The 117399-nt window shown below is 38.8% G+C and overlaps 8 protein-coding genes across 9 annotated transcripts in view; 4 read left to right on the top strand and 4 right to left on the bottom strand.

The window, feature by feature from the left end:
• kcng3 (potassium voltage-gated channel, subfamily G, member 3) overlaps window positions 1-9195 on the top strand; it is a 12193-nt gene extending 2998 nt beyond the window's left edge. Inside the window, exon 2 of the mRNA XM_028030250.1 lies at window positions 4776-9195. Within this exon, the coding sequence (XP_027886051.1) occupies window positions 4776-5421 (646 nt within the window). The 3' untranslated portion in view covers window positions 5422-9195. The remainder of the gene's footprint in view (window positions 1-4775) is intronic.
• Window positions 9196-10995: 1800 nt separating this feature from the next.
• Window positions 10996-17808, top strand: cox7a2l (cytochrome c oxidase subunit 7A2 like). The gene is made up of 3 exons (XM_028030166.1): window positions 10996-11166; window positions 15470-15604; window positions 16954-17808. Exons 1-3 carry the CDS (start codon window positions 11095-11097, stop codon window positions 17092-17094), a joined length of 348 nt encoding a protein of 115 aa, XP_027885967.1. The 5' UTR covers window positions 10996-11094; the 3' UTR covers window positions 17095-17808.
• Window positions 17809-26385: 8577 nt separating this feature from the next.
• On the bottom strand, window positions 26386-29251 carry pigf (phosphatidylinositol glycan anchor biosynthesis, class F). The gene is made up of 6 exons (XM_028029866.1): window positions 29177-29251; window positions 28570-28815; window positions 28172-28263; window positions 27904-28020; window positions 27704-27812; window positions 26386-26686 (listed from the first exon to the last, which is right to left on the bottom strand). Exons 1-6 carry the CDS (start codon window positions 29234-29236, stop codon window positions 26573-26575), a joined length of 738 nt encoding a protein of 245 aa, XP_027885667.1. The 5' UTR covers window positions 29237-29251; the 3' UTR covers window positions 26386-26572.
• Window positions 29252-29290: 39 nt separating this feature from the next.
• On the top strand, window positions 29291-32197 carry cript (cysteine-rich PDZ-binding protein). Its single transcript, XM_028029869.1, has 5 exons — window positions 29291-29428; window positions 29605-29670; window positions 30110-30164; window positions 30262-30365; window positions 31848-32197. Exons 1-5 carry the CDS (start codon window positions 29413-29415, stop codon window positions 31910-31912), a joined length of 306 nt encoding a protein of 101 aa, XP_027885670.1. The 5' UTR covers window positions 29291-29412; the 3' UTR covers window positions 31913-32197.
• A 1520-nt stretch (window positions 32198-33717) lies between these two features.
• gch2 (GTP cyclohydrolase 2) lies at window positions 33718-38816 on the bottom strand. Its single transcript, XM_028029867.1, has 6 exons — window positions 38367-38816; window positions 36237-36346; window positions 36097-36152; window positions 35571-35602; window positions 34519-34603; window positions 33718-34300 (listed from the first exon to the last, which is right to left on the bottom strand). Exons 1-6 carry the CDS (start codon window positions 38659-38661, stop codon window positions 34171-34173), a joined length of 708 nt encoding a protein of 235 aa, XP_027885668.1. The 5' UTR covers window positions 38662-38816; the 3' UTR covers window positions 33718-34170.
• Window positions 38817-43135: 4319 nt separating this feature from the next.
• Window positions 43136-62044, top strand: msh2 (mutS homolog 2 (E. coli)). The gene is made up of 16 exons (XM_028029963.1): window positions 43136-43401; window positions 44137-44285; window positions 45034-45318; window positions 45589-45735; window positions 46808-46957; window positions 48276-48409; window positions 48925-49124; window positions 49196-49305; window positions 49400-49523; window positions 50521-50671; window positions 50787-50884; window positions 51207-51452; window positions 53862-54066; window positions 54141-54388; window positions 58881-59056; window positions 59875-62044. The coding sequence occupies exons 1-16, from the start codon at window positions 43188-43190 to the stop codon at window positions 60049-60051; spliced, it is 2814 nt and encodes a 937-aa protein (XP_027885764.1). The 5' UTR covers window positions 43136-43187; the 3' UTR covers window positions 60052-62044.
• A 1161-nt stretch (window positions 62045-63205) lies between these two features.
• fbxo11b (F-box protein 11b) lies at window positions 63206-80493 on the bottom strand. Of its 2 annotated transcripts, none has more exons than XM_028029799.1 (22): window positions 80157-80493; window positions 76895-77070; window positions 76681-76741; window positions 76338-76482; window positions 76117-76246; window positions 74865-74948; window positions 74605-74737; window positions 74391-74497; window positions 72321-72432; window positions 70383-70489; window positions 70164-70301; window positions 69857-70074; window positions 69467-69647; window positions 69254-69376; window positions 68272-68357; window positions 67041-67117; window positions 66816-66959; window positions 65765-65875; window positions 65572-65679; window positions 65024-65132; window positions 64842-64940; window positions 63206-64566 (listed from the first exon to the last, which is right to left on the bottom strand). In XM_028029799.1, exons 1-22 carry the CDS (start codon window positions 80242-80244, stop codon window positions 64437-64439), a joined length of 2667 nt encoding a protein of 888 aa, XP_027885600.1. In that variant the 5' UTR covers window positions 80245-80493; the 3' UTR covers window positions 63206-64436. The 2 variants fall into 2 exon arrangements, with proteins under 2 accessions (XP_027885600.1, XP_027885599.1); XM_028029798.1 differs by having other exon boundaries at window positions 76660-76741.
• A 5540-nt stretch (window positions 80494-86033) lies between these two features.
• fshr (follicle stimulating hormone receptor) lies at window positions 86034-106612 on the bottom strand. Its single transcript, XM_028029056.1, has 14 exons — window positions 106238-106612; window positions 100205-100276; window positions 99167-99241; window positions 98872-98946; window positions 98718-98792; window positions 95123-95197; window positions 94804-94884; window positions 92581-92649; window positions 92424-92498; window positions 90222-90407; window positions 89924-90144; window positions 88476-88657; window positions 88187-88378; window positions 86034-87051 (listed from the first exon to the last, which is right to left on the bottom strand). The coding sequence occupies exons 1-14, from the start codon at window positions 106420-106422 to the stop codon at window positions 86518-86520; spliced, it is 2097 nt and encodes a 698-aa protein (XP_027884857.1). The 5' UTR covers window positions 106423-106612; the 3' UTR covers window positions 86034-86517.
• Between the last annotated feature and the right edge of the window lie 10787 nt (window positions 106613-117399).

The following is a 117399-nucleotide window of genomic DNA, read 5'->3' on the forward strand; positions in this document are numbered from 1 at the left end:
TTTCTCATTAAATCTTCATATTCATCATACCTGGGTCCGCTGCATCTGCCTCACCACCCTTCACCACACCGCTTCCTGACAGTAGGACCCGACCAGACCGAACGGTGAGGCACGCTATTTTTACTTTTCATCATGGACCCAGTGGAGTTAAAGGAGCTGACGGAAACGATCAGCGAGTATGAGGAGGCTATGGCCAAGCCGTACGCTGCCGGCCGACGCCTCGGTTTCGCCATCCGCTTGGGACTGTTGCTGGACTACTGGGTTCCTCGTTTTCCGCACCCGGGGTTGGTGGAGTTGCAGAGGGAGGCAGAGTGGGAGCGTAAGGCGGCCCTAGCCGTCATGGCTGGCGAACCTCTGCCTCCCAAGCCGCACAGTTTCTCCGCCAGCCCAGATCCCGCTCCAGTTCCGGGACCAGCAACTCCAGCCAGCGTTCCAGCCGGCGCCCCCGAGGCCGTTTCAGCCGGCGCACTCCAGGCCGAATCAGCCGGCGTTCCGGTCGGCGCACCCCCGGCCAAGTCAGCCGGCGTTCCAGCCGGCGTTCCTGCCGGCGCACCGGAGGCCGTTCCAGCCGGCGTTCCTGCCGGCGCACCGGAGGCCGTTCCAGCCGGCGTTCCTGCCGGCGCACCGGAGGCCGTTCCAGGCAGGACCGGCGCACCGGAGGCCGTTCCAGCCGGCGCACCAGCCGGCGCACCGGAGGCCGTTCCAGCCGGCGCACCCGAGGCCGAATCAGCCGGCGCACCAGCCGGCGCACCCGAGGCCGAATCAGCCGGCGCACCAGCCGGCGCACCCGAGGCCGAATCAGCCGGCGCACCAGCCGGCGCACCCGAGGCCGAATCAGCCGGCGCACCAGCCGGCGCACCCGAGGCCGAATCAGCCGGCGCACCAGCCGGCGCACCCGAGGCCGAATCAGCCGGCGCACCAGCCGGCGCACCCGAGGCCGAATCAGCCGGCGCACCAGCCGGCGCACCCGAGGCCGAATCAGCCGGCGCACCAGCCGGCGCACCCGAGGCCGAATCAGCCGGCGTTCCTGCCGGCGCACCCGAGGCCCAGACCCCCTGCGTTCCACCCGAGACCCCCTGCGTTCCACCCGAGACCCCCTGCGTTCCACCCGAGACCCCCTGCGTTCCACCCGAGACCCCCTGCGTTCCGACCGAGACCCCCTGCGTTCCGACCGAGACCCCCTGCGTTCCGACTCAGACTCCCAGCGTTCCACCCGAGACCCTGACCTCCAGCGTTCCACCCGAGACCCTGACCTCCAGCGTTCCACCCGAGACCCTGACCTCCAGCGTTCCACCCGAGACCCTGACCTCCAGCGTTCCTCCAGAGACCCTGACCTCCTGCGTTCCTCCAGAGACCCTGACCTCCTGCGTTCCTCCAGAGACCCTGACCCTCTGCGTTCCTCCAGAGACCCTGACCCTCTGCGTTCCCTCCGAGACCCTGACCCTCTGCGTTCCCTCCGAGACCCTGACCCTCTGCGTTCCCTCCGAGACCCTGACCCCCGAGACCTTGACTCCCGAGACCCCGAGGACCAAGACCCCCTGCGTTCCTCACAAGACTCCCAGTGTTCCGACTCAGACCCCCGGCGTTCCCACCGAGACCCCCTGTGCTCCACCAGAGACCCTGCCTCGGGGGGCTCATCATCGCCACCTCCCGGGCCGCGGACAGCCGCTGGACCGCCTCCTGGGGTCCCGCCTCTGTGGTTCCCGCCTTCAGCGCCGCGGACGGCCGCCGGACCGCCTCCGTGGTTCCCGCCTCCAGCGCCGCGGACGGCCGCCGGACCGCCTCCGTGGTTCCCGCCTCCAGCGCTGCGGACGGCCGCCGGACCGCCTCCGTGGTTCCCGCCGCCGCGGACGACCGCCGGACCACCTCCGTGGTTCCCGCCTCCTTTGCCTCCGCCCACCCTGTGGGTAGTTTTTTGTTGTTTTTGGACTCTTGGCCCTTCTTGTTTTTCCGCCCACGATGGTGGGTTGTTTTTTTTTTTTTTGTTGGTTTGGACTCTGGCCCGCCGTCCGGCACCCCTCCACCCACCCTTGCTGGGTTTTTTGGTTGTTTTTTTTTTTCTTGGGCGTCTGGTAGCCGCCCTTGAGGGGGGGGTACTGTCATGATCTGTGTTTTTCCTTGTTTATTTAGAGTTTTCTGTGTCGTTAAGTCTCTTCGTTGTCCTGTCCTCCCCTTGATTGTTCCCAGGTGTGTCTCGTCTCTGTGATTACCCTCCCGTGTATTTAACTCCACCTGTGTTCCTTGTTCGTCGTCGGGTCCTCGTCAATGTCTAGCCTTGTTGTCGTCAATGTTAGCTTCTGTGTCGTCAGTGTTTCCATGTGCCTGCTGCTCGTTGTTTGGATTAAGTTTTCTCATTAAATCTTCATATTCATCATACCTGGGTCCGCTGCATCTGCCTCACCACCCTTCACCACACCGCTTCCTGACAACTGGTTGTCTATTCATGTTAAAATGAAAAACATGCTTTAATTCTAAGAAAAGAGTCTTATTTGATTCTCATACTATACATATTTGACATAAAAGAAAGATTTTCATCTAGTAATATGCATTTCTAGCAAGCAAAATTCAATTTGTGCAGACAGGATAGCAGGGAGAGTAACAGAGGTTTTCTTTTAGGTTGAAAACAAAATACCTTCAGTTTTGTCAGAATTGAGAATTAATATGAGATGGAACAAATGTGACTGAATAATGTCAAAAGCAGCTTGTAGACGATCGCAAACTAAGGCAATGGAGTTTCCATGGCAGTAAACAACTGCGTCATCAGCATAGAGATGGACAGATATACCAGATGCATTATCCCCGAAGTTATTAATGTAAATTTAACTCCAGTCTGCTGGAATCTGATAAAAATAACAGTCACGGAAGCATTAACTCATGCAAGCCGTGCCTTCACACAAAGCAATTAAACACACAGGCAGTTTGATTCTGCGTTAACATAATTTGATTTAAAAAAAAAGACAACATCCTCATATATTTGTAAAGCCTTTATTAACAAATAATTCACATTCAGTGATCCAACATTGATCATATTTCTACTTGATCTTGATGAAAACTCCCAAACTGGGTCAATTTATGACTAATTCAGTGCAACTAATATTAAAAATAAAACACCATTCCCATAACAGTTAGACTGAAAACAAACAGAACCTTTAATCCCCAGATCAAATCATAACTGACAGTTCAAATATCTATTTTACACCTACCCATGTGTCCTGTAAAAAACATTTACCATGCACTTAAGCCCTTACATATTAATATATGTTTCATTATACTTATCAGTTTAATAAATTATGAAAAAATACTCAGAAAAATCCTCAAATCTCATGTGTAATTAAATTGAATTACACATATTTTCTCTCAATTTTGTATTGCATTAACTTGAATTTTACAAAATATGACAGATTATGTTCCCTAATGCAACCAGAATAACTCTTAAACAATCTACTGTTATTTATTATAGTCATGAAATTTCCATACATGAGTTGATAATGGAAAATTACAACAAATAATGTCCAAGACTTAAATCAAAATGTGAAACAAAGCTTTAGCTACTGCTATCTAGTTCCCTTTATTGATACATTTAAAAGGCATAAATAAGAATGTTTCCATTATTTGATGTGGTGGAAGAGGGATAGGGAAGTCTGATCTGTTCATCAAAATGGCGGCCTGTAAAGAACGATGAGGTTCCTAATGTCTAAAATTTAGTCATTTTTGATCCATTGTTTGGTTAAACTTCCCAAACTCTGCCCTGACAGCATAAACTGAGCATTTGGGTTTAAGAAATAACCCAGCAGTTTTTAGTGTATTAGTGGGAAACATGGTAAATATTATCCTGGTGCTTGGTAAACCGGTGCCTCTGAGGACATTATGCTCATTGACGAGTTTCAGACAACCCCATTAATCATTAGCATCCTCACATGGCTGTCACACAAGCCCCCTAAGAGAAAATCAATAATGGGTCAATATTATCTACTAAACTTGAAGTGTTAATAACAGAGGGAGCTCTCTTGTGATGCATTTCTCTTACTTTTTCCTTTTGTGGTCTCACAAGAGGACAGTTTCTGACTGAGCAACTCTTTTGGTCACAAAATGAAAACCTGCTTTTCCATTTCTGCATTGTGTTTTTTTTGTTTTGTTTTGTTTTTTTGCTACAGCCTGTCCTCTGAAGGAAGTCCTGAGGAGCCCATTTTCTATATAAGGTTAGGTTTTGTTCTCTCAGGCTGGACATAGCTCTGAGTTTGGAGCTTTTCCAGGGGGTTAGGTAATCAACTAAAAGCGTAGCTCGTACTTGGGGCCAAAGGGATCCAGTTTCATGCCAGTAGATGATGCAGTTTTCTCAGCTGCTTCATAATTTGGTTTGATTCAATTGTGGTAATCGCTACCATGTTGGAACATGCGGTCTTTGCTTCCTTGAATCTCCTTCGTGTCAAATACCAGCGGGATGGCTTTCTAATTCAGCTTTGTGGCCTTTGCTGTGTTAATTGGGGGATTAATTGTGTGGCTGATTTTGTCACAATCACTCTTTAAGGCTTTTTCTTCTTTCCCTGTGTGGAGTTTAATTCAGCCTGTTTTTGTTTACTTGTATGTCTAAATTGCATCAGATGTGCTCCTTATTTCCAATGATTTAAATCCTCTTGCTTGGCTTATTCCTGCCTCACACTGACAGGTCAAGTCAAGCAGTATCTCACATCAAGCATACTGTTATCTCTCTGGAGCGCCTCTGCCATTTCCTGTTTATTGTTGAACTCTTTCTCTCTTCCATCTTCCTTCTTTAGGATAGTGGAGGCCGTGTGCATCGGCTGGTTTACAGCTGAGTGCATTGTGCGCTTTCTGTTGGCCAGAGACAAGTGCGACTTCATCCGCCATCCGCTGAACATCATCGACGCGATTGCCATTACCCCCTACTATGTCACCATGGCAATGGCCGGAGCTGGGATGCCGGGTGCCGGGCTCGGGGTCGCTGGAGTGATACTGCGCGTGCTGAGGATGATGAGAGTGTTCTGGCTCATGAAGCTGGCCAGACACTTCCTGGGCCTGCAGACTCTGGGGCTGACGCTCAGGCGCTGCTACAGGGAGATGGTGATGCTCATGGTGTTTGTCTTCGTGGCCATGGCGATATACAGCGCCCTGGCACAGCTGCTGGAGCACGGCTTGGACTTGGACTCGCAGAACCAGGATTACGCCAGCATCCCGGCCGCCGCCTGGTGGGTCATCATCTCCATGACTACAGTAGGGTACGGGGATGTGTATCCTGTGACGACTGGGGGACGAGTTCTCGGAGGGATGTGTGTTGTGAGCGGGATTGTTCTCCTGGCTCTGCCCATCACTTTCATCTACCACAGCTTTGTTCAGTGCTACCACGAACTGAAGGTCCGCTCCGCTAGATACGCACGAAACGTGTCTTCAGAGATGCTGCAGTGAACCAAATCAGACGCAAACACAGCGAACCAGGGGATCTCCTTGTGAAATAACCAACTATGTGAACTGCTCTGTCTCCTGGCTTTGGCACACTGCAAAAACACAAAGTCTTATCAAGTGTTTTTGTTTTGTTTCCAGTGCAAATATTTCAAAAGACAACTAACTTACAAGTAACTTTTCATTCAGATCTAGGAGCTTGTTATAAGACAATAATTCTCTAAAATTGATTTTTAAAAAAGTACAAGTTCCATTGGCACATTATTGAATTTATAACATGAACAAATTGTCTTATTATGAGTGAGAAAATCTGTCAGTAGAACCAGTACTGTTTATTTACTTAAACCCAATCCAATATCTTAATGAAAGGGTACTTGTAAGTCAGTTTCATCTGACTTCAAGTGTACAAATATTTTTCTCTAGAGGCTACGCACAAAAAAAAAAGTTGTAAGATGTGTTTTTGCAGTGCAGCATTCAATATTGGCTGGGGGCCAAAACTGGCTAATTTAAACCACTCAAAGCATACAAAATCCATTAAATTAAAGATGTAAAATGTAGTTAATTGTGACTTTTTCTTTTACCTATACTTTTTTTTAAGGAAATCTGTAAATCATTAGAGATACAAAACATATACAGGGTTTCAGATTGTTGCCTTATTGACAGAAAAATCTTTTTTTTTTTTGGATAATCAATTCTTTTCTGTTTTGTTTGACAAATCTGAACCTTTCTTGAGGCCACAAGTGGCCCCCAGGCCACACTTTGGACACCCTTCCTCCACATAGCCCCTGTCTCCAGCAGAACCGATTATAACTGACCAGCAAACAAAGTGAAGTAATCAGTATCTTACCTGCAGATAGGCAGAGAGGTTCAGAGTACAAATTTTCAAAATAAAAGTCAAAAGGTATCCCTTTTTCCTGTTTTTGTTTTTTGTGCATTTAAATCTCTCAGATCCTAAAAATAATTTTAATTTAAAAGATAACCTGAATGCAAAAAAAAATGTTTTCTAACAGGGTGAGAGAATTATCTACAGTATACTCACACCCCATAAACCTAAAACTTAGTCCTTGGCAGCAACAACTCCATCACATTAATTGACGATGAGTCTCTAATATTGCTTTGAGGGAATTTTGAATTATGTACTTCCTGTTTATGTTCAGCATCTCAGTCAGATTTAAGTCTAAACTTTGACTAGGCCACTTACAATCATACTGCCACCACCATGTTTGACTGCTAATATGATGTTCTTTTTCTCAGATTCTCCGTTAGTTTTACAGCAGGTGTAATAGGATGTACACCTTTCTAAAAGTATTTCTTTGAACATCTCAATCCCCAGATTTTTTGGTTTATTTTTCTACATTTTTTTGGAGATCATGAGGAGATCATAGTTTTTGTTTCTTTAGCTGTTTTTCTTCATCAGTGATTTTACCATCTTATTCGTTTCTTTCTTATTGTTGAATCATGGATTCTGACTGTAGCTGAAGCAAGTGGAAATAAATTTTTCTCACCTGCCCAGGTTTGTTTTGATAGATTATTTCCCCGATAAATTTGTTATTTCTTATTTTAATCAGCTTATCTTTGTTAAAAATAGTTTGAAGACATAAATTGTTGTTTTTCCAACTTATGTTTGTAAAGCTATGTAGTAAAAAAAAAAAAAGAACAGCAATATTTTTGGTTTATTTAGCCTGCCATACAGAACAAAAATGGGCGTTCATTTTATAAAGTCATATTTTCACCATGTCATTCATGCATTCATAAGTATCATCCCAAACTAAATATTTAATTCACAAGGTAAATGTTTAGCTTGGCCCGAAATATTTAGGTCAAAGCAAAATAGTTCAGATTAGGAAATAAATATTTTGTTTAGAAAATAAACATTCATGTTTATTTTCTAAATAAACCTTATTCAACAATAAGGTTTGTGTTAATTAGCTAACACAAATTAATATTTAATTTTCAGGTCAATGTTTAGCTTGTAAACTAAATTAATTAATTGCATTAGTTTCTCAAGCTAAACGCTTGGTTGATGAATTAAATATTAAATTAGGAACTAAGACATTCATAAACATATGAATGACATGGTTAAAATATGATTGAAAAATTAACTCAACTTTTGTCTCTATGACATGCTAAATACATCATAATATTGCTGTTAATTTTTTACTGTGTACCTTACAAACTGCACCCCACTATAATCTTATAATCTGGTAAACAGATTATATGTCATCATTTCTGAAGAAAGTATCTGAGGAATGTCCCACCTCATCCCGGCGTGAATTATATCCTAAATTATATTTCCTGCCAAGTATGGTTGATGTAAAAAGTGGAAGTAAGGACGTTTTAAAGGCTGAAACGACGTCCCGAAGCAGCCCCAGTTTGACCAGTACTGGCCTATAATCCTGTGGTAGAGTCTCCATGTTCCTCCAACCTCACTTGATGATTTCTGTCTTCTGCAGGTAAGCTACAGCCTACTAATACCTACTTCAAAGAGCTCGTGCTTCACCACCTGGCGTGTACCTTTAAAAGCACAGCGTGCAGATAAACACACACAGAATTATTTATTAGAGACACACAAGTAAAGCCAATCCCATTTTATCTATGGTTGCTGTTTACACTGTGTCCCCATGGTTACAGATCAGGCAGAAATGGCTGCATCGGTGTGTGTGTATGCGCGTGTGTTTGTTTGTCTGGCTGTTGGCCGCTCACTTTTTCAGAGATTTAAACCCAGATGGAGCAAGTTACACAAGAATGATGTGTGACCTAGATGCATTCTGTGAGACCGGTGTGAAATAAGGAGAGAGGCGCGAACAAATGCGAGGGGTTACACAGAGGACTCAGAGTGTTAGATGAGCTTTAAGCCAAGAATAATGAAATATGGGTTTGGGTCAGAAGGGACCTCAAAGTGGCAGACAATAAAACAGACACAGATACAACAGGACAGATGGAGTCTGAGATGGAGGATGAAAAAAATACTGCAAGAAAAAAAAAAAAAGACAAAGCCCAAGCACAAAGAAGGAAAAGCTGCTTCTTTATTTGTGAGTGAATGTGAGGCATTTTGTGTTTCTCAGTCTCCAAGGCAACCTCATCCTCCAACATGCCAATCATTATGGTGGTTGATTTCTGTGCACGCAAATAGACTGCATCCACGCACACCTCCTGGATGGTGCTCAACAGCTTTGTCCTGGGATTTTTGTGGAGAATCACAACACAAATCGAGATAAAACTGAGAGCAAAAAAAGAAACGTGTGTTTGAAAAAAAAAAAAGATCATCCAGGGCTGCCACAAATGATGGTTCTGACATTGATACATTGATAACTCATGCATGTTTGTGGCGTTCTTTGCCAAGATGATGCGATTTATTGAACAGACACATGATCTAAACAAGTCAACACCTCTCCCACACAACAGTCTTGCTCTACATCTCTTCTCCTTTTCCTCCCCCCTTTATTACACATCAATTTGACTCTTTTTTTTTTCTTCAAATAAATCAAATGTTGAAGTTAATCTATGTGTTTCCAGCACTGTTTTAGAGGTCTGTATTAGTTTAGAGTGTGTTTGTCACTTTAAATATTCTTGTTGTTCTTTCTGTGCTTTTTAAGTTCAGCAGATGTCTTAAAATGAAATTGAATATTTCATTAGCTGAGTTCTGACATAAATCATGCAGCTTTTGTTTTCAAGAAAGAACATTTTGATTGAAACCCTCAATCAGACATTTTTCATCGGTACTCATGATAAATGTGATCAGTGTTTGAGCTTCTCTAATAAAACCTCTGATATGTAGAACCAAAGTGTCTGACTACTTATTTCAAACTTTATCATAAAATAATTAAGCAAAAGTGCCCTTGCCTCTTGGGCCTTTTCCACATTTTATCACGTTACAACTATGGATGCACCAATCCACTTTTTTCACTTCCGATACCGATATATCGGGCCGCACTTTGGATGAGTTGATTTTACTCATTTTTACCAATTTTGCCAAGTAATTTTATAGCAAAGCAGTGTCATAAAGTGACACAAAATGCAATTTACATGATGATCCAATGTTCATACACAAGAAGAAATAACAGGTATTTCATTTTAAATATCTGAACACTGGAGAAAGTTTTATAGGTTCATGTTTTCCATTCTGGTAGGAACAATTCCCCTCATTCTACATTTAGTTTTTTATGAAATGCTTGAAAACAATTTCTTTATATAGAGCAAATTCACAACAAATGTTGTCTCAAGGCATTTTAACAAATGTTATTTTAATTTAAACACATGCCTTCCAAATTATTGTAGTTATCAAACAGTACCGTAAGCTCAGTTAATTATTTAAATACAATTATATTTTTCTAATTTGGTGACTTTGGAAGGCAAACAATCTAGTTTTTAATCTAGGACCATCCATGTATTGGAGATTGACTGCAAATCTGTTTGTGTATTTTTACTTCAAAACCACATATTTTTAAAATAAGATTAAAATAGAGCAAGACATTGATAGGTTTCTTTCCACTTCATTCCACTACCTTGTGTTAATATACCATATAAAATCTGAAAAAAACTAACATGAGGCTTATGGTTGTAATATGAAAAGATTCACTGGATACTAATACATTCACGAGGCACTTTATATTTCAAGACTCCATAAGCTGGCTGCTCCAACCACATTCATCTTCATTAAATGAAGTGTCATATCTTGTTACTGTCAGTCCATAGAGTCACGTGTCTCGATCACCAGAGGAGACGGATTTTTTTGGGTCGCTGGTGCTTCCTAATTTCAAAGTGATGATGTAACTGCAGGCCAAAAAATAAGCTGCATTTCTGCTTCTTGGAGGCACTGAATCTTAACATTCAGAATGATGAACACCTGAGCCTTCCAGCGCTCTCCTCCGAGTCACATGTGCGGTGAAAGCTGCACCACTTCTGGCCTCACAAAAAGCAGCAAAAAGAAGGAAATGACTGAAGCAGAGGGAATGCCCCCGGAGTTGAAACTCTTCAAAAACCTATTTCATGTTCATCAGTAAGCTTTTTGAAAACTTGGTTTTCTTCACTTCTCACTTTCATTAGGATATAATAAAAACAGATTTCGATGTTCAAGGAAAGTTTCCTTGTGGTGTTTTGTACAAAGTAGTTTCAGAGAAACTCCAGTGAAAGTGAGGAAATAAAGCCTCATTTATCACGTTACAATAATCTCATACTGATCTTATATCTCCTTCACTGTCCTCTGAACTCTGTGGCAGGAAGATAACCTTAGATTCTCATCTGGTGTTATTTTAATTTAAACGCAACAGTAAACCCATGAATCGTTTTCTTCTCAAATCTCACCTTAGAATCGAAACCGTACAAATCCAGACACACGTATTTCTTTCGACATTTGGCTCTTTCTGCTTTCCGTACTGAAGAGTAAGATTATGGCGCTTTTGATGTCACTTTGCAATATATATTTTTTCCAATCTGATATACATGTCAATTTTACTATTGCAATATTTTCAGTTGATTTACACATTTAAATAAAACTTTCAAACTACACCACTATTATCGGCGTACCTTGTTTTCACCTTTTTCCGTCTTCGTTTTTAATCAGGCAGTGCTGGGGGCACCTCATAAGCGTCTTCTTCCTGTGAAGGTTGGAGTCGGAAAGGTCCTTAGCCGGTCGGTTTGTTGTGGCACCAGCACCTTGTTCTGTCCTTCAGCAGGAAAATGTACTATAAGTTCAGCGGTTTCACCCAGAAATTGACGGGTGCTGCTCCCACGGCGGCTTACAACCCTCAGGTGAGAGTTTGAAGCGGTGTGTCGGTCACAAACCGAGTATTTAATGGCTCTGCTGACCTTGGCGTGGGTTTGTTAGATAACGGATCCTGCTGTTGCTAGCTAGCTAGCATTTGAGCTGACCACCAGAGCTGAAAAATATATGTTTTTTATTATATTCACAAATATGTATATTAAGGACACTTATTGGTAATGTTCCCTTTGCTACGCTTAAACCCAACGAAAATGTATATTGCTTAAATTCAGCTTTGTTTTACGTATGGGTATTTTTCTGTTTTCACCTGTCATTACACTTATACCTTCTGAAGAGTTTGTTTTTTTTCCCCACAGTGCAGTACCCCCTTTTCACCTCGTATGTCTTAGTCTTTCAGCTTTGTCTTTAAATGGTATTTCAGTGTTTTAATCCGGGCTTTATTTGAAATTAATGCCATTTAAAACAGTCCAATAATACATACAAAGCTGAAGTTGGCTTCCGATTTAGAAAATTAAATTCTATTTAATTCAAAATTATTTTATTTACCCCAAACAGAACTTAAGTGTTGCAACATTCAAGAATCTTCATCATGGATTTCTGGTACCAGTCAGTCTTGCAGCTATTAGGAAGAGGGCTCTGACTGAAGACAATTACTGAATGACAGTCTCATGGCTGTCATGACATGCTAACAGCTCAATTTCTGGATAGCAGAGATTACATTTCACAGTAACATATCCTGGATTACAACACAATGAATGCATGTCACTTGAAATCTCTCCACCACCAGATCTATAAAAGCACAGATAAAAAAAAAAGCTTCTTCTTTACTCCATTCATTTTATGGCTGCAGAAACTTGCAAAATTGATTATAAATGAAAGTAACAAGAAGTAGAAAAGCTATATCGCCCACTTGAACTGAAAACACCCAGCTTTGACGCTGATAACTCAAAAAGCCCTCAGATCAAAACTCTGATATGGTACCTCTTGCATAAAAGCCATGTTTAGTATGAAGAAAAAGAAAATATTGGGAAGTTGTAGGCCTGTTCCTCCAAGTTGTATTTTAACTTTTCCACTGTCAAATCAGTAATGCTTGAGAAAAAATTTTTTTTGCAGATTGAGAAAGCAAGTTTTTCTGCACCTTCTCATTGGTAATCAATGTGGGAGATTTACTCATAGTGGAACCACGGCCCTGTTTCATTACACTGCTGCCACAGGCAGACAATTGCAAAGTAATTGACATTGATTATCCTCCCTGTTTTTAAATTAGTAGTTGTGTTCAAGCATTTGGAGGGGGTTGTTTGTGTGTGTGCGCTTTCTTTGACTATTTTTATTTATTTATTTTTTTCCGGAATAATTAAAACTTTTCTAAACTGAATAAAAGAACATATTTAATTTTTTATTTTCTCTGGCAAGTATTTTAGTTTCTAGATTTTGTACTCACTTAGTGGGAGAAAAATTTACGTACCATGTCTCATACAACAGTGTACACAGTGTGAGAGCCACTGGGTGGAAACCTGGTTAAATCTGGTGCAGGCGTCATTCACACAGCACAGCGCTCAGTCTCCACCTGTAATGAAACAGCAGCAGATGGCCTGGATAATGTGATAAACATTGATTTAATATTTTTACAGCTCCTGGGTAAACCCACACTGGTAGATTTTCCATTTTATTACAGCCACAATTCATGTGAAACGGTGTGTTTGTGTGTGTTGTTTATAATGCTGTTCACCCAGTCATAACACATACTCACAGATCCAATTTGTTCCACGGGTTTAACAGTTCACTGTCGAATGTTATGCTCTTATATAGACTGGCATCTCTGCATTTTATTCGTTACTTTTTTTTGTTTTTGCACGACTAATATAAAGAAAGCTGCAACACAGACTACGTCCTCTAAAATCACATTGCAACTGACAACTTTCAGCAGTTTTTATTAAGGATTAAGCTTCTGCAGGGCAGCTGTGCCAGGCCATAATGTCCTATTGTAGATTATAGTGATAAGTTTATTTAGTTTCTCAGTAATGAAATTTGTGCTGCAGTGCACTTGGCTTTTCTGCCACCAAGTTCAACCTTAAAACATCATGTGTGCTTTAATACATCTAAAATATTACGTTGCAAAGTAGTATTTTATTGTTATATTTGTAATGTATCAAACATTTCTGTTGTAAACTTCCCTTTTAGAGCTATTCATTGATGCTTTTTTTCCCTTGAAATTTGTCCGTCCCCCCCTCCCCACCCCTAAATCCTACTTTTATTTGAAAAGATTTATTCTATTCTATTTATTAAAAGACATGTTTATCAATAGCGGCTTTTTACAAAATTGTCTGTTTATAATTATTTACTTTTTTGAAGTTTAGGTCAAAATTTCATTGTTGATTACAATTGAATTATCTACACAACTCAAGGTTCATCTTTAGTCACCATAGACGTTACTGCACAATGACCAGTATCTAATGTCCTTTTAAAATATGACAAATGTAGTAATGTCTAAAACATTTTTGAACAAATCTGATTTATAAATTGTGTTGCATCTTAACTGTGGTTGGATTGCAGTTTAAATATATTTTATAAAATGTAGTTCTTTATTTGTTCCTTACTCAATCGTATTTATGATTTGGAATCTTTTGATAGTTCTGCAAATAAAATAACATTTAACCAGGACTTTTTGACATTTCAATAACAGAAAAGGGAAAAAAATATGTTGATCTGTATCTTGATGTGAAAGTTGGCCCGCCTTGCTTTTTTATCTGTCCGATTTTGATTTGCAACGCCTACGTATCTGCCTCCACACGCTTTAACAAGATAGTGTCCGACCGTCACAGAAACTTTTATGTAAATAAAATTATACTGACACCCAGGAGACCGCTGCTTTATTTACCAGCATTACTCAGCACCCTGCAGAAAAATAGAAGGTCACTTTAAAACGTACCGGGTCGGGCTTTGATTTCAAAATGTTGCTCCAAAAGGAAATATAACTATCCATAAAGGGAACATGATAAAATGAATGGAAAGATTAGTCTTTTCTGGCGATGATGCTCTTCATAACTCTTTTTGAATTAGCTAAACTTTGTATTTATAACAAATATTTGAAATCCCTTACAAGAAGTAGTCTCAGTTTAGCGCCATTTTTTTAATGCTGACAAAACAGTGTGTTGAAATCCAGTGAAACATTTAATGAGGCACCCAAATAATTCCTTTAAAAATAAAATTTAAAAGCTAAAACTATCAATCCTGGAATATTTTCTACAATTTTTTGATTTTTATGGGAAAATGTCCAAACTTTTCTTATTTTTAAACAAAATCAGTGACATAATTTATAGCACCCCTAGCAACTCTTAAAACATGAATGTATTTGACTTTTTAAAATTTCATAAACCTTTTTAAGATGAAACATTGGATTCATACTCAATAACTTCCTGTATCCCTGGTAGTATAATGTGGCAGATTTCAAGTGCCCTGTTGCCAACCAATAAGTGTGATGCATACAATTTTAATGAAAATGGGATTTTTCTGCCAAGTAATGGTAGGATTTTTCAATTTAACGTTACACTGCTGCAGTGTAATTTATTTTAAAGCTTTTTCTGCACCAGGGTTGCCAACAACTGTTAAGGGTGCTGTAGATTTTACACTTAAACAGCCTAACCAATTTAAATTAAGTCGAGACACGACTCTGAATCAATAAAACACTCTCAGAATCTGAGATATTACTCAACCTACAAAATGAATATTGAATCTTTTTGAGCTTAATTTAAAAAAGATTGATATGAAGAGACTTCTTATCAAGTCTTTATAGTAATATAAATAAGCACTTTTTAAAGGTTTATCACGATGAAGGCATGTAAGGAAAAGAGCCTTCTTGTTTTAAAGTGAAAGCCTCGTCCTTGAACTTAAAGCATTGGATCCATGAAACTGACTTGAAGAGCTGGAAGAAATTACATTAGAAATCGTTCTCATAATAAATCCTTGACTTTGTTGTCGGAAGATGTTGGCTGATTGCCTCACATCTTCTTTTTATATAAAATGTCCATTATTCATCTCCTTTTTTTAGTGTATTTTATTTGATTCAGTGCTTTTTGTGTTTATTAAGGTCTCTGTCAAGGTCTCATACCCACAGGCTTGGTTTGGGTGGGCGGGGAAGAAAAGCAGCTTATATAAGTGGAGAATGTTAAAAATGGGATTGGAAATAAAAATCTTGGTTATATTTTCCCATGAATGTAATCAAGGACTTTTGGAAAATGGAAACGAATTAAAGCCATCAGAAATGTTAATTTACAAATACATATATATATATATATATATATATATATTTAAAAATATTTTGTTTTGATTTAGGGGTTGAAGCTAAGCCTGCCTGCAGAGTCTCCCACCATGATCTTCGCCACACCCACCAAGCTGGTCTCAGAAGCAGGGTCCACAGTGGAGTATTTGGGAACAAACAAAGTTCCTGACCTCCAGAAATTTTTCCAGGTAATAAATATTTTTTTAAAATTTCATATGTAATGGAAAAAAAGTAGTGATGTCCAGATCAGGATTTATTTTTGTTCCTGATACAAATCAGAATCCATTACAAAATGGTCAATTATCCCAATAATGACGCTCAATGTAATTAAAATCAATGCAGTATGTTTGTGCACACTTGGTATCACATGTATTTCTGATTAAATATGTATTTGTATTGTTATTGTGAGTATTTAATTCAAACAGTTATTGTGATGCGGTTGCTGATTATTTTGATGCTATTGCCTAGCAGTCTGACGCCATTGCCAAATATTATTGTGATGTTTTTGATGGTTATTTGGATGCTATTGACTTATAGTCTGATACTATTGCCGATTATTTTGCCATTTATTCCAAAGTTATTGCCAGTTATTTTGATCCTGTTGCTAAAAATCCTTCAAATTGTGCAGCCACCCAGTGAGGTGGGAGTGCAAAATGACAAAATCACAGATGGTAAACCAACAGCAGGATTGGGGACTTGAGTTTATACAAGGACTTTAAGATAGATTAATTTAGGTTTGGAGATTTTACAGACCTTTTCATTTGCTAAACAATGAGAACCGGTTCAAAGCTCTTCTATCATCGAGGTCAAACAGGAACGGTGCATTGTGTCCTACAGTACAGTTTTCAAAGCGCAGAGGAGATTTTAGGTAATGACTAATATTTATTTCATTCTCTACATGATCTGAACGGCCTTGAGCAACCTCTGCCACACAACCCACCATAGCTCACCATTTCAGAGGAAAACAAACACACCAGTTAAGTGAAACATCGACTGCTGGAGCTTAAGGGGAAACTGTTATGCAAAATTCACATTTTGCATGTTTTGAACTCCAATTTGGGTGTCAACTGCTTCTAAAAACAACTTGAGCAGTTAAAAAGAAAAACAGCCAGGTGTTTTTTGGCAATAAGTTACTGTTTTTTGGTGTCTGAAAAATGAGCAGTTTCAAAAACCTCCTGATTTGTAAGTCACAAGTTGACGGGGACTGTGCTGTTACCTAGCAAGCCCGTTACTTAGCAACCTGGCTGGGAGGGCGCGTGGCCAGCAGCAGCTTATTTGGATTTACAGTGACAAGAGTCCCTAAAACGGCTCACTCTGAAAGGAGATCAGACTAAAATCTCATTATCTAAGAATGAGTTTGTGCAAAAATTGTGATGAACATGTTTTGTATAACCCAAACACTTATGCTAACCTGTTCAAGGAAGCATAATAGGTCATGTTTAAAAAATATTTTGTGATCTGAACTCTCAACAACAACTTTCTGTGTTTTGTCTACTAAATTCTCCACCATTTCTCCTTCTTTTGTCCCAAACTTCAGACATCGGACGGTGTCCCTGTCCATTTAAAGCGCGGATATCCAGACCGACTACTGTACCGTACCACCATGGCTCTCACGGTCGGAGGCGTCGTCTACTGCCTGGTGGCTCTCTACATCGCAGCTCAGCCCAAAAAGAAGTGACAAACACAAACTTGGGATCTTGTGTTACACCACTGACTTGTTGCTGCTGCTGCTGCAATCACCGGGTCTCACTTCACCAAACCCTCTTCGGCCCTTTTAAATGAGAAACCTCCCCTCTCTACTTTGGTTTTTGAAGGACAGGAAGAGCTTTACGACCCTCTGGCGTAATTGCTGTCACACTAACCAAAATTAAATGAATACCAATATTGTTATTATTATCACTTTGCTTTTTGTTTTTCAAATAATTCAGTTTTAAAGTTGGTATCAATTATTACTCACCACATATGAAAAAGAAAAAGTTTAATAAATGGTTTTTTTTAGCCTCATCAATATCAGGACACAAAGCCAATAATGACCATAATGTTTGTGTTCTTTGAGAAAGATGTCTAAGTTAATAAATCCTAGAAAGAAAATGGTTTAGTTTGGGTTTGTTTCATTTTGTTACCAAGGAAACGACCTTGCTGTACCGTGATGAAACACTCTACAGGGTCTGTCTGCCATGTCATCACCAGTTTATCAGTGAGCCTGATGGAGACACCGCCGTCTGGAACGTAGCTGCTGCTCACTTGGCTAACAAGTGCCCCCACACTTGGTAAATACAGTCACCATGTGTGGGGGGCGATGGTAGGATGTAATATTCTCCTCACTATCATATTAGGTGATGCTTTTCCTCTCCTGCAGGTTCATTTCAAATAAAGTTGAATGCCATCCATCCATCGTCTTTACCTGCTTGTCCTTGCAGAGTTGTGAGGGGTGAAATGGGTTTAATGCCTGTCTTCCTTTTCTGCAGAAACAACATAGTATTTTTGATGTAGTTTTTAGCGCTTGAAATAAGACAAAACTAACAGAAGTAACCTACATCAAAATATAGATTGCCCTTAATGTTCATGAAAAAAACACTAGTTCCACTGGCAAATTATTTAAATTATAACAAGACATTTTCTCGTATTATAACTGACATTATCTGCCAGTGGAATGAGTACTTTTTCATGAATATTAAAGAATTGTTGACTTAAAACAAGCGGAGTTGTGGGGAGTGTAATAGGGCTGATGCCTATTTTCATCCACTACAAAAACACAAATTCCTACCAAGTATTTTTGGTCTAGTTTCTAGTGCAAATATCTTAGTGCAGTTGAATTAAGACAAAACTAACCTAGTACAAGTAATAGGAGCTTGTTTTAAATCAATAATCCTTTAATATTGATGAAAAAGTACTAGTGCCACTGGCAGATTATTATACTTAAGACAAGGAAAAATGTCTCAGTATAAGTGAAATAATCTGACAGTGGAACTAGTACTTTTAAAAAATTAGTAATAAGGAATTATTGACTTAAATGAAGCTCCTACATCTTGCCAGAAAGTTATTTGTAAGTTAGTTTTGTCTTATTTCAAACGCATTAAGAGACTTGCACTAGAAACTAGACCAAAACTATTTGATAAGATTTTGTTTTTGCAGAGAAGAGCTTGTATACAGAAGTTAATAACATTAAGATAAAACACATCACATTCAAATTAAGCCGCCAACTGTAACTTTAGACGGACATGCTTTACAAACTTTCTGGAGAATTGGAAGCTCAGAATGTCCAGGATGTTGAGCAGCAGATCATCATGGCTTCATCTTCCTGTCTGCCAGGAACAGAAGTGTGAGAGGGTGCAGTCTGCAGAAGCTCACCAAGCCGCCCGGCTGAACGCCGGACGCATTTAGCCCGGTCTGAGAAATCTGCATTTATATCTACAGGCCCAGATGGTCGGGTCAAATATTAATCGATCCACAGCATGACTCCACAGACCCAATCTGCGTTGTGTCAACAGCCTGGGTAATGATGATGACTCAGTGCGCAACTGAGAACTCCAGGCTCCCTTTACGACAACAGTTTACCTTTTTCTGTGGGCAGCTGCCACTTGTAATAATGCATTACTTGCGCAACGCAGCAGAAGTTGAATACTGATTCCATAAAACAGGCCTCTGATTTTGATTTCAAGAGACCAGTCCACACCAACTGAGTGCCTCTGGCATGAGATGAAACATTTACAGCATGCAACTGACAAGCCATTCATGTGGAAACTGAGCAAGGTCTTAAAGGTTCGCTTTGCTATCTTGTGAATCTCATGGAAACAGGAAGGAAGGTTTGCGAGAAAAAAGGACATTAGAGTGATGTTTCTGAGTTTGTTTATCACACCAGTGACCATGAAAACGATAAAAGGAGAGTGAAACATCTCTAATCTGTTTTCTTTTTTTCAATAAACCTTCTTCCTGACTCAAGTGTATATGAGATTTCTTTCTCCAATGTAATGGAAAGATTCTTAACAGGTTCAAGACCCTGTTATCGTCCACTAGCTGCAGTAAGCTGCAATATCTTCATGTCTTTAGTGCCTTTTATATCAACTGCGCTGTGATGATGGAGGATTTTATAATTCTCTGCTGCTGGAGTTCCTTTCATCTATTTTTTTAGGCATTTCAAAGGAAAGAAAATTGCTTTTTAAGGCTTGTTCAGAAGCAATACAATCCCAAACGCAGCTAACGCTGTGAGCCAATCTGGATAGAATCATTACTATTCTTCCTCTAAGCAATTGTTTCATTTATAAAGACCAGACTGAAGCAAACAAGAGAAGATTTAGCTAATACGTGACATATTGCAACAGTAAATGCCAGTTTGATCCAACTGTCCTGTTAGGACCCTTGATAAAGATCTGCAGAAAGACAAAAAATAAATGCATATTTTATTGCAGTGACATACTCTCACACTAACTAAACATATTTATTCAGAAGAGAGAAAAACAGTTTTAGCAATAACTTGCACTGGAATTATTGCATTACTCTGGAGGAGCGACAGAGTTTCACAGCTCAGATGGGTGAGTTTGATGACTGCAGAACTATTACTACATTTTTTTATGTAAAAGTAGCAAAAAAAGTCACTGGACTTTAACCAAACAGGCAGTTATAAGAAATTGAACACAACATCCACATGTTTACACATGAAGGTGGCAGCAGTTCTGTAGAAGGAAAAAAAAACTAGTTGGGATTCCCCAAGGCCCCAACCTGGGTCCCTTCTCATTCAACATCGACATGTTTCTGCTGTCTCAGATTAAAATACATAATAAGATTATAAATATTATACACAACTCTTCAAAACAAGAAAGACAAGAGAGCTTTTTATTCAAGAACACTGTAAAAACACAAAATATTGCAAAGTTTAATCTACTTTTTAGTCCAAATATCTCAGTACACTTGGAATAAGTCAAAACTAACTTACAAGTAAGTTTTCAAGAAGTAGTGTTAGCTTGTTTTAAGTCAATAATTCCTTAATATTGATGAAAAAGTGCTAGTTCCACTAGCAGATTGTTTCACTTATTGCATTGGAAAATGTCTTGTTACAAGTGAAAAAAATCTGCGAGTGGAACTAATACTTTTTTAAAATCCATATAAAGGAATTATTGACTTAAAACAAGCTCTTATATTTAGCTGAAAAGTTACTTGTAAGTTAGTTTTACTAAGATATTTGCACTAGAAACAAGACAAAAATACTTAGCAAGAATTTGTGTTTTTGCAGTGTAAGGCAGATCTGTGTTGATCTTTGAAGGTCTGAAAATGGTTGGATAAAAATAATTGTTCACCTAAACTTGAACATTTCTACAACGAGCAAGGATTAAAGAGTTTGAAACAGCTTGAGTTGCTACAATGTGTGCCAATAAAATTAGAAGCTTTGAATTTTCTTTTTTCATTCTACAACAAATGTGTTTTCTCTTTTTAATAGAAAAATCCTTCTGTTACAACAAGCCTTTGCGTCATTGCGGCCAACTTGAACATCCTGCAGCAACAATGGCTCCATGGGACGCTCTTGCAACACGTCTACAACACAGCACTCCGGCTGTTAGTTGGAGCACACGATGAGGCGTGTGGACACAGGAAAAGTGGGGTAAAGGAGGGTAAAATTCCAGGAAGCAGGTGGGATGTGAGGAAAAATAGAGGGCTGGGGTGAGAAGAAGGCTGTCAAAGGGAGGATGGGTGCAAGTTATCAGGAGAAAATTAAAAATAAATCCCATTTCAGTGTCCCATCAGTGAGATGTTTTTATCATGAGCCATGTAATGCTGCTGGGCCTTTAATATGTTGACAAAATGTCATATTTGAACCAAGAAAACAGAATATTTTAGCTATCAAGGAAAGTAAAGGAGCAAAAACATAAAATCTTACCAAGTTTTTTTTTCTATAGCACAAGAAAGGAGCTTGTTTTAAGTCAATAATTCCTAAATATAGATAAAAATGTATTTGTTACACTGGCAAATTATCTCACTTGTAACAAGATGTTTTTTCATGTTATGTGTGAATTAATCTGCCAGAATAATCCATATCCAATAGTTGGCTTAATCTGAATGTGATGTGTCTTATTTTTATGTATAAGCACTTCACTGCAAAAACACAAAATCTACCAAATATTTTTGGTCTAGTTTCTAGTGCAGATATCTTAGTAAATTTGAAATAAGTCAAAATTTACTTACAAGTAACTTAGCAAGATATAGGAGCTTATTTTAAGGCAAAAAATCCTTAATAATGATTTGTTTTTTTAAAAGTACTAGTTACACTGTCAGATTATTTCACTTATACTGAGACATTTTCCCTCGTTATAAATTAATTAATCTTCCAGTATAACCAGTACTTTTTCATCAATATTAAAGAATTATTGACTTAAAGCAAGCTTCTATTTCTTGTTGAATATTGACTTGTAGGTTAGTTTTGTATTAACTCATGCACACTAAGATATTTGCATCTAAAATACTTGGTAGGATTTTGTGTTTTTGCAGTGCAGCTTAATAAGCTGCTTAGAAATACAAACAGCAGAAGAATCTAAACCAGATAGTTGGTAAGACACGTCAGAGCAACACTTTCATAATAATGGAGTATGTTAGTTTAGCTCGCAAATGCTCTTTTATCTTGAATCTGTATTGATTGTCCTTTCTCATTGGCAACAAACATTTTAAATCAAGCAGCCAGGAAGCAGTAATTTTTTATTTAGTGTCACGTTTCTGATCTCCAGATAAAGATAAATCCAACTCTTTTAGTGTGTCTTAGATTTACACTATTTCCCTGAGCTATACTGAGAAAAACTCTTTCACTGCTTTGACCTTCCTCAGCTGCTAGAGCTGCCAGTTTGTTCCTGTGCCGACCAGTTGGACCTTAATATTTTTGCTGTAATTTGCCGCCCGCTGCAGCTGAATGTGACTCCTAAGAAAGCTGAACATTAAACATGACGTTTGTCAGACCAAAATGCTTGGAGATTTTCAAACAGATTATGAGTTCATTTGTGTTGTCATCAACTAATATTCTCGTTATTAAAAAGACATTGTATGGAGCTTTGGTGGTGCCAAAAGAAATTAGAATATGTAGTTTGTTTGCTTAAAAAAAATCTGTAAAATGTGCCTAAATTTGTTGTATTTTTTTTCCCCCCTTTATGACACTGGATTTCCAAAAACAAAATACTTCAATTGTATTAAAGCATTTTGTTTCAATACAATTGAAACAACTGTTATTGTTTTATTAGGACTGGATAAAAATAATTGTGAGCATTTCCAAAACAATCAAAAACAAACTATTTAGACATGTGAACATACGTTTAGTACATTTTGTAATAAAAACATAAAAAACACCGTTTTGTAGCTGGTGCTAAACTGAGCCAAAGACAAAACAGCAAGTATTTATTCACTAAAACCTCTATTTTAATTTTCTTTAGTTTACTTCAGCTGCATCAATCTTTACACAGGTAATGTCCACAGGTGGATATATGGTTTCCAAAAGTATGTAGCATTATTTATGATATTTCTAAAAGGCTTATATACCTTATAATGGACGGAAAAAATCCAAATTATTTTATGTTGCATCCTCTTTTTCTCTTAAACTATAGCAGCTGCTGTTATACTTACACAAATAGAGTTTGTCATTGCTAAGGTAGATTTGGGTATGTTATTCTAAACACATACTTCAGAAAACCCTCGAGTTCCTGTGTGTGTGTGTGTGAAGGCAGACGAGTGAATATTTTTGGAAATAGACCGAATGTAGCAGCTGGTTTATAAACAGAATCTGTGACAGATCTTAGTTCTGAATCTCTCCTCTGCAGAAGACATGAACGCACCAAGTGCCTTGCAGAAAAGTTAGAGGAAAGGGGAAGGGAGTGACGAATCGCCTCCCATCACAAAGCCCTCGCCACAATGGCACAGCCTGAGAACAAATGATGAATAAATAAAGTTCTGAGATTGAAAGAGGAGAGCAATTTGTGAAGCAGCAGCTTTTCTTTTTCTCTGCGCGTGTTTGAGCAGCTCTGGAAGACTAAACAACCAGGAGCTGAGCTGAGCACACAAACAAAAGCAATTGCAGCCGGTTTTCTGAAAACAAAGAACAATGATTACATGCAAGAGACTGACAAATATCGTCTGGTGTGAAGACTGTGACTAATCTTTGCTCCCCCTAAAAATATACATTCATGCAGCAGCTCTGCTGGTGGTGAGGATCAGGGTGAGATCTGGCTCAGGTCACAGTGAAACCAGCTCAGTATCAACAAAAGTCACACATTTCCTCTCCAGAGGTGATGACGTACCAGAGCAGAGGTGGAAAACACAAAGAAAAGCCAGAAAAAAAATGGAATTAGCAACATGAATTTCACAACACATAAGAGCCTGAAAGTGTTGATTGGTGTTGCAAGCATATGTAAGCTTCTTAACATATGCCTTTTTTCCTGTGGGTTAGTTTTCCAGTCTTATAAGAGTTCAAGCAGAGGGCAGGCAAATAGAGAGTTTCCCCCCTTGCTCTGCACTGACATTACCCAACAATCTCAATAAAAACTGGGTAATGGATTGCAACAATAATGCACTTTATTTTTTCCCCCTTCTTTAGATACAATCATTTATGTTCCCTCTTCACTGTCTGCAAGCAGTATCATTCATTTGCTTTACAACCCGAGACTGGGCCACAGAAAATTGAATCCCCTTCCTGGCTGACGGCTGTGAGGGAGAGCAAGAGGTGGAAAGGAGGAAAATTAATGCCCCCCGCCCCAAAATGAAAGTGAATCAATGCGGCACAGCCCCGGGGATGGGAAAAGGTGGAATGAGAATGTGAGTCGGGGAAACATTGAGATGGAGTTTGACGGAGATTCATGGATATTTAAACAGGAAGCCTATTCATCAGTCATCAGCTTCAGGTGCGGCGCGGCACTGCTGGGTTTTAAGAGCGCTGATTGCTTCAAGGAATGTTTATGCTTTGTTTCAGACTTTTTCCCATACAACAGTTGTTCTCATGCAGTGCTGACCACATTAAGTGTAACAAGTCTTAGCGTAAATAACAATGTACAGTATAGGTATTGACTTATCACTACAGTTGCATAATCAGCAGAGTTGTGTAGTAACTAGTTAGGTTTACTCAGTTACATATACTTGAGCAACCTTTTGAAAAAATTATTTTTATTAGTATTTTTACTATGCTGTACTTTTTACTTTTACTTGAGTAATCTTATTATGAAGTATTGCAACTCTTACTCGAATGTAATTCATGGATACTCAACCCACGGTGAGTAATTTCACTAAATGAAGAATAAACTTGTTTTAACCAACACACCTGCAGTTTTTGTTAAAGTTTCATACGTTTAATATTGAAAGAAATACATTTATGGAAAAAAAATATTTTTGCCTTATTTTGTTATTTTATTTATAGAAATTGTTTTCATTTTGGTCTCTAAAATACCAACATTTCCACATAACTTTATATTTTGGTTAGTCTGATGTTTTCAATTTTTAATGATTGATGTCTAACTCTAACCCTTTTTGCCAAATGCTTTTTTCTCTTCTTACTTGAGTAATTTCTTGAATGTCTACTTTTTTCTATTACTTGAGTAAAAGTATGCTGAAGTAGTGCTACTCTTACTTGAGTTAAATCTTTAGGTACTCTATCTATTCACCTCCAATTGTTTACTTGCATACTATTTGGATCTTTTAGGATGCATAGTTTTAGAATGAGTAACCAGATGTTGAGCCACCCGAGATTAAAAAGATAATTGTTTCTCCACTAAATAAATTTCTTCAAATTAAAGGCCAGGTCTCTTAAACTTTTCCGAATTTACTGGAGATGCCAATAATAAATACGGCTAGCACTGTGAATGAGCATCCAAGAGGTGATTCAACAGCACCACCTGCAGTCGGACTCAGTTTTTGTGGCGACATTAAACACTGTTGTTTACAGACTATTATGAAGATATCAGTCACATACTCATTTATCTTGTTTAAATAGCTAATTTCAGTGAAGTTATACCAAGGTGAAAATGTGAAAAGGTCGAGGTAAAATCACCTCTTTCAAGTTGTTATAATTGAAATAATAATTTTTCCAGTATGCTTGGATACAGCACTCTGAGAACTGTTTTTTAGTTATTCTTTTTTATGAATGCAGTAATTCATTCAAAAGTAACTTCAACCACACAATGAGCACATATTCTGACACTTTTAATTAGGACGACGGTTCTCTATTAAAAACAATTTAAATGGTGCTACGTATGTAATTATTTACAAGCCATCATCAAACATCAAAATTAACTGATTAAAACACTTGAAATATATCACTCTGAATGTAATGGATCTATGGGTTAGTTTTAAAACTTTACCACTGATGTAGCCTATGTGCATTTTTTTTTATTTCTGAAGGTTTTATCAACGCAAACATAAGACTTTTAAAGACCTATTTAAGATCATTATGGAGGGAATTTAAGACCTATTTCTCCACGAAAACAAAATTTGTTCAGCCAACAGGCGATACATTTGTACTTAGCCATACGAGACGCAATAAAACTAGTTAGCTAGCTAGTAACGGTAAGCTAGCTAACTTACCGTTACTAGCTAACAAACTAGTTGTTTGAAGCTAGTTAGCAGTAGCTTCAAACTCAAACCGTTACCCGACAGAAAAGTACCGCCAGGAAAGAAAATACAGAATATACGAGATTAAAAACCTGTGATTAATATAGTTGACCCCAACTTAATTATTTTTTTTTTTTGACATTTCAAGGCCTTTAATTTTATATTTGTAAGATTAAGGCTTTTTAAGAATTTACGGACACCCTGACTATATATTGCTATTTATCAAGATATGGCTGTAGATGTCAGTAAATATATAATCAAAAATAATGAATACCATAAAACAACATGAGTGACATGTTGTTTTATGGTATTCATTATTTTTGAGTACATGATTAGGTAATAAAATATAAGATAATAAATTAATTCTGAGCAACAAAATTGTCAAATCAAAAATAAGCCAGTGCACAGTAGTCGAGTAATTCTTTATTCATGTCAAAAATGCTCAGGCTCAGGCTCACCTTGCATATGTACAAAATAATGTGTTGTTACAAAATCATTAACAGGCTGCCAATAAATAACCGGTAGAAAGTGAACAAACACCAAACAGACACATTCGCATCAACCCAGGCAGATATCCACAGGTCTCTCAATCATTTGCATTTGTATGTGAGCTGTTTGCGATGGTAGTGGATCCACGCGGGAGCAACAACAAGTCCAGTCAGGTAGCCGATCATAGCGCCCAGACTGCAGGAAACAGGCCAAACCTGGAAAAAGGGAAGGCAGGAAACTGTTGACAATCATATAAAGCTGTAAAAACACCTTGATGTTGCTCTGAGAAGCATGCCGAAACGAGAGTACATCTCATGCGAACCGTGAAGTTATTTTTCCCTTTTGTGCTTAATAACAGGTGCAGTTTAGTTGATTCCTTTGCATTAAAAGAATAAAAACATATTAAAAGGAAACCATGATAGTAGACATGGTAAAAACAAGGGCAAAAGTATAAAAATGTGGTGTTTTTTAAACAACATATTAGAAATGTGAACACTGACCAGTGAGAACCTTCTACATGTTATTTCATTAACTAAACACTACTTAAGTTATATAATTATACCACATATTTCTCTACTACTGATAATTACTATTTAACAAGATTATTTACAGAGTTGTACTAAAGTATCCACAACCCTTAAATGTTATGTTATTTATTATTGTTTTTCTCGGTTTCATTATATTTTTCTGTCTTCTGCTGTATGATATTCTGTTGTATGATGTTTTAATGTCTTCTGAACAGTTGTTAAAAATGAGAATTTGTTCTAAATAAACTTACCTGCTTAGATAAAAACTAAATAAAAAGAGATTAAGTTAAATCAATAAGATTTTATATAATGGAGCAACACAAAGTAGTACAAGTGGAAGAAAATTTGCTCAAGCTCAATCATGCTGGATAAAAAATCCGGGTTTTTTTTTGATTGTGTAAAGTATTAACTGTATTTAAGTGCATACTTTGACTAGGCCAGCCTAACACAAATTACACATTTACAATGTTAAGTCAATCCGTTTTTAAAAGAAGAGGATTTCTCCCTGTTCACTCTTTTTCTAAATATTTTTTCTGCATCATATGGATCTAAAGTATTTTATGTTGGTTATGTAAAGTGTGAGGACCTAGAAGACTCCATTTGTACTGAAGGTCAACATTAATAAAATATGAAAGGTTACCAGGAAGAATGTAAATTCTACACAGTTTGTATTAAATTGGATTTTTTTCTGTGTAAGGTCCTGACCTGCCATGGTCTGTCCCAGTCCAGCGGTATTGGGAAAGCTCCCAGCCAGGCTCCAATCAGGGTGAAGGCCACTGTAATCTGCAAACAAGTGTCCCAAACAGACATAGCTCTGAAGATGGACACAGAGCAAATGAAAAATAGTGTTATTGGATTAATAAAAGAGAGTCCGGGATGAGAAAACAACAGGTTTGAGAGCCCACCCATGTCGACTGAACACTCGGATCCAGGCCTGGACGTTGGGGCCGAGAACACAGAGACACCTCAGTGTGGTCAGTGAGGTCAGCAGCACAGCGAGTGAAAATGTCTCCAAAGCAGACCTGGAAAAATGAAACCAATCAGATGCACAGTGTGGCAGTTAACACACAAGCTGTAACAACGTAATACAACAAAAAACATTGGGAAATAACTGCATCAATTTCTTCATGGTACATTGGTTTGTGTTCCCCATTTCCAACAGCAGTTACTCACTCAATCAGTGGCGCTCCGTAGAGGATGACGACCGTGTGGAAGAACAGGCAAGACAGGAAGAAGTAAAGGCATGAACGAAACAACCTGGACAGCTGAGGAAAGAAAGGAAAAAAGATCAGATAAAAAAAATACATTGAAAAAAACTAAGCAGCTTTTTTTCATATGGCATACATTGCAAAAGTCAGCATACCTCTTGAACTTTGTTATAGTTTAAGAGCTGCTCACAAATTCATACAAATGTTTTCAGATCTTCTCAACAAATATGTGGCCCTTTGTATAAAATTAACACTTTAACGTTTGCATTGTAAATTAAACAAAAGTTTAAAAAAAAAACTAAATTTGCAAGTCATTTTTACACATTTAAATTGAACATTTGACCCTCATATACTCTGGGTTACCTTGTATCCCAGTGTGTGCTTCTTAGTGGGCGGTGAGATGCCGAGCAGCCAGAAGACGGAGACACTGACCGCGGCAACCGCAGCTGACACCGAGTAGAGCCACAACAAGTGAGTTCCGTACACCGAAAAACCTGGGACGAGCACCGCAGGGAAGACGGTGGCCATGAACACTGAGGCGGCAATGATGGAGTGAGAGGACGCCATGGCTCTGATTTCGTGGTCCCACATGATGGCGGCTTCAGCTGACTACGGACGAAGTGCGACACAATTAAAATAAATCACATTAAAAAGCTTAAAAAATTAGCGAAACATCGGATGAGGACAGTGGGGTGAAGCCATGAATGTATACATTTCCACCGCGCTTCCGTAAACATGGAGATACGTTGATTTCCGCTTGACTTTCAAAATAAAAGTATACTGAGTCCTCAAAAGCTTGTACTTAAGGAATGACGTTACACCAAACCAGAACACAGATATAAACACAGTCAGATTATTTCTAAATAGCCTGATTACTGGGCACATCAATTAGCAAATCTCTGGTACATAATTAATAAAAACTGTCAAACGCAGCGTCATGTTGGATTTCCGTCTCTACAATACCACTCACAATATGGGGACGATTCCAAATGTCAGGTTTGTGCCTCTGTTCGTACGTAACGTGCCTCATCTAACCAATCAACAACATTCTAGTTGGCTCTTTGGCTGACGTCACCATAGTAAACCAATGAAATGTATTGTTTGAAAAATCCCACTTGACCCCGGAAGTTTACGCTAGCAAAGGAAGCTAAAGCTATAGGTTGTTTTTCTTCTCTTTTCTTCTCCCTAAATAAACACATCGGAAACATGGTTTGTGAAAAATGTACGTATGACATTTCTCTCTTTAATCTTGTTATGTAAGTTTGAGGCTAATGGAAGTTGTTTGTGTCAACGAAGCCTCCCCGAGCGCTGACGAAGGTTACGTGAAGATAACATTCGGTTTTATTCTTCGTTGTACACATTTTCCCTTGCAGTAAATATAAACTTCGGTTGTTTCAGGTGAGAAGAAGCTTGGTAGAGTTATCACTCCGGACACTTGGAAGGATGGAGCTCGGAATACAACAGGTGATGGATTCAAAACAACAACAACAACAAAAAGAACATGTTTGATACGGGAGCACGAAGTCTATGCTTAATTTATAGGGTTTGTTTCAACAAAATAGAGTAAACTTACATGTTATGTTCCCTTTAGGTTTCTCACTCATTAAACAAATGTCAGTGGTAAAAGCTGTATATGTTAATTACCTTAAAGTAGGTAGATTCTGATTAATAAGCATGGTGGTGACAGCATCATGCTGATGTACTGCTTTTCATACTGTGAAGTTGGTTAGAGCCGAGAGGAAGATAGATGAAGCGGTATAGTTGTAAGTTTTGTGTTTAAACTTTTAGTTTTTGATAGTGATCTGCTCTGTTACTCTGACTTATCCAGGTCGGCTATCATTTATATTGTCTCACTCAATGTAGTAGTGATTAATGGGTTTCTCTCGCTTACATTTTGACTTAGAAAGTGGAGGGCGCAAGTTGAATGAAAACAAAATGCTGACATCTAAAAAAGCAAGGTTGGTATTCTCATGAAAGAAATATTAAAGTGATCAGCTCCTAAACTTCCAAGCATTACTGCATTTGTAATTATAACTTCTTCATTGTTTTTCTCAGGTTTGACCCTTACAGCAAGACGGGCTTTGCTATCTGCAGGATCTGCAAGAGCTCGGTTCATCAAGCTGGGTCTCACTACTGCCAGGGCTGCGCTTACAAGAAAGGTAAGGTATCATTTTTAATTCATTAAGCCCTCATTCAAATGAGTGTCATGTTTTAACTGACTAAAGAATAATAGCTTTAGTGACTATAGTGTTTGCCAGTTTGTATTGTTTGAATGAGATAGTTGCCCATAGATAGATTATTTTATCTTTTTGTAAGTTTTCTGTTTGGTTTAAAGGAAGGAAAAACTCAGTTTTGTGCCTATTTGGGCAGAAATTTACACACACACAATAACTTTATTTTGCTCAGATTAGAGACTTTATTTAATTTTTTTTTTTCAAAGAGTAGTGAGGAGAGCAGTTTATATCTTACTCAAAATAGATAACTATTTTTTCACTTATTTCTTTCCTTTGAAGTAGAAAGTGAGACTTAAATTTTGAGATTACACTACAGCCAGGTAGTTTCTGACATGTCTGACTCAGGGGTGGCTATAACACCACGATTGCGACAGCTGTAGGCCATGTTGTTAAAGGGTCGAATCCTATATTGTAAGTAAACAAAGTATGCTCAGACTGAATCCAGGGCTGCTCTGATTGGTCTGTTTGAATGAGGTGTGTTTGCTGCTGTCGTCTCTGTAGAGTATTTGAACTGAATGAGGAAATGCAAACAGTTGTTTCTCAAAATAAAGCTGCGGTTTCTCCATATAACAAACAATGTATACAAATAAAGAGTAGGTCTAAGTATATCATTAACAAGCCACGTTTCCAGAGGGTTCATGAAAACATGGCAATGACTTCGGTCCCTAATTTGTGATGCAACATGTTTTTCCAAGAAACTTTTTTCACATTTTTCTTCTCACTGCAGAAAAAGCTAAAATGTTTTTGCCTCCAACTTAAATTGGAACCTTTTTCTTCAACAAGTATCTCTACTCTACCTGCTTTGTAGTAAAGATACCAAGCAATGAAAATGACCTACAGTTTAGCAGAAGCACTCTAACGGCTTCAGTTATATCATTTTAAACATTTACAGAAATATTTGTGGCTCTACAACTCAATAAAGTTCAGAAAGTGCAGCAAGCTACAAAAATATTCTACGTCTTCCCATTTTGTCAACCCCATGGTTTGGTTTGTTTTTGCAAGGCCAACACACAGTAGTGCATCATTGCTAAGCGGAAGAAAAGGGATAGATGGGAAATAAAATGAAAAATCTAAGAGGTGTCTTCTGTGTTTATATTCAGTCCCCTAAGTTGATACTTTGTAGAGTCACATTTTGCTCCAATTACAACTGAAAGTCAAATTTTTGTGACAGTTGTCAGATTAAATGTGAACAATGATGGTTGGTAGGTTTGCAGATGTGCTTTACTCTTGAAACAATAATTTCCCTTCTAGTTCAGATTTACGCAACACTTTCTGTTGATCTATCACATAAAATCCTAATAAACATGTTGGAGTTTGTGGCTGTGATGTGATAATATGTTTAAATATTCCAAAGCTATGAATGCAAGTGTACCTCCTGATTCTTTTTTTGTCCATTTGTCTCTTCAGGAATCTGTGCTATGTGTGGAAAGAAGGTTCTGGACACCAAGAACTACAGGCAGACCTCTGTGTGATGTAGTTGTGGTCAGAGAGCATCTTCATGAGTGTAAAACATAGACTGTGAAAGAGATGTCCAGAGGCGTCCTCTTTATTTTAGATTATTGTATCACACCACTGGATCTGTTCCATTCTCAAGCAAACAGCGTTGTCTCCAAATAGATCATCTGTCCGTAAAGTGACCGCTTCCAGAGGTGTTTTTGTTATTAGTCCCAAAACTAAGTGTATCTGCTTCTTTGAAAATGTATGCATGTAATATTTGCTGTGTTGAATTTGAGTGAAATAAAGCTGCCAGTTTGATATTTGTCAAAACGATTTATACGCCTACAGCCATAGCTGGCTATAATTTTATCCTCTTACGCACAGCATGGACTTATTTCCTCTTTGTGTTGCAATAATTGGTTTACTCTGATATAATCATATTTGGAAACTGTCTGCTTTACTGTCAGCAGTAAACCTCCCCAATCCCTGTGCGGAGGTTGTAGTTCACAGGTCTCCCTCCTTGATATTTAAAGGGCTTGCTCTGCCTCAGGCCTGTGGATACGTGAGCACGGTCGTGCTTTATTGAAAAGACTAAAGCAGCATCAAATCTTCTTTTCAGACAGGGTCTATAATGTACTGCGCTGGAGGCTGTGATTAATTTGCAGTAAAAACCCAATTAATGACTAACTAAAATGTAATGGTGGGTAAAGTTCATCAACAAATATAATTTGTTTTCAAATACATCTTCCTTGTTTTCACTGACATGTTGTTGTATCCTTTACTATGAGTTAGCTTTACATTTTCTACCTAGAGATCCTTGAGTAAACACCCAAAAGTAGATTTGGTTGATGTAAAGTTTTGAATTGTATAACTGCACCGCTCATGGTGGCAGCATGTTGATTTTGATTAGAAGTTTTTGTAGACTTTAGTTCCTTTTTTTGGGTTGAGTGATCAAATGTTTGGACAATTATTGCCTTTCCTTTGGTTTTGGATATTGTATTGCTGGAAGATTTTTGTTCTTGCTTTTTAATTTTCCAACAAACTGGGATTTAAAGAGGAGTGGCAATAGCAAATGGGGTGGATTAGCAGAGCTTTTCATCAACTGATGGTGTCTTCTAGGACATGTTGCTTGTAGAATATCATCTCCACTGAAATTGAGTTGCTATCATATTTTGACAGACGGCTGCTATTCACAAAACGCTTTAGCCAGAGGCCTGTTCAGATTTATTGTGTGACTGACTGCTACTGGAGACTCTTCAAAGATGTTGAAATTATGCAAGTTACATTTAATTTGCCTTTGAAATAAATAATTTTTGAAGGGATTTGAAACCACAGTTAACTGCTGTTGCAGGAAACGCTTTACTTATTTGATGAACATGAATAATCCAGTAGATTTCATTCATGGAAATATGAACTACTTCTCAGTGAAACGTTGCAAAGAACATCTGTACAGAGAATTATGGAGAAACATTGTGATGACTTGCTGAAGGTGGAGTCTCAGAGAGAGAAGGAGCTTCTTAAAGAGACAGAGGTCAATTTCAAGACATTGAATTGTGAAATCAAGTTTCTTTTAACTCATGTTTTATATATACATTGTTTTTTATAACAATTGAAGGTACAGGTGACTAGATTGTGCTATAAAATGTCATTATGTACCTGGAAAACACAATACTGCCTCTTTAAACATGCAAGAAAAAAAATCTAAGGAAAACTCCAGGTATTTGTATGATGAGGGAATAACATTACAGCATAATATAGAGCTCAAAAATGCTATTTTACATTAAAAAAAACTTCAAATCCAGGCTAAAAAAATAATTTTAATTGGCTGGACTCTTTCATCTTTAGATATTTGATCCATATTGCAAAATGTCACTAAAATCCAAAGGTTTTAAAAATGTATATAAATGACAAATAAGTTTGGATTACGTAAATAATACTTTGGAAAAGCACCAATCAAATTCCCATCGGAAAGAAAAAAGAAATAGGACAAATAACTGTTACATATCTTAAGTTGCCAAGTTACAGTATTGCACTCAGGTTACATATTTCATAACAACAATATTGCCGTGCAAGACTGTATTAGTAATAAAGGCACCAAGAATATGCTTGTTGGGTTCATACTGACTTCAACGGAAATCTCTCAGGCTTCAGTGTTTTGAGGGTAACTCAACAGGCTGGAGGTCATGCAGCAACTTCTTGTCTCTTTCCCGTCTGGTGTCACAAGCAGAACCAGTGAATCCATGGCTTTCTATCCGCTGCAGTGGCTCGGGAATGAAGAGCGATTTGAGGTCTGTTAGGCGTGCACTGCCAGAGCCAGGAACTCCTCTCGGGTCTTGGGGTCCTCGAGGTAAACTCCCAGCATGGTGCTCGTCACCGTGCGGCTGTTCATCTTCTGGACACCGCGCATCACCATGCACATGTGACTGGCAACACAAACGCACACAGAAAAAGAGAGTGAACAGTCAGACTTAGAGCTGCAGAACAAAAGAACCCCTCAAGCCTGAGGGTGGTGCAGTTAAAGGGGAACGCCGCAGAATTTTCCACTTCTAAAAGCAGGAAGAATTTATACAGGCAGCTTTATTACCCCTGACAAAATCTTATTTGTTTTATTCTTGGGGAAACTCTTTTTGTGTGAACTTACGCTGCTTCTATAACTACAGCTACGCCTTTTGGCTGCAGCGCTTCACATATGCCCATGGCGATCTGCTTCGTCAGACGCTCTTGAACTAAAAAAGAAACAAAATGTGTCAGAACATACATTTTTTGATAAGTATTTTATGATTGTGACATCACAGATTAATCAAAAAAAATATTCTTCCCTCACCGGATATAAGAAAAAAAAACTAAATCAAGATGAAACCTCCACTGTGCTTCACAGTCGGAAACATCTATTAATCCATTTTCAAACTCTGCTTAGGGTGTTTTCACGCTTGATAGTCCAATTGGGGACCAAAATTGCAACTTTTGTTAGATCTTCAGCCCGTGTTTCTCGACACTGCATTGTGTCGAGAAACATGTTCCCCTCCTCGCTTGTGGTGGCGCTGCACCAAGAACTACTAAACAAAACAACACAAAGACCTTAGAAGAAAACACTGAGCGCAACTTCCTTCCTCATAAATTTTAAACCAAAATGGAGTAGCGTCAGATTTTAGCGGTTGTAGAATTTCTCTTTTGTCTTTGGTAAAAGACCGTGAGCCATTTCTCATTGTAGTGCTATATTGTAGCGTTTGTTTTGGTTGTATTTACCCAGAATGCCCTGTGCTATAGTCCACTTCCTGCTTTTGATGCGATCTCCAGTCTGCTTGCATCCATATATGCATCCGAACCACATCAGAGTTTACTTCAACCGAACTGAGACAGAGGTTTTTAGGCGCACCGGAGTTCAATTGCACATTCACACCTCCCCAATTAAGCTGGACTTTATTTTCAAACAGCTTAGAAATGGGTTAAAGTGCATTAAGAAGGACTGGTGTGAATGCATCCTTACTCGTTATAGGGTGGGGTTTATCTCAAGGCGGTGTACACTCTGAACACAGGCTCATGTGTAAGGTCAATTTAAAATACGTCCAGGGAACACAAAGGGAAAACATACAAACTTCCTGCAAGATTTAAACAGAGGGGTTGTGGGGAAATGTTGTAAACATTGTTCGAAGTGAACTTAATGTTTTTGCAGTTTCTCGGTGTTTGACTTACCCTGAAGTCGGCGGCTGAAGATCTCCACAATCCTGCAGAAGGAGAAACACAAAAAACAGAAAAGGCTGCTTACAGATCAGGTGTAATAATGATTAATCTTCAGATAAACACAAACTCGCATCGATCCTTTGGCCAGCGGGCCCTCTGAACTGTACAGCTTCTTTATTTGTGAATCATTCACCATACAGAATTCTCAGAGTGACTCGAGGGCAAGCTCTGTTGCAGTTATCCCGGGTTTGTGGGTCCAGATCCTCTCTGATTTTCAAGGGGGAAGGAGGAAACAAAAGAGGCTGTAATAATAACTACGATTCCCACCGGTCTGAAAGGATTTTCTCATGGCTCTAAGCGGATAGCATCTAGACTTGTGCCTGTCATTCTGCTAGAGGAAGAGACTATCTGATGGCCAGCGGGCTCAGACTCTAAGCCTCCAGGTCAAAGCACTAAGATAACAGAAGAATGCAGTCACCCAGCACTAACAGCAGGCGCATACAGTGGCAGCAGGCGGTTATGATGAGCGCTGTGTTACCTTGCCAGCTTGCTGAGTCCCACCACTTTTTTGTTTGGGATGTAGCCAATGTGAACCTGGAGAGAGAGCAGAGGAGCAGAGGTCACCAGAGGACCTACCAGATCATCGATGGGTGTTTGAAACACAAATGAAGGCGTTACCTTTCCAAAAAATGGTACCAAATGATGTTCGCACAGGGAAAACAGATCTATGTCCTTCACAATCACCATCTCATCGTGGTCCTCGTCAAATATGGCGTTGTTTAGGATGTCTGCAGGGTAATAAAAAATAGAGTATTCTTAAGAAATGCAGAAGTCTTGCATTAGTAACCAGTGAAGGGTTTTTGATCTGGCTAATATGGCTCTCTCTCTAGGGAGCCGTTTCAACATTGGGCATCACAACAGCTGTTTTCTACGGCTGGCAGTAAACTCAAGGTCAGTTTTGTTGATTTTCAATGTATCCAATACCTGATCAACTCTACTTAAAAATGTGAACTGTTTAAATAAAAGATATTCTGCACAAAATCGTAACCCCCTGCCCCCAAATCTTTAACTGGTGAATCTTTAATTATATTTGTGGAAATACAAAAAAACTGGATGCTTTTCTTTTGGATTAAGGCCTCCTTAGATTGAAAAAAGCAGTTATGATTATGAACTGTTATGATTTATGTTAAGTGGATCGATTACTGGTATTCCTTACTTTTTAATTTGTCATATATATGTGTGTATATATATGTGTATATATATGTATATATATATATATATAGGTATATATATATGTATGTGTGTGTGTGGGCGTGTGTGCGCGCGTGTATACATGTTTTTTAAAAAGTGCTGCAAAAAGGATGAATATTTTGCTAGAACTCATCATCTCTTATCCACATAAATCCATTATTGTGTATTGTATTCCATCCAACTTGTGTGTGGAAGCACAATGTGGATGTTGCTTAGTAAGGTACTAAATGTACCAGTCAATTTGATATGCACTGGTTGCTGGACCAGAAATGGGTGTTTAAATTGCACTATTTATTACTTAATTGGAGATAATTGGTTTCAGACATATCAAGCGGATATGCCTGAAACCTGTATCTTTTATTTTTTTTTATTGCTTTGGGACCCGGGGTTCCACCTGTTTCCAGGTTGTTAGTGCTCTTTTATCTCCCAAGAACTGAATGTTATGATTTTCCAACACTGGTTTCACCACATTGTTCCACTTCAAAAGAGAAAACTAATTAGACATGTTTTCTGGAAACTCAAAGGTGCATTTTCAAGAAAAAACAACATTTTAATGCAACAAAATGAATAAAAAGGCTGAAATGCAATGACCTCGAAATCTTGTAATTTCCTGGAAATGTTTGGGTTAAGCCTCTAATCCTAATCTCCATCTCTACCAACTTCAAAATACGCTATAGTACAAATGTTTAAAAACTTATCAAATATATATATATTAAGCCAAACATAACTGACAATAACATTCTCTAAATAAACAACATTTGTTTCAATGTACAAAAAAAAAAGATAAATCGAAATCTAAACTTTTATAAAATAATTTCAGTCGTGACTAAAATTTTTGTGGTTTTTGCACTACAGGTCATCCTGCTAATATAGATCCTAACTGATTAAACTAAATATCCATTCAACGATCAAAACTTTGATTACAACAATGTTGGGATCAAGTTCACATTGGAGGTTCACTTTTTTAGCTAAATTAAATGTAATAAAGAAACAGAAGAAGGAGATAAATAAATACAAAAATTGGTTTGGATGATTTCTATCATATGGATGGATGGATGGATGGATGGATGGATGGATGGATGGATGGATGGATAGATAGATAGATAGATAGATAGATAGATAGATAGATAGATAGATAGATAGATAGATAGATAGATAGATAGATAGATAGATAGATAGATAGATAGATAGATAGATAGATAGATAGATAGATAGATAGATAGATAGAAAAAAAGAAAGAACAGCAGAACTTAAATGTATTGTATTAAGTTCTGTTCACAGGAAATAAAATTACATGTTACCAAGTTAATTTATTTGGTTAAGTCAAATTAAGCAAATATAACAAAAATACATTTGACAAATTTCATTCAGTTACTTGTGACCAATTAACACTTTCTTTAAAATTGGAACTTAGTTTTATTTTTTCAGTGTAAATAATTCTGACACGTTCGGTTTCCCATACACTCACCGTCTCCAATCTTTTCTGCTACTGTTCCCTTTATAACAACGACACAAACCCAACTCCTGTCCTGTTGAGGTCCCAGAGGTCAAACTCACCATCGATGGTTTCATGGTAGCCCTTGGTGAGGAACTGGATGGCCTTGGCGGCGCGCAGCGGCGTGCGCAACAGACCCTCCCGGTCCTTGTCCTCTCCCAGGTGCCGCAGGATGCTGGTGTAGGCGGCCTCCAGCGCTGGTAAGCGGGACTCGTCCTCGACCTCCTTGCGGGATGTCTCATGCTTGCGGTGGACAACGGCGGACTTCTTGGTGTCGATGATGAGGTCGCTGAAGCCATTGTCGCAGTGGAACTCCACCGCGGTTTCTCCGACTTTCCCGTTGCAGTGAGAATTCATGTTGATTTTGATTAAAATAAAAATTGTGGGGTTTTTTTGTTTGTTTTTTGTTTTGGGAAAACAAGAAGAAAAAGCAGAATAAACAGCAGCAGAAGAAGAGTAGAAGCTGAGGTGACCCGGCTGGGCTGCTTGACTGGGAGCGCTCTCGGTGCGCTCTGCTCTTATAAAGCCTGCCAGGAGCGCACACAGCTGACCATTCGCCAGGTTTGCGGCGCCTACGTCAAAAACCAGCAGCCTCACAGACCCTCCCCGCTTTAAATCGTGAGGTTAAGCATGCAGGAGATTTTCTGCATCTGGCATCACTTGACACAAAATGCTTTAGGCGTATCTCCAACTGATTTGTTCTGGTTAAATTATATTTTACAACATTCATTCCCTTAAAAAACTCACGAGCTTCATGATACTTTTTTTTCAACATTTTTTGGGGGAAAGAGGAGTCAAAGTTAAGATTATGATGACTGGTTTCACAGTGGCAGGCACTCCTGACCAAATTCCAACTTCTGTGGATAATTAAAAATGGTAGATAAACCGATCTCCCACACGGACATCAGCATCCTTTCAGCATCCAACCAACCTTTGAATTAGGTATAGATTTGCAGATTTCTTCTTTTAAAATTAAATTATAGATTAAAGAGGTACGTGAATGCACTGAAGATGTAACCTTATGAACTTAAAGAGCATTTTCATGCATGCAGTGCCTTACACCAGTCTTACACAACCCTTGAACTTTTCCACAATTTTGTCACGTTACAACCACAAACTTTGTTGTATTTCACTTGGGTTTTATGTCATTAATCAATACAAAATAACTGTGAAGAGTTCAGGAAATGAATTACTTTTAATGATTAAAATGTAAAATGTAGTATGTTGTGTTCAGACATTTTTAATCTGGTGCTCCAGACACCTAATTAGTCTGTTTCCATACTATTCTGTGAAGGTATCAGAGGTTTGTTAGGGAACATTAGTGAATAAAATGCAGGTTAATAATGTATCTGAAACATCTAAGGAATATATTGTAAAGCATTATCTCAAGCAACTTCTCACTGTGCATGTGAACATCCATCATCTGAAATAGGTCAGATTCGGACTAATCTCCAAATCTGCCAAAGAGAACCAGCAAAAAGAAAATCTATAAGAAGTCCTGATTAGAGTGTGCTGCAAGGTATAAAGGCCCCAATATGTGAAACAAAGAACGCTGGTCAAATGTGAGCAAAATTGAACTTCTTTGCCAAACTAACACCACGGCCAGTCAAAGGTTGTATGGGGTCTTAAGCAGACTTTACTTCCTGAGGAAGCCATTTGTCTTAGAAGCAAGAACTCAATGGAGTGAACTTAATGTTTTGGATCCTAATTCCACCAAACCAAAACTCAGACGGTCAAACAGAACCAGGTGGAATTTCACCGGCAGAAACCTAACTTCCACATCCCATCCCCTGGCTGTAAGATGGTTATTTCATCATTTACAGAATATCAGTATCAAATCTGCAGTTAATAACACAGTTTCCTCTTCAGGCATCACTGGACCCAGTCTCAGTGTATTTTTTATTCTGTTTGTCCGCTGATTGATTCTGCATGTGGGTTGAAAGACTTCCTCAGAACATGACATAAAGGTTCATACTCTTTCAGCCTTGAAATATTTCATCACACAAATTTCGATGTGACTTGCTATTGAAAGGAACATCTTACACACTTTTCAAAAAAAAAAAAAAAACTCCTGAAAAGTGTGGCTTGCATTTTTTCTTGAGATTATTTTAAGTTATGGGGGACCAAAACTGACATAATTAAAAATAAAACTGGTAATGAATAGATGGCTGTGACGGAGGAGCCATCACGAGCTGGGACTTAGAGTCCGTGTCAGCATGCCCGCACAACCGCGCACACACGCCGACAAACACATACATAATCACTAACTAACTTTTGTTGCAGTTTGGACTGGGGCGGTTCATCGTCCCCCTTGAACGCGGTGTTCCTGCTTCAGTTAAACATTCATTCTAACTTATTTTTAGCATTAAACGTTTTCCCGGTTTTGTTTTCAAGTAGGGTGTTTCCGGATTGTGGCGTGCCGGGAGAGAGTCACATGAGGAGGTGATGTCATCAGAGCGCACTGGGTGTTGTCTATTAAATTGAGTATTGTATTTTGTTTACAAGTTTATTTATTTATTTTTTCTATTATTATTATTTTGTATACTTTACAAACTTCAAACTGATTTGAAGTTTGATTCAAATCAGAATCAAACTTCTGATTTGAGTTAGAAATAATTAGTATTTTTGCTAGTTTGGATTGTCTGTGGGCGGAGCCTGTGGCTTTAAAAGCAGGGCTCTGCTCCACAGGAGGCAGTCTGTGGTTAGACTCCTGAAGAAGTCACGCAGGAGGTGATGGACTATTGCAAGTGAAGGTACTAATGATTATTTAACCTGCTCTGGATGTCCTTTTTGTGTGATCTGCACCTGCCATCTTTGTGAGAGCTGAATAAATCCTCTTAAACGATCTCCGACTTGGAACAGTCATTTTTTTTTGACTAAATCATAATAGAACCCCGTCACAATGGCTCAAATAAATCAATACATTTAAAATGCACCACTTACTTTAAAAAATAACTTTCTGTCATGTTTATAATTTATCAATTTATTTTTAGCTTATTTCCAACAAATAATATTTACCAGCATATGAAATATGTTTAAATATTTTATGTGTAAAGGCATAACAATTTTTGTTTTTCCTTTTACACAGATGCATTTATGTCTATTTAATTTTTTTATATAAGTTTCTAATCTTGTTTCAAGTCTTTTCATTTCCATGTGTTTTTACATTTTTCTGTCTCAAATTTTATGCACTTATGCACCATTATGCAAAAGAGGATGGGCTCAACTTGTTATTGTGAGGATGGTTTTCTTCAGCAAGTACCAGTTAAACTTCATGATAAAATGGATGGAACTAAATATTGGGAGGTTCTAGAAGAAAAACTGGTAGAGGCAATTAAAGACATGACTGGAGGATCACCTTCCATTGAAACAATAATGCTAAGCATACAGCCACGATTAAGAGCAAAGCATCTTCATGTGTTGGAATGGCCCAGTCAAAGTTCAAAGCTAAATCCAGATGAAAATCTGCAGAAAATTAATGTTTGTAGATGTACTCTTTCTTGACTGAGGTGGGTGGTTTGGTCTGGTTCATCACATGATGTCGTCAGCAGCTCATTGGGCTCTTAAAGAAACTATTCTACTATAAATGAATTTTAGAAAATGATAATAATCTTGTACTTAATCAGTGCCTACTAGCTAAAAATTTTCCACGTTTTCAAAGAAATTTCTCATAATGTACTAAATGTACAATGTGGTTATGAATACTACATTTTAAGGCAAAGCGAAGCAATTTAGTATATCACATTTATAGCTACAGGGCAATTCAAAGTGCATTGATGGAAATGAAAATAAAAAAACAAGCAAAAACATTATATTGCAGTGAAAGTAAAGGAAACTTATGACAGGTTGTAAATTTGTTTGGATGGAGTTAAAAGTCTTTAGAAAATCATGAGGCTCATAAAAATAAAATCAGAGACGGGTTGAGCTGTTAATATGTTCTTGTTTTTAACTTGCTGTATCTAATGATTTTAGAAAGGTCATTCTGCCTGTTTTCCACTAAGATTCTGGAAAAATGAAGTAGTGTTTTGCAACCTACAGAATACATTCTCTCAGTCACAAATGTAGCTTATTGGGGCCTGCCCATAGCAATGCATAAGGAGAGCAGTAGTACTGCTCTCCTTATGCATTGCATGGCAGGCACCTATTATTCTACACCCAATTGTAGTCTGATCAACAAAGATATATCAGTCTTGCACAGTAGAAACAGATTTAATGCTGTTGCAAGACTAAAATTTTGCATGTAGCTTAATAAGGGATCAGAGCCAATTAGAAATCAAAGAAAAAGTGGATGCCCCAACAAGCACTGCACTCCCAAGGCACTAAAACATCAAAGGTATTTATTGTCAAATCAGTCTATGACATAAAAGAAACCCCAACACAACCACTGACGTTCAACATATACCAGAATTAGATTGGCTACAAATTATTTTAATAATTAAAACATGTGACAATTAAATATTATTTAATTGATTCTCCTGTTACTAAACATGAGTTTGATGAAGATTTTGTGACAATATTGCATTTACTAATTGTTGGAAGTATGATCCAACTGAGTGACAAGGTTGTTGCAGTTTCACCAGCAGATGTCACTAGTGAGTGATGAATGAAGCATCGAGTAATGAACCTTTTTGCAAAACAAAGGGTTGGAAAGCTTCATTGCTTCATGAGGCTTCATTTGCCCATCCTCACTAGTTTCAACCGAAATGTTAAAACCTGATACTTTTCCAAGGATCGAAATTTTCACCTGCCTGTAGGCGGCGGTGTTGTTAGGAAACGGCCTTCTTCCGTCCCTTTAAATAAGAGAAGAGCCGTTTCCATGACAACGCACCCTAACGGATGTCGTAGCTTCCTGTTTGGCTCCATCAGTGGCGGGAGATCGCAGCATGGCGGTGCAACCGAAGCAGAACCAGAACCTGTCCCTGGACAGCGCGGCCGAACACGGCTTTCTGAACTTCATATTCTCTATGCCGGAGAAACCGGACACAACCTTCAGGATATTCGACCGGAACGACTACTACACCGTCCACGGGAAAGACGCCATATTTGCTGCCAAGGAGGTTTTTAAGACTAACGGAGTCATCAAGTATCTGGGCTCAGGTAACTGGGTTTAACTACGGCTTTTCTGTGCGCCTGCTCAATGAAGATGTTTTAGGGTTAAAGTCAGTTATTAGCTTGTGAGATGTAGCTGCAGGTGGCTAATACATCAGCAGCATCTAAGTTAAGGTTAGCTTGAATTACACTCACTCTTATATAGTTTGTAGGCATTGAGGAAGATAATTTGTTGTTTTCAGAATTTATTAGTTATCAGGCACTATTTTTAGAAGTTCGTCTACATAAATCAGAAAACACTGAAAAGCTATTTAAAAAAGTTACAAATACATAAATTGATTAAACCCATACAAGTTTTTCTGTTAATTTTGATTACTACAGCTAATAAAAACCTAAAATTAAGTTAGTCGTCTATAAAATCACTAAGGTTAAATTAGCGGTTCACAGATTGCTGTATCCAAGTATAACAATGTAAGGTTTAGTGGAAGGAAAACGTGTGGTGGGGGGAAAACAGCACAAGTAATAGGGAGCTCTTTTTTGTTCATGGTTCCTTATTGAACATCAGTCAACTGTACAAATATGTGCAGTAATTTTATGGTGAACTACAGTGTCTTATCTGCATTACATTTTAATACTTTAAACTGAGATTTGGAAAGGTAAATCTGAAAAATAAAATGGACAATACAAAAACTGGAGGAACCATGTATTTTGTACGCTAATTTAAAAGAAATGCATCTCTGAGGTTGTTTTGGGTTTGAGAAATGTTTGCTGGTTGGTCAACAGGGAGCCGTAAGCTGGAGAGCGTGATCCTGAGCAAGCTGAACTTCGAGGCCTTTGCGAAGGATCTGTTGCTGGTGAAGCAGTACCGAGTGGAGGTATACAGAAACCAAAGCAAGAGCAGCAAGGAGCACGACTGGAGGATCGAGTACAAGGTGCCAGAAATTACTGATATGACTGTCAAAATTAGCTTTTCCAGAATAATCTTTTGGAGGGAGAGAAGTATCAACATATAAAGAACATGAGTAAACCTTAAAAAATTATCATGCAAGTACTTATCATTATATTCTCCACTATTTGTTTCACAAGAGACATATTAAATATCACTACATTTGAAAATATAATTAAATGCAGTAACTGTGTGAAGGTTGGGGATATAAATTTCATTCCTGCTATCCTAAAAAGATATGTTTCAAAGGGGAATGTTTTTCAAGAACAATATTTGTTTTAAGTCCATATCACCTACCCCTACATTGAAAGTGTATTGTGACCTAATAACACAACACATTTGTGTTATTAGGTCACAATAACAGTCAGTAATAGAAATACTGTAATAGTATTTCAGTGTCAGAAAAAAATTCGGATTTGGCAGGTCAAGCTTTTTAAAGATCGATGATCTGACAGAAAACTGCAACTGGTGTACCGCAGGTTAAAAAATAATAGAAGTTTACAAGATTAGTGGTGAAACTGAAAGTAACCTAATAAATCCCTTTTAAAATAAATATAAACATCCCTTTTTTGAGGCTTTTTCTACATCTTTTCCAGGGATGGTGACAAATGTGATTACTGTATTTTTTTTAAACTACAAAAGAGGAACAAAATGAAATAAACTTAACAAATCACAGTGAATAGACCAGATGTCCAGTTGGGTTTATTGTTTGTGTTCCTTGGTCCTTAACTCAGGCCTCTCCAGGAAACCTGACCCAGTTCGAGGACATTCTGTTCGGCGGAGGAAGCGGAGGCGAGGGATGCGCGGGAGTGGTCGCCGTGCGGTTTGCGACGGGAGCCGACGGACAGCGAGTGGTCGGGGTCGGCTACGTGGACGCAGCCCAGAGGACCATGGGGGTGTGTGAGTTTCCGGACAACGAGATATTCTCCAACCTGGAGTCTCTACTCGTCCAGATCAGCCCCAAAGAGTGTCTGCTGGCTCAGGGAGAATGCAGCGCTGAGGGGAACAAGCTCCGGGAGGTGAGTTCCCTCATTCAAGTTCAGTGTTTCAGTGAAGAAACTTTAGGTTCAGTTTTGGGTTTTTATTGAAACTCTGACTCAGATTCGCCTTCTATTATTTACTATCGTTCACACACGTAAAACCTGTTTTATTTATCTTCAAACTGAACCCGGGTGAATATTCTCTACTTATATAAATAGCTCTTGTCCTTGTTTATTGTTAAAGCAAAGGTGGAGGTAGGGTTAAATTTCGGAGTGAGGTCACTGATTAGTTTTGCTGTGTTTGTGCAGGTGGTGCAACGTGGCGGCGTTCTGGTCTCTGACAGGAAGAGAGCAGAGTTCAGCAGCAAGGACATCGTCCAGGATCTCAACAGGCTACTGCGATCTAAGAGAGGAGAGACGGTGGCGAGCAACACGCTGCCTGAACTGGACAAGCAGGTGACAAAAGAAAAAGGTTTGACTGTTCTTATTGCATCCGTTATCAAAAACAGTTCCTTTCTGGTTTCCCAAGAGCCACAGTGCCAGTAAACTATCTGTCTTGGTTTTGAACTATATAAGGAAGCTGGAGTAGTACCCAGAGAGAACCCATACATGCACAGGGTAAACATTGTGCAAACTCCAAGCAGAAAGACCCCAGGCTGGGATTCGAACCCAGAACCTTCTTGCTGCAAGGCTCCCAACTGTGCCACTGTGCAGCCAGTGTGAAGAAACCCTGTTATTCAATCCCTAGGTTAGAGTCAAACTCCATGCACATATTAAGTTCATCAACACAGTTGAGTACAAACACAGTTGCAGTATTTCTATCACTGAAACCATGAAAGCAACATTATTTTTCTGGCATTATGTGAGGTCTTGATGATTCCTTCCTGCTTGTAAAAGAAACTGTGTCCCCTCCTGACATCAGACTGCTGTCTCCGTTTGACCGTTGTCCTGTTTGGAGAATCTTTTTCCATATTTTTTGTTACAGTTGGTTGTATTCATCCCAGGGTTGGTGATATTTGGGCAAACGCAGACTTGTTAAAAACTGTGCAGCAACTCCAGTCAGTTTGCCCCGACTGTCCCGGTTCTGTAATGGTTCTGAAAACGAGCTTCTGTCTCTGAAGCACTTTTTCTGATATGCCACTAAATTTGGTTCCTTCCTACCAAACTACCATTAAGATCAGACTGTTCCTGTTTGTACTTGTGATCCTTACATCAACTCAGGGGTTTTCAATCAAACTGACTCGGATGTGTTTGAACTTGGATTTTCTCTGACAATCTGGGTCAGAGATTTTACAAAAATATTTGTAGGAAGTTGTATCTAAATAAAACGGTATAGATAAAACTTGCGTGTGCTTCCAGCTGCAATAGTGCTTAACAAGACTATTAATTTTTCCCCGAGGGCGGCTGCTGATGAGCATAAAATGGAAAATCTTAAGGAAATTAATTTCTGGTACTTTATATAAATGTAAGAGTCTCATTTCCTTTCAGTCATAAACTATGTGATGAATTTAGTAAATGTCTTTCTCAGGTGGCCATGTCATGTTTGGCTGCTGTGGTTCGATTCCTCGAACTTCTCTCCGATGACTCGAACTTCAACTCTTTCAGCCTCACAACGCTGGGGCTGGGGCAGTACATGAGGCTGGACAACGCCGCCGTCAGGGCTCTCAACCTCTTCCAGGTCAGTGACCATGAGCAGAGTTTTAAAGATTTGATTGATTTACCCTAATAACGTACTTACAACTGGGAAACCTTTGGGCTTTTTTGTGGAAATTGAAGAGACTGGACATGTTTTTGTAACTTCTGGAGCCAATGAAGTGATTCATTATGCAGAATGTTTCTGAGAAGCTCAGAATGGTGAGTACTTTACCTTGTGGCTCTGGTTCCTTAGCGCTAGAGAAGTTTTGCAAGACTTATCCCTAAAATTTTGACTCATATGTTAACGGTTCATGAAGCTGCAGAACTGAAGAGCTTCTTCGGTGACAGACTGCTGCATCCAAGGTTCACAAAGCAGCGTTATCAAAGATCCTTCCTGCCAGCAATTGTTAGACTTGATACCATCACTGCGCCCAATAAACTTAATAAGTGTTTACATCTCTGCTGTTGTTTGCAGGGTTTTTCTCATTTTAAATACCATTCCTACTGTTCTCCACACAGTTTTGCTTCACTTCTTGTAAATTATGTCTTATTTTTCAGGGTAAGCGACTCAAACCAACAAACAAAACTTTAAACTGACTCAATAAAGCAAAAATAAAACATTTTCAGACAGTATCGACATTAAAGTTTTTAAATTTTTCATGGGTTAAGCTGGTGGATGAGATGGAGACTTCTTCATAAACAGTACTTAGAATTTTGAGACAGTAATCTTCAGAAATGAGCAGTCAGAGCAGCCGATTAAAAAAACCTTCACCCCAGAGAAATGAGCAGACACAATCACAGAATCCTCATAAAATTTTATGTGTCCTCATTTCTAGTCTGGTATTTAGTAGCGTATAAAATGAACTAAAGGAAAGGACAGAGCCTTGAGGGTTACCCGTGCAGATAAAAGTGCATCAGATATAACACAATTTTTCCTGTTAGAAAATCAATTATGCAGCTAAATCCCAGTCAATGTGGTGGTGACCGTATTGAAAAAATAATGGAGAACAAGAAAATGAAAGGTTTTGCCCCATCTAACAACCCAAAACCAGATGAAGCAGGGTGTTGACGGCTCTGTAAGCAAACTGAATGAGATGCTTTGTTGCTCTCGTGATCTCAGCTTTTATAATCTTCTCAAAAGATTTCAGAATGAGTGAAGCGAGAGCAATACATGTATGATTACCTCTGTGAACTTGGAGAGAGTTTGTGAAGGTAAAATAAGAAAACTGTTCAGGCTTTTTCTTTCAATATTGTGGATACACATAAATCAGCAGAGACATGTAATTTGATGGGTACAGTTGAGTTTTTATTACGTCAGATTCAGTGAATCATATTTTACATTTTGACCCTTTTCCCTCCAGGGTTCGCCTGACGACACCAGTGGAGCTCATTCATTGGCCGGTTTGTTGAACAAGTGCCGCACTCCGCAGGGTCAGCGGCTGGTCAACCAGTGGATCAAACAACCACTTATGGACAAAACCAAAATAGAGGAAAGGTACAAAAAGCCACACCTTTCAAATCTTCATCTAACATCATTGATATTTGATTTTTTTTTATATACATATATATAATCAGTCCCTCAGGAATTTTGCTGTTTTTTTGTGATTGTTGAAGACTAAAGTGTTGGTCAAAGTTGGAAATATTTTAAGCTTTAAGCTTTGCTATGAGACGGCCACACAAAAAGTTTAAATTGACGCATATAACCATCCTAAAAAAAGACAAAATCTTAAGGTAGATATTTATTTACAGTGTAAAGAACAAGTACCTTCTTGAAGTAGCACCATTAATACAAATAAAATCATGATGTCAGAAGTTGTCAAAGTGCAAAAGGATAATTCCATATTGGTCATTCAAGTTAACATGAACTGAACAATCCTACAGAATATCACCAAATGTTCTTTGTAAAAAAAAAAAATATATATATATATGGCAAACATTACCATAACAAGTCACCTTTAAAGTCAGTCTTTTTGTATAATTAAGCTGCATTTTTGCCATTTGTGTAATTAGACTGGACCTTGTGGAGAGTTTTGTGTGCGACTCGGAGCTGAGGCAGACTTGTCAGGAGGATCTGCTGCGACGCTTTCCAGATCTCCACCGCCTTGCCAAAAAGTTTCACCGTCACACAGCGACGCTGCAAGACTGTTACCGCGTCTACCAGGCCGTGAGTCACATCCCCGCTCTGATCACGGCTCTGGAGAGCTACTCAGGTACGCACCGGATCCTGGACCGCCCAGGACCATCAAACTCCGAGTTTGACCTTGAAACTTGTTGCTTGCAGGCAGCTACAAGGTGTTGCTGCACGCGGTGTTCACCTCGCCTCTCACTGACCTGCAGACGGATTTCATCAAGTACCAGGAGATGATTGAAACCACTCTGGACGTGAATCAGGTCGGGTTCATTGTTAATATCAAATATGTTGTTCTGTGTTGTATTTTCATCTTCACATTTATTTTCTTCCCTACATTTTGTACCATGCATGTAGGTCGAACACCATGAGTTCCTGGTGAAGGCGTCGTTCGATCCCGCTTTGAGTGAGCTCAGGGAGAAGATGGACGCCCTGGAGAAAAGCATGCAGGCTGTGCTGAGCAGTGCAGCCAGAGAACTAGGTGACAACATAAATTATTACATCCAACTTAACAAGAGGCGGAAATCTACTGTTAAAATCAAAGGCTGTGTTTTTAAGCAGTGTGGAAATTTGCGGGACCGTCGAGACGACCAACACCGATGCTGTTGCTGCTGTTTCTAATTCATTCTGCTGCTTGTGAGCTCTATGTTGGCGCACAAGACGTAACCGACAAAATATGGTTAGAGGATTTTCAAAATAAAAAATCCTCCAGACTCAACACATAAAACGGAAGTATTTAATTATTTCTTGCGCGGCCCGGGGGTTGGGGACCACTGCTGTAGTCTTTTAAAGGTATAAATATGGCTTCCGACTTCCTCAGTGAGAGATTTGGATGAAAAGTCTGGAGATGTTTTTGTGTATGTGTAAATGTCCATATTTAACTAAATTAAACTGGTGCTGAAAGGCGTGCTCTGCAGCCTTCTTTTTCTGTGTACAAAATCTTAATAGTTTTTTTATCTAGTTTCTAGTGTAAATACCTTAATATACTTTCGAGACAACGTTAGTTTTGTCCTGAAATTACACAAAAATAACTTACAAGTAACTTTTCAGCAAGAAATATTAGCTTGTTTTAAGTCAATGATTCCCTAATATTGATAAAGAGTTAGTTTCAGTGGCAGATTATTTTACTTATAACAAGACCTTTTTCCCACGTTATATGTGAAATAATCTGCCATTTTAACTATTACTTTGTCATAAATTTTAAGGAATCATTGACTTAAAACAAGCTAATATTTACTTGTATGTTAATCTTGTGTAATTTCAAGCACACTAAGATATTTGCATTAGAAACTAGACCAAAAATACCTGGTAAGATTTTGTTTTTGAGGTGCATCATAACCAAATTCAGAGTTAGGTTTAGCATTAGTTATTTTAAAATGGACAGAGAACTTGGAAATTAAGTATGGAGTTTTACTATGAAATTATATACAAGAGGTATTTATTTCTTTAACAAATAATCCAATCTTGTCATGTTGCAGGTCTGGAAGCCGGTAAGACGGTGAAGCTGGAGTCCAACGCTGTTCTGGGCTTCTACCTGCGGGTCACATGCAAGGAGGAGAAGAGTCTGAGGAACAACAAGAAGTTCACCACGCTGGATGTTCAGAAGAACGGCGTTCGCTTCACAAACAGGTGCGTGTTTTCGCCGTGCCTGTACACGTCAGGGCGAGCTGATCCATAACCCCCAGCCTCGCTTCTCGTCAGCCGCTGCGCTGACCCTTGAACTCTTTCTATTATGTCTCTGCAGCAAGCTGAGCTCTCTGAACGAGGAGTACACCAGGAACAGGGAAGAGTACGAGGAGGCCCAGAACGCCATTGTCAAAGAGATCATCAACATCGCCTCAGGTGTGGCCTCCCATCACATGGCTGCGCGTGGTGTCCTGTCAGCATGGCATTGATTTTACCAGCAGAGGAGTCTCTAGTGTCTTGGCTACATGGAAATGATGAATATCTGTAAACTGCCTTCTGTGCTTTTCTCTAACTGATTTCAGTCACATTTCTTCTAAAGGTCCCTGAACTCCACATTCCTTTTAAGTCCTAATTACCATTTCTGTGGGTGAGGTTAGCACTTTAAAAATCAAACAGATCTAATTTTTGTGGCTGCACATGCTCCAATCCTTCATCTGTCACCGCTTGTTCGAGGTTTTTGTTGCTCATCTGCCTCCAGGTTACGTGGATCCCCTTCAGACGCTGAGTGACGTCATCGCGCAGCTCGACGCGGTGGCGAGCTTCGCCGTGGCGTCGGTGTCCGCTCCGGTTCCGTACGTCCGGCCCCGACTGCTGGACGACGGCCGCAGGCGTCTGGAGCTGCTGCAGGCCAGACATCCCTGCATGGAGACGGACGCGGACACCGCCTTCATACCCAACGACATCAGCTTCGTCCAGGGGGAGAAGAGCTTCTATATTATAACAGGTGGGAGGCGCCATGTTTTTGGGACATTATTTTAAATGTTTCATGTGACTGGTCAGTTTCAATCACATAATGATCCTATCTGCTTAAACCTGTATTGCTACCTTCACATTTTCAAATTCAAAAATACCTTATTGATCCTAAAGGGAAATCAAAAGTAACACGTTTAATTAAAGAGTTATTGTAGATGGTGATTGCTGAGGGGCAGGAAAGATCTCCTGTAGTGGTCTGTATTTATATTTTGAATGTTTTTATTCTTCCATTTGGGTCATTTATGCTTCCAGAAACAGCCTGAGCGCTTAAAAAAAAACACCCAGTCATTTTTTGGCAATAAATTAATGTTTGTAACCTCTCCTTGGGCTGCCACCTTATTGTGATGGAGGGGTTTGAATGCCCCAATGATCCTAGGAGCTATGCTGTCTGGGGCTTCATGCCCCTGGTAGGGTCACCCAAGGCAGACAGGTCCTAGGTGAGGGACCAGACAAAGCGCAGCCCGAAGACCCCAATGATGAACGGCACCATTGGACTTCATGTTCACTCGCCCGGACGCGGGTCACCGGGGCCCCACTCTGGAGCCAGGCCTGGAGGGGGGGCACGATGGCGAGCGCCTGGGGGCCGGGCTTTTACCCATGGAGCCTGGCCGGGCTCAGCCCGAAGAGGAAACATGGGCCCCCCCCTCCCATGGGCCCACCACCTGTGAGAGGGGCCAAAGGGGTCGGGTGCAGTGTGTGATGGGTGGTGGCCGAGGGAGGGGACCCTGGCGGTCCGATCCTCAGTTGCAGAAGCTGGCTCTTGGGACGTGGAATGTCACCTCTCTGGTGGGGAAGGAGCCAGAGCTAGTGTGTGAGGTCGAGAGGTTCCGGCTAGAAATAGTCGGTCTCACCTCGACGCATGGCTCTGGTTCTGGAACCAGTCTCCTTGAGAGGGGCTGGACATACTTCCACTCTGGAGTTGCCCAAGGTGAGAGGCGTTGGGCAGGAGTGGGCATACTTGTTGCTCCCCATCTCGGCGCCTGTACGTTGGGGTTTACCCCGGTGAACGAGAGGGTAGCCTCCCTCCGCCTACGGGTGGGGGGACGGGTTCTGACTGTCGTTTGTGCTTACGGGCCGAACGACAGTTCAGATTACCCACCCTTTTTGGAGTCCTTAGAGGGGGTACTGGAGAGTGCTCCTCCTGGGGACTCCCTTGTTCTGCTGGGGGACTTCAACGCTCACGTGGGTAATGACAGTGAGACCTGGAGGGGCGTGGTTGGGAGGAATGGCCCCCCCGATCTGAACTCGAGTGGTGTTCTGTTGTTGGACTTTTGTGCTTCTGTCCTTTTTGGCTTGTGGGACCCCGGAAGCAGCTGATGGGTACCGGCGGGTGAAGCGGCATGCGGCTCGGGTGGTTGCTGAGGCAAAAACTCGGGCGTGGGAGGAGTTTGGAGAGGCCATGGAGAAAGACTTCCGTACGGCTTCGAGGCGATTCTGGTCCACCATCCGGCGTCTCAGGGGGGGAAGCAGTACGGCACCAACACTGTTTATAGTGGGGATGGGTGTCTGGAAACTCAGCTGTTTCAAGAACTTCCCAGTAAAGTCGCAATCCAAGGGCATTATGCCGATACCTAGCAACCCCAACTCATCACCTAGCAACTCACGTGGAACTCCCAGATGTTTGGTGAGAGGGGGGCGTGACCAGCAGCAGCTTATTAGGATTTAAGGTGACAGGACACCCTAAAACAACTCTGTGTGAATAGGCAGGACTGACCACACTAAAAACTCACTATATAAGAATTATTTTCTACAAAAAAAGTGCTTTGTAAATCCCATTAAGCTATTCTAACTTGTTCAAGGAAGAAGAATAATAGGTCAACTTTATTTAATGCCGGAATAATTAGAGAATTTTTAATGACAATAGTTAAGATTGCAATGGCTAATGATGACACGGCTTTATAAACTTAATGTAGATTAAATCATTACATCTGAGTTAAATGGAGGCACACCTGTAGATGCATTTTAAATTAAGTTCTTGTGGGACTTTATGAAAAATACAGACATTTGAAAAAGAACTACGGGCCTCCACAAGTCTGATTCACCCTGTAGGGCAGTTTCAAGATGATTGAGGATGTAATGTTCATCTTTTCAAGCTTTTATGCACAAATATAAACAGAGTGGAGATGTCCAGGAGTCATATTTTAGGGAGGACTTGAGGAAAGCTAGCTAGCTTTTTTTGATAGGCTCAAAAAAAACTACCTAGCGGTTTGCTGGATGACATTTGTCTTTTCCACTGGCTTACCTCTGTTACGAACCTGAACAAAAAAGCCACTGCAGTATAAAATATAAAAATTTTTTGGTACACTTCTGCCATGTTTATAGGTCTTAAAAAGTTTTACATTTGAGTTTGACTCTGGTTTGTATGGTGTTGTGCTTGCAGGACCAAACATGGGAGGGAAGTCCACATTTATCCGTCAGGTGGGTCTGATCGCGCTGATGGCTCAGATCGGCTGCTTCGTGCCGTGCGAGAAGGCTGAGCTCAGCGTGATCGACAGCGTTCTGGCCCGAGTGGGAGCAGGAGACAGCCAGGTGAAGGGAGTGTCCACCTTCATGTCTGAGATGTTGGAAACTGCTGCCATCCTCCGGTGAGACAAACAAACCTCAGAGCACGATGGGAAAAACGAGCGTCTCCTCTTAACCTCTGTGCTGTCCCTTGCAGCTCTGCCACGGAAAACTCGCTCATCATCATCGATGAGCTCGGCAGGGGAACCTCTACGTACGACGGCTTCGGGCTGGCCTGGGCCATCAGTGAACACATCTCCTCCAAAATCAACTGTTTCTGCCTCTTCGCCACGCACTTCCACGAGCTGACGGCCTTGGCGGCACAGCAGCCGGCCGTCCACAACCTGCACGTCACCGCCCTGACGACCCACAACACGCTCACAATGCTGTACCGAGTCAAACCAGGTCAGTAGTGGAGCCATTAGATTGGTGGATGAATGGATCTCTGTTAATAATACCCTACACAGGGTTTTTGGCAGATTTGTGACACTGTGAAACATGGTGGCAGTAGCATCATGCTGTGGGGATGCTTTTCTTCAGCAGGGATAGAGGAACTGGTCAGAGTTGAAAGGAAGATGGACGGAGCTTAGTGGAGGGTAATGCTGGAATAAATCTTGTTAGAAGCAGCAAAAGACTTGAGACTGCGGCGGAGATTCACCTTCCAGCAGGACGACGACTCTAAAAACATTCTTCATCCAATCTGACTGAACCTGACCTTTTATTTAAAGGAGCATGAAGAAACATTTCCGTCTCCAGATCTACAAATCTGCAGGAGACGCACCAAAACTTGGCTGGGGTCAACAAAACGTGTCTTTTCTTTCTGTCTTCATTACAGTTTTACTCCGGTTTGTGTTGATCTGTCATGTGAAATCCCACAAAACATTCCCAGAAGGTGAAGTCTGTAAAAACCTTTTACAAAGCACTTTAAACAGATCTGTTTAATAATAGCGTTTAGTCACAATGGATTTGTTGGTTCCAGCACACATTTAAAGCATAAATAGCACAACAAGCTGTTCTTAATGCCAACAATTCACTTTCCTGTAACTTGTTTATCTGCCAGAAAAGTCATGCCTTCTAACTACGTCGCTGTGGTGCTTTCATGGACCGGAAAAAATTTGATGTTTTCCCCCCTGGTCAAGCTGAAAATCACCCGGCTCCATCCTTGAGCCAAGAAATTTTTCCATCCTAATTTTCAATACATGAACTGATTCTCAATTTTATCAATTTTATCAGAACCAAGATAAGATAAGATTTATTTGTCATTGTCATCAACAGATTACAACGAGATTGAGATTTGCTCGACTCGAGTTAAGATGCAGGTTATGTGTATATACATAATATACAAAGCTAAAGAATAAATAGTACAAAATGAGAAATAAAGAGACATCAGAAGATGGTTGCAGCGCCTGCAGGTGTCGCAACAGAATTTACATTTATAACAAGTGGTGTCAAGAGCAGAAGTTCTTATGCCTTTGAACTTAGTGCCATGATTGCCATCGGGAAAAAACTTTTTTTTAGGCGATTTGTCCTGGTTTTTATTGCTCTGTATCTCTTGCCTGATGGCAGCAGCTGGAAGAGACCAAGGTCAGGGTGTGAAGAGTCATTTAAAATGTCCAAAACTTTCTTGTGGAGCCTGGAAGTGTAAATCTGTTCCATAGTGGGGAGGGGGCAGCCTATGGTTCTCTCTGCTGCCCTAACAACCCTCTGGAGCACCTTCTTGTCCACAGATGTGCTACTGCCGTACCAGACACACAGACCGTACGTGAGCACACTCTCTATGGAGCAGTGATAGAAGGCCTGCAGCAGGTCTGAGGGGAGACGGTTCTTCTTGAGTATTCTCAGAAAGTAGTCTCTGCTGTGCCTTCTTCAACAGCTCCTTGGTGTTGGTGCTCCAGGTTAGCTTGTCCTCCAACTCCATGCCCAGAAACCTGAACACTGGGACCCTCTCCACACAGGTCCCACTGATGGTGAGAGGCTGGATGTCCGTTTTGTTCTTCCTGAAGTCGATCACCAGCTCCTTTGTTTTGGAGGTGTTGAGGAGCAGGTTATTGACTTTGCAACACTCTGATAGCCGGTTCACCTCATCCCTGTACTCCAGCTCCCCCTGATGTTGATGTTGGTTTTTTTCGGCAGGGGGACAATGGTAGAGGACTTTAGGCAGGGAGGGACAGTGGCTTGAGACAGGGACTGGTTAAAAATCTTTGTGAAGATTCCAGCCAGTTGGTCTGCACAGTCTTTAAGCACCCGTCCCGACACACTGTCAGGTCCCGCAGCCTTCCTTGGGTTCACCTTCCTCACCTCACACTCCTCTACTGTGAGAGCAGAGCTGCTGTGGTAGGCGTCGCCTCAAAGCGGGCAAAGAAGATATTCATCTCCTCTGCCAGGGAAGTGGTTCCCTCCGTGCATGGCTGGTTGCTGGATCTGTAGCTTGTAATGTGCTGGACACCCTGCCACACCTGCCTGGTGTTGTTGCTCCTGAGCTGCTTCTCTCTCTGGCACAACTGTAGAGTGCTTTGTCCCCAGACCTGAAAGCAGCGTTCCTGGCTTTCAAGAGGCCCCGGACCTCCTTAGTCATCCAGGGTTTCCTATTCGGATAGATCCTGATGAGTCTGTTCCTGGTGACATTGTCCATGCAGAACCCGATGTAGTCCAAGACTGCTGAGGTGTAGTTCTCCAGGTCCTGATGGGCAAAAACCTCCCAGTCAGTTCTCTGGAAGCAGTCCTGTAGTTGGTGAGAGGCATCCTCAGGCCAGATGGTGACAGTCCGGGTTGTACTGGGGACACGTTTCCGCAGGGGGGTGTAAGCAGGGATCAGTAGCAGGGACACGTGATCAGACTGGCCAAGGTGGCTAAGGGTTTAGCCCTGTATGCCTGTCTGATGTTTGTGTACAGCTTGTCCAGAGTTTTATCACCCCTGGTTGTGCACTTTACGTGTTGATGGAATTTGGGGAGGACTGATTTCAGATCAGCATGATTAAAGTCCCCAGAGACGATGTGAACAGCCTCGGGGTTCTGGTTCTGGTTGTTGCTGATAGTATCATGCAGGAGTCCCACGGCCGAGCTAGCGTCAGCATCCGGTGCTATGTAAACCGCAGTGAGTAGAATGGCGTTAAACTCACATGGGAGGTATCGGGGTCTGCATTTAATTGTGATGAACTCCACGCCGGGAGAACAGTGGCTAACAACTACTGTGGAGATTAAGATTACATAAACGCATACTCCACCTCCTCTTTTCTTACCGGAGCTCGCTGATCGGTCCTGTCGGTGTGCTGTGTAGCCTGCTAGCTCGATCTCCGGGTCGGTATGGTTGGATTTAACCACGTCTACGTGATCAACAGAACGCAGCATTCCCGGATGAGGTTGTCAGTTGCAATCCACAGCTTCCATTCGTCCAGTTTGTTAGCGAGAGACCTCACGTTGGAGAGAAAGATGCTTGGTAGCGGTGGTTTGTGTGGCTGTTTCCTGAGCCTCGCTAACTAACACGCCGCTGCCACACACCCCTCTTTTGTTTACATCTGCGCCGTCGCCCTGTCGTAGATGCTGGGATTGTAATCCAGGGAGAGCCCGGTGTCCGTGCAGTATCGACCGGAATGTTGTTGTGGACACGGAAAAGCTCCTGTGACAGACTTTCCCCGATTGCTTGACCAATGGCCAGTAAATGTTGTCGGTTGTAGGTGTTATCAGAACCTCTTGGTACATGTTGTTAGTTTTCAACACGGCCATCTGGAAAAGAAAGTTCACATGAGCATCAATGAAATTGTAAAAAACTAAGTACACCCCATTGATGTTCGAGCCTCCTTCAGAAATGATTTATATTTATTTATGACTTCATCAGAGTTCCCAAATTGTTGCAGAGGAAATGTTTATATCGGAATGAGGTCTGGACTTTTGCAACGAATATAACTGATCAAATATATGTTAGTTTTATGGTAGGAATCTGATTTATTTCCTTTAAGTTTTTGGATTTTCAGAGTAAAGAGAGGAAAAAATACAATGAGAGACAAAACATCTAATGTCCAAAGTAAAGCGAAGCAAGTTGTCCAATTTACAAAAACAAATGACCTAAGTAAAAAAAATAATTTGGAACAACTGTTTGAAGTCCAGCATGCAAATATCAGAGCAAAATAAACTATTCCTTTTAAGTTGTTGCGGCTTTCATGTGTGGAAACGTGATGCAGGTGTTGCTTTAAAACAGAAAGAAGATGTGCTAAAACTGCAAACTGTTACCTCCTATTGTTTTTTTTTGGATACAAACATGATTCATAATATTGGAGAATATCAGTTATCGGCTATAAGAGCTAAATTCATATCAAATATCAATATTAGCTTTAATTTTCATATCTGTGCATCCCCAATGGAAACAATAACAGTGTATTTAGTTTTTCCAGTGATTGTTCATTTCTGATCTTCCTCTTAAAGCTGAATGTTTTTACATAACGTTTTCATATGTTGCAAAGTATCCGTTAAGGTGGCAAATATTTAGTTATCAATTAATTTAGTTATCGATTATTCTGATGATTAATCAGATCATTTCCTTCTGCTGATTTTTAATTTGCAGTATATACAGGATAATCGTTTTAGCTTTTGGATTAATCAATTGTATAGCAAAATCTGCTTAATAGGAGTTTTTAACATTTTTTGTACAATTTTGACTTAATTACTGCTCTGAATATGTTGTTCCTTCAGCAATTGGCTATTTTCACCCAAGTTAACAATTAATTGGTTACTAAATTAGTTGATGATTATTTCAATAACTGATTAATCAATCCTAACATCAACAGAATAATTAATGTATTTCCCTGAGGTTGGCCTCTTTACACTCTCAAGATGTGTTTGAGTTTTAAAAAACTGCAATTTCTCAGCTGAATGAACTCAAACACCTGACTTGCTTCCTCAGGTGTGTGCGACCAGAGTTTTGGGATCCACGTCGCTGAGCTGGCCTGCTTCCCCCTGTCGGTGCTGGCCGTGGCGAGGGAGAAGGCAGAGGAGCTAGAGGAGTTCCAGGAACCTGTGGGGGACGATTCGAAGCGGGACGAAGAGCCCGAGGTCAAGAGACGGCGGACAGATAAGCAAGTAAGGCTCGATTTGACACAATTTTTCTGCTGTCACTCTAATGCGAACTGTCAGTGTTGCTCTCTTTTCCTTGCGTGTCGTAAATCGAGCGCTTCAGAGGCAGAGCCGGAACATAAATTAGTAGCTGGTAAAAATTACTGAGAAAATGCAATTGTTTTCCAGGAGTTCTGTACAAATAACTCCAAATAACTGCAAAAGTATTTACACCTCCTTGAATAGTATTTCCTTTAAAGGGGCATTGTTATGTATTTTCCAGGCACAAATTTATAGCACAATCAAGTAACTATGTTACCTTCAGTTGTTAAAGTGCTATAGTGTATGTATATATCAAATATGACTTAAAACATTTTTACTTTGTAATTTAACGCTTTGATATTAGGCCTTTTTTGAAACTCCGTCTTCAGGAAGTCATCACAGCATGGCTCCTTTCTTAACTCTTTAACATTGTTTTTACCAGGGTTTCACTGAGAAGTGGCTCGTTTAATGAGCTCAGCAGGTGGGTAGTTCCACCAGATGTTTGCTAATTGCTACTGGCTAGTCTGAAGGAGCTGAGTGGAGGAGTAACCTGGGTGGGCTGCTCTGTGAGTCGGAAGCTTGAAAACTGCAGCTCAGAGGAGGAGCTATGTCTGGAAGGCAGAGCTAGGTCTAACCAGGCGTTTTGCACAGCTGAATGGTTGCCATGGAGATTAAAAGATTTGTCAAACATGCACGAAAACCTCAATAAAATTTGTAAATACTAATCTAGAAATCCAAGTTTTTGCCTTTTCCAGGGTCCTCGCTTTCTATACCTAATAATCTCCGTCCTGTGTCTCCTTCAGGTGGGAGAAAAGCTGATCCAGGACTTCCTGGAGAAGGTGAAGGCACTTCCCGTCGTCACCATGACTGAGGAGGAGGTGAAGGCAGAGCTCAGGAGAATAAAGCAGGACTTGGTGGCCAAAAATAACACGTACATCAGTGAGATACTTGCCCGCTGCGCTCCTGTAAAAACTGCCTGACTTTTACATTTTTTTCTCTAAATGCTCATGTTCACCTAAAGCTCATGTAGGAATAGAGTTGAGATTAGAGTGCCTATAATCTATAAGTTTTTCAATAAAGAATTTCTCTTAATTTGCTTTCCACCAACATCTGTACATGTTTCTTTGAATTTGAAGCAGATTTTTGATTCAAAGAAAGAAAAGCAGAACTTTGTGTGGTTAAGATGTTGCATCGCCTGACCTGATTGTTGCTGCATGAGCTCGTCTTCATCTGATCTGGGTTTCCAAGAAGCCAAGCGTCACATAGGGCAGATAAGGAATAGGCATGTCTGAAGGCTTGCCACCGTCATCTGGTGGCTGTGAACATTTTTCATGTATAGGTCTTTGGTGTCAGTGTTTCCTCTGTTGATAGCATTCAGTAAAACTGCAGCACGAGTTTTATGCATGTGGAATTGAGATTTCCCCCAGAGAACCTAAAGAGATCTGATTTCATGCGGAGGACAGACATGGCTTAGTTTCTTCGACATACCCTTGGTGAGAAGATACAAGCGAAGGTTATGTTTGAGCTGACCTCATTTTGACAGAATGTGTTTATTCACAAAAACCTTAAGCATTATATCTATTTTTTTTTTCCCCCTTAAATGGTCCTCCATTCTCAAAGCAGAGGCGTTGGCAAGCCAGTTTGTCATATAATCTGTTATATTCACATGCTAAAAATTGAAACTGACTCAGATACAATTTGATCCACAACTATGTGGAGTGTTAGGTTTTAGCATTTATTGTATTTATTAAGATAGTCCAGGTGCAGGTCAAATGCAAGTTCAATTTGTACATCAATCCAGTTTCTTTGATATGTGTGTGGGGGGATGGAGGGGGATGCAGGTGTGTGTGTATTAGAGAGTTTGTGTATGGCCTTTGAACTTTTTTTCCCTGGTGCTTAAATGCTTTTATAATGCACGGGTCAAAAATCCTTGTACCCTAGTGGTGTGCAGCCCACATGGGCAAAGTATCACTTTTTCTAATGATGGGGTCAATTTAGGAAGTCATAAAATTTCAAGCCGGAAAAAGATAGTTTACGGTATTTTTTCTACAGGTAAACATGGTAATGGGTCACTTTTGACCCGCAAGACAACACAAGGGTTAACTAAAATGTGTCAGAAAAGAGGAGACGGTGCGCTTTGTAGACAATATTGAGTTATTACAGTAATTTCACCCCCACAGTAGCAGGGGAGCTGAGGGGCGCTCTTTTAATGGACAGTAAATAAAGAAAATTATTTCCTAGATATTGAAAGTTCCAGTTATTGATAAATGGGCAAATATATTTACTCCGAAGACATTTAAATAACTACATACAATTAAAATAAGTAAAAAAAATATTCAGGCAGAAATTTTAAATTTAGGTAATAAAATGCTAAAGAAAAAAGCAATGATTTTGCTAAATCATCTCCATTTGTTTATTATAACTCACCTAAAACAGGAGAGATTTTGTTTCGTTTAAGTTCAGATTGGCTGTAGCAAATGTTGAGGGGAGAAACCTTCTCTGCATCTTCTTTGTACCAATCTAGATGAGGAAGCCACAAACCGACAGCTTCTGAGAATGATGAGTTTTGGGTTTTCATGGCACATTTTGTTTTGCCACCAGGGAATAATTCCCATGGGTGTAAATCTCTGCGTTGTGCCGCTCTGGAGCAGGTCTCTGTGTCAAAGCAAGCATGTTCAGCTGATGGACATTTCCAAGAAGCTGGTCAGAATTCAAATTCTGTCTGGAATAATGAGGCGTGATGGCGACCCTGTCGGTGGTGGTCGCCGCCATCGTTCTCTGGTCCCATCGACTCATTCCCGTCACGCTTTTCCAGTATCAACCTTGTGTTCTGCATTGTTTCCACTGTTAGTCAAGTTTCATAAATTATAACACGAGTTTCACTGCGTGTAATTGAAGTTACACCCCAAAGACCTGTGACTCGATACGGTTTAGTTCCACCTGTAAAGCACATAAAGAAAGCAAACTACAATGTTTTGACCTTATTCTCTCTTTATGTTTGGCTTCCCGTGATTTCCTTTTATACAATCATGTTCAATAAATTAAGAAGTCACTAAGTGAAACATTATGTAGATTACAGACTGATGTTTTGAAACCTTTATTTCCTGCTTCCAGTTAATGAAAGCATGGCTTTTAAGAATAAAATATTACTTCAGACCAATAATAAAAGTAATGTGGATTTCAAAAAATGTCTCATACCTCCTTGAAGTTCTCTTCTAAGAAACAAATCTCATCTCCCCATAAACTGTCAGAGTTGAAGAGGAAAAGATAATAATGACACAGACACTGAACTTTGGATTTACACTCTATGCACTGCAAAAACTAAAATCCTACCAACTGCTTTTGGTTTACTTTCTAGTGCAAATATCTTATTACATTCGACATAAGACCAAACTAACTTAAACGTAACTTTGCAGCAAAATATAGGAGCTTGTTTTAGGTAAATAATTCCTTTATATTGATGAAAAAAGTACTGGTAGATTATTTAATTTATAAGACATGTTTACCATAAATCCAGGAAAAGAAAGGCTTCCAAAGATGGTGGAAATATGTCAGATTGACTTTGAAGACATATCTAACATAACTTCTCCATTTTTGGAATTTTGTAAATGGTAATTTTGACCTAAAAAAAAAGTCTGAATGTAAACATCTGGGTTCAACTGTACAATGCAAAAATGCAAAGTTAAAAAAAGTAATGTAAATAATGTAAACTAGAAATAAAATTAAGTTAGAAGTAACTTGTTAGAAGTAACAAGATGAAAGGGCTTGTTTTTAAGTAAATTCCTCAATACTGACAAAAATGTTCTGGTTCCATCAGATTATTTTACTTATGGCAAGGGAAAAGTATCTGATAAGTGAAATAATCTGTCAGTGAAACTATATTTAAAAAAAAAAAATCAATATTAAAGTTATTGACCTAAAACGAGCTCCTATATTTTGCTGAAAAATTACTTGTAAGTTCATTTTAATTTTATTTCTAATCAAGATATTTTCACTACAAATTAGACCACTGTATGCTGTTTTTGCAGTTTTTCTTTTTGAGTTAAAAAAAACAAACTTTATTTTAACTTAGAGATGCCCATTTAGCTCCACTCGACATTTTAATGAGAGCAAGTGAATGAAAAACCAGACATGTTTGATCTAATAAAGTTTTATTTTCTTAGAAATGGCAAGTTTTCAGTTTTCTTTTGTCTTTCTAAGAAAGTATACCCCTTTTTGAATTTCAACTAGCATCTACTAATGGTTATTGAATACTTCACAATATATTAAGTCTAGATGTTATGGTACATGCATACGATTCAGGCTGCATGAGGAGCCAAAGTCACCACGATACACTGGGAGGAGGGCAGAAACGGGTGGGGACGGGGGGATACAGGGCGCTGCAGACTGACCAGGTTCCAGTTAAAAAGGGGGCTGTAGCGCCCCCTATTGAAACCCTCTCCACAAAACACTGACTGCATCAACATATAAACACACACGCACACAAAGTTTGCACTGTACACGACACACATTTACACACACCTCTTTATACAAGTGTGGAGCTCCTCCACCGGCCATTTAAACTAACTCACAGGAGAGGGTTTAGTGTTAACAAGCTTCTCTTTCACAGAAAGAAATTCACCACTGGAACCTTTCAGCTTCTGCAGTCCGACGTGGCGGGAGGTGGGGACGGGAAGGGACGCTAACCAAAGGAAAAAAAAAAAATTATTATAATAATATATAATAAAATAAAAGACATTCAAATACAGTCAGCTTTTTGCTTGAAAATACAAAACTACATGAGAAAGCATTGAAATAAAATCCATTCATCAGAACATATATATATATATATTTTTTAAAAAAAGCCCAAGTGCTCCATCTCTCTCTCTCTCTCTCTCTCTCACACACACACACACACACCCCCACCCACACGCACGATCAATCTTTTCCTTTTTTTTTTTAATCCAATGGGGATGGCAGCTGCGAGGAAGCAGGAAGTCTTTTTAACCGCAGTTCGCAAGAGGATTAGCTGTGTGGAGATCTTCATGCTTTAAGTGCCACCAGGTGGACCTCGAAAGCCCCTCAGAATAACCTGCCCTTCCCAGTCTTCTTTGTTTACAGTCTGCAACGAGGAATCGCTTCAGGAAGCTCCACGGCTCCCTCTAGTGACCCCCTGCAGCGAGTGCGGCTGACGCCAGATGAAGCTGCTTCCTCTGCAGCCTCTTCCACTGAGAGCGCTGAGCTCAGAGTCTCTCTGGGTCCTTATAGCTGCAGGCGGATGCACGTTTAGAACTGGGTGTATGTGAGTGTGTGTATGTGTGTGTAGCTGTGTGTAATGCAATGTGTTTGTTTGCTTATCTGAGGGCGTTAACACGAGCCGCCGCCTTCAGTTATGTTGTAGCGTGTTGGACTCGATGGGCGGTGCCGAGTCGTACAGAGTGTCCGTGTCATGTGTGGGCTCTCCGGCCAGCGTACACGGGTTGGACAACGTTCCCGCGCCGCAGTCACAGAAAAACCTGGAAGAGAGCGTGAATCAATAAAATTAACATCTACAGGTGACCTAATGTGCTCTGTAAAACTTGAGGAAAACCATGAAACTCGTAGTTTAATTACGTTTTTAATGAAAGTTTTAAATTAAGATGTCTGTCCTTTAAAGAAATGTCAAATGCAAGATTTTCTCAAAGTCTGGAGGCATTTTTCTAAAGAGCTTTAGAAACAAGATGAAGGAAACATCAGAACAAACATAAATTTAACTGACAAAATTTAAAAGTAAAGAACGAAAGAAGCTCACCGATCGTGTCGTATAAACTCTACGTCGTGTCCTTGGTGACACTTTTTGATGCAGTTAACACAGATGGCATTCCTATCTGTTGTATTACAGGTGTGACACCTAGAAAACCAAATAAATCATTTAAATAAAAACTTAAAACTGCAATACAAATTATAAATCAGATCTATTTCAATTTTTTTTACCTATAGAAGTCGTGCATGGGGTAACTGGTGTAGCTGGAGATCTTGTAGAGACACTGTCCTCTGCTCACCGCCTTCTCAATGGCGTCCTGATTATTCTGAATTTTATTATCTGACAGGGAACATTTAATAGTTAGTAAGCAGATGTAAACCGCAAAAACATAAAATAAAGTATTTTTGGTTGAGCTTCTTTGTACACTTGAAATAAGACAAAATCTACATCTTTTAGCAAAATATAAGAGCTTGTTTAAGTCAATAAATCCTTAATATTGATAAAAAAAAATTACTACCCCGCCAAAATAAAAAAGTCTTGTTATAAGTGAAATAATCAGCCATTGGAATTGGTATATTTTTATCTATATTAAGTCGATATTTACTTTAACAAGCTCCATACTTGCTGAAAAGCTACTTATAAGTTAGTTTTGCCTTTTTTCAAGTATACAAAGATATTTCCACTAGAAAATTTTAAAATATTTGATAACATTTGTTGATTTTGCAGTGTAGCACAAACACAACATGCCCAGCTGTAATGAATATAAACAACCTCTTACCTTTCATGGTGACATTAACTCCTGAGGCCAGAAAAAGCCCCCCGAAGCGGTTGTTGAAGATCTGGTTGCCCTCCAATGTTGCCGTTGCGTGGTTAGTAATTTCAATACCTGGTTCAGTTAATGACAAGTCAACTGTAAGCCAAAAGGAGACCAAATGATTATTTTATGATCTAGAAGAGTCTGTGAAGCCAACCTGCAGCAAAGCCGTCAAAAATGCGGTTCTTGCGGAGCGTGGGATGGCTGTTGGTGCTGATGAGCACGCCGGCCTGCGCGTTCCTGAAGATGTCGTTCTCCTCTAACAAACCTGCAGGGAAGATGTTTCTTCATATGCTTCAACAGAACATGTTGGGAACATCTACGTTCAATAAATTGCATCTTGATTGAAACAGAAGGCAAGCTGCACTAAATCTAGGGCTGCAAGTTATCGGTTGAGGAGTTAATTTAAAGTTGATTGATCTTATTGAGCATTTTGTTCTTTGGCATCAAGAGGGCTGACTGTCGTTCGATAACATAATGGGCAATTTTTTTCAGAATATGCTGGATTAAAAAAACAAACCCATTTTCTCACCTGTGTTAAATACTGACTGAATAAAAAGAAAATTGTGATTCTCACATTATTAACTTAAACATATTTATAAAACATAACAAAACAGGAGCCTCTGAGGTTACTGAATGTAAAAACAGAAGATGAAAAAAATTAAATATATGAAACTCTTAATTCAGAGATGTATTTGCTCTTGACGAGCAAGAGCAAACAGCGAATGATAAAACTTCGCTCCATGAAGTTCATTAACTCACATGAGTCATCAAAATCAACCTGATTTAAGCATCTTGCTTATTGGCAAGATGCTTTCTTCCCATCTTGTTACAATTTTTCTCCGTTAGTAAATCTGTAATTTTTGATCGAAAAGTTGGTGCTGCTTCGGCTGAATGAGCGCCGTTAAGGAGCTTGTTGAGTATTTATATTTAAAAACAGAACCGCATAGACCGTTTTGCAGCCCACACAGTCTCTGTTGGAATCGTTTCTCTGTTCTAGTATGACCCCGCCATGTTTGTTTCAACTGGCTTAAGGCTGGCCAGTGATGTCCTCTGCTGGATAGTGGCTAAACTACAACATTTAGAGAAAGTCGGAGCTGACGTTATTAGTTTATGAAACTAATTTAAATCTAATAAACCATACATTTAATTAACATTTGTGAAGATTTGTGACTACACTTGATCTTGTGACAGCTGAGTTTCTGTACCTCGGCCTCCGTTGAAGATGCAGATGCCTCCATCTCTGCCATCATGGATCTTGTTCCTCCGCAATGTGGGGTTGCTGTCTGTCTTGATCCACACTCCCGCCATGGCGTTGTCAAAGATTTCATTATCCTCGATGAAGCCCAACCCTGCGACATAACAGCAGCGTTAGATGAAGCTGTGACTCCACGTTAGACGTCCCTCTGGTGCCGTGAGACGTAAATACGAACCTGAGTTGTAGACCAAAATCCCTCCATTCTGCCCTCCCCAGATCTTATTGCGCCGTATCTTTGGGTTGCTTCCCGTCCTGCACATCAAAACAGACTCAATTATTTTCTGCTGCTTTCAATGGAAGACGAGTTTCAATACATGATTGAATAAAATAATCTAGTTTTAATGAACTTCAAAGTATGGATACTTTATGAATGATGGCTTTCAGAGACCCTGACTCACCTCAAAAATCCCTTAATAGGTCTGAGTGATATGACTTAAAAATAAAATCTCTTGACTTTTTTCAAACCAGATCTGATTTGAATCATTTTTAATGGGTTTCTTTTCTAAAGAAGAATTTACAAATAACATAAAATATTTCAAAAAAGTGGCTTTTACTCCAATCATCCCTTTAATGCAGGGGTCACCAAACTTTCTCCTGTGAGGGCCACATAACTTGTCCCTTCTCTGATGGGGGGCCGGGGTCAGTTTGTAACAGAAAAAGTGTGACGATTATAAGAGTGCTAAACATAAAAATGTATTGTTTTTCAGAAAGCACAATCAAATAACCTTTTCTGGATTCTTCAGAGAACAAAAGTCAGGAAATAACACTATTTATGAAATAAATAATAACCAAATAACACTGGGTTCTCCACATAAAAAAAAGGGTTAGGGTCAATTATATGCATGTATAAAATAGTTACAAACTAATTGTTAATAAATAAAGTTCATTACTAAGGAACATTTTATTGCAAAAGTCCAACTTATCAAATAAAAATGCACATATATGAAAATACTCTGGTATTGTTCAGGGGGCCGGACCAAACATGGAGGCGGGCCGCATCTGGCCCGCGGGCCGTAGTTTGGGGACCACTGCTTTAATGAGTCAGACGATTAAAGGGACCATTATACTAGGTTACAACAATATAGTCACAATTAACATCAATTACCAGAACAATGTCCTAAAATTACAAGAAAACATTTTTTAATGAGAAAATTTTTTTAGCTTTTGTGTTTTAGTTCCCATTAAAAAACTACTAATTTTTTCTCCAGGTTAATTTTACTGCACTGCAGAGATACTTGGGTGTTAATTATATACATAGTATTGATTTCTATAGCATTACTGTAGCATGGGACTAGGATTATGTTTTGGCAAGGACCTAAATGATCCTATTTGAAATTTGGGACTGAAAGAAAAATATCTTCATCTCATTCAGTGTTTTCATTGAATACACTATTAAGAGTTGTTACCTTATCTGTACACCAGAGTACATGTGATTGTAGATGTCATTGTCTTCCAACACACCGTGGCCATTGTCATAGAAATACACGCCAACCTAAAGGACAAAAAAACATTAAATTAGTGGCAAAAAGAAAAGAAGGCCAGTTTACCTTTTACATATTTCTGAAAGCTAGAAATACTTTTACACCACACTTTAGCATTTTTATGTTTACTAACTTCTGCAATTCAGAAAAAATACAATAGGAAAAATAAACTTATGAAACAAATGGGTATGAAAACAGAAATATGTGGGTATGAACTGGCAGTTCATCCATCCATCTGAATATTTAAGGAAACTTCCACAGTTTACTGTTAACGTTTTTGATTTTATTTTTTTAATAGTACAGTATTTTTTCAATAAGAATAAGGTTTTTGAATCCAAGACGAATATCACACATAGGCCTGTCCCAATAACAAATTTTTGCTAGACGATAAATTGTCCCAGAGGTTATTGCTATAAATGATAATATTGCTTTGAGACAGTTTTGTAGTAATATAATGTCATAATAATGCAAAAACATATTTTCAAAGATAATATTTTTTTAACTCTAATGAACATTTAACAATGGAAATGGAGGACATTTTAACTATGTCTAAATACTAAACATAAACAGACAACAAATAAAATTAATTATGAAGTCTGAAAACAAATTTGGTAGAGAGAGAAATTGGAAAAATAATAAGAAATTAATGAGTTCTTTTTAACTTATATGCAATTAATTGATTTATTGTGACAGGCCTAAATGCTCGTGTCTTTTTAAGCAGAAAATGATGTTTTGTCAAGTCGATAGAAATGATAATTTTCTTAAACCAGCCACTGTGGCTACTGAAAATGTTTATACATTTGCCAAAACCTCATTATTTGTTTTCTGTGAAAGACAGGAAAAGTCTGATATGCAGTAATAGAAAAGTAAGTAAATCAAAAGTAAGAAATAAATGCCTGTTGTGTACCTGTTTGCCGCTGTGGATGCGGTTCTTACGGAGGACAGGAGTGCTCCCTGTGGTCACCCAAACTCCAGCCAACGTGTTGCTGTAAACCTCGTTCTCCTCAATCACTCCCTGGCCTTTCTCATGCTGAAATTAAGCACAGGACCGCTCATCATAGGACCACATTTCTCCCCCTGCTAGAATAGATTTGGACAAAGACTTAAGGAGTGTATTTACCACATAGATGCCTCCATGCTGCCCATCGTGGATTTTGTTGTGCCTTACAATGGGACAGCTGTTTGTTCGGATCTGGATCCCAGCCAAGGCGTTACCATAGATGTCATTACTTTCTATTAACCCACGGCCGTCTCCAAATATGTACACTCCACCTTGGTTACCGTTGAATATAGCATTTCCACTGAAAATAAGAGGAAGGATTAAGGTGAAACACAATGAGACAAACCCAAAACAGAGTTTGTATAACTTTCAAGAATTTCCAAGGTCAGTTTTCAAACTTTTCCAGCACCAAAGAGATTAAAACACAAATGAACTAAAAAAAAAGCTTCAATTCTTTTTCAAGGATTTCAAGCACCCATATCAATTCTTCTGGGACATCTGTGTTCTTACCGTATCGTCGGGTCGCTGTTGGACGTGATCCAAACACCAGCGAAGTTATTGGCATAGATTTTGTTTTCTATAAATTGGCCCCGCCCCTTTTCATGGACGTAGATGCCTCCCGTTTGGCCGTGGTGGATCTCGCAGCGGACCACTGTGGGGTTGGCGTACGCCTTCACCTCAAAGCCAGCTATGCGATTTCTATGGATGTTACAGTTCTCAAAGTAACCCTAAAACAAATGGGGAAAAAAAACACAGGTGAGGCTGTGTGAAGGAGTTCCTCGGGGTAAGAAGTAAAACGTGTCGTAGCTGCATTCACCATGCCGTGATCGAACGTGAACACTCCTACATCTCGTCCGTGATGAATGTGGTTACGCCTAATGATGGGGTTACCGTGGTTCTTCACCCAAATTCCTGCCAGCGCGTTGTTGCTGATTTCATTGTCCTCATAAATGCCCTGCAAAGACAAAAAGCTTTCGGTCGGCGAGACTCTTGTTGTGTTGCATGTCGTTGGTTAAAATGTGCCGTTTGATTTTACCTGTGCGTGGTCTGTGATGTACAGACCCACGTTCTCACAGTCGCTGATGTTGCAGTGTTTGATGGTTGGACAGGCGCCCTGTCCGCTCACACACACGGCTGAACCCACTGGACACAAAGATGGAAATAAAGGTCTTACAAAACTAGAGATACACTGATCCGATACTAATATCTGTACCCGGTATAAAAAAGGTATAAAAAAACAAAATCTAGATCGGGTTTCTGTGATAATGTGGCAGATCTATTCAGTTTAATTCTGTGCTTTGTGTTTTCAGCTACATCATACTTTATTTATTTTACATTATATTTATAATTCCTAATTGTACTTTCTGAATCATTTGAAAGAGTTTATTGCAGATTATTTTACAAAAGGTAGACAACCTTTTTATTTATTTTTTTCTTTCTTTCTTTATCATTAATGCTACATTTTCTGTTTTACTCCTAATTGTACTGACTGAACAAATTAAAGTTGTTCTTACATCTTTGACCAAACTTGTGTAGCTATTGGTGTGTTTAAGTTTAGTACTAGTGCAGAGTTATCAAGCGAATTTGCAATTTAGTACATTTATGTCTGTGTTAAAAAAACAACAAAAACATTTCAAGTCAACTCAGTACTGTTTTCACGTATCGTATCGGCCGATAATAAACCTCAAATCCCTGCACAAAACATTCAAAAACCTAATAAAATTGCATCTTTTTCTATATAAATATATATATTTTAAAACTTTAATAATATATTCATGGAAAGCACAGATCTAGAGTGTATTTGGAAGGTGTCTGTATAGACTAGAACAGTGCTGTCCAAACTTTTTGCCCTGTAGGCCAAAACTGGCAAATTTAAACTGGCCACAAAATTCATTACATTAAAAATACAAAAATTAGTTTATTGTATTCTTTTTCCTGCTCAACAATAAACATATTTTTATGAAGTTTGTGTATCATTAAAGATACAAAACATAAAGAGGCCTCTTCAAATTCATTGTAAGACTGATTACTAACAGCATCACCTTCCACAACGACTCTGAAGGTACTTGGATGATGACGACATAAAATTTCCCTTTGCTATAAATAAATGCATCAAATCTAAAACTTCCCACCGTTTTTGATCTATAAACCCATCAACCAGCAGAATGAGAAAAAGGTTTGCATGATGAGCTCTGATGCAGTAATGGGTACTGACATGTAATTCTTTCATTTCATTTTTGTGAGTTATTGTGTCCATTTCTCGGCAGGATGATTTAACTTTTTCAATCCACAGAGAGATTTCTACATTAAAACGCAAAAAGAGTTTGCTTCATCTGAAAAATTCCAACGGTTTCTAAAAGGGGAGACGTTTCACTTTCCAGCCACTATCGGGTTATTATGGAAATTAATCTGAAGGGCACTCTGTTAATGGACGGTAAATTGCAAGAATAACTGGCTAGCTATTGAAAGTTCCAGTTGTTATGGAGAATTGGGCAAATATATATTTACTCACATGACATTTAAAGAACTGCGTACACTTAAAATAAGCAAAAATATCCAGGAGGAGATTTTAAACGTATGTCGAAAAGAGTTAAAGTGTACAAATACTAAACCAGGAATGTTCTTCAATCAACTATCAATCCAGACTATAATATAAACTGAAAACCAAGTAAAAAATGCAATTTGAAAAATAAAATAACTTGATTAAACACCAGTTCAGACATGTGACCAAAAAACAAATGTTTGCACTTTACTTTCTCATTTTTATTACCTGCTAAACTAAAGTAAGCAAGTTTGAAATGTCCACTATTAAATGTCAGTTTACTATACCAAATATAGGGATCATTTCTACTTATCACAAACTAAAATCCTTTCAGTACACGCTACTGCTGCAAAGTGTGGGTTGATCAGATTATAAGGAAATGTGATGAAGCGTCCTCTGACTGGAACAGGAGGCGTTGGTGTGTGTGGTTACCTGTACATGTGGAGCGGATGATGCAGTGGTCGATGTTGGGGCTGCAGTTGACTGTGATCTCCAGACAGTGGTGGGCGTTGTGATGCTGCGCCGATTTATCATCTGGATTAAACTGAAGAGGGAACAGAAGCTGAGGTCAGACAGAGGACAAGAGTGCAGACAGCACTTCTGTCTGCCCACCACATCCACACGGCACTCTAAGTGTTGGAGCCGCTAACAGTTCAGAGTTATAATATAATGAGGAAATAGGATGATTATAGTTCGCACCATTTGGTTAACCTTGCTTAATAGAGAGCACATACTGCTATTCTTTTGCCTTGGGGAACTATAGAGAAATAAAACCCAAAGCAAACAACATATTCACAAAGATACATTATTATAATACTAAATGACTCTTGGACCTTATAGGCTTTGTTTTTCAGTCAGAGAGTGCTAAGGCCAGTCTAACTCCCCCTTTCTACAGTCATTTTTAATATCGTATCTATAAAAACTGGTTCAAAGTCTTTGAATCAGTTTTTATAGGTACTTCAATCATTGCAGATCTCATTAAAATCAGTGTAGTCCCAAGTTATTCCACTGTATTAACAGCACAGGATTTTAGACTTATAACTACTGTGTTTTTAAGTCATAACACTGAAAATGGACCAATTACTAAACTTCAGGGTTAGTTTTTTGATCTCCTTTAACCTGATAATATTTTAGCCTGATAAGACCCGTTTTAATTGAACTCTAGTTCATTTGTCTAGAAATCTGGTTCGTTTGTGAAGGTATGAATGTGCAATCGAACTCTGACGTGGACCAAAAAAAGCAAACTCTGGTATGCTTAAAAACCTAGACTTCGATTCAGTTGAATGAACCGTGGTGCGTTTCGGATGCACATGTGGATGCAGTGGCATTCTGGGTAAATACGACGAATTAGCAAACATGCAGGCGTAGCACTAGAGTGAGAAATGGCTCATGGTCTTTTATCAAAAGAAAAGAAAAATCCTCTTAACGAGTAAAATCTTACACCACTCCATTTTTGTTTACATTTTATAAAGTAGGAAGCTGCGGTCTTGCGTTGTGAGCTCAGTTTCACAAACCCACTCCTGATTATTATGTAACCTGCAGATATATTAAGTGACTTAAACATAACATCTAATGGCTAAAAAAAAAGCATATCTACTTTTTCACAGCACAGTATATTATTCCACACTTTCTGTCATTTATTTTAGTACAGAGGCTACAGTGTCGTGAGAGAGTAGTCTCTCTTAAACATGGTTTTCATATATTTCAAAATAATTGTGAGATTGACATCTTAGACCCTGCACACAGATTTTTTTTTAAAATGCGTACAGAAGTTGAACATGTCATACTGCAAACTTGATATCAATAAAACCTTAGATATAACTCATGTCAGACTGCTTGACTTATTACTGGAGTCGAACCCCAAAAAGGGTGAGAAAAGGAAGTGCAAAAGGAGAAAGATGTGGATGCAGTCACAGCTTTTCAAAATAAGACAATCATCAGCTGTATGTTGCAGCAGACACCCTGTAAGATCCTCCCAGAAAATGTCACACTACTTGATGTAACACTCGCACTGAACGACCACAAATCTATAATTCACACTGACAGAAATTCTCTTACAATTTCTTCATGAAAAAAAGATTTTGTCTGAGACAGAAGGTAATTGAGCAGCGAGAACCTGGATTAAAACTGGCTTAACATCTTATATTAGCAATTAGCATAGCTAGCTTTACCAAAACAGCAGTCTCTGTGTGAATACTGGAGAGAATGCACACACTGTTATTTATGCAAAACTTTCCAAAAGGCTTTCAACATTTCAAAATTCATGTAACAAGATCACTGGAAGCTTTTTCTGATAGGAGAAAAAAACAAAACAAAACTGGATTTCTTAGTAAAATCAGAAACCTGAAAACATCCAAATCTGTAATTTTTGTAGATTAACTATACATTTTCTTTTAGTTACAAAACGCCATGTTCTAAACTAATAATTGTATTCCTTATTATGAATTAGTACTAAAAATATTTGTATTTATTATGACAACATTAAGAAAAATATGACCTTACCTTAATGGTCATGAACCCCACATATGCATCCTCTGAACCCTCCATGAAGACAAATGTTGAATCTCTAGTATTCTCTATGACGACTTTGTCTGCTACTTTACCAGGTGCTGAGAGGAAAGCGGAGACCATCCATTAAACAGAGAGGTTAGTAAGCATATAGACTGCCTATAGAAGAATGATCAAATCTTCAGCGTCGTTTTATGATGGCCACTACCTGCACCAATCATGGTGATGGGAGACTCTATATAAATCCACTCATCGGTATAGATGCCAGAATGAACAAAGATGAGACCATCAAAATGGGCTTCTTGAACACCTCCGAGAGCGTCCTCAATGGTGTCATAATACTGCGAGAGGAGAGACACAAACACTTTCAGGCAAAACAAGCGCATCCTTCGACAATTTAGAGAAGTGATGCCATTCACATCGACGGTAATCAACCGTTTTGTCTTCCAGCTGAGAGTTTGGACTTACCAACATATTCTCTCTGCCTTTGTATCGGCCGGGGTTACTGTAAAAATGTTCAGCAAAGCCGGGCTTTACATGTGCACCTTTGTACTGCAACACAAAAACATCAAAACTGGTGAATGTAGGTTGGATATCAGTTTCTGCAGATAACTTTGCTTGTTAAAAGGCGATAAAAGTGAAAACATCACCAATGCTGATAAACAAATGCTTCAAACCCAGACTGTATAATGAGAGGTAATAATTTTCACAAAGATAGCAGAGTACTCAGCAGTAGATTCTTCAAAACTAGATATCCTGACTAGTTATGAGCCTGCTACAACACCGTTTACATCTGCAGTCATAGCGCTCCTCTGGTTTAAAGTCATATTGATGAGAAGCAGAGAAAACCAGAGCGACCTGTTTTTTTTTTTTTTTTATCTATACGAGGTAAAGAGTAGCGCAGCACTGCTCCTTCCAGTGTTACTACTTTTCATTTGTTTTTATGAAACACCAATTTAGCTGTTTAATATATTTCTTAAAACAAGAGAAGCACCAAACAACTTTTATTAAAATAATGCTGCCTTCAAATTACAATAAACGGGCCTCAAGAGGTACAGCCAATTTGCAAGCTGGCTACCGGAGCAGATAGCCCAACTAAGTACCCAGCAAACAGTTATACAGAGCAAGATGGCAAACGTGTTACACTGTGGCAATAAGCAGTTGAAAACCAAAGCTAAACATTGCCAGCATTTATTCTATATTTTTGATTATGAAAAATTAAACATTAGAAGGCATAGTACTTTCAAATTAATTAGGTCAATTAATTAGTGCTTTTCAGTTTTAATGAAAGCAAATAAGATTTCCATTTGAAATATATGTAAAACTTGTAATAATAGAGTAAAAACGTTGTTTTAGCTGAAAAGTTTCAAAAAGTGAGAATCTCATTCTGTCCAACGCCTGACCCAGATGTTATAAACTAAAACCACTGACAAACAAAAGGAAGTTGAAACACTAATTACAAATCTATTCAATATGAATAGTTGAGATAATTTTTAGAGTATTTTTATACATGACCAAATATTACTGATAAAAGCCCATCAAGGTTGTTGAACCAGTTTAAATAATAAAAGGCCTTACAGAAGCTTATACAAAATATTTTTAACAAAAAAACAAAGGGATTATAAGTCTGAACAACAGCACCTTGTTGCTGGGGTGTCCAAACCGAACAAAGCATTAGATAAAGATAAATTTATAAATTAATTAACAAAGTTGTACTAACCAGCTGCTGAAAGCTCTCTTTCCAGGGGTTTGGATGCTCATGCTCCTCAGGGCTGACCTGGTAAAACCGGCCGGGCTCAGGATGCATCATGGGACGCGTGTATTCAAAAACCTCCATGTATAGCCGTTTCCTTGAAATAGGGAAAGGAAATGTATGGAATCTTATAGGTCTACTTTACTTATAAATTAGGATATAAAGTCAGATGATATAAATCATCTTACCATAGGATGGGGTCGTTTGCTAGCTGGCTGAATCTCTTGCACACACAGGCCGCCTGGCAAAGGTCCTGCTCCAGTAAGTAGGAGAAAATCTTCAAAACCACCTCATCTGGAAGCTTCTGCTGCAGATACTGCTCTGCTGGGGCTGCTAAAAATATACAAATACACAAAAAAGGCAGTGTAAGTCTGAAGAAAAGGTCAACATTACAGTACGGATGGACTGTAATGCAACAGCGCAAGAGTGGATCTCAGCAAAAAGAAAAAGAAAGAAAAACTAAATCAAACAAGTAAACGCTGCCCATCATGCTGAAGAGCTTAAACACACCTGGAAGGTCGTGGGTCTTACCGGACACTCGTGCCCGCTTGGCTCGATGACCGAAGGCATCTGTTGATGAAGTTGAAGCTCCCTGAAAATGCAGCAGAGATTTAAAGCTCAGAGGGATTCAAAAGTGAATATGACAATAAATCAGTGTCTCTCCCCTCTTCACGCAGCAGATTTGCTGCGTGAAGATCTGCTGCAATCTGCAGCAAAGCACAAGCGCAACAGCGTTCACGCTCACCTCCATCGGGCCCTTGCTGGGGCAGGCAGAGGCGGTGGCAGAAGCAGTGGCAGAGGCAGCGGTGGTTCTCTTAGGAAGCAGGGTCTTGCGTCGAAGCTGGTAGGGACTGTTCTGAGCGCCGGGGCCGGATTCTTCGATAGCCATTTCTGCTGCAGCGGCCGCAGGAGCCTCCTCATCTAAACAGAAAAGCATTGTGGGTGTTAAGTAGAGATGCAACAATCAACTGGATAGACATCTTAGTGATTTAAAGTGTCAGATTTCCTCCTCTATGCTTTATAGAACTTCCACCATTTTCAGTGTTTTCACACCTTGTAGTCTGGTAGACTCAGTTAGATTGGGAACCAAAATTGCAACATTTTTTACATTTTCAGCTGGGACGGTTTGCTTTCACACTGCACTGTGTCAAACAAACCAAAGCGTTTGAAAACCTGTTCAACCCCTTGACTGTGGTGACGCTGCACCAACAACCACTGAGGAAAAAGACACAAAGGTTTGATGCATCAAACACAAAGGTTTATAACTGTAAACCTGAAGCATACAGTTATATATATAGAAGGAGGACATTAGTGCAACATCTTTCTTCACAAAATGTAAACAAATGGCGTAGCGTCAGATTTTAGTGATTGTAGGATTTTTGTTTCGCATTGCCTAAAGAGCCTGAGCCATTTCTCTCACTAGCGATAAACTCACGTGTTTGTTTAGGTTGTGTTTACCCAGAATGCTATGCACTACAGCTTGCTTTTTTCTGTTAAAGCAAGCTGGTATCCACATACCTATTCAAACCGCACCAGAATCCCTTAAAAACAAACCAAGATCTAGGTTTTTAGGCGAACCAGAGTTTGCATCAAAGTTTGATTATTTATTCACACCTCTCCAACGAACTGGACTTTCTAGACAAACAAACTAGAATTTGATTAAATCGGACCAAACAAGGCTGGTGTGAATGCACCCAAAGTCAACTGATAGAATGTACCTTTAATGCACATTTTTGAATATAAAACAATCAGATAAAAGGTTATCCTTTGAAGTATAAATTCAAATAATCCCCTAAATCCCTTATTTTCTTGTCAGATTCAAAACTAAAACCTGCAGCACATTTTCTCTATTATGTTATAACCCTAAGAAACAAACAACAAAATTATCAAAATCAGAGTCACAAGTTCAGAAATCAGAAATCAGTCAGGAGAAGCTTGATTGATGCATCTTGTTAATCTCTAACCTGAAGCATACAGTTATATGTATAGGTTAGAAAATCTTCTGGCCTTTTTATTGCAACTAATTGAAAAGTAATATGTAAAAAAATATTTGCTGTTAAAAATTTAATGGAAATACCTCAGATTTTGAACATTCAAACTGAGTATAGATGACAGCGTAAAATGACAGTCACGTTTTCCTGTATTTTTATAAATTTGTTCTTTGATCACTCTTGTGTAATTGCCTTTGGATTATTTCCTTACAAGTAAAATTATATGTCAAACACAAAGTATGGCAATATGGGGAAAAAAAACACCTGTCTTTTAGAAATTTTGCCAATTTTTGTGGCGAATACTTTACTTTTAACTATCGGATTTTCAAATATTTTGATGGAAATTAAGGGACAAAATAACCCAGATTTCAAAATACTGTAACCATTTTAAGTTTACACATTAAAAATTCTCAAGTCTCTGAAATATCTTTTCTTGCTTTTTTAGATGAAAATTATATAAAACTATTTAGAAAGTTTTACTCACTCACTTATAGAAATACATTTAAAAGCATCTCCTATAAGCTATATGCAGCTTAAATATAACTAGAAAAGTTACTATCAGAGGTTGTGCATTGATGTATTATATTTCTAGTGTCATGCTAAATATTGAAAATACATTAGACTAGTGGGAAGGACTCCGGCTGCAACTAATACCAACAATATTGCACATTATCTTTTTTTTTAAAAAATTAACATTTGGTCCAACAAAACTGTGTTCAGTTAGCTAATGTTTTTATGCAGCTATATTTTGAAAAAAGTCTGATTTGATACATAAACACATGCTTGCTAACTTGAGCAAGGTCTTTCAAATTTTTATTCTTATTTTATTCAATTTCAGGCGTCAAATGTAAAATGCTTCCGGAAAATAATGTACAAATATTTTATGTTGCCATCAATAGTGGTGAATAAAAGGACAATAAAAAAAAGTAAATTAACTGACATTTATTATGAGTACAAAAAAGGAGAACACCACAGATGGTGTGCCGAACATTTTATGACTATGTGTTTTATAATTCTGGCTCTTTCTCATGATTCAATCTACATTGAAGCTTTATAAAAAATAATATCGGCTAATAAAACACACTATCTGTTTAATATTTAACCTCCATATATGATCGTTTAATAGTTATTTTACGACCCACATTAGGTGCTAAAGCAGACAAAGGTTGGTGATTGATAATAGGAGATGCGCCTTCTGCAGATAAACTACCTTTTTTCATGTGTAGTTACCCTGAAGAGACCCTGATCTGTATGCATTTGTCGTTGTCCCAGCCACAACCACACTGGTCTTTTGTGGTGCTGTCAAATCAGGGACAGCAGTCGATGTCGACTGCTAACAGCTAAAAACTGAACTGCGTAGCTGGCAAATCCGCGGTGTAAACAAATCAAGCCGCGACTAGCATAGACCGACAATCCAATAACAAAACGAGCTTCAAACTAACAAATCTGAGGCTATTCGGCTGACCCCGGGTAATTAGCCCAAATCACGCAGTATCCTCTGTCACAGCTGATGTGCGTGTCCTCTCCAGGCAAGAGCAGCCAGCTAGCATTGCCCCTGGAGCCGCGGCTAATGTTTTTGTTAACGTTACACCCCAAAAATGGCAGTCCTAAAGGTTTGCACTCGCACAAATTGCTGTGACAGCTGGGAATGCAGCAGCCGACCGGCCACGAAGCTTGTGATTGCGGAGGGTTAGGCCGCCCCGTAAGCTTCAAGCCGGGGAATATATGAGCCATTTATGATGTCCGCCTAGCTATATACGCATTAAGCGAAGACAACCCCCACAACCTCCTCCTCCTAACCTGGTGAGCTAGCTATAGCCCCGATCACTCAAGCCAAACAAAGCGCGGCCTGGCCTGAGCCACAGAGCGAGAAGCCTCGGGTTTTCCTAAAGAAAAAAACCCGCCGCCTCCAGGCCTGCTAAGTAGCTCGGTAGTGACAAAGAGGGTTACATAAAAGAATGGTTTCGCCTAACAAACCTTTGTTTAAAACCATTAGCTGGCCGTGGCCTAGCTTACCTCTATCCCCGTTGATTCGTTCGGGTTGCACCGGGCGCGGCCTCGATACTCGCCTGGGTCTCCTGTTGGTGGCTCTGAGGGAGTTCATCTGGGGAGTTGGTTGTCGAAAAATACGCCGCTAACCTCGACTGCCCACTGATAAAATGTCGCCCCTCGACTGGAACAGCCCCCCAGACGACCTTTCCCCCAAATATCCCCTCCAATAGCGACCTAAACCTCCCTGTTTTTGGGGTGTAATTGCTGTTTTTTCACCCAGCTCCGTGGTATTTCAGCTAACCCCCGTTTCACTGCTCTGTGCCAGCTCCGTCTCTCTCCGTTGCAGGAGGAGCCATTAACTCACACGGGAAACAATCGAATGGAAAAAAATAAAACACAGCGTCATCTTAACCAATCACATTCTGTGTTTCAAACAGTCGGTTTTAATAGACCAATCAGAAGGCTCGTATCAAACGACTTCAAGAAACCTTTCTGTTGCGATTCGTAATCGGTCAAGCAGCAGGAGTTTAAACCAGGGGCGCCTGTTTTGAAAGAGGTATCCAGATGTAGGGGACCACCAATAATTTTGGATTGACACGCCAAAACTAAACCCAAAAATGAATTTTGGGATTCTTATTTGGGAATTAATGAGAATGGGCACTTCTCAATATTTGCTGCAAGATGCTGCATGCATTCAAAAAATCTGCAGTGGAGAGCATAATCTCTTCTGCCATCAGCATAAGGGATTTTAAAAGGCTCAGCAACGTGATAAAGACGGGTGTTTCTGTTCTGGGAACTACTGCACTAAATGACAGTGCAAAGCAGGATTTCTTTTATGAAATCAAGAGAATTATAGATAATCCTGACCTTCATCTTCATGACACTGCGTCTTCAGTCAGAGGCTTTTTCAAATTTGCTGTAATACTGACAGCTACAAGAAATCTTTCCTTCCAATGGCCATCTCTGCCTACAATAACTCTTTGAAGAATTTGAATTAATATGAGTTACAACAACATTTAAATGCAATATTTTTGAATTAGAATGTTGTGCTTCATTGTAGATGTGTCACACAGAGATCATATTTGTTTGTGCTGGTTTACGATAAGTCTGTTGATGGGATACATAGAATGAAAATCCAAACGAAAATTAGATTGGCATGACGTCTATAATTATTATAGACTAAATACACGAGTCTGTGTTTAAATTAATCTCATAATAGAATAGATTCACTTTTTGAACTGAACTTCTGAAATAAATGAACATTTTGATGACAGTCTAATTGATTTGGATGTGTTTTTACTCTAAAAATCAGCTGATTTGAATTGTTAAAGACATTTTGAGGACCCAAAATATATCAAGTGAATAATTTTAAAATACTGTAATTCTTCTAATTTTGACATAAATGTACAAGCCAGATATAATATAACTCCAGTGATAGAAGTGAATCACATACATTTTAGCTTTTTGCGTTTGTTTTCTTGTTTATTCATATCATCTTAAATCTTGCTTATCAGTTAATCCTTTTGTATTTAGTATCTTTCTAATCTTACAATTTTGTGATTTTTGCATTTGAGTTTAGTTTCCTTTGGACTAGTATTTAGGATTTATCCACTTGGTTATTGTTTACATCCCCGTCATGTAAACAAGAGGAGACATTTGGTCTCTTTTCACAACTGCACCGGGTTCCCAATCTGACACCTAAGTAATCAAACTCTTCAGTATATAAGCTCCTCATTCTTGTTCTTTCTTTGCTGGATTCTCTTGTTTATTCCCGTTACGCTACTTAGTATCATGGGTCTCTTGTTACCTCTTGTACTCCATGGTTCTGTGTTTTCCGAGAATCCCTTCGTGTCACTTGTAAGTTTTTCTTTTCTTTTCATTTTACCTCTTTCCTCTGACTTTGCCGGCATCTTGAACCTCTCCATTTGTAATTAATCACATTAGCTCTTTCTGCTGTAAAATTTAAGGATAAAAAGCCAAATTAAGAAATATAATCTGATGAACTTTGACAGCTTTATTATGTTTTTTCTTAAACTGTTTCATGAATCACCTGAGTCATGGAGTCATGTAGCACCTGAGCAATTGCTTAAATTTGAGAGGAACAGCAATAGCCACTAGATACTCCCGATATCATAAATAATTAAATTTTTCAGGACAACCTTTGGACCAAAGGCCTTCTCTGTTAAGACTTGTAAGCTTTTGAACTCACTACCATATCTTTTTAAGACCACAACTTGCATTAAAATGTTCGCTTTAAGGCTTAGGAATTGGATAAAGACAAACCAAACTGTCCTTATTTTGAAATACTGTAATGTTTTTGAGGTAGTAGTTTTAAATGCATTGCTTTACAACTCTTTTTGATCGTTTGTATTTACTGTTAACTTTTCTTTTAAATGTTAAAGGTCCCTCTAGGGATGAGTCTTACAAATTAGCTATGACTAGAAACACTAATGCGGGCACCATTTTATGTTTTTTGTATCCGTCCCTATCAAATAAACAATAAAAATTTGAATGAATTAAATGCCAAAAAAGGAGTTATCGAACCAAACAGACGACTTAAGCCTTTGAGTCAACTTTACTTATATAGCACCTTCCACGGGTCAAAAAGAAAGTGCTTTTCAATTAAAAACAAGCAAAATACAGGAGATAAAAACATATAAGAAAATATAAAAACAAAATGCATATACACCAAGAGCATTAGGTAAAGCTAGTCCGAATAGAGGAGTCTTCAACTGCTTCTTAAATTAAGACAGTCCAAAGTTGAAGGCAAAGCTTTCCACAGTCTGTGGGTTACCACCGTTTGTTTTCTCAGTTCTGTATTTTTTTCTCTCTTTCTGCAGGTGTAGAAGCAGGCGCAGGCTTATTGGGTGGTTTCTTGTTTTTTCTTTATCTTTCTTTCTTTCCTCGATTCTTATCTTTTAACTTTTAACCTTTTAACTTTTGTCCGACCTCTCTTCCTGTCTTTTCTCTCTTCTTCCCATTCTATGCTGTCTCAGAGTCCATTGCATTTGACATAAACCCAAATCAATGTCTAGTAAAGTTTTTATATATATATGAGATGAAACATTATAGCAAAACGCTCCGTATTGCTCTACTTGTGAAAATGAATTGGTTGGGCTGCTCCTTAGTGTTCAGACAACGCTGCACTGTCGGACGGAACATGTTAAAACAAAGGAAAAAAAAAACAATAAAACCCTTATAGGTTCGTTCTTCTTCTTTTGGCCTTTTCTCCTTTAACACTCTGTAAAGCAAAAACATATAACATCTCGGTCTTGCAGTTAGTTTCCTACTTTTTAGTGAAAATTAGACTCGGGTGATGTTGCTTGAGGCCACTGGTGTTTTGACTGCTCTTCCTGCTGTTCTGGATTTATTTCCACACATTGTTAGACCCAAAGTTTCAAGTCAGGGAGTAAAGTTAGAATTAGAGGTGAAACTGGGCCACCAAATAAATAATCCAGTTTCCAGGTCCAGTTTCTGTCACTTTAAGCAGCTAGCAAAAATAAATCTGAGTATATTAAGAAAGCACATTGAAGGAGACTCATATATGCATTCATAACAACGCTGAACTATTGTAAGGTATTCTGTCAATCCACCAAAGCATGTTGGGATTTGATTGAACAGGAGTTGCAAATTATGGATGCACTGTTGACAAATCTATTGCTGCTGTGATGTTGTCATGGACCAAAATCTTTGAAAATGTTTCTAATATCTTGTTGGCTCTATGGTATGAAGAAATGAGTCAGTTTTGAATACATTCAAATTCTCTTCCTTTGACAAGTGAAAAATGCTTTGATGTAGGTAATTGTATGTACACTAGGGGGAGCTGTTTAGCTACAGTACTGTTTGAAACCCGTAGCAGTCAGAACTGTGCTGAACTCAGACTAGGCTGGGCAGGCTCAGTTTTGCTTATTTATATCTGTGACTGTGACCAGTTTTAAAATGTTTTTAAATTTAGAAAGTATAATTTATCTCAATGTGAAGAAGTATTTGGAATTGTGCAAGAACACTTTTCGTTTCATAGTGCTATGCTCCATTTTATGCATGAATTCTGTTTTTTAAGTTTTAAATCACCTTTGATATACTTTTGAATCTTTTTTTTTCTTCCAGAACATGAATTAAATGCTCAAATATGTACCTTCTGGATTGACATTTCACCTTCAAAATATGGCCATGCAATTGTAGAATTGCCATCTGAGAACAACAATGCTAGCGCAGAAATCGTCTTAGATCTAGACCGACTTGAATAACCTGGTGGTGAAAATGCATCAACACGTTTAGCATGTAGGAGGCAGTGCTTCCATATCAATGAGACGGATTCCTTGCTGCAGCTGCAGCCTTGAAACTCAGGGTTTCTCTCTGGTGTTTGTGCAGGGCTTTATCTCGCTTCCATTTCCATCCACCTGTAACGAGCAGAAAACGCAGCTGTCTTTCCTCCAAGAAACACCCACCCACCCAAACGCAAAGCAGAGGTTAATAGGGTCTCTTTGTCCTTGAAAGCTTTGGATGAGCTGAAGGACAGCATTACAAAATAAAGAAAATACCACTTCAGCACACACAAATAGGTTTTAAAGAAAATACTCAGCTAGAAAGATTTACAAACAACTTTGTAAAAAAAAAAAAAAAACACACACAAAAAACGTGACAACAATCCATCTACACATTTTGCACAAAAAAAGCCACAGCATAATTACATATCAAAGATGATTACATGACCTTCGTTTTGAGCAGAATATATGCTCATAGGCTGGAGGAGGTTTGGAGGTATGAAGAGCTACAGCAGACAGAGTATGAGCAGATTATTAATCAGCAGTTCCTTGCAGTGTTCTTTTCAATAAACATCCCTCACTCATAACATTAAACATTGAACAAATGTTGAATTGTTGATGCTGACGTCCCACGTGTAAAACTTTGGTCTAATTTATTACAAGGTATCTCAGTTGGCAGCACATCTTGTCGCACCAGAAGGACAATATTTGGTAGGCGATATGACAGATGAGGTCATGTGTTTACTTTTACTTTTATAAGGTTGAGTTGTTGGAAACTTTACCCATCTGCTGGTGTAATCTAGTTGTAACAGCCGTATGTAGGACAGTTTTTCTGACCCAGATTCAAGCAAAAAAATAATCTTCAATTCTGTGTTTGCATAGATTCCTTCTGTTTATACGTTTTACACCGGGCTTTCAAATGAGGAGGTGATTCCTGGTGAGTTCTGTTTGTTCTCCGGAATCAGATATTATGAGTTTCCAGTCAAATGCAACATAAATTCTTCTTCAAAGTGCATCTAATGTACATTATCTATTTGGGAACACCTTGTTTTACAAATTGAATGCGCAAAATTTGTTTCTTACAATCTTGTTTTGCAAAATCATAGCGCCACAACAATTAGCGATTAGCAAATTGTGCTGTTTTGTTTTTTTTTTGCTTTACTTTCAACTAGAAAGAAGCGCCCAGCTCATATACAGCATATACATCTTCCAGGTCAGAGACAAATCGATCATTTGGTCTGAGCAACAAACTGGACCCTGAAGTCCAAAGTCTTGGACTGAAATGTTGTATTATTTGTAAAGCTACATGGAGCAGAACTCATCACACCCAACTTAACCAGGAAGAAAAGCAACATGCTTATGTATTGTACCTTGCGCAGTATCGTACATGTGGTGGCTTTAGTGAGATAAAAATCGTAAAAGGGGCCAATAAAAGGTTTATTACATCATCTGTCAGTATGCTTTGAGCACATAGCAGCCATGATGGCTTTTGTGGTGAGATCTGTGGTATTTCTGCAGCTTCTTCAGAGACACAATTGGGCTCTTGGATGTTTCTCTGATTAGCTCTCTACTTGACATACAGTATGTTAGTAGGCAAGAAGACTAAGACTAAGAAGACGAAGACTAAGACTCAAACTATTGTTGAATAGATTTAAAAAGTAAAGGACTTTGTCTTTGCTTCGTCTACAAGTTGATGTCAACTTGAAGGCATCTACTGACATTTAAATGTACCAACCAAACCTGACTTTCTATGTCTTTGTCTTGGGTAAATGAAACAGGGTTTAGGGGCTATAAAGTGTAACTTTCAACACATTTTCTGGGTTAACAGCATAAAGACAAAAACAGGTCAACAGCCACTAAAGACGTCCATAGATGTCTAATGTTTGGAGGGACCAAATGAAGACCAATCAGAAGGTTGGATTAACTCATTATTCTTCCATTCATTTTTACAAATCTCCAAAATGTCAAACTGTTTAATTTCTCTTACATTTATATTTTCTTCCGTTATAAAGTGCCACATTGCTTTTAAACATTTCTTTATCAAATGGTCTTTGGCTTCTGCAAGGGGAAAAAAAGAACCATTAATTGAAAGTCTTTAACTGTGATTACTTTAGTGACAATCAGAACTCCTGTTTCCCATCCAGACTCAACGTGTTGGCCAAGGAGTAAATGACACGGCTGCTCTTTGGCGAGGTCCATGTCGGCTGCTGGCAGGATGAAGTCTCTGTCCGGTAAATTTGGGCTTGGGTCTTAAACAGGCCGAAGCGAGCTGTGAGGAGGAAAAAATCCCGTCGGAAGGTGTGGGTGAAGAAAGCGTACAGGAAGGGGTTCGAGCATGAGTTGATGGGGTAGAAAAGAACCAGCAGGAGCTTCGCTTCTGAGACGGTGATGAGAGGGAGCTTGAGGGCGGCGGAGACAGCGAAGAAGGAGATGGGCGCCATGCAGACAAAGTCGGTGAAGATGAGCACAGCCATGCGTTGAGCCACTCGGGTGTCGGCATGAGCAGGCGCTGACGAGGGTTTGCGGTAGGTCAAGTAGATGCTGAGGTAACAACCGCAAACGCAGAAGAAGGCCAGGATGTTAAGGACCAGTAGAGAAACAACGTAGACCTGGGAAACCACGGACTCCACATCCATTGGCAGGCAGATACTCACCTGTACAGAGATATTCAGATATCTAAAAGATTAAATGTCTCAATGGACTTCATTCTCTAACTTATGTCATGCATTATGCAAGGTTATTTGGAAACTATTGAAGGAAATAAACTTAAAGTTGACCTAGTATGCCTCCTTGAACAGGTTAGGATGGGCTATAAAAACATGTTCATTACATTTTTTTTGCACAAAATCATTTTCAGATAATGAGACGTTTTAGGGCCTCTTCTCACTTTAAATCCAAATAAGCCATTGATGGCCACGCCTCCAACTCAAAGTTTACACCCACACGTGAAAAACGGTTTCAAATACATGCATATTATATGGAAAAGCAGAAGTGGAGCCTCCTGCACAACCAACAAGAATGTAGAAGTGGTCTCTGAATGGTAAGTCAACAACAAAACATTTGTCTTTTCCAGTAGCCATTGTACAGCGGTAAAACCAGCTGAATAAAGGTAGGTAGGTTGCTAGGTAACGGGTTAAGCTTAGCTGGGGTTGCTAGGTAACGGCACAGTACCGTTGATTTATTGTAACCCTTTAATGAAAGAGGTTTATCACCCTATACTTCTTGTCTTATGACAGTCTGATACATCTGGGTTTTGTGGAAATACATGTGACTGGAAGCACCTGGTTCTTCATTTACTAAAAATGTAAAAAATAAAATAAAAATAAAATGCTGCTCAAACATTTGCCTTCATTAGGCACATATAATTCAAATTCTATCTGTGAATCATATAATTTAAGCAAATATCCAGCTGTTCTATGAACAAACAGCATTGTGAAGCCCAAGGAGCACATCAGACATGATTGTCAACCAAAACTCACAGATTGGACAAGCAAAGCATTAATCGGAGAAGCAGGCAAGAGGCACATCGGTAACTCTGGAGGAGCTGCAGAGAACCACAGCTCAGGTGAAACAATCTGTTACACAAATGTGACTCTTATGGAAAAATGCGACGAGGAAAGTCCTTAAAGGTCCGATTTGGACTGCAAATTCAGAAAATATCTGAATAATGTCTATCCTTTTTACACAATTTTCCAGTTACACACTACTTTGGAGTTTGTGGTTGCATCAGAGCAACATTTTACGCTCAGTTCTTGCATCTTAAAAGGTGTTAAGCATTGAGCTACCTACTTTGCTGTAGCTGCTGACACCCACTGTGGGCAGCAATGCAGCCAGCAAGGAGAAGCTCCACCCAGTTGTCATGATGATGCAGGCGTGCCTCAGGCGAAGTTTGCGGTCGAGCCGCATAGCGTTGCTGATGGTGTGCCAACGCTCCACAGTAATGGCTGTTAGTGTGAAAACTGACAGCTCACTGGCAAACACCTGTAAATCACAGTAATTTAGTATTCGAACACAGACACTGATGAGACATGACATTGATGAATTCAGGCAACAAGAGTGCACACACACACACACACACCGTAAAAAACCCTGCAGCTTTGCAGCCGAAGCCCGTCTGCCAGTCAATGGCATGGTTGTAGTAGCGGCCGTGAGTGAGCATGTCGACGGTGGCGATCACTAGCAGGTAAATGCCCATGCAGAGGTCAGCGAAGGCCAAGTGGCACATGAGAAAACGAGGAACCGTCAACTTGGAGCGACTGCCTGCGTCCAGGGCAGAGGGAGAAACAAATACTTCAACTTGAATAAAAAAAAATTATTTCATGAAGCAAGTTAGTTTCAGCGCTGCCCCAGCTGCATTGCATAGAGGCAAACTGAGTGTCTGGACTGAAAAAGGAGACTGGAGCACCAAAATGGAAAAAAAATAGCTAATTGGTGACAAGTAATTGAATGAAGTTTGTCAAACTTAATTTATTTATGTTTATTTAACTTGACATCTTAATAAATTAACTTGGGTAAGACTTGATTTGATTCCTGGTGACCTATTAACACCATATATTTAAGATGGATTGCTTGTTCTCTTTTTTCCGTGTGCAACCTGCAGCTCCAGAGGCACAAGTGGCTCTTTGGACTTTCCACAACGGCTCTTAATATCTTTGACTAAAAATGATAACGAAATGACTTTGAAAATAGATAGAACAGATACAGGTTTTTGTTATTTTCAGGGTTTTCTTTCCTGGAATACATGGCTCTTGGATAATTGCCACTAAGAATACCAGTCAATTTTTTTTAGGTCTATTTTTTTATGTCTATTTTTTATGTGTAAATATCAACATCCGATGCAAAAAACTGTTATCTTTTTGACGTTTTCCCGTGTAATAAAAACTAAAAATAGGGATAGAATAATTACAATTTAAAAATTACAATGTTTTTCCTGTAGTTGATATTTATCAAAAATGTTAAGATGTAATTTCTCAAAAGGCCAGGTAATATCTGAGGCTCTAAGTTATTTTATTTTGTTGGGCTGGAGAGCAAAAATGGCTCTTTGGGTTGTAAAGTTTGCAGACCTCTGGTCCAGGCTACTGGGAGTGAAGAAGTGATGAAATTTGGTTTGTGTGATCATTTTATAAAATACAATCTTCCTATTGCTCTTTTTAAGATAACACTGTTACCAGGACAGTAAAAAGTCAAAAATATTTTGGCACAAACACTTAAAAACTACCATTAATGTTTTTGGTAAACAGTCTGTATCAAGTTAATTACTATTGAGTGGGATTTTCTTCAAAGCAGTTAGATAATGTTGTACATTTTTTGTGTTAATTATATGATTTTATGAAATTATTACTCTGTGCTACACTGTTGAATGCTTTTTAGTGACTTTATCATCAGTATACACATCTTAAACTGCTAAAATTGTACAAAATGAATGACAAAAGAAAATCTTATTTTGAAACCATATTTAGGAGCCAGAAAAGTGACCCCACAGGACAAATGTAATGGAGTTGCTCACATATTTTGCTACATTTTTACCTAACAGCACCAGTAGAACCACTGCATTGCCAAGCAGTGCGAGGACAGAGATGATCCAGATGAGGATCCGCAGGAGGATGGGGGACATTATGTCCTCACACGGATTAAAGTTGTCAGGTGCTGGGCTGCAGGAGACGGACGTGGAGTTAGAACAGTGCTCCCTGAAGAAGGCCGGGATGGTTTTCGCCTCAGGGTGGCTACACAGAGAGGTCCACTTCGATCTATCGAGCAACAACACAAAGTAAGGAAAGACGTGCAGCACCTGTTGGAAAAAGTATCATTCTGATGCGATCTCTACCTGTTTCTGTGCATGTTTTTGAAGGCGCAGCAGTGTGAAGAATATGTCAGTTTGGCTATGTGGAGTTTTGTGTAGCGCTGTACAATAGGAAGCTCTTTGAGGCGATAAGCAGATTCTGCGAACAGCTTCTTCAGACCGCCAAGGATGGAGTCCGGCAGAGAGCTGACAGCCGTCTGAGAGACGTCCCTGCAAACGCAGAGAAACACAACCACGCTTTCAGGGACAGAACCAGGTTTTCAGTTTGTTTTCACCAATAATTCTGTTTTGAATTGCTTGCCGTGGTGTTAGATCTGCCAGTAATTGGTGTCAATTTATTTATTAAACGTATCCAATCCAATTTACATAAAGCACACTTAAAAGCAACAAAATGACATCGCTGCAAAGACATAAAATCTTACCAGGTATTTCTGCTTTTTTTTCCTCTAGTGCACATATCTTCGTGAACTTGAAATAAGAAAAAACTAAATTCTAAGTAACTTTCAGAAAAAAATATAAATTTGTTTAGAACAATAATTCCTTAATATATGAAAAGTTACTAGTTCCACTTGCAGATTATTTCACTTATAACAGGAAAAGTGGATTGCTATAAGTGAAAAACATCTGAAAATTCAACCACTACTTTTTCTTCAATATTAGGAATTATTTACTAAAAACAATCTTATATATCTTGCTGAATAGCTGCAAGGTATTTTTTTCTCATTTCAAGTGAACTGAGATATTTGCAGTAGAAATTAGACCAAAAATACCTGATCACTTTGTGTTTTTACGGTGAAGATGAAATTGCTAAACATCAAAAGAATAAATTCCCATCAATTAGAGAAATAGAGATATTTTCATCAAAAGTTAAAAGTTATCACCAGACATGGTGAAAACATCCTTTTCTTAAATTATGGGACTTTTTAAATATTTTTGTTTTCATCTTTGCATTTCAGTTCATTTTCTGGCCTTGGTATTTTTAATGCCTTTTGATGTTTTTTTTTTTTTTTAATTTAAAAGTAAACATACAGACGCCTAAGAAAATTTTTCAGATTAATAGGGCTGGGTAATAAAAGAGTTTTGGTCTTTGGAGGTTTAAGTTTTGGAAAATCTGGATTTTTTTTTTCCACCAGTGCATTCACTGGTTTCCATAGTTCAGAGTGATGTCATCACACGCAGGGCGGCCATCTTGTTTAACAAGCATGTTTCTGTTTATTATAATGTTGAATTCAGATCAACTCTAAGATGAAATATAAAGACCAGACTAAGTTTCTTTTTTAAAATTATGAGAATAAAATAAAAATATTACAAGAATACAGTCATAATAATACAACAATAAAAATGTACAGCGAGATAGTCGAAATAATATGAGAATAATGTCACAATTGTAGCAGAATAAAGTTGTAATATTAGGACAATGAAGTTATTTTATGAGAACTTCAACATAAAAACTACAAAATAATTTGAATGAGGAATACTTAGCATTTTGTAAAATTATACTTTGGTATCATTTTCACAGATAAGGAAATACTTCATGTTTCAACGAATCAGCATCAAATTATTATCACCAGCAGGACTTTGAAACAATCATACAAACGACTGAGTCTGTTTTGAAGAAAGAAAAATCACATAGACTGAGGTGCTAACTCTGTCAAAGTTTTTTCTCAGTTTTATGACATTCATCTGGTAAAATTGCATCTTTATTCTGCTAGTATTATGACATTGTTGTAGCCTGGCCCTGATACCCCATAATACAACTGACATTGAAATAAAAGCCGCTTTCTGGAAATATTTTCTTTATTTTTTAGAAAAGAAAGCGAGAAAAAAACTTAAAATTGAAGCCATTTTATTTAAAATCTATTAAACATATTCTATTGAATATTAGATAGTTATCAATTTGAAATAAATATTCTCATACCACAGGAATTATTCTAATTTTAGAGATTAAATAAATGCAGGAATGATCCAGAACAACTTGTTAAACTGTCAAGCTGCTCCCGTTTGATTGACATGTTGGACAGTAGAGGACGTGTCTCTCCTTTGGAGGTGGGAAAATCCCGCGCATTGAAATTTGCTGCCTGCTTTGGCTCACAATCTAATTTTTTAACCTCCAATTTTAAGTTTTAAATAGAATGCTGACAGACTGTCGCCTGCTTTGACTTTAAAAGGTGGCGCTGAAGAGGGTGAACGATGAAGACACGAGAAAAGAGGGGATGTCATGCTTACAGCACCACCAACTCACTGGAACCCACAAAGGCATCGGGGCTGATGTGAGCAAGCTGCTTGTTTCCACTCAGAAGCCTGGAAACGAGTTAAAAGCAGAGAAATTAAACGTGAAAGTTGAAATGGCGTGTTTGTAGCTGTGCGTCTGTCTGTGACTCACAATCTGTACATCTTTGTTCCGTTGAAGGCGTCACTCGCCACCTCCTTGATGCCATTTCTGGTGAGCCGTCTGTCATCAGAAAGAGAAGCCAAATCTCAGTCACATGGCTCAGGCGGTGAAAATTTATCTGAGCTGCTGGTGCCAAACTTGCTGTTTGCACTTCCTTTGTTCCCACAAACTAAAGCTGCGCGGCCACAGACCTTCAGCTTAACAGTTAGCAAGTGACTACTGCCTCAGCTGCTCTTTCCTCTTCTTTTGTTGTCTTCTGTTCAACAGAAGGGATGATAAAGTCGTTGGCGAGATTATGAAACCTGGGTCCCTTGGGTATAGACGTGCACTCCATACCCAAGGGATATAGAGTGCTCTTCATCCAACTGAAGAGCAACGGGAAGGAAGCTCAAAACAAAACACAAACCTGTAATTTGTGATTGTTCTGTGCATCCACCTACCATATTTCTTTTGTATTGCTTCATAACCATTCTGAGTTATTTCATGCTTTTTCTTCTTCTCTGGTCTTTTTTATAATATTGTGGTCATTTTAAGGCCCCTTTTTGGGTTAATTTTTTAATGATCATTTACCTTTTCTGCTCTGCATCCCCAGAACCAGAACCCAACGAGGAGTAGCAGCGTTCAACTTCTATGCACCACAAATCTGGAACAAACTTCCAGAAAACTGTAAAACAGCTGAAACACTGACTTCCTTTAAATCTTGACTAAACCCACCTGTTTAGAGTTGTATTTGAAACGTAATCAATTGCAGATTTAACGATGGCACTTGACTTAATGTTTTGATTGTTGATTCTATGTTGCATGACTTTGTGTTTTTGTGTTTGTTATGACGTAAAGCACTTTGAAATGCCTTGCTGTTGAAATTTGCTATACAAATAAAATTTGATTGATTGGTTTTTCTGGTTTGTGAATTGAATTTTAAAAATGCTGCATGTCTTCAGAATCATTCTGCCTCATTTTGTAATCCTTGTTTCCTTTCCAACTGCATCAAGACGACTACCTTGGCTGCTTCTGAACATTTTATAACCACTTTTGGCTTTTACAGAAACAGCCAATTAAGTGCCAGAGTGTTTTTTGGCCAGCTGCAGAGGCTCGCTGACGTTCCTGCAACTATTTGGAGCCAGAAAAATGTCACATTTTTCATTTGTCTAATTTTAACACTTTTAATTTTGTTGTATGCATGATACACAGAAAAGCTAAATCCAAACATGTATTATTCTGTCTTTTACCTAAAGACTATGACAGACATGCAAACCTGCCACGAGAGGCCAAAGGTCATATGTGTTAGAATGGACCAATAAAAGTTAATGTCTACGCGCAATTAAAAATCTTTTTCAGACTTGAAACTAATGCTTTCACATGTCCATCTAATCTGAGCTTCAGCTTTTTTAGACGGGAAATAACTGGAAAGTATTTCAGTCTCTTGATGTGCAAAGCTGGTGGAGAGATTCACTAAAACGACTTGAAGCTGTAACTTAAAATGTGATTCTACAAAGTATTGATTCATGGGAGCTTAACATAAATGAATGCCACATTTCCCATATATTTATGTGTAAAAATGTTCCACTTCACAATTGTGACTACAGTGTTTGTTATTCTTCACATAAAGTCTCTGCAAAATTTGGTGGTCTTTGGTTGTGATGTGACAAAATAAAAAAATATCAAGAGGTTGTGAAAACCTTTGCAATGTGTTTTAAAACAGCTTTGATTGAGTTTATCTACAAATTACTGGAAATATTTGTAGAAAACTCTCCAATGGAAGACAGCACACATCATTTTCATGAAATTTCTGCACTTATTTTGAAAAACCACAAATGCAGCAAGTTGCCTTCTTTCCCGTTTCTTCTTCTGAATAAAAACTGTCACCTGCTTTAAATGTTATATATTATATTTCATTCTAACTGTCACAGACAACTCTTGTGTTTGAGGTTCTGTCGATATTTTCCCCTTGTCTGTAATTCACATAAATATGGATGGCTGGTCCTCTAAATGCATGAATAACTCCTCATTTAAATGTGTGAGAGCATTGAGATGCCGTGTGCTTGTAAAACCGACCTTTCTGTGTCTTTTAATTTATAAACAGATGCTCCAAGTTTAGTTTGCTCCCATTTTGCAAGAACTAAACATGTGCAGTTGTTTAGTAGAGCCATAGGAGATGCATGAATGCAAAAGGAAAAAGGAAGCAGCCAGAGGGAAAGAAGATGATTATCTTACATTTCCTCGATTGGTTTTGTGCAGAGGCCTCTGAAGGCATTGGCAGGGACAGTTTCTATGTTGATGTTGTCCTGGAGGTCACTGTGCAACACAAAGGGCAAAAGACATATGGAAAAAAAAAGTCATGTGTGTTTAGCACAAACTGATCTGCAATGAATCTGTGTGTCTATTTTAAAGGCGTTATATGTGTGTGATGTCCTCAGGCCATGTGCTTTAACGCAGCGTGCCTATAAATTCAGATCCATGTGGAAAGGATGGTGTGTGGGTGTTTTAGTGAGTGCGCTCTTGCGGGTCATTTCCATCATACGCTGACACCTACAACAGAAAACCTCGGGCTGCAGACTGGATCTTGGAGAGGTCTGGAAAGATTCGCAGCCCGGTGTTGGAGATAGTTCTGTGGAAATACGACAGCCGAATGTTACTTCCTTCATTTTGTAACCAACAGGCAAGCAGGCGCCACGTGAGAATGAACGTAGCAAACATACGAACAATGGAGATCCTTCGAGAATATGTCAAGGTGAAAGGGAAATAAACGCAGCTTCAGTCTAAAACTATTAGCGTTAATAGAAATTTTAATGCTTATAAATGCACCGTTACTGTTAATGTGCATTTTGCAAAGTGCTGCATGGACTGCAATAAATATTAAGTAAAGATGTAACACTAAGTAGTATTTGTTGACTCTTTTTTCAGTGCAGCACGAACAAAGTAATTGCAATGTGATGAATTCATTAAGAAACTACAGCTAAATTCTTTCATTATCAGAAAAGAAGACATTTTCTAGACCAATTTTTATCTTAATGAATTATTTTTTTTAAATTAAGATGGAAATAGTCAGATTTACTTTGCGTTAATTTAGTTCTGTCCTGTAGCTGGACAGACTGCTCATTATCTTGGATTTATGTATGCAAAGAACAAATAGATACTTTTCATTTGTTTAATTATTTCTCTATTTTTCAAACTTTATAAGATCAAAATCAGCTTCGATGATCAAGACTGTGTGTGCACAAAGTACAAATTTGACTTCGACTTCAAGCGCTCACAGCGCACAGACACAATGTCTAAATACATAAACTTTAGAGGAAATAAAATGAGGATAAATGAACAGGATGTACATGTATTTGCAGACATTTTTCTTTAGAGGATTGTTGTGCAAATATGCTTATTCTGTTGCATAGCAGAGGAGCTGATTACTTAGGCAATAAGGTGTTTATTGTGTTCATTAGAGAGAGTCTCTGGGAAGAAATGTGCCTTTTTTGTCTGATATTTGCAAATAGTGCTTTGTAGAGCCAAGTTTAAGGTAAACATCTAAACAGCTTGTGGAGGTATTGATGCTACTTGTGCAAGAAAAGATGCTCACTATGACATTTTGTGACAATTACCTACATTATTGAATCTCACAGGTTTTTCTCATGTTGTGCAATATTTGTGCAAACTCTCAGAAAGATTAAATTACTTTTGATGCCTTTGCAGAAAAAAATTAAACAGATGTAGTTTTAATATGTATGAATCAAACCCTAAAACACACAGCAGAAATGATGAAACCGGAAAAACAACAAGAAAAGTTATAAATTATTGAAGCAACACAGGCCAGGTGTGAGGATTGACAAAGGTCTGATGTGCAGAGAAAACAGGGCAAAGATGTTCTAACTCAAACTGGGGAACAGACAGCAGAAATACTAGAGTACATGAAGCAAAAATAAAACACACTAGCCAGGATGGTCTAAAGTGGAGAAAAAGGAGCTAAAATATAAAAACAGATCTAGTACAAGGTTTGGAGAACCAGCCAAATCTGAAACACTACAACCCAATGCACAAGTAAAAAAAACCTGCAGAGGTTTTCACAAACTGTTATCCATTTTTTAAATTATATTTGACATGATGAAGTTCTCTTCATTCTGCTCTCTTCATAATGTTCTCCTAAATATAATGTAGCGCAACAAACTGCCGTTAAAAGTCACGTAATTAATACAAACACACACTGAAAAAAGAAAAGCGGTGATCCAATTAAGTTTATCCACATAAATATATTGCTTTTATTAGTTGTCATGTTAGACAAATGTAAAAAAAAAAAAAGAAGTAAGTTTGACAAACTTAATTTGATTACACGTAATAGGTTAAATCAATTTCTTTAAGTTGGAGCTACGTTCTCTTTTTTTCAGTGCAGTTTAATCTATCATCTAAAAATGAAAGAAATATGGCACAGCTGGCAGAAGATGGAGAGCTTTGGCTCAAAGAAGCAGCTAAGATGCCCAAAGTTGCTCTGGAGGAGATGCAGCTATCTGCACTTTATGTTGGAGAATCTGAAAACAGGCCAAATATTAGTTTTGCTCACCACAAACCTGGTCTGAATGGAGGATAAACCAAAAGTCCTAACAACTAACATCTGCAGTTTGCCTCAAGCCATTTGGGCATCACAACAAACGAGTTGCCTTCACACAAAACTCCATGTGTGGCATTTGATGTTTGTGGTTAAAAGGGACAAAGTTTGAAAATGTTTAAGGCACCAGGCAAATGTACACTCACACATACAAAAAAATATGGGTTTGATATAATAAGTTACGTACGAATCAAACCCAGGTTTTATTTGCAATTACAAAAAGGTATACAATGATTGACAGCCTCTTCTTGAGATCAGCTTTCAAGTCAAACTCCAGTAGAGATGGTTTCCCTGAATTCCTGGATATCTCAACTCCTCAGAAATGTAACTTATTTAAAGGGAAAAGTCATTTTACCGGAGATTGTTGCACCTGCAGGACCATGTAGAGGTGGACTCTATGCACTAGAAACCTGGGATTATGACATCGCAGAGTGAGGAAACTCTGGTAGCATTGTAAGCTGGTTGACATGCCCCAAGTCCAATGATCAGGTTTCACCTTGAGGAGGTGAGTGGGTCATTTTCCTTTGATCCAACACTCAGCACTCAGGCGAAAAGTCCAGGTCAGCCACATTGAGGGTCAAAAAGCCAGAGCAAGTCCAGAATCCAGGTACATGTAGCAGAAGTCAGAGCAAAGGCAGAGAAACTCACAAAGCAGCAGCACAGGTGGCAGCAATCAGGGAGGGGCAGAGCAGGAGAGCAGCGTGTAACATTGAAATCATGACAGTTGGACAATATTACGAGTTGTTACTCCAAAAATGCTTGACCCTTTTGAGGCTCTTTCCATGAATATTTGTGCAAGCCAGACGTCAGAGACTCTGCTTAAAGTCCAAGCTGTGTTGCAGTGTGGGCTTGTTTTCTAACAACATCAGCATTCCAGTGTTTTATAGGAGTTCAGACTCCTTTACAATGTATGTTTACAACTCATTTTTACCCATTTTTCCAACCAACTCAGTCTGAAACAAATGGAAGATGAATGGAGGATGAGTTTAAGCATCGAGCAACCATTGCATATTTTCTGACAGATATTTGAGCAACAAACAAGCTTAAATTAAGAACAAAAATATTCCAGACGCTGATTTATGTCTTGATGCTGTGCTAAGGTGCCCTTGTTTAGACAAACAGTTTAAAAATATATTTTTGTCACCACACAGAGCCAAGTTTTTGTGTCCCAGTTTTCACAAAATGGGCCAAGCTGAACGATACAGATGATAGAATCCCTGAGAGACTATAGCAGTGAGCAATGAATCACATAATTGGCTACTTGGAGATTGTTTCAAAAATATAAAAACAATTCAATTACTTGGAAACTATTAGTGTTACAACCATGGAGTTCGGGGTGAATAAAACTGTGGGAAAATTTAATTTGGTGGTTGGATGTTTGACGCTTGATTTGTCATCAGGGGGATCCAAGCTAATTAAATAATCATGGATTTGGTCGTGTGGGTTCTCAGAAGTAGGCTCGTCAACCATGGCCTACTTTGAACTCACAATTAGTTTAAAAAATAAAAAAAAACAGACAAAGTCTGAGAGCACTCACAGACGCCGAAGGTTCACGATGTTCCTGAAAGCATCTGGATGAATGGATCTCAGGTGTTTGGATTTGGTTATCTCTCTGAAAGAAGCAATTTGTCAGTTCCACACTTACAAAAAAAAAATCTAATATATCAAAACTAACTGTCTGTTGTACCCACATTTCAGCGAGCTCTGGGAGATCGGAGAAAGCGAAAGCTTTTATCGTCTCTAAAGAGAGATTTTCAGAAATGCAGCTAAAAGAAGTAGAAGAACATGACATGTTTAAAAATAAGCCTCTCTGGGCCTCATTTGCACTTATTGTTAAACATATTTTGTTTCCATTATTCTGACATGTGCACTCGTGGGTAGACTCCTCAGAGTTTCTGGTTCTTCTTGTTCCAGGACAAAGACTAAACACATGGCTGTTTTGGAGGAAACGGGATGCACACCAGGTTAGGAAATGTGAATACTCACACGTCAGAGAGCCGAGGCAGACCGGCAAAGGCAGATGCACCGATGCTCTGCAGAATGTTGTTCTGCAGGATGACACTAAGATGGGAAAGTGACAGAAAGGAAATAAATATATTAATAAAGCAGAACTCACTCGTATTCTCAACATGAAGTTGCTGCAATACTTTTCTTTCTATCTACATTGATAGAAAGTAAAAGTATTATTTTTTTAGTGGATATTTGGGGAATGGCTTCCCAGTCTGGTTCTATTAATATAATCCACAAGCTTAAAAATGCATTTCACTTAATTACAATATGATATAAAAATCTAATTTATTAAGTTTTGGATTAGAACCTCATATAATATTATAAATAAAACAAATTTGTTAGGTTTTGGGGGGGTGAGGGGGCTCTAGTTTGGGGCATAAAGAAATTCCTCACCCTTTCCTGACCAAAATAACAAAATCTATTTCATTTAAAAAGCAAAACAGGCCAGTTAAAATAACACATTCTGAGGTGAATTAAACTGCTAAAAAATAGTAGTCCTCTATGTGCCAATAAAATATACAGATTCTGATGGTTCATAAAAAAAAATCTGAATAAACGGCTCAGTGATTCCCATGCCAACACAGACTGTCCATTCACATATCCTCACCAAATGTGACGCAAGTCATTTTTTTTACCAAAAGATATTTTAGGCAAAAAAAGTTAATTTTAGAAAAAATGAGTAAAGCCATTATTTTAGGCTTTAGTGATGACATAATTATGAAGCAAACACTGAAGGTGCAGACATGATGAACAAATATAGCCAAAATAAAAAAATATGTTACACCTCCCCTTATCCAACCATCATCACCAGCAAACGCATCACATTTATCCTGTGACCTTCATCAGTCTTATTTTCTTCTATGTTTCTGAGCCTTTTTGAATCATTTTTTATTTTCATAATTTCAGTGTAGTGCAGTAGTTTCCTGTGTTTTAACATTTAAATAATTACTTGTTTGTGTCTTCCTCAGGTGACTATGCAGAGCACCAAAGGATAATCATGAGCAACAAACTCACAGCTTTCTGAGGTGATGCAGGTTGGCGAAGGAACGCTGCTGGATCTCTCTGATCTGCGTCTGCTTCACTACCCTACAACACCATAAAAAAAAAAAAAGCCTTTAAATATCTGGGAAATTATAGAGAAATACAGTTGAGAACATTTATTTTTCTTACAGTAAACAGAACACGCAACAAAAAACACGAATGAGCTTTACAAGAGCATGTTGGCCAAAATGACAGCAGTAAAGTACAAATGCATTAATCGTCAAATGTCACCAAACTGTAAACATATTTTTTAAAAAGATAAATGACTTAAGTTAGTGAGCTGCTGGTTTATAACTAAACTAGCAGAGACATATTGTTATGGGTTTGATCATTTCCTTGTTTATTTATGTTTGAAAGAGCTTGGCATACTCTATTAATGTGGAACATATTGTTAGAAAACTGTTGCCAAATAGGTTAATTCCTTTAGATTTAATTTAGCTCTTTTTTCTTGTGTCCTGTTTTTGTTTCCACTTTGGTTTGTTTCACTAATGAACACAGCTCCCTTTGTGTTAATTATTCACCTTCCCTCTGTCTCCCTGCTTCGCTTTCCTTCACAGCTGTTCCAAATTCCTGCTCCAACACACCTGAGTCAAAAGGCTGAATTACCACCCTGGCATGTCAGCAGGTTTCACAAAAACCTGGTTATTAACCAGCCTTTTTATTCAGGTGTGTTGTGCAGCGATGCATCTGAAAGTTGCAGGTCAGGGGCATGTAAAGTATGAAGAAACATGTGACTCAAATTCTCTCTGAAAATGTAAAAAATGAGGTACATTCCTGGGGTTTTCATCCTTTTTCAAAGTAAGCATTTAAATTTGTGTATTTTACAGTTTACAGTAAAATTCTGTAAAATGAAACAGAGCAAATTTGTGAATTAGCAGATTTATTTATTTTTTCGCAGTATGCTCCTCCAAGGGTAATTTAAGATGAAACAATGAAGGAGGAAAATAATGAGCCACTCATTTTGAGAAACAAACGTCTTTGCACTAATGATATGTGTGTGTGTGTGTGTGTGTGTGTGTGTGGGAGAAGCGGAGGTTTTATCTGGATTTCCCTACTGAAATGGCCATCAGTAGCTGCATAACAGTGAAAATCACAACTCTTCCCGAGCCTTGACCTTTGACCAGATGAGAACACACGCACCCCCCCCCCCACACACACACACACACCGGAGACTGGGACTTCACTTCTCCAGGGATTAGTTGCTACTTTTGCCAGACAAAAATGTCCTTGTGATGTGAATGTGTATGTGTTAGCAGTATTTCTGTGTGTGGGATGAGGTGCAGTTGAATTTTTTCATGTTTATACATATGCTTCAGATAAATGTTTTTTTTTTCTTTGAGACCTTTAAATTGAGCTTCAATAAGCCCTGTCGAAAACCCCCAATTTTTCTCTCTCTGCCGATCACCGATCTTTGCTGATCGCCCTGATTGAGTGTTAATTTTTTGCTTTAGGTATAAATGCTACTATGTGATCTGGCTATAAATTCACCTAATTTAGACATAAACAAAATACTGCAAAATCCTTGCAGGCACAATATAGCTGCTATTCAGTCAAAAGGACAACTGAAAAATCTGCAATTAGTAAAACAATATTTAACAGTAAGGCTCTCAGTTCCATAAATTATTAGTCAAATAAATCTGCCTATGTTAAATAATGTCCAGTAATAAAGGAGACATTCATTTAAAGTTAAATGCGGGTTGCATCAAAAATAAACAATCCTAAGTTACTGAATCAAAAATTCCTGAGAGCACGGCTAATTGTTCTGTTTGGCTAGCTGATTAACGCTGGCTCTGGTTGTTTCTGACTGAGCTGAGTAATTTTGCAGAACACAGCATCAGGCAGAGGAGATTGATTATTTTCAGAGATTATCTGTCTTATGTTAGGACAGCAAAAGTTTTAATGCGTAACTAAAATCATTTTGTTTAAGTTAACAGATGCAGCTTTAATCAGATGTTCGGTGTGGGAGTTCATTCCCCGGTGGAGGTTGAGCGTTATAGTTGCACACAACAGGATTTGTTACCGTGCGCTTGTGCAGGAAAGAGGAGATCAGCTGCCAACGCAGGCTGTGAAGTGAGATAAATGTGATCGGTTTTGCTGATCGGCAACAAGAGACGGTGATCGGCGATCACCGATCATACACTTTTTCACGGAAATCGGCCGATTATGATCGGTAGCCGATCGATCGGCACACCTCTAGTACAAACAAGATAAAATCAATATACATTACCATGAACAAAAAAGAGTGTAATAATAGTTGTATGAGAGGTGCCCGAGGACTGAGATATGAGGTGGATACCAATTATCTGTCCCTACAGAATCTGTAGTACAGATAACTGGGATCTGTAAGGACACAGATACCGATTATCTGTGTCCTTATAGACACAGATACAGTTTAGTATCTGTGAACACTAAACTGAGCTGGGAGACGCATCCGAGCAACAAAACAAGCAAATCTCCTCAAAGCTCAGTGACTCTGCAATAGAAGTAATATTGATCCTCATTGTTTTGAGGATGGTGATTCTGTTCTGTTATTTCCACCAAACTTAAATTGGCCATCCTCCCTTTGCAATAACTAAAAGAATACTTCATGTGGTTAATAAGTCTGAAATGTTGTTACGCTAATCTTAACAGGGATACAATTATACAAAAAAGCTCAAATTTAAACACAAAGAACATTTGTACTAACATTTGGATAAATGTTCAATGTAATCTTGATTTCTCCATTCCAACTGTCTGTTGTCCATTGTCTGTTTGAGCTAGATCTGCTACTAGTGATTTGGAAAATCATTCACACCCCTTGAACTTTATTCATAATAAACTTTTCTGATTTTTGTTTTGTTTAGTTTTTTGTGGGGGCAAACTCTGACGCGGATCAAAAAGTGAACTGTTGTTCACCTGAAATCCTAGGTCTCAGTTCGGTTGAAGTGAACTCTGGTGCAGTCCGAATGCACACCAAGAAGACAGGAGACCACTCCAAAAACAGGAAGCGGACTGCAGCGCAGGGCATTCTGGGTAAATGGAACCAAAACAAAAAAGAGAAGCCGTACAACCTCTAATATCTGACATTTTTGTTTGTATTTTCAAAGAAGGAAGTTGCGCTCATGTTTTCTTCTGAGGTTTACTTAAAAGAAGTTCCTACATCTTGCTGAAATGTTACTGAACAGATTTAGTTTTTGCAGTGTAGGTCTGAACCATTCCGACACATAGATATTTATTCATTTCTCTCTCTCAAGTCTTTCACAACCTTGAGCAAGTTTTCTTCCAGGATTGTATACAGGATGATATTTACTATTGCTTCATTAATCTTCCCATCAAGATAGAAATTGAGCTTCTTATATCTTATGCCTTTCTTACAGAAATGTCTGATTAGGATTCTCCCACCTGAGCTGTGAATCTCCGCAGGTCCTCCATTGTTACCATGTCTACACAAATATCTGAGGCCTTTCCAGATTAGATCTTCAGTGGTTCTTGGTGCAGCGCCACCACAGACGAGGAGGTGAACAGGTTTTTCAAAGGATTTGGTCCGTTTGACACGAGGCAGTGTGAAAGCAAACCACACCAGCGGAATATGTAACGGATGTTGCAGTTGTGGTTCCCAATAAATCGGAGTCCACCGGACTACCAGGTGTAAAAAAAGACTTGGTTATAAACTAACAACAACCAAAATGGTGGAAGTTCTTTAAAACGTGGAGGGAGAAATCTGATTCTAAAGTATTGCGATGTATGGCCAGTTAATTGTCTCTCTTTAAAACCAGTGCTATTTGATCAATGCTTCCCTCACATGACAAAGTAAGCTAAATATTGCTGTTCTTTCAAATTATTTTGTCAGGCATCGTTTAAAAATGTAGTTGTCTGGACAAAGGTGCAAGGAGGCAGATAATAAGCAGACCTCCCTCATCATCACCCTCCTCCTCGTTGTACCAACATCGCATGGTTTTTGCTCCCTGATCTCTGACAGCTGAAACATACAAAGTCGCATTGTATCCAGACATGCAGTGAGAAACGCCAGGAGCTACTACAGATTTATCCAAGCAGCAAACACAGTGACACAATGGTTTTAGACTTAAGTGTTTATTTGTGGTGAATGCTTTAAGCTGTGGCTGCACAGTGGTGCTGCAGCAGGACAAACAAGTATTGTATGTAATCCTTGATTCAGTTAATGTTTAATTAGACCAGCTTTGCAACGTTCAGTGTAAGATTTAGCCAAAGGAAAGCAATGAGGTTTGAATGAATCTAAATGAATATGCACATAGAAAAGATGGGAGTGTGTAAATATTGCATAATCCTTCAATATTTAATGATGAGACGATGGTGAAGAGAGTGTGTCGTTTTATACAAAGTGTCTTGAGAGGTTTTCACTTGTTCAAAGAACAATATGAGTGTTAGTCGATATAAGAAGCAACTGGAGTTTTGATCATGGCGTAGCTTGAGGGCAAACTTTTTATACATTTGTGGAAAATACCTTATGAGTTATTACATTACATACCTTCTTTTTTACTTGTTGCATTACAATCACAAACTTCACTGTATTTTGATGGGATTTTATGTGATAGGTCTGGAGCGAAAGGAAAACTATGTATGGTTTTACATTTTCTTGTACATAAGAACCTGAAAAGTGTTGCTGTTTTAACTTTTTAAAACCTAGATAAAATACGATCAGCCAGTAATATTAAAGATTCATATGGATAAATCTAATCTGGAAAGGCCTCAGAGATTTGTGCAGACATGGTAACACTGGAGGACCTGCAGAGATTCACAGCTCATGTGGGAGAATCCTAATAAGACATTTCTGTAAAAAAGGCATAAGATATAAGAAGCTCAATTTCTATCAAGATTAATGAAGCTATAGTAAATATCATCCTGTAATGATATTACAATCCTGGAAGAAAACTTGCTCAAGGTTGTAAAAGACTTGAGAGAAATGAATAAATATTTATGTGTCGGAATGGTTCAGACCTACACTGCAAAAACTAAATCTGTTCAGTAACTTTTCAGCAAGATGTAGGAACTTCTTTTAAGTAAATTATTCCTTAATATTGATGAAAAGTAATGGCTCCACCAGCTGATTATTTCACTTATGATATTTTTTCCATCTTATAATAGAAATAGTGGAACTAGTCCTTTTTCATAAACATTAAGTAATTATTTACTTAGAACTCCTATATCTTGCCAAAATGTTACTTGTAAGTTAGTTTTGTCTTATTTCAAGTAAATAAACATATTTTTGGTCTGGTTCCTAAAGCTAAGATTTTGTGTTCTTGCAGTGTAAAATCTAACTTGGAATCTGTGGCAATAGTTGAAAACTGATGATTAAATGAACGCTCCATCCAGTCTGGCTGAGTTTGAGCTATTTTGCTGTATTTCAGTCTCTAGATGTGCAAAGCTGTTGGAAACATATTCCAATAGAGTTGCATCTGTAATTGCAGAGAAAGTGGTTCTGCAAAGTATTGATTCACAAGGAGGAGGATGGATACAAATACATGTCACACTTTCCATATTTTAATTTTGAGAAACTTTCCATTTTAGTTTGGTTTACAGAATAAAATACAAGAAGAATTTGTAGTAGAGTGTCTTCTCCAAATTTTGGTTGAGTTGCATTAGAAACACTTGAAGTGTGACAATGTTTTTCACTGAAACCAACAATGATGCTTAAAAAAGCCATACACTGCACAACATGAAGGTGTTTTCTGACCGTTATTGCAAGGAAAAAAAATACTAAAGATGGAAACTGGAAATAGGGGCTGCTTTATTTTAGAAAACTAATTGAGCTGAGAAAGATGTTGATCAATCTCATTGATGTTTCCAAGAAGAAAACTCATTAACACATTAAATCAGAGCCAAGGGAGCAAAGAGCTACTCAATACCCTAAATGTTTTTTCTTTCTTGCATTGCTGTTCTTGAAAATGAAGCCTTTCAGCTCCATCACTACATGCAGACAACAGATTATGTCCAAAATTAGTAGTTGCATCCATGTGCTCTTATGAGTGTGTGTGTATGTTTACTCACAGGCACCAGGTGTTGCTGGAAATGTTGGGAGGAATCGCTCTGACTCCAAATCCCACCGGGTGGCATGGGTTTTGGATTAGTTCTGGAAAACCAGCTCCATATCCGTGTTTAAGGTCCGTTTCAGAGCCAGGCATGGAAGCTGCTGCCATCTTTATCATCAGCATGATCAGTACGTTTGCCACCATCCTTTCAAACTGATCTGTTTTAAAAAAAGAAAATCCTTCTTTGTGTCTTTAGCTCATGTAAACCTACATGTACGCAGGCCCTCAGAACCCACACTCCAGCTTGATGTAAAAAGTTTTTTGCTCGTTCGTTTGTCTTTCTACACAGGTTGGAGGAGAGAAAGAAATGTGAGGCGTTTTGATGTTTCCTTGCAGCGGTGAATGCCGGGGGTGTGTGAAAAACTTCAAGGGTGGATGAGACTGTAGGAGGTCCCTTCTTGGATTTGTGCATGTGTCTTCTGTGTGTAGTGTCTACAAAATACCACAACAAGGCATACGGCAGAGATTTTGCACTTCGCTCGAGCGCTCTAACCTCACCAGAAATCTGGTTTCACTCGTTTGTTATGTTGCGAGTGTGAAAAAACAGACATACGACACCAGGAAGCTGTTTAAGCTTCAGAAGTACATTGTTGTGGCGGTGACAGTGATGCACAGTTTACGACTGTTTGGGTTTCTTATCATTAAAAAGATTAGCAAGAAATCAGTTCTAGGCAAACATTTATTAATCTGAACTTGTTGTGACTTCATACATGAACGGTACTGTGTAAAAACATTCTCACCGCTTAAAGTGATGGAGCAACACAAACTGCATAAATGTAAAGACAAAGGAAAATAGGTTTTAAATTTTTTTTACAAACTTTTTTGTACAAAAATCTGAAATGTGTGCATTTGATTCACCTAAATCAGCACTGGAACCAACTTTGTAATCACAGCTGAAAGTATTTTGCAGGTTGAGAGTTTGAGACTCAACTGAGACTCAGGTTTAAGACTTGACTTGGACCCCTGTTTTGCGACTTGAGTCTTAGTAAAAGATTTTATCCTCTGTTATGGAAAATGAATTATATCTGGCGTGTTAGCTACAGACTGCAGCTTCTCTGCATCTTGTATTGTGACTTTTGTGAATTATTATAATCACTTGTAATAATGTGCTCTTGTTAGCTGCATCTTTGTAATAATGACCTTAAACTAACTGCAACATAACAAAAAACTCCTGATTGGAAATAAGTAAGTACAAATAAAACCACTTCCTGTTCCATTCATAAGTTTAACGCTTATTTACAACTTCAATTGTAATTTCTATACTTAGAATGGAGAATAAATGTTTATTAATCATTTAATTAAAATGTTTCCAAACCCTCGCTAGTCAAACACATTATGAAAGAGAGGACAAAATAAAGACAGGAATAAACAGTTCTTGACTTATTCATTAGAAAATCAAAAGATATTTTCGATTCATTCAGAAATTCAACATTAACGTTAACTACTATTATTTTTTCATAAAGCATAAATGCTTATTTATATACCTAAAAGGGTAATGTAGTCGTTGACCGCTCAAATAGAAATAAATATTTTAGGGGGTTTCACTTGAACAGAGTATTTGCAAATAAAGATGTTCACTGTGCTGTGGCACTAAGAAGTATTTTACATACACTACATTCATCCAACTGCACACTAATACAGATTTAAAACAAAACAAAGCTGCAGGCCACTTACCCTGGTCTTCAGCCCAATGGTTGGCCCCAGTGAGGGGGATGAGGGGGATGACTGGGGAATTCCCTCCATGAAATCACGGGGTGGGCGGGTTGGCCATCAGGAGGTTCGGGAGGTTTCCCCAAGTGGCTGGTTTGCTCCAGGCCATCCCTAAATGTTTTTTAACACCTCATTAAAAACACTGCTTGTTGGCAAATAGCAGCCACTGCCTACACGAATCTATCATCCCATCCTAGACTTGGCATATAATGTGTTTGTGTTTTATGTTACACTATAGATACATATATTGATCTGCTTGATCAATTAAAACCAATCCCTACTGGCTGACTAGAAAAAGATCCACATTTATTAGTTGCAATAGAAAAGGAGGAAGCCTGTGTTCAAAGTAAAAAGAGATAACATCTAGTTTCCTGTTCTGTTTTTTCAGCAATACGCACAGCTTTGGTGTGCATTACCGCCACCTACTGGTATGGTGATGGTACGATGGTTTGATTTTAAAATCAAGTTAAAAACTACATCGCATAACATTTGATCAAACAATTAACTTTCTTTAAATATCAGATATGTTTGCTCCCTATACGTGTATCTTAATGCTATGCTTTTGCTTCATTTTAAAAACTTTCTTATACATGTCCAGTTTGATCTCTTCATAGCTGTTTTCTAAAGTCTGGTTCTCTCAGCCATTTCCTTCTGATCAGTTCTTCTGGTTTTCTTCGTCTTTTCCACTTTTCCTGGACTTTCCAGCAGACTCTCTGCATTTTGGTCCTCTACCATCCAAAATATAACAATTATGGTGCTTTGCCAAATATTCCAGTTTATTTAATTTACTTAAAACATGGTAATTAAGTCTTACCTGGATTTGTTGAACAGTATGAATTGTGGCATTACTCATCTGTTGCACAGTTTAAAATGGCAATCTATAGTGATAAAAAAAAAAAAAATCAAACGTGTCCCTGATTTATAGTTTACTCTTGTCTTTCTATTTTTGCTGTGAAATTAAGCATAACTTGTCAATTTATAGTAAAATCAAAACTGGAATTCAAGGTGGCTATGTTGAAATTTGCTATGTTGAAATTAAAAAAATTAATCAACATGCTTGCACACACTGAAAAAAATTTTTAGGCACAAATTTTTCAACTTCACTACAGGAATTATGAGTGAAAATACTTTGCATCCATTTTTAAATCCAATATGGTGGCAATAATATTTTTGAAGTTCCATTTGTTTTCTTATGACCTGCAGTAATCAGTTTGTTTGCATACATGCAGTAAGCATAAAAGTTGCCCTTTTTTACCTTTTTGTCTCTTAAATCTGTGGAAATGAAGAAAATTATATCCTTTTCCCTCTTCTCTTCATGTTAAATGTCACATTTGTTGCAAATGATTTTCAAAACTTGACAATAGACTTTTTATTCTTTCCTGATGGGCTCCTCAGATGCTTGCAAGGACGCCCTGCATTCACAAGCTAACAACATCGCAAACACACTCACATGGCAGCAATTTATTGACGTTTGCTACTATTACATTTTCGGCTGCTTCTGTCCATTCTAGTCGTTAACAATGTGGAGCTATAAACGTGCGTGAATGCTGTACTGTGGGAACTCTGAAAGAAAATAGATCTTTAAGATTTATTCCTCAGCACAGAGGAAAAATTCAGCCTTGAGCTCCTGACATGAACATGCACACACACAAAAACTCACGCAGATAAGCACAGATAGACACAGATCCCTTCTCCTACAGTCAGTTCTTTACACACAAAAAGGCAAAAAAGAAGAAGCAGAAACAGAGTAGCTGCAGAAAGGAGAGCAAATAAAAGATAAGATCTGTGAAATGTTCTAATATAGGTATGCATGGTATTTTACATGTTTGCAGATTGATCTGTTGCTAATCGTCTCACACCTGTGCAGAGGAGGTTGATAAATGCCTCTGCTGCCCCCTCCTCAGAAATCCTGTTGAACGCATTAAAAGCAGACTATTTTCACAGATATATTTTGACTATGAAACAGGTGTTTCAGGTTTCAGGGTTCTGTCTTCCATTCATGTCTGAATGTGTCTCCAACTAGTCAAAATGTACAATTTGTTCAGAGTATCTGAACGAATTGTATCTGTTGTATCTGCAGACTGACTCAAAACCTGAGGCAGAAAAACAATGCTTTGCTGCAGAGGTCTGTCTGCATGTACAATTTATGTGCATCAACTCTAAGGGTTATGAACAGAAAACTTGTTTGGATGTTATATATCGCACTGGCGTGAGGATGTGATAAATCAGGGCACGTTGACGTTGCGACTGAGTAAGAGCCAGTCTAGCACAACCTGAAAGCGCTGAATGAATCAAGCAGGACCTCTTCATCTATGCTTCATCATTCGTCATGGTGACGGCAACTGTTACGCTGAAATTATATACTTTAAGACTGAATTACCATGTAGGTACTCTGGACTCGCAACTTCTTTCAGCAGTCCTTTATTTTTCTTTTTATTGCAGGAAAGCGATGTGTTATTCTTTGCAAATCTGAAGATTTTGCACATTTGCCATGTTTAAAGAGAGCCATCTACTCCAAATTTCCTTTGGGTCGATTTGAAGAAATCTATTCTCAGTTAGAAGAACAGGAAATGGGTCACCTTCTTTCAAAATGCTTGCTATATTTAGACACTTTTAATAAATTAAATAAAAGCTGATTTGGGTGCAGCAAAATCTGCTTTTCAGTAAAAGTCTCTGGAGAGACGTGGTGCTACGTATTATAAAAGCTTGGTAATGAAAAGGTGAATACTTTGTGTTGTACCTTTTCCACTGTAAGAGGATTATGTCGGTAATAATTTTACCCTGATTACAAATAAGTAAAAAAATCTCTGTATGAATCACCTGTGCTGAACGGGGCAAACGGTGTCATTCTTGAATTAGAAAATAAGCCAAAGGGCCACAAATGACCCCTGCGCCACTTTGGAGACCCTTGTCCTAAGTAAAACCCTGCACAATTAATTGCCTCCTAAAATCACCTGTGTAGTGAATAATTGGACAAATATTTCTGCTTCTATATATGCAAAGTTGGAGGTGATGCACCTAAAAAAACTTGCATCTGCATTTGCAAAGAAAGGAGGATCGAGATACTGTTTCACAGGCAGTTAAATACGATAGAAATGGACGACTAAGATTCTTTCAGATTGCTGAAGAATGTTGAAAATAATGTTTTACCTTCCTATTCACAATTATGCTCTACTGTGTTGGTCCTTCACGTCAAATCCCAGTGAATTACACAGATTGTGTTTGTAACATGAGTGTGTGGGTGTGAATATTTTTGCAAGGCACCGTGTTTAAGATGGACAGAGATTTAGGAAACAATAGAACCAGAAACAATCCAAAGGATATAATTTGCATGTTACCACATCACAGTTTGAAGCTCTGGGTCCATTGAGTGAAGGCAAATGTTTAGCCAAAGATTTTCTGTATTTATGGACATCAAATGAGAAAAAATGAGAATGGAAAAACTTCAAAGTAAAAAATAAAAAAATTAATGGAACATGTCCCATCTACTCATTTAATCTGAAAATAAGAAACAATAAACACTGCGAACCAAACCAATTATGTGTCTTATTGTCTCTTTGACGTTTGAGTTGAGTTATTTTAAGCAACCTGCAGCACACTTGTTTCTGATTCATCTTTTCTGTTTTCACACACACCCACATACGACACCAGAATGCCTTCTCACCGAGTATCAATATTTATGTTGAGGAGGTATTCCTATTTTTGGTTGAAAAGTGCTAAGAACCTTATTTACATTTGAAAAACAGGCATCCTGTTGAGTGAAAAACACCCAGAGCAGAGTTGAGGAGACGACGGAGCCTTGATCTGCTGGGAGCTCCTGACCCAGACTGAGCTGAAGGAAGAAACAGGACTTTTCTTCACTGAAGGCAAAGGAAGAAAGTGCAGGAAGGTGAGTCTAGAACATGTGTGGGAGTCAAAGATAGCTCAGAGTTGTTTTTAAATGCTGGCCTAATTCAGTGGTCAATTGTCTGGCACTCTTCTTGTGAATAATAATAAGTATAATTCACCATAAAGCATAGATTAATCTTTATTTTCTATGTTAATCCTTGTGGCAGGAGCTCCAGATGGAGCACTTACAGTAGTAGGCTGATAACGGAAATGAAGACTTTTGCCAAAAGCATGCTGACAGTGGTGTCCCCAAGAGGTGGCCAGATGGGGGCCATGGCCACCCTGGAAAATTCCTGGACACCCCATTGGCCCCCTGGACTCTTGTATCAGCTCATACAAACCATACAGTCATCTACTTCAATTAAGACATAAATGTAAAACCGAATAAATAAATACATAAATAAACGGTAAATCACTAAATCATTTTTTTTTAATATATCTATATACATATAGATATAGAAATATATACAAAAAAGATAATATATATACAGAAGTACTGAAAGAATGAAACAGATAAAAATAAATAATTAGCATGATGACCCAGAATATAAATAAATTATGATTCTATAACAGTCTGTCCCTCCCTCCCCCCATCCTTCTCTCTCTCTCTCTATGGGAAGCCAAATATCTAAAATAGATCACTTCTGACAAGTAGATCAACATGTCCAAAGAGCACAGGGACAGGACCAGAAAGACAACACAAGGACAACACAACATCACAAAAATTGTCGTTAAATTAGTAATTCCTTTTTTTCAGATTGGTGATTTACAAGGACAATTTAGTAGACAAAAGTAGATTAATTCTGCAGAGACTTTACTGGCAGTTACATCAACATTCTTAATTGTTAATTCACATTAATGTTAATTCATATATATATATATATATATATATATATATATATATATGCAAACAGTTTTTGGCAAATTTGGAACCTCATATGATGGTTTTGACCTCATTTGACCACAATGGGATCTTTACCTTTGCATAATTGCTGAGCTGGCCACGAGAGTTTTCTTTAGTCCATTTGACAGAGTTTGAAGACATGCAGCAATATGCACAAGATACGTGAAGCAGGAGAACGCTGAGCGTAGGTACATGTTGCTCGTGATCAGCCAACTGAGCCACCCAGCACCGGATGGTACTCTAATAGTAACACAGATGATATTCTCTTTTTCCTGATTTAAATTACCTCTTAAATTAAGTAGACACTGGTCTCAAAAAACACATCTGCCTCACACCTGCTAAATAATTGGTGTATTTGTGTTTTTTTCTTTGAATTTTGCAGACTTCTGTTGTTGCTTACTGATTAAGTACTGATTAGCACTGAAATTGTTTTGTATTCTCCCCAGAAAAATTGCTTGAATATCTCTTTATCTTAGTGCTGGCTGCCTGTTCTCAAGGACAGCGAAGCAGCAGATGGCTACAGCCAAACACAAACCTTTTGTCGAGGACAGACTGTTCAGCAGGAAGTTATGGAAAAACAAACCACGAAAGAACAAGCTAGGGAGAATTGGGAGGTGGTTATTGAAATAGCTAGTCCTTGTAGCTGCTCTCACCTGAGGATGCTCAGCTTTGCAGTCTCAGGAATCTTTCATCCAACAACAAAAAAAAAAGTAACTCTGCAGAGACTCGCACCATTTACTGCACTGACTCAGACTTCAAAGACCTGCTTTTTGTGTGCATGGGAGTATTTATATGTCTGCGGTCCCAGAGCACGACTTTGCAAAAAAAGGTGGCGCTTTCTGTATTTTGATGAGGCTGAAGGTGAAAACAAAAAGGAGGGGATATGTGCAGCTTCCATTAGACTCAGATTGTTTGAGAAATGCTTTTAATTGTTGAATAAAACTGAAGCGAAACCTAAACTGACACACACACAAAAAAAACTCTCTGCAGTGCCTTCATAAATTATTCACACCTCTTGAACTGTACCACATTTTGTCAAAAACTTCAATATCTTTTATTGGGATTTTCTGTGATGAAACCAGGAAAATAATAAAATCCACCACAACCAAGTCACTTAGCTGAATCTGCATGTGTGTAATTTAATCTCAGAATAAATCTAGCCGTAAACGCCTCAGAGATATTTTTAGGAGATCATCAACTCGGTTGGGTTATGAAACAAGATCTCAAGCCATCTCACTGAGCTCTGTTCAATCCATCATATGAAATTAAAACAGAGCAAATCCAGCAAGTTGTGGCCATCTACCAAAACCGACAGACCAGACACAGGGAGCATTTATCAGAGGAGGCAAGACGCCCTGAGACATCCACAGCTCAAGAGGAGAAATCTGTTGATAGGATAATTATTAGTTGTGCCCTCCATGAGTTTAGTCTTGTTTAGAGAGAGCCGTTGGAAATCTTATACGCGACTTCCTTGTAGTTTGGGACACAGCATACATGTGGAAGAAGGTGAAACCATGACGTAACATGAAAAGGATGACCAGCAGCTCCTTTAGTTGATGCAGGAAGTACATTAATCTGATGGGGTTTCTTACGAACAGTGTGAGAATCATTTTGGGTTCCCTTTCCATCCACCTCACAATTATCAACACTAAAATTGTCAACTAACATAAAAGTTTGTTGCTGTTAAGTAAAAAAGAACCCCCCCCCCCAAATTATAAGAGTTTACATACATCTGCTAAACACTGCAGGTCTATTTGGCTCTTTACTGTCAAAGCAAAATTTCTATTCTTCTTTTAAACAAGTATAAAAAGGTCTAAAATGACATTTGGTGTCCTATTAGATGGGTTTTTGTTATTTTAGTCAACAAACAATAAAAAGATGTAAAATGAAATGAGGATATTTAATATCTACTTTCTTAGGAAAGGTTATAAAAATGTATCACTGCTCTGGTATATTTGTTGACTAAATTTTAGGGGTGTTCTGATACGACCTTTTTTTTTGTTTGTTTTACTTCTGATGAATGTACGGTTCCCTCCAGCTGTCCTCCCGCTGTCCTCAGGTGAGAGTGTGTGTGTGCATAGTTGTTTGTCTTGTGTGTCTCTGTGTTGCCCTGTGACAGACTGGTGACACGTTGAGGCTGTTCCCTGCCTCTCAGTTAATGACAGATTGTACTTTATGCAAAATGCATAAGCTTATATGAAGTGTGTTTATATATATATATATATATATATATATATATATATATATATATATATATATATATAATGCTTAGATGCTTGAATGCTTGAATGCTTAGAGATGTATAACATCAACAGGACTCTGAGAGCCTTCATTGCAAACTCTGATATTAAGAAGATGTGGAAAACCATCAAATGTGGCCAAATTATCAACAAGACTGGCTACGGATACCGACTCAAAAATGGGGCCAACATGGATGACATCAAGCAGTATGCCAAGAGTGAGCGAGACATCGACTCACTGATCCACACCACCAGGATCTACAGCACGGACATTGGGATGTCATTCGGACTAGAGAAGTGTGGTCGGCTGATCACAAAGAGGGGGAAGGTCATCCGCACAGAAGGGGTCTCACTCCCAGAAGGAACAATAGCAGACATAGAGGACAGTTACAAGTACCTAGGTATACCACAAGCAAATGGCAACCTCGATGAGGTCACAAGGAAAGGAGCCACAGCTAAATACCTCCAACGAATAAGGCAAGTCCTGAGAAGCCAGCTCAATGGCAAGAACAAAATCTGCGCAATAAACAGCTATGCCCTTGCTGTAATCAGATACCCTGCTGGAATAATTAGCTGGCCAAAGGAGGAGATAAAAGCCACTGATATTAAGACTAGAAAACTACCAACAATGCATGGAGGATTCCATCCCAAATCCAGCACCCTGAGACTATACACGAGCCGCAAGGAAGGAGGCAGAGGACTAGTGAGTGTGAGAACCACAGTCCATAAATACATCATGTGCTCAGTGAATATCTCAGACAACAGGGAACGGAGGTTGAGGTGCCAGAGATACCATCATGGGATGTACCACCAGCAAATAACCCAAGTGGCTGATATCAGTAAATCCTACCAATGGCTGGAAAAAGCTGGACTCAAGGACAGCACAGAGGCCCTCATCCTGGCCGCCCAGGAACAGGCCCTAAACACCAGAGCAATAGAGGCCCAGATCTACCACACCAGACAAGACCCAAGGTGTAGGTTGTGCAAGGAGGCCCCTGAGACAGTCCAGCACATAACAGCAGGGTGCAAGATACTGGCAGGGAAAGCGTACATGGAACGACATAACCAAGTTGCAGGCATAGTGTACAGAAACATCTGTGCAGAATATGGACTGGAAACCCCGAGATCAAAGTGGGAAACACCCCCAAAGGTGACGGAGAACGCCAGAGCTAAGATCCTGTGGGACTTCCAGATCCAGACAGACAAAATGGTAATGGCAAACCAACCAGACATTGTCGTAGTGGATAAACAACAGAGGAAAGCCGTTGTGGTAGATGTAGCAATACCAAGCGACTGCAACATCAGGAAAAAGGAGCACGAGAAACTAGAGAAATACCAGGGCCTCAGGGAGGAACTGGAGGGGGCCTGGAAGGTGAAGACCACAGTGGTGCCTGTGGTCATCGGGGCCCTCGGGGCAGTCACCCCCAAACTGGACCAATGGCTACAACAGATCCCAGGAACAACATCAGACATCTCAGTCCAGAAATGTGCAGTCCTTGGCACAGCCAAGATACTGTGCAGAACCCTCAAGCTCCCAGGCCTCTGGTAGAGGACCCGAGCTCAGAGGATAAGAACCACCCGCGGTGGGTGAGAAGGGAATTTTATATATATATATATATATATATATATATATATATATATATAAACACACTTAAATACACATAAATACACATTAATAATTTTTATTAATGTGTATAATGTTAAAATATTTAGTAAATCTGTTTGGAACTATAATTGAAACTATCTTGCATGGGACATGTCAAATATCCCAACTATCAATGTACTGTCATTTGCTTGAGTAAAATTCTTATTTTCATTTATTTATTGATAGGGCACCAAAAATGGCACTAGCCCAGGGGTTCTTCTCCTTCTAAATCTGGTCCTGCTTGCAAAGATAATCAGATTGATGTATGTTACTGGGTTTGAGCTACACATTTTACCATAAATCAGAGATCCTTTAAAAGTCTTATTTTTCTAAAATTAAGACCTTAAAATGTCTTAAATTAATTTATGAAAAAATAACTAAATTGGCATTTAATATGATAATCACATATACATTTTGTCTTGACAGGACTATCTAACATTGCATATTTTACGCTTTTTTTTTTCTCTCGGGACTTTTCTGTCAGGCAAAATTTGGGTCGCACTCAGACCTCTTCACTGAGTCCGAGACGACTGAGGCTCATGGAGGCTACCGCTACCTAGCTGCTAGCATTCCCTTACCGGCTAGCTAACTTTTTTGCGTCTATTATTGGTAAGTGCAAATTTATCGACAGTTGACTGGTCTAAGTTTGTATATTTCTGCTTAGATATAGGACTTAAATGCTATTCATAATGGGTTTTGAGTTTGTGAAATCTACCAACCCCTGTAAATAAGCC

Source organism: Xiphophorus couchianus, chromosome 10 (assembly GCF_001444195.1).
Source record: "Xiphophorus couchianus chromosome 10, X_couchianus-1.0, whole genome shotgun sequence".
Taxonomy (NCBI): domain Eukaryota; kingdom Metazoa; phylum Chordata; class Actinopteri; order Cyprinodontiformes; family Poeciliidae; genus Xiphophorus; species Xiphophorus couchianus.

Excerpts from the sequence above, each read along its gene's own strand:
- cox7a2l (XM_028030166.1), top strand. The coding sequence starts at position 11,095 with ATGTACTATAAGTTCAGCGGTTTCACCCAGAAATTGACGGGTGCTGCT. Across the intron at positions 11,167-15,469 it reads CGGCGGCTTACAACCCTCAG|GGGTTGAAGCTAAGCCTGCC; the intron begins GTGAGAGTTTGA and ends GTTTTGATTTAG. Across the intron at positions 15,605-16,953 it reads ACCTCCAGAAATTTTTCCAG|ACATCGGACGGTGTCCCTGT; the intron begins GTAATAAATATT and ends CCCAAACTTCAG.
- pigf (XM_028029866.1), bottom strand. The coding sequence starts at position 29,236 with ATGAGGCACGTTACGTACGAACAGAGGCACAAACCTGACATTTGGAAT. Across the intron at positions 28,264-28,569 it reads AGCACACACTGGGATACAAG|CTGTCCAGGTTGTTTCGTTC; the intron begins GTAACCCAGAGT and ends TTCTTTCCTCAG. Across the intron at positions 28,021-28,171 it reads TACGGAGCGCCACTGATTGA|GTCTGCTTTGGAGACATTTT; the intron begins GTGAGTAACTGC and ends TCATTTTTCCAG.
- cript (XM_028029869.1), top strand. Across the intron at positions 29,671-30,109 it reads TGGAGCTCGGAATACAACAG|AAAGTGGAGGGCGCAAGTTG; the intron begins GTGATGGATTCA and ends ATTTTGACTTAG. Across the intron at positions 30,366-31,847 it reads GGGCTGCGCTTACAAGAAAG|GAATCTGTGCTATGTGTGGA; the intron begins GTAAGGTATCAT and ends TTGTCTCTTCAG.
- gch2 (XM_028029867.1), bottom strand. The coding sequence starts at position 38,661 with ATGAATTCTCACTGCAACGGGAAAGTCGGAGAAACCGCGGTGGAGTTC. Across the intron at positions 34,604-35,570 it reads CTTCAGCCGCCGACTTCAGG|TTCAAGAGCGTCTGACGAAG; the intron begins GTAAGTCAAACA and ends TTTCTTTTTTAG. Across the intron at positions 34,301-34,518 it reads GCTGTAGTTATAGAAGCAGC|TCACATGTGCATGGTGATGC; the intron begins GTAAGTTCACAC and ends TTGTGTTGCCAG.
- msh2 (XM_028029963.1), top strand. The coding sequence starts at position 43,188 with ATGGCGGTGCAACCGAAGCAGAACCAGAACCTGTCCCTGGACAGCGCG. Across the intron at positions 45,319-45,588 it reads AGGGGAACAAGCTCCGGGAG|GTGGTGCAACGTGGCGGCGT; the intron begins GTGAGTTCCCTC and ends GTGTTTGTGCAG. Across the intron at positions 45,736-46,807 it reads TGCCTGAACTGGACAAGCAG|GTGGCCATGTCATGTTTGGC; the intron begins GTGACAAAAGAA and ends TGTCTTTCTCAG.
- fbxo11b (XM_028029798.1), bottom strand. The coding sequence starts at position 80,244 with ATGAACTCCCTCAGAGCCACCAACAGGAGACCCAGGCGAGTATCGAGG. Across the intron at positions 70,302-70,382 it reads ACATCACAGACCACGCACAG|GGCATTTATGAGGACAATGA; the intron begins GTAAAATCAAAC and ends TTGTCTTTGCAG. Across the intron at positions 70,075-70,163 it reads TCACGTTCGATCACGGCATG|GGTTACTTTGAGAACTGTAA; the intron begins GTGAATGCAGCT and ends CATTTGTTTTAG.
- fshr (XM_028029056.1), bottom strand. The coding sequence starts at position 106,422 with ATGGTGGCAAACGTACTGATCATGCTGATGATAAAGATGGCAGCAGCT. Across the intron at positions 99,242-100,204 it reads CTGCATCACCTCAGAAAGCT|TGTCATCCTGCAGAACAACA; the intron begins GTGAGTTTGTTG and ends TTCCCATCTTAG. Across the intron at positions 90,408-92,423 it reads TCCAGTGAGTTGGTGGTGCT|GGACGTCTCTCAGACGGCTG; the intron begins GTAAGCATGACA and ends CTGCGTTTGCAG.